Raw genomic sequence first — 144,179 nt, forward strand, 5'->3', positions numbered from 1 at the left:
TCAAAATGCTCCCGGCACGCACACGTACGCATGTGCGCATTCACGGGCATCGGCAGAATTCCTTGCGCACCAATGCGCATGCGCGCGAGCGTCACACTGCGTGCACGCGCAGGAGCACACCTCTGGCCACAAGTGGTGCCAGACAGCCTATTTAAGGGTTGCTCTGACTTCTGACAAGTGCTGCTTGATCTTCAGCTGTGTCCTGAGATTCTAAAACCCTGTTTGTTTGACTTGACTTCCTGTTGCTGAACCCTGGCCTTCCTGACCCTGTTTCTGGACTCTGATTACTCTGATTACCGGTTCCTGATCCTGGCTTCCTGTGTGACCTTGCTCCTGTTTATGCCTTGGTACCTCGCTGCCCACCCGTTGCTGAACCCAGCTTACCTGATGACCTCGCTCCTGTCTCCTGTTTGGCTCCACACTGTTTCTGAGTACCTGTGCTGGCCGTCCATCCTCTCAGCTGTGCTGGTTCCAGTTCTTCACCAGAAACCCTGCCTGCACTTCCCAGTCTGCAACACTTCCTGCAAGTTCTGCACGCAGCATTCACAGGCACTCGTGTTCCTCCTGATCCTTGCCACCATCTGTTCCATCTCCAGTGGGGCTTGGATTGGAGATACAAGAGAGGCTGACCTCGTCATTTCAGACTCCTACCAGGTACGTGACAGGCTGCGACTGGTGCGATAGGTGCAGCCGCTGATTGTACTTGAGGTTTCTGGTTCGGGGTTCCCAAGGAGGCCTGAAGCTGCTCGAAGCGGGAAGCCAGATCCTGAAGGAATCACATCACCTGAGTCTGATTAGATTCCTGGGTCTCAAGTCTGCGGACTATGCCCTGCAACAGATCAGCTGCAGAAAGCGGCACGTCAGCTGGGTCCATGGCTGATCAAACTGTCAGGTCACCTGAGGCCAGGTGACAGATGCACACCGTTGGGATCAGGAGTGCACCGCAAAGGTAGTGGGCCCTACGGCTGACTGCTGCAGATGGGAGTCTGGGTGGTAAAGGAAGGTTGGCCTGTTGGAACACCAAGACGGATCCCACAGGGGCTAGAGCATAAGATTCCCTAGGGCATAGAGTCTAAGAGCCAGCAGGTGTTCACCAGAGCTTCTAGCGGTGAGGATGGACTGGGCTGCAACTGGCTCCAGGTCGCGATCCCCAGGGTCTCCCAACCCACGCCCATAGTAGGCTACAGGAGGATAGAGATAGTAAGGGGAAGCCAAAGGTCGGGGCGACTAGCAGACAAGGATAAACATAGAACACGCCAAAGGTCAATGGTCACAAGCAGACAGGGATATTCGAGAACAAGCCAAGATCGGTAACTGGAATCAGAGGTAGAAGACACAGTAAGATGCACACGGAAGCTAACACACAAAGTTGATCAGCAGGGTTGGCTTGCAGTGCACAGGTTAATATAGAGTTCTCTGATAGGGGCTGGGGTGGAGCCATGCTAGAGGAGAGATTATAAAAGCAGTCAGGTGAGAGTGGCTGGTCTCTAGAGGTGAACACATGGAGGAAGGTAAGCTGACAGACAAACACTACTGCATAACCATGACATTCTGTTAAGCACCCATTTCCTGAAACTATGGGCTGTCCAGAAGGGCGGTCCATATTTATATGTATTTTGGGTAAAGCATATAGTGTTGGTGTTTTGGGATTTTTAACAGTTAAGAACTCATAAGTTTTTTTGGTCTATTACACCCTCAATGAATATTTAAGTACTAACCGATCCAAATAGCCATCTTTGCAGTGTTTACATATGCAGCATCCATAATTATCTCCTGAAGAAGCTAATTCATAGCGAAACAGGTAGAGTGAATTGGAAAAACTGCACAATATATGTAAAACAATGTTTTCTTTATTCAATATTTTTTATTGTTGACTATTTTAACTTGGTGGTGAGTTATTCACGTTTACGTCTGAAGGAAGAGAGAGTTAATCAAATACGGAAAGGGTTCTTTACAGTAAGAGCTGTGAAAATGTGGAATAGACTTCCTTAAGAGCTGGTTCCGGTCAGCTCAGTAGATTGTTTTAAGAAAAGCCTGGATTCTTTCCTAGATACACATAATATAACTGGATTCTAACATATATAGGTAAAATTGATCAAGGGAATATCCGATTACCTCTTGGAGAATCAAGAAGGATCTATTTCCCCTGCTGGAGCAAATTGGATCATGCTTTATTGAGTTTTTTTTTGTCTTCCTCTGGATCGGATCAACTGTGGGTATAGGATTGTATATATTTGTGTGTGTGTGTGTGTGTGTGTGTGTGTGTATATATATATATATATATATATATATATATACACACACACACATTTTTTTCCTTCTATTGGTTGACCTAGATGGACATGTGTCTTTTTTCAGCCAGACTAACTATGTAACAGAGGTTTTAAGTCTTCAGCTTGCCCTCTGAGGCCTTCAGTGAATAGTTGCTCCAATGAAGCCGGACCTCCGGCCGGAGGGTCAAACTATCCGACCTTCAGCGGTCCACACCTTGGATGTTATTAACATGTAATATCAGGGAGGACTCAGAAGTCTTGTCTCAGTGTGCTCAGTTGCTAGTCCAGTTTTAGCTGGAAATTTTGTACCAGCTTTCTAATCCTTGGAAGTTCAAGTGGTTGTCTATGGTAGGCAGTCTTCACCTGCCATATGTGCCTGGTTTCAGTTATGGAGCTTTTTCTACAGGGATCCCAGGACCTGGGCCACAGACGAGGGATGGGTTTTTTTGGGTTGCCCTTGTGGTGCTTCCTGCTGGACCTCTGGTGTCTCGTGGAATGTATGTGTGGTTTCTAGACCGTTTCCTATTTCCACTTTTACTTCTGGGTGCTTTTCCTTGTTGCCATCTCTCGTGTGGCTTATTGAGCTGGTGTTTTTTTATCTAGTAGGGATTCCTATCTGGTCCTTCACAGGGATGCTGTGGTGCTGAGGCCAGGGCCCTCTTCCTACCTGATCTGGGGTTCTACCTTGACTGGGTCATGATTTACTCTTCTCTCTGTCTAAGTTCTCTGGGCTCTTGAGACCATTTTCTGGAGGATTCTGGTTAATGTTTGTTTCTCTGTCAGGGGACCTCTCATGTGTCTAATTCAATGTTTCATGCTTGCTTCTTGTACACCTTACTGTCAGGCTGGTACGACTCCCACCTTAGGGGGAGTGTTTTTTTCCCCCACCCCTCTGCAGGCATTGCTTTGGGACAACCCAATGGTCAGAGATTTCAATCTCCTCTGTGCCCTTCAATGAACGAAGGAGAAAATGGGATTTTTGCACTCACAATAAAAAAATGTCTCTAATTTCATAGAAGGACAAAGAACCAGTACCTCTGGTTGTGCTGTCTGTGACCAGTTGTCATTTCTACTACTTTGTATCTAACTATGCTGCCTCTAGCAGGTTGGGGGTTTGATCACCATTAGGGGCCACCCCTGGGCCGTGCTTTGCTTTTTGTGTCTAGTGTCCTTCTGTAGGTGGCTCTATAATCCAGTGGTCAGAGATCTCTGCTGTGTCCTTCAATGAACTCAGAGAAAATGATTTTGGAGTTAGTACAAAAATGTCATTATTCCTCATTCAAGGATATTGAACAATGCCATTCAAATCATTCTTTATTCCCCTGGGCAAACTGTGCATGCAAAACTGCTGGTTTATACCAAAGGTGGTATATTTAGCCTTGATTTGTGTAATGTATTTAAAGGATGTGGCCTTAAGTATAAACAAGTAGTTTTGCCACCTTAGTCTTTCAGTTAAGTGACGCAAGACACAGTAGTTGGTCATGTGTAGAATAGTTTGTATTTTAGTGCATTCCTCCTGATGAACGCTCTTTTCCTCATTCAAAGCTTTCAGTACTCCTCTAGAGCTTAGTCATTTCCCCTCGAGAGAGAGTGGTCAAATGTTACTTGTACTCATGTACTCCTCCTTTGTCCTTCTTCATCCTCCTCACTCCTGAGTTTAATTTTGTATTTGCTCTACTAGGGCTGGTCATTTCTCTTATGTGGAGTGGTTAGCTCTTCTTCTAAGCTAGTCTTCCCTGTCTTGCATGTCCTTCCTGTGTCCCAGACATCTATCTCTGTTCTCACTGTTAGCAATCCGTCTCCCTAAGCTGCCTTTTTTTCCTTCTGCTTTCTTTTTCCTCCCTCAACTTCAGCCATCCTTTTCCCTCAGTTTCAGCTGTCCTTTTCTTTCCTCTTGGTCAGTGGTCATTTTCCTCAATTAGTAATAGCTGCCCTTCTTCTCCCTCATCACCAGCTGTCCTCCTCTTCCCACCCTGTCAACTGTCTTCTTCCTCTCTCAATGTCAGCACAGTGGCTAAGTGGTTAGCACTTCTCTCTGGCAGCACTGGGGCCCATTTGAATCCCAACCATGGCACTACATGCCTGGAGTTTGCATGCTCTCCCTGTGCTTTCGTGGGCTTCCTCCCACACTCCAAAGACATGCTGGTAGGTTAATTGGCTCTTGACTAAATTGGCCCTAGTATGTGTATTTATAAATTAGAGTTAGGGACCATAGATTGCAAGCTCCTTAAGGGCAGGGACTGATGTGAGTGTACAATATATATGTAAAGCTCTGCGTAAATTGATGGTGCTATATAAGTACCTGTAATAATGAAATAAAAAAATCATGTACTTCCCTCAGTGTTAGCTGTTTTTCTTCTTTGTCGGCTACCCTTATCCACTTATCCATCAGTGCCAAGACTCAAACTGAAACACATACATTACCTACAGCCTTCTAAATTTCTGAAAGGAGCAAAAAAAAAAAAAAAAGAATACCTAGGGCTAACACACACTATATAAACATGTAATATGCATTTGAAGGCACTACCTGTACTTTGGTTGGCCTTGGTGGTAACAGGGACAAGAAATGCAAGTGTAGCTGACACTGAGGGAAGTGGGTATCTATCTCAGAGAGAAGAGAATAAACAACTGTCACTGAGGGAGTAAATAAATGTCTGGCACTGAAGAATGAAAAGAAAGTCTGAGATGCAGGGAGGACAAGCATAGAGGACAGTTTAGACAAATGTATTGAAATATGACAACTGTTAGTGAATGCCTTCAATTATTAACATTTTAGTTCCATGGAACTACGGTGCTATTAAACAGAATGTTTAATGAATCAAAGAGATGATACTTGTGCTGCCAGGCAGATGCGTTGAGGTGCTAATCAGAATTCCCAGAATCACCAAGGTACATAATGTGTGTTGCCACTGGTACAGTACAGCACAGTAATAAGAATCCAGCCTAAGGGTTGCCCATAAAGAGATGATACTTGTGCTGCCACGCAGATGCGTTGAGCTGCTATTCAGAATTCCCAGAATCACCAAGGTACATAATGTGTGTTGCCACTGGTACAGTACAGCACAATAATAAGAATCCAGCCTAAGGGTTACACATAAATAGTGAAATGCCTTTAGGCCTTTGCATATTAGCACTATACTATCACTATAACAACCCAAACTCCTTAGTGTAAATCCTCCATACTCAGTTACATAGCACAAATATGTCAACCATACAGAATTCTGTATTGGATAAAAAGGAAGTTGGATGGTTTACAGAAGTCGCCATTAGCAACCAGCAACATATGTGTTCTTATATTTCAGAAACATGACACTTCCTTAGGGTACAACAATTGTTGGGTGCTTGTGTTGTTCAGGCCAGCTATGAAGAGGGAGTCTTTCAGACCAGAAACAACACTGAATTAATATTGCACTTCAAAACGTGTAGCCTTTTTCAGTAGGTACCCCACATAGACGCAGTAGATGGCATCATGCGCCTTGTTATGTTTCAGCACTCCACAGCACAGTATAAATATACTCAGTAAACCACAGCATGCATGCCAATACATTAAGCACACTGCACCAAGCACTTCACTAATTCAGCTGGCAGATACATACATTTCAAAGCAATTAATATTTTGCAGCAATCACTCCCTTTCATTTGCACCCCATCAAAATAAATGTAAGAAACTTAATTTACTAAAACCTGAAAAATCTGTAATTGTTGGACTGACACTTTAATAGCTTCTTAACACTTTCTTTCAGCACTCACATTTTTCCTTGTTTTTGTTCATATTTAGGGCTCAGTTACATGTGAGCTTTATGATTCCTGAGTAATGTGATGCTGGGCTCCTGACATTTGCTTCTTGTGCAAAAAACTGAAATCAGTGCATGGAAATTATATGGTGTATTTATCAGAGATTCATGAGAAATATGCCCAACATTCGTCCATATTAAAAATACTGTATTATACACTGTTTCAGCACCATGGATAGCAATTGTCAGTAAGTGGATGAATTAATGAATGAATAAACTGTTAGTATTCGCCCAAAATATTGCCTCAAAGGTGAAAAATAAATGTTACTGACCAAGATTTGCTCTAGTGAGATTCAAACTAATACAAATCTCCCAGTGAATGTCATATAATAAATATTATGAGTCCTGCCAGAAAATGCTGGGTGAATTCCTTCAAATCTTTATTTACCTATATTTTTACTGAAACAAGCATATTTCATTTGGTTTAGTCTTGTTTTTAAGTGAGAAATATCGACAGTGGCCAAACAAATGTATTAAAATGAAATCACATTACTGAGTGTATAATAAGCAGCATACTGTACAACAATAGCTCTAATTTTTGAAGAGAGTATGTACATGAAAGACGATTGTAACATACATGGAAGGGTAATTTTAGCAAATATTTTAAATAGCATTTCCCACATCTTCACTATTATAATGGTTGACATCTGAAAGCCCCATATCTGGGAATAGGGGCAACTCTCAAAGAATCTTTCTGCTTGAACTCGCATGAACAGATAAACTTTCCCCTATGCTGTATTATGAGTGCTACTGATTTTGAATAAATACTGGTTAAAGAGGAACTATTGTGCACGTTTAGGTATTCATTTTATACTGCATAACATCACATGAAAACAATTTTTCCATTACTTGTCAAATTTGACCCGCTAGCGTTCTAGCGTCACATTTCATAATAATTATGCGCATATTTATGAAATCTATGTGTATGTCAAACCATGTTGTTTGCAGTTAGTTATAGCCATAACCAGTTTTGTCAAAATTCCCTTCACAAGGTCAGGTGTTTGCAGATCCATTAGCTAATTTTATTCAATTATCCCTTTTGAAAGCTCATTGCCACATTAAAGAGAATCTCTATTAAAATGATTGACAGATGTGCATGACATTGTAGGGAAATTATATGTAAATTACCCAGTAGGGAAGTAGTACACTTCCCTATTGGGTAAATAACATAACACCACAAACAAATTCCTAGCATTGTATGGAAAAAAAACAAACATAAAATTTACAGTTCAATAACTACTGTGTACAACTTGTACTCGAAATGACAACTTAACACCAGCAATATATATCAGCAAGATCATTTAGATGTGTTTAATCAGGTGCTCCCTTTTTATTATAAGTATCACTAACTTTATTTGAAATTTGTGTTGGCATTTTCTTTTGTCCCATGCATTCTGACATTGAGGCACAGTTTTATGCTTAGATCAGCTGGTCTATCTGGGTTGAGGCTGGTATGCAGCATACTTCCTACACCAATAAACTCCTTGTGTTCAGTCATTCTTTTTGTACCAGCATACTCACTATCATTTAATTTTACTTGTACCCATAATCTCCCTGGCACTTAGTGTTTTTGGCCCAAACCTTTATTTATGCAAATATGTTCCCTCTTATGTAGTGGCCTACACATCTTTGCTCCCTGTTTTTATTTTTGTGCCCATGGATATACTGTTTGTAGGTCACCATGTTTAAAAAGCCATCCAGTAAATTTCCGACCCTGAACACGAATCCTAGTGTAGCGATCTTTCTAAAACAAACCTTAAGAGATATTTGTAAACTACCATGTACAAAAAGTAATCCCCAGAATCTAACAATGGAAGAGAATGAAGCTTTAGAATCATTATGCAACAATGCAACAATAATAATTCCTTCCAATAAGGGTGGCAATGTTGTCCTTATGGACAACCAGGACTATATATTAATGTGCCAAAAAATCCTAGACAACAAAGACTGGTACAGAAGTATTCCAGTCAAATTTATAGATTTGTATTATATGCATTTTTACACCATGATTGATCGAGCATATGAAGATGGCACAATTACAAAGGACCTATATGAATTTATCAGAACAAAACACCCCAGGGTGGCTACTTTTTATAGCCTATCAAAAATTCATAAAGATCACAACAAACCCCCGGGCGACCTATTTCCTATAGTTTCCAGTAATCTCCGAAAATCTCAGTAGAGTGATTGATTCTTTTTTGCAACCATTTGTCCTGGCTATGCCATCCTTTTTGAAAGATACAATTCATTTTCTGTAGTCCATTGAGGAATTAACTCTTTCGGAGGAATCTATTTTGGTTGTCATCGACATCAAGGCCCTGTATAGTTCGATTCCCCATAACAAGGGAATCACTACTATACAGAAGATTCTCCAACAGGGCTCTCGATACGATCGAGCCCTCAATGAGTTCTCAATAAATGGACTCAAGTATATCCTCAACCACAACTTCTTTACCTTCAATGACTCCCACTACCTCCAGATGCAGGGTGTGGCAATGGGGACTTGCTGTGCCCCATCATACGCCAACCTGTACCTGGGGGAGTAGGAGCAGTCCCTCCTAGATGGCGAGGACCTTGTCGAGAACATGAGCCACATATCCACGTGGCTCGGGTACATCGATGACGTCGCTATTTGGCAGGGACCGGAGGAGACTCTGGTGAAGTTCTTTGATATTATCAACTAAAATGATTATAACTTGAAATTCACTATGAGATATGATCTCAACACTATTACTTTCTTAGATGTTCAGGTTAAACGTAATTCTGAGGGTAAACTATGTAGCACATTGTTCCGTAAGAGCACTGCCGGGAACACCGTGCTGCATGCAGATAGCTTCCATCCTGTGCCACTTAAAAATTCTATTCTAACCAGGCAGTACCTGCGCCTTAGTAGGAACTGCTCGAATGACACCCTTTTCAATGAGGAAGCCGGAAATCTCCAAAGTAGATTACTTGCACGCGGTTACAGCCGATCATGCCTAAGCAAAGCATATAACAAAACTGATACTCAATCGAGATTCGAGTTATTGTTCAAACATAAAATGAGGAATGACTCCAATCTCGATCCAACTAGGTAATCTTGCATTTCTCAAGACAACACAATATAATTAAGGAGATAGTCCGAAAACATTGGACCATACTCACGGATGACCCTAGAGCAGTGGTTCTCAACCTCTCTAGTGCCGTGACCCCTTGATAAAATTTCCCAAGTTGTGGAGACCCCTAATCGTAAAATTATTTTCATAGCGTGGGTTATCAGCACCCAAGGCAAGACAAGTAATTTGCGCCCCTAACCCATGGACATTTAGCGCTCCCTGAGTCCCTTCCACTTGTACAGTATTAAAACCCCTTATGGTACATTTTAGGATGCAAAAATAGAAATCTCTCCTGCGCTCAGGTGTCTAGTTCCTCAGTGTGTGGTATGACCGAATACGTTCAGTGGTATCTTCCGTCTTGCAGCCCTCCTCAGAATAATGGGTATTCACAGACTAAAGAAAAAAGAAAAAGAGGGAGGGCGCACCGACCTAGTGCATTACTAATGTAATGGCCATTACCCGATTAGGCTCTGAGGAAGGGGGTTCTCCCCCGAAACGCGTTAGCCATCGCTATATCCACTTGATGTCCGGTCCGGGTTTGTCGATGTTCAAAACTGCGTACCTGTTTGCATTGTCAATGCCTGTCATTCATGCTCGTTTGTGAGTATATATTTTGCTGTTTTACACTTTAATAAAATGTTACCATTGGTAAAGCACTAGGTCGGTGCGCCCTCCCTCTTTTTCTTTTTACATTTTAGGATGCACCACTCTTTCTCTTTGTTCTCCTTTCTTTCCCTTTTAACTCTCTCTATCCTAATTGCTTGTTTTTTTCCCCCCATCCCACTCTCCAGCCGTCTTTCTTGTTCTTTCTCTTATTCTTTCTTTCCCTTTTTCTTTGTTCCTCTCCCTCTTTTCCTCTCCCTTCCATGTATTCTCTATTTTTATTCCTTCTCTTACTCCTTGGTGGGGGGTGGGGGGAATGGGATGAGTGGTAGTGCTGGGGGAAGTTCTGATCAGCCAACTTAAGTGCTCTTGATCAAGGTCATCTGCTGATCTGAGAACTGTAGTGGGGACTTTTAATGGCAACTATAATCACAGGTAGTGTTGCTCACTGTGTCTCCAGCTTCACTGTGTCTCCGACTTTGTGGTGTCTCGTAGCAGTGACACCTATGCCGAAATCAGGAAATAGGGTCTCTTTCAGCCCCTCCCACTTCACATTCCTCACCAGTCAGCTGACCTCTAGTCTCTGCCCCCAGCCATGCCGTGAACTGAATGGACGGCTGCGAAGAGGGTGAGTGGGCGGCCGCAGGCTCCAGAGACAGCCCTGCTGGGTGGCCGCAAAAGGGCTAGGAGAGCGGTGCAGGCCTCAGGAACAGCCAAGGCTTTGGTGACCCCTGGCAAATCATCATTTGACCCCCAAGTTGAGAACCACTGCCCTAGAGTAAACACCTTTGTGTAAACTAATCCCTCAATAACTTACAAACAAGTTACCTCAATTAAAGACAAACTTGTTCAGAGTGAGTTCAGAAACGAGAAAAAAAGGAAAAAACACTGTCTAGCTTTTGGTTCATTCCCATGTGGACATTGTTCGCACTGTCTCCTCATAAGAAGAGAAAACGTTTTTCGTCTTCCCAGTGGGGAAAGCTTTAAGCCCTCACACTTTGTCAACTGTCAAACCCACGGTGTGGTGTATCTCATGGTTTGTGAGTGTGGTGCCTATTACATAGGCAAGACCAAACAGGAGTTCTGGCGCCGTATGTCTCAGCATGTGTACAGTATGCAGATTGGGAATCGTCATCTCCCGATCGGTAGACATGCCGTGCTTGAACATAATTACAAAGTACCCAAAGTCTCCTTTACTGCACTCGATCAAGTCCATAGTCCCGATCGAGGAGGATATTGGCATAAAATCTTGCTCCAACATGAGCAAAGATGGATTTTCGGACTACAAGCCACCTCCTTCCCAGGCCTAAACGAGTCCATTTCTTTTGCCCCTTTTCTAAGGGCCTTCTCCTCAGGGAAGACCCATTAAATGGATTATACCTTAACCACCTCAATACAGGGCATTTAAACCCCCTTCCTGCCCAGACCAATTTTCAGCTTTCGGCATTCTCACACTTTGAATGACAATTACTCAGTCATGCAACACTGTACCCAAATAAAATTTGTATCCTTTTTTCACACAAATAGAGCTTTCTTTTGGTGGTATTTAATCACTAATGGGTTTTTTATTTTTTGCGCTATAAATAAAAAAAGACCGTAATTGAAAAATTGCCTTTTTCTTTGTTTTTGTCATAAAATTTAGCAAATTAGTAATTTTTCTTCATAAATTTTGGCCAAAATTTATACTGCTATATATCTTTGGTAAAAATCACTCAAATTAGTGTATATTATTTGGTCTTTGTGAAAGTTGTAGAGTCTACAAACTATGGTGCCAATCAATGAAAATTGAAAACATCTGATCAGGCATTCAGTACATCAGGTGAATCTAATTTCTTGAGGTACTAAGTCAGAAAAATACAAATACCCCCCAAATGACCCCTTTTTAGGAGGTAGACATTCCAAGGTATTAAGTAAGTAGCATTGTGAGTTTTTTTAAGTTGTAATTTTTTCCCAAAATTCTTTGCAAAATGAAGATTTTTTTTTTTACAAAATTGTCATATTAACTGGTTGTTTCTCTCACAGACCATATGCATACAACAAATTACAGCCCAAAATACATTCTGCTACTCCTCCTGAGTATGGGGATACCACATGTGTGGGACTTTTACACAGTCTGGCCACATACAAAGGCCCAACATTGAAGTAGCACCATCAGGCGATCTACGAGCATAAATTGCACATCTCATTTCTCAACCACCTATTACACTTTTGAAGGCCCTGGAGCACCAGGACAATGGAATTGCCCACAAAATGACCCCATTTTGGAAAGCAATCACCCCAATGTATAATCTATGAGGCATAATGAGTCTTTAGAACGGTTATTTTTTTTCCAGAAGTTTTTGGAAAATGTGAGAAAAAAATGAAAACACATTTTTTTTACACAAAGTTGTCCATTTATAAGATATTTCCAACACATAGCAAATACATAGCAAAAATGACACCCCAAAATACATTCTGCGACTCCTGAGTATGGCGATACCACATGTGTGGGACTTTTACACAGCCTGGCCACATACAAAGGCCCAACATTGAAGTAGCACCATTAGGCGATCTACAAGCATAAATTGCACATCTCATTTCTCAACCACCTATTATACTTTTGAAGGCCCTGGAGCACCAGAACAATGGAATCACTCACAAAATGAACCCATTTTGGAAAGCAAACACCCCAACGTATAATCTATGAGGCATAATGAGTCTTTTGAATGGTTATTTTTTTCCAGAAGTTTTTTGAAAATGTGGAAAAAAATGAAAACGCTTTTTTTTTTACACAAAGTTGTCCATTTATAAGATATTTCCAACACATAGCAAATACATAGAAAAAATGACACCCAAAAATACATTCTGCTACTCCTTCTGAGTATGGCAATACCACATGTGTGGGACTTTTACACAGCCTGGCCACATACAAAGGCCCAACATTGAAGTAGCACCATTAGCCGATCTACGTGCATAAAATGCACATCTCATTTCTCAACCACATATTACACTTTTGAAGGCCCTGGAGCACCAGGACAATGGAATTGCCCACAAAATGACCCCATTTTGGAAAGCAAACACCCCAAAGTATAATCTATGAGGTATAATGAGTATTTTGAATGGTTATTTTTTTTCCAGAAGTTTTTGGAAAATGTGGAAAAAAAATGAAAACGCATTTTTTTTACACAAAGTTGTCCATTTATAAGATATTTCCAACACATAGCAAATACATAGCAAAAATGACACCCCAAAATACATTCTGCTACTCCTCCTGAGTATGGCGATACCACATGTGTGGGACTTTTACACAGCCTGGCCACATACAAAGGCCCAACATTGAAGTAGCACCATTAGGCGATCTACAAGCATAAATTGCACATCTCATTTCTCAACCACCTATTACAATTTTGAAGGCCCTGGAGCACCAGGACAATGGATTTGCCCACAAAATGACCCCATTTTGGAAAGCAAACACCCCAACATATAATCTATGAGGCATAATGAGTCTTTTGAATGGTTATTTTTTTCCAGAAGTTTTTGGAAAATGTGGAAAAAAAATGAAAACGCTTTTTTTTTTTACACAAAGTTGTCCATTTATAAGATATTTCCAACACATAGCAAATACATAGCAAAAATGACACCCCGAAATATATTCTGCTACTCCTCCTGAGTATGGCAATACCACATGTGTGGGACTTTTACACAGCCTGGCCACATACAAAGGCCCAACATTGAAGTAGCACCATCAGGTGATCTACGAGCATAAATTGCACATCTCATTTCTCAACCACCTATTACAATTTTGAAGGCCCTGGAGCACCAGGACAATGGATTTGCCCACAAAATGACCCCATTTTGGAAAGCAAACACCCCAACGTATAATCTATAAGGCATAATGAGTCTTTTGAACGGTTATTTTTTTTCCAGAAGTTTTTGGAAAATGTGGAAAAAAAATAAAAAACACATTTTTTTTACACAAAGTTGTCCATTTATAAGATATTTCCAACACATAGCAAAAATGACACCACAAAATACATTCTGCTACTCCCCCTGAGTATGGGGATACCACATGTGTGAGACTTTTACACAGCTTGGCCACATAGAGAGGCCCAACATCCAAGTAGCACCATCAGGCGTTCTAGGAGCATACATTACATAATAATTTCCTGGCAACCTATCATTTTTGAAAGCCCTTCATATTTCTAACACATAGCATGTACATACCAAGAATTGCAATCCAAAAAAAATTCTATTGCGGAATGGGTAAAAAAAAAAGTATTACCTATGCTTTTAGTAGTGTCCACAGAAGAGAGCACTGGTCCAGGCAGCAGTCAGGGTTGTGCTTAGCGACAGCAATAGTAATTATCCAGGCAGCAGGCAGGAATATTGTCTATAGTCAGCACAAGGATTTTGTCAGCACAGCCAAAGCATTTGTCCATAGAAATTGTCCAGGCAGAGACAGCCAGCACAGCCACATATTGGTCCTGGTACACTGTTACCTGCAGACACTCATTATTGTACCGCTCTCCAGCCCTTCATAAACATACTGCCTCTTGCTACAGCTAATTATTTGCATAGTCCAGGTAGCAGGCAGAGGTGGCAGGGGTAGAAGCTTCAAGCCACCCAAATCTCTATGAAGCCTCCGGACTCCAGACCCTAGTCCGGAAATTACAAAACCCGGAGAAAACACAAAAAATTGTTTTCTCCATCCGGAAAAACTATTCTGGAGCCCCTCACATATGTGAGACCCCTGTGTACTACAGTAGCAGGGCAACAGATCAGTCCAAGCGGTAGGCAAAAGCATAGTCCATACAACAGGCCAGGGTCAGTTCACATGCAAGCAGTCCAAGCGGTAGGCAGAAGTGTAGTCACAAAACAGGCCAGGGTCAGTTCACGTGGAAGCAGTCCAAACGGTAGGCAGGGGCATAGTCACAAAACAGGCCAGGGTCAGTTCACATGGAAGCAGTCCAAATGGTAGGCAGAGGCATAGTCAAAAAGCAGGCCAGGGTCAGTTCACGTGGAAGGCAGTGGCATGGTTATTTGGGGAAACATGGAAAATGGACAGCACAGATGATGAAAATGGGGAAAATATGGGCTAATATTTTAGGGATGTATGATAAAGTTTGAAGCATTCACCAATGCAAAGGCCAGGTTGGGAGGGACACTGGGGACAATGGAAGCTGGTATCTTTTCAAAATCCTCTTCTGCTGCACACGCGACATCTTTTTTGCTCTCTTCGGCCTGCTTCAGATGGTGGAATGTTGTACGGGAAGTGGCGTTCATGAAGTCGGCTAACAGCATCAGAGCGAAGGACTTCTGGGGGGGTCTTTGTTGATAGATAAGGGATGTGACTACTTCTTCTGTGAATTTTAGGAAGAGGGCGGGGCTTTCTGTGGATTTGGTGTAGACTATGTAGGAATTATAAACGGCCAAATGGATGAGATAAATTGCTACCTTCTTGTACCAGAATCAGGACCTCCTTATTGACAAATAGGGCTGAATCATTGAAATCCACCCCCCCATGTAGAGATTATAATCTTGGACACATGTCGGTTTTTCAATGGGACCTAGTCTTTGCTGAACTACAACTGTAGTGTCATCGTGAATGGTGGACATCATGTGCACGTTCCTGTTATCCTACCACCTCAAGGCCAGCACTACATTGCATCTCAGTGTTGCTCTTCCCCCCCTTTGCAGCTTTTTGTTTACTATGGATTGTGGGAAGCCCTTCCTATTTTTCTTGAGGTTCCGCAGGCCAGGGTTTTTTCGATGTATAGGTGTCTGAAAAGGGGCAGGCTGGTATAAAATTTGTCAATGTATATATGATATCCTTTTTTCAGAAGTGGGTAAGCCAGGTCCCATACGATTTTTCCAGTTGTGCCCATGTAGGCCGGGCACTCAGGGGGCTGGAGCTGGGAATCTCTTCCTTCATATATGCGGAATGCATAAAGATATCCCGTGGCTCTCTCACAGAGCTTGTAAAATTTTACTCCGTATTTGGCCTTTTTGCTAGGAATATATTGTTTTATTCCTAGCCGGCCTGAAAATGGTACCAGGGACTCATCCACACATATACGCTTCTCGGGGACATAGAGCTCTGCAAATCATTGGGAAAATAAATTTATCAGTGGGCGAATTTTATATAGCTTATCCGAATTTGGATGATTGCGGGGAGGGCACTGGGTGTTGTCGTTAAAATGAAAGAATCTCATAATCATCTCATATCGGGACCTGGGCATTGCGGCAGAATACATGGGCGTATGGTGGATGGGGTTGGTGGACCAATAGGCATGTCCTTCTTTTTTTTTGTAAGCCCCATGTTTAGGGTGAGGCCCAAAAACAATTTGAACTCCTCCAAATTCAGATCTCTCCACTCAAACGGACGGGCATAAGATGATTGGGGGTTGTTGGCAATATACTGCTGGGCATACAAATTTGTCTGGTCTACAATGAATTGCAGCAAAGTGTCAGGCAAAAACAGATGAAAGCAATCGATCTCTGTGAAATTTTGGGTGTTGGCCTGCACACCTGGCTGTACTGTGAAAGGGGGAATAATTGGTGATCCCGAGTTGGAAGGCAGCCATGTTGGTTTGGCAAGACCATCTTGCATGTATGTAGCGGCCCTGGTTCTTGGGGGACGTGACACTCCAGTAGTTGTGGGAGTTGAATTTCCTATGCTGGTACTCAGGCGTGATGTGGCAGCACTGGTACTGGGCCTGGGCACTTGTTCGCGGGGCCTATCGCTGGTGGTAGCACTGGTACTGGGCCTTTGTTCCTGGGGCCTATTGCTGGCGGCAGCGCTGGTACTGGGCCTGGTAATATAATCCTGGTTGCTGGCAGCTGCCTGGTTTCCAGAGTGTCGTCCCCTTTTAGGAGGGACCCATTCTTCATCCGAATCATTACTACTCTCGATCGGTTCAAATGCCGAATTTGATTCGGAATCAGAATTGGAATCTGATAAGAACTCCCCGATGCTCTCATCAGTCATGGAGAGGATCTGGAATGCCTCCTCACTGTTATATACTCTTTTGGACATGGCTGTGTGGCGTGTAGCTGTGCGACGGGTGACAGATGGGTGGCAGGTGACGGTCACTGATGGGCTGTGCGATGGGTGGCAGGTGACGTTCACTGATAGGTGATGATGGTGTGATGGGCAATGGTCACTGATGGGTGACAGGCGATGGTCACTGATGGGTGACAGGCGATAGTCACTGATGGGTGACAGGCCACGGACAGTGACGGGTGATGGTCACAGATGGGTGACGGGCGACAGTCACTGATGGGTGATGGGTGACAGGCCACAGTCACTGATGGGTGAAGGGTGCACCACTGATGGTCACTGATGGGTGATGGGTGACAGGGCACGGTCACTGATGGGTGACGGGTGCACCGCTGATGGTCACTGATGGGTGACAGGGCACGGTCACTGATGGGTGACGGGTGACAGGGCATGGTCACTGATGGGTGACAGGGCAGGTCACTGATGGGTGACGGTTGCACTGCTGATGGTCACTGATGGCAGCTTCTTATGTGACAGGTGCACTTTTATGGAGTGACTGCTGGGTGACAGATGACAATTGGGGGGGCGATGGGACAGGTGTGGTGTTGGTGCAGACACTACTAAACATAGATCTGTAACTCACTGCTCCTGGCTCTTCTCTCCTCACACTGGAGACGGTGTGTGAGGAGAGAAGAGCTGGTAACAGCTAGTGACAGCTCTATGTTTACATTTAGAGATCATGTGGTACACAGCCCTGGCCAATGGCTGTTTACTATCGTCGGTGACGAGCAGTGTTCTCGGGAACACGCCGCCACCGACGTGCACGCGCAGCACGCTCACGATCGCTCGCATGCATCGTGTATTGGGGGGAGTTACCATTCGTGATTGGCCGTGACTTCATCATTGTCTCGATGACACGCCGCCATCAACAGTACAGGGCTGCGCGCACACGATCGCACGCATACCCTGTTTAAACGGGCTCACGTCATATGACGTCCACCCAGAACTAGAGCCTTACCGTCCCGCTGTCATATGACAGTGGGTGGTAGGCTAGTGGTTAATATAGAATAAACACAATGATTTCTTGTTTTATCGTGACTTTTTTACCAAAAATGATAGTATTAGATAAACAGCACACAATCTCTGAGATCTTTTTTCGACATATCTATAAGAAATAATTATGTAACAATAAAAATTTAAAACACCATTTACGATATTGTTATATTACCTATATAATTGCATGTGCATTTAAGTTCAATATTATGCTTGTTATGGATTATTTCTCTATTTGTCTTTCAGAGTCCTGCGATGCTCCGTTGGTCATGCATGTTCCCTGTGTGAGGACGTTTTCCCTGTGTGTCTTCCTGGCAGGGAAGGGAGCATAGGTACTTGTGCTCCCACTTTGCCCCACTAGGTGGTCGAGGTTCTCCTCAGCCGTCTGTGGGAGCAATCTCCCACTTCGTCACTTCCGGACGTCTTATGCCGTGCGCACACGCGTGGTAATCCGTGAGTGCGCGTGACGTCATGATGTCGCGTGGTTACAGTTGAAGTGACAACAGCGATCGGGGATTTCCACCTTCTGGGATGCCGAGGGAGCCACACGAGGCACTCAAAAAAACAAAAATAGTGTAGCGCTAATATAAAAAACATAGAAGAACAACCATGTATTGTATAACATGAACAATGGATTCCTCCCATACATCCTTCACAAAGGAGGACATAAAGGGTGCATAAAAAGCAGAAAAGTCCTAATAGTCCTCAGAAAATATGTCTGGCAAAAAGGTCCAAAGGTGATATATGGAACCCCACTGCCGCCATTTTTTATCTATACAGCGCTGGTTTTATATATTTACATGTGAGTGTAATTCTTTTATAATAAATTTGTCGCATTTTTTATACGGGGTTACACTATGTGGCCTCTCTTTGTTTTTCCCCTTTCAATATGACCATTTTTACTGAGGATATCACCCGGGAGGCTCATACAGTTCCATATATTACCTTTGGACCTTTTTCCATTTTCCATCGAAGTTCAGCAGCCGTTGATGACCATAACTTGTTTGACCCAATCAAACGTAGGTTTCATTGGGTCCAAAGGTTCCAGTAAGCCTTCTTATTGTTGGTGGTGGTGTACCTTTGAATCATCCTTGTCTTTGCCTATGGATGTGTGCAATATGAAGTCACATATATATTGAAGACTAACCTCATTTTGCCAGACATATTTCCTGAGGACTATTAGGACTTTTCTGCTTTTTTATGCACCCTTTATGTTCTCCTTTGTGAAGGGTGTATGGGAGGAATCCATTTTTCATGTTATACAATACATGGTTGTTCTTTTATGTTTTTTATATTAGCGCTACACTATTTTTGTATTTTTGAGTTCTGCTTATATCCTGTTGGCTGTGTTAGCTGCTTGCTGTTTGGGTAGCGCAGAATTATTTGTTGTATATAGCCACACGAGGCACGCCAGCATGGCGGTCACACCCCCCATCAGTTGTCCAGGTTAGAGGGAGGGGTAACGGCACCTGCGGCTCATTTCAGGATAATTACCTAATTAAGTACATTATAAAAGCACTGGGATGAGGATTGATCTTCATATGATCCCTTACATCCCACTAGGACGGTCAGATTTTCTCCAACATCCCAGAAGTAAGTCATTTGTGTTGGTTTACCTGCCATTGCAAGTTTCCAGCCATATTCTGCCAGGATTTGTGCAAACAACCTATTTTAATTAAGTAACTTTCTATAATAGATTTGCTGGTTCCTTCTCTGTCCATATACAGAGTCATAGATCTTCTATGTGAACCGTTTCTGGCTAATTACTACGTCCTGGATAGTGTCTCTATCATCTCACTAGTAAGGTAAAATTAAGTTCCTAATATGTAACTGGCATACTGACAGAACTGGCACAATTTTTCATACTCACCTTTTTCATTTTCTACACATTCCTAGTCACCTACACTTCCTTGCACTTTTCCTTTTTTCCTCACTCATATTTCTTTTTTGTCCTCACTCATCACTCATCCACATCTACCCTTCACACCACACTACTCACACACATCACTATACACTTTATTTTTCCTCACTTCCCCTTTGGACCACTCTGTCCGCTTTTACTATTCATGTAGCATTTTCTCACTTAGATAGTTCCGGTTTGGATTCGTTTTTGTTTTTTGCCCAGGTGTGTTCCACTTTTTTCTTTGCCAGCTGACATTTTCTTTCACATCACATCCCCTTTGTTTCACACATCTGCACCATTCTCTTTTACCTTCCAGGTAAAAGAGAATGATCACATCCACAGGCCATTAGGCATCACTTACCTTTTGTCCTCTTTTCACAATTTCTTTATCCCTCTTCCTTTTTTTCAGATTTTTTTTTGTCATTTCTCTTCACTCTTTTTCTTCATCTTTATGGTTTCACATTTCTGGCCAGTGGGAACTGGCAGGTTGCATTTTTGGGCATGGATAAAGTTGTTGTTAATATTTATGTTTATAACTTAAAACATTTAAGTGTCATTTCATGAGATAATTTATGAGGGCGTGTTTAGGGGTGGAATTAGGGGCAGGACAGGGTAGGGTTTGGGCGGGGCAACTGGTGGCGAGTAACCCTTGAAGCCTGGCTAGTAGCTCAGGACTTGAAATTTTGAGCCCTGCACTATATAATAACATCCTGGGAATTTGCTGCAGGTGCTGACCCACCCGGCTTGGCACGCCTTTAGGGGGTGCTTGAACGTGTGATTTCTTGTAAGCCATACATAGTGGAGTGACATCTTCCCTTAGGGTGCTGTTCATCGGAAGAGCACGCAGGATTATCTGACAGCTTTTAACCAGTTGCCGACTGGCGCACGACGATGTACGTCGGCACAATGGCACGGGCAGGCATAAGGACTTAACTGTATGTCCCTGCCTGCCCGCGGGCGGGGGGTCCAATCGGACCCCCCCCAATGGCGTCTGCGGCGGTTGGATTCAGGTCAGGGGCGATCAGGGGTGAGAGGGAGGCCACTCATTCGTGACAAACCCCCTCGTGATCGCTCCTGGCGAATGACAAGCTTCCTCGGCTTCTGTAATGTAAACAGAAGCGGAGGAAGTGATGTCATCTCTCCTCGAGCCGGTCTTTTCGTTCCGGCGCCGAGGAGAGAAGACATCAATGTGAGTTTGCACAACACTACACTTACAGTAGAACACGCAGGCACACTTTTCACCCCCCAGTCCCCCCCCCCCGATCACCCCCCTGTACCCCCTGTCACAGTGACACCAATAGCAGTTTTTTTTTGCATTGGTGTCAGTTTGTGACAGTTATAAGTGTTAGGGCAGTTAGGGTTAGCCCCCTTTAGGTCTAGGGTACCCGCCTTTAGGTCTAGGGTACCCCCCTAACCCCCCCAATAAAGGTTAACCCCTTGATCACCCCCCGTCGCCAGTGTCACTAAGCGATCGTTTTTCTGATCGCTGTATTAGTGACACAGGTGACGCTAGTTAGGGAGGTAAGTATATAGGTTCGCCGTCAGTGTTTTATAGCGACAGGGACTCCCATATACTACCTAATAAAGGTTTTAACCCCCTGATTGCCCCCTACTTAACCCTTTCACCAGTGATCACCGTGTAAGTGTTACGGGTGATGCTGGCTAGTTTAGTTTGTTTATTATAGTTTTAGGGCACCCGCCGTTTATTACCTAATAAAGGTTTAACCCCCTAATTGCCCAGCGGTGATATAAGTTAAGTTTTTAGGGTCAGATAAGGTCTGCGTCGCCCCAGGCAGCGTCAGGTTAGTGCCAGTACAGCTAACACCCACGCACGCAGCATACACCTCCCTTAGTGGTATAGTATCTGAACGGATCAATATCTGATCCGATCAGATCTATACTAGCGTCCCTAGCAGTTTAGGGTTCCCAAAAACGCAGTGTTAGTGGGATCAGCCCAGATACCTGCTAGCACCCAGCCCTGCCCAACCCACCCAAGTGCAGTATCAGTTGATCACTGTCACTTACAAAACACTAAACACATAACTGCAGCATTCGCAGAGTCAAGCCTGATCCCTGCGATCGCTAACAGTTTTTTGGTAGCGTTTTGAATCAGTCGCTAACAGTCAGGAGCTTTTTTGCCTGTGAGTCTCACTAGTGTACCACTAAATTTAGAGCCCAAAATGGCAAATCGAAGGTACGTTAGTGAAGAGGCCTACACATTTCTGAGCATGACAGATAGTGAAGAGGAAGTCACTCATCTGTCAGATTCAAGCTCAGAATATGAACCTGTAGACAGCAGCAGCTCCATGACAAATAGCTCTGACGACAGAGTTGTGGTCCCTGCCAAGGTCAGGCGTACCAGACCCCAAACTTCTTCTTCTGTCCTTAATGTGCAAGAACTGCAGGTCCCTCGTATGGAGCAGAGAAGTACTAGCGCCGCTATTCCTTCTGGTGAACTGGCAAGCACCAGCGGCCTAGTACACCCTGGTCATACATCCAGCACTGCAGTAACACTTGGTGACGTGGCAAGTCCCATAAGTGCAGTTCAAGCTGGTGAGGTCCCGCTGCCACCAAGAAGACGAACACAGGCCCGTTGTGCCCATAGTGTCCTTCCTTCTGCATTCGCCAATCTGAATTGGGAACCCACCACTTCTGCAGCACCCGTACTTCTCCCATTCACTGGCCAACCCGGCATTCATGTGGAAACAGTTGATTTTACGCCACTTGATTTTTATTAGTTGTTTTTCCCCGAAGATCTCTACAGATCTATTGTGGACCAAAGCAATTTGTACGCTGGTCAACACATCGCCACTATTCCCCAGTCCTCCCTTGCCAGAGATTGGAAACCAATTACGGTTTCCGAATTTAAGATCTTTCTGGGCCTTTCCCTCAACATGGGCATAACTAAAAAGAGTGAGTTACGGTCATATTGGTCCACTGACCCAATTCACCATATGCCCTTGATCTCTGCCTCCATGACCAGGGCACGATATGAGCAGATTTTGCGGTTCATGTACCCCTACCCAACGAGCCCCCCAAAGAAAATGTTGTGTCTGCAGAAAGCGCGGATATAGGCGTGACACCCGGTATTATTGTCCCTCCTGTCCTGACAATCCTGGTCTTTGCATTGGTGAATGTTTTGAACACTACCATACACTAGTTGAGTTTTAGCGTAGGGTACAGCACTGCACAGACTAGGACACACTTTCACAGGGTCTCCCAAGATGCCATTGCATTTTGAGAGACCCGAACCTGGAAATGGTTACAGTTATAAAAGTTACAAAAAAAAGTGTAAAAAAACAAAACAAAAAAAAGTAAAAAAAAAAAAAACACAAAAAAATATAAAATAAAAAAAAACAAAAATAGTTGTCGTTTTATTGTTCTCTCTCTATTGTTCTGCTCTTTTTTACTGTATTCTATTCTGCAATGCGTTATTGTTATTATGTTTTTATCATGTTTGCTTTATAGGTATGCAATTTTTTTATACTTTACCATTTACTGTGTTTTATTGTTAACCATTTTTTTGTTTTCGGGTACGCAATTCAGCTGCAGAGCAGATTTATATATCTTGACAGCAACAGCGTTTTCTCCCACGATACATAAAGCCGTGACTCCAGCGCTGTCGGAGGTGATTTCACCACCACAGTTACATACTTCAGCATATATGCCGATGTGTGGGGGCAGCAGTGGGCGGAGGAGCGATTTGCTCCTACCTTTTGCGGGAGGATGCCCCCATGCTTCGGCATATATATATTTTAGGCACAGGTTGCGTTAAATGTTTTATTTTTTACTATGTTTTTTTTGTATTTGCTTTGCAGGCATGGTAAGTCTTACTGTTATACTGTAATGTTACTTTATTTTATTGTTAACCATCATTTGCTTAGCAGGTACGCCATTCAGTTGCAGCGCAGATTTATTTATCTTGACAGCAACAGCGTTTGCTCCCACGATACATAAAGCCGTGACTCCAGCGCTGTCGGAGGTGATTTCGCCACCACAGTTACATACTTCAGCATATATGTCGAAGCGTGGGGGCAGCAGTGGGCGGAGGAGTGATTTGCTCCCACCTTTGGGTGGATGAAGGGAGGTATTCTAATGGAGGGCATACCCACCGATCAATCTCTTTTTTTCGTTCAGCCCACAGGCTGCATGAAAAAAAAGTTTACAATATATGCCCAACAAGACCAGCAACATACTGGTATGTTGCTGGACTTTGAGTGGTTATACCAGAATGATGCCTGCAGGTTTAGGTATCATCTTGGTATCATTCTTTTCAGCCAGTGGTCAGTCTTCCATGTTTTTCTCTCGCTCTCCTGTCCCAACAGGGAACCTGAGAATGCAGCCGGTGATTCAGCCAGCTGACCATAGAGCTGATTAGAGACCAGAATGGCTCCAAACATCTCTATGGACTAAGAAACCAGAATCTACGAGCATTTAATTTTGCAAAGGCAAACGCAAGCGTCGGTCTGGCGTCAAATGTAAACAGCAATTGCACCATGCATGTGAGGTATCACCGTGAAGGTCAGATCGAGGGCAGTAATTTTAGCAGTAGATCTCCTCTGTAAATCTAAAGTGGTAACCTGTACAGGCTTTTAAAGGCTTTTAAAAATGTATTTAGTTTGTCGCCACTGCACATTTGTGCGCAATTTTAAAGCATGTCATGTTTGGTATCCATGTACTCGGCCTAAGATCATCTTTTTTATTTCATCAAACATTTGGGCAATATAGTGTTTTTTAGTGCATCAAAATTTTAAAAAGTGTGTTTTTTCCCCAAAAAAATGCAATTGAAAAACCGCTGCACAAATACTGTGTGAAAAAAAATGAAGCACCCACCATTTTAATCTGTAGGGCATTTGCTTTAAAAAATATATAATGTTTGGGGGTTCAAAGTAATTTTCTTGCAAAAAAAAATAATTTTTTCATGTAAACGAAAAGTGTCAGAAAGGGCTTTGTCTTCAAGTGGTTAGAGAGTGGGTGATGTGTGACATAAGCTTCTAAATGTTGTGCATAAAATGCCAGGACAGTTCAAACCCCCCCCCCAAATGACCCCATTTTGGAAAGTAGACACCCCATGCTATTTGCTGAGAGGCATGTCGAGTCCATGGAATATTTTATATTGTGACACAAGTTGCGGGAAAGAGACAAATTTTTTTGTTTTTTTTGCACAAAGTTGTCACTAAATGATATATTGCTCAAACATGCCATGGGAATATGTGAAATTACACCCCAAAATACATTCTGTTGCTTCTCCTGAGTACGGGGGTACCACAGGTGTGAGACTTTTTGGGAGCCTAGCCGCGTATGGGACCCCGAAAACCAAGCACCGCCTTCAGGCTTTCTAAGGGCGTAAATTTATGATTTCACTCCTCACTGCCTATCACAGTTTCGGAGGCCATGGAATGCCCAGGTGGCACAACCCCCCCCCCCCTCCCCAAATGACCCTATTTTGGAAAGTAGACACCCCAAGCTATTTGCTGAGAGGTATAGTGAGTATTTTGCAGACCTCACTTTTTGTCACAAAGTTTTAAAAATTGAAAAAAGAAAAAAAAATGTTTTCTTGTCTTTCTTCATTTTCAAAAACAAATGAGAGCTGCAAAATACTCACCATGCCTCTCAGCAAATAGCTTGGGGTGTCTACTTTCCAAAATGGGGTCATTTGGGGGGGGGTGCTATCTTGGCATTTTATGGCCTTCTAAACTGTGATAGGTAGTGAGGAGTGAATCAAAAATTTACGCCCTTAGAAATCCTGAAGGTGGTGATTGGTTTTCGGGGCCCCGTATGCAGCTAGGCTCCCAAAAAGTCCCACACATGTGGTATCCCCGTACTCAGGAGAATCAGCAGAATGTATTTTGGGGTGCAATTCCACATATGCCCATGGCCTGTGTGAGCAATATAACATTTAGTGACAAATTTGTGCAAAAAAAAAAAAGTTTGTCATTTTCCTGCAACTTGTGGCAAAATATAAAATATTCCATGGACTCAACATGCCTCTCAGCAAATAGCTTGGGGCGTCTACTTTCCAAAATGGGGTCATTTGGGGGGATTTGTGCCATCTTGGCATTTTATGGCCTTCAAAACTGTGATAGGTAGTGAGGAGTGAAATCAAAAATTTACGCCCTTAGAAATCCCGAAGGCAGTGCTTGGTTTCAGGGCCCCGTACACAGCTAGGCTCACAAAAAGTCCCACACATGTGGTATCCTCATACTCAGGAGAAGCAGCAGAATGTATTTTGGGGTGTAATTCCATATGTGCCGCCCATGGCATGTTTGAGCAATATATCATTTAGTGACAACTTTGTGCATAAAAAAAAAAGTTTGTAATTTTCCCGCAACTTGTGTCAAAATATAAAATATTCCATGGACTCAACATGCCTCTCAACAAATAGCTTGGGGTGTCTACTTTCAAAAATGGGGTCATTTGGGGGGGTTTGTGCCATCTTGACATTTTATGGCCTTCAAAACTGTGATAGGTAGTGAGGAGTAAAATCAAAAATTTACGCCTTTAGGAATCCTGAAGGCGGTGCTTGGTTTTCGGGGCCCCGTACGTGGCTAGGCTCCCAAAAAGTCCCACACATGTGGTATCCCCATACTCAGGAGAAGCAGCTAAATGTATTTTGGGGTGCAATTCCACATATGCCCATGGTCTGTGTGAGCAATATATCATTTAGTGACAACTTTTTGTACATTTTTTTTTTTTGTCATTATTCAATCACTTGGGACAAAAAAAAAGTAATATTCAATGGGCTCAACATGCCTCTCAGCAATTTCCTTGGGGTGTCTACTTTCCAAAATGGGGTCATTTGTGGGGGTTTTGTACTGCCCTGCCATTTTAGCACCTCAAGAAATTAGATAGGCAGTCATAAACTAAAAGCTGTGTAAATTCCAGAAAATGTACCCTAGTTTGTAGACGCTATAACTTTTGCGCAAACCAATAAATATACGCTTATTGACATTTTTTTTTACCAAAGACATGTGGCCGAATACATTTTGGCCTAAATGTATGACTAAAATTGAGTTTATTGGACAAAAAGTATAAAATATAATTTTTTTTTCAAAATTTTCGGTCTTTTTCTGTTTATAGCGCAAAAAATAACAACCGCAGAGGTGATCAAATACCATCAAAAGAAAGCTCTATTTGTGTGAAGAAAAGGACGCAAATTTCATTTGGGTACAGCATTGCATGACCGCGCAATTAGCAGTTAAAGCGTCGCAGTGCCAAACTGTAAAAAGTGCTCTGGTCAGGAGGGGCTGAAGTGGTTAAAGGAATCTTGGTTAGGAGGTCTTCCCCAAATACATCTCCTATTTGGTAATTATGTGATATATCCATACTTCTTATACAATGATTTATGTACTATTTCTTTAAAACTTGATATGCTAAATGCAATTTCTTTGCAACAAACCAATCCTCTGAAGAAGACCCCAACTGCATGGGTTGAAACGCGTCAGTTTTTTACAACAGACATTCTGTCATGTAAAGTTGTGCATAAATCTGTGTTTGCATTATTTGTATTTGGAATGGTTTTATTCCCCTACCAGAGCTCATACTTTAACTGCCATGAGAATTTGGTATGCTAATTTTTCAAGAAAGAATTTATTTTTCTAAAACCATTCACTATTTATAACTACTTACCTCACTGCTAAAAAAAAAAAACCCTCTGGGGGAACTTTCCCACATTGTACTATTCGGGGTGTGCAGCACCACTACCTCTCGCAATATGTGTCTTTCCCATGCTATACTGTACGTAGGTTTTCACTTCTGGGCTTCAGTATAGCTGTGGGAAGGGATACAGGTTACTATGTAAATGTAATAACTTAGAGCCTTTGGAGGCTCTGAAATTACCCCCACAAGAAAGCGATTTTGTGCGTCTGTCAGGCACATCGTGCCAACCATCAGATTTATACGCATAAACAAGGACGTGTCTCTGTGCATAGAAACCTAGCCAAAAGAGCAACTGTGCATATGCATATGTGCATTAGTGTCTACATTAGTGCATGGGCACATCCACCATGAACATTGGTGCCATGCGGGCTATTCAAACCTGAGTACTGTATAGGTTCATTGATGAATGGATATTCAATTAATTTTCCTGTAATCTGTTATCTCTGATTATGAAACTTGTATGTGGTAGTCCACTAAGAGAACTCAGACCAACAGGCTTTGTGACCTAGTTGATAATGAATTAAAGTGATTTTCAGCTACCAATGAAGCTTTAGAAGGGAAATTGCATGATAAAATACCCAAGTGGGTGTAAGAAAGCTTTTCTTTAGTAGCTGAATTGTCTGTAGGTCTGGTAGTCTGAGTGTTCTATCCTTTCAGACATAACATTTCCATAAAGCAGTAATGTTACCAGACTAAACACCCATTAAGATAATAAGTTTACAGTCTATTCTGTCACCACCTTCCTACAAATTTGTTTATCTTGCCTAGATCCTTGAACTGGAAAAAGTGGGAGCCAATTAAATTATTAGGTTGGTTACTATAGTCTTTAGTGTACTGCTATAGTCAAAATCAGGTTTAAAGTGGATGTAAACCTGAGTCATGAAATTTGAGCTGGGCACATATACTGTATCTGCAGTGTTTTGTTATCTCTCTTCAAACTACCTCTGTAGCTGTCTCCTGCTCAGTTCTTCTGTTATCAGCCTGATAACGCCTCACAAGTTCTCCATTACATATGATAAAAGCAGCCTGAATTTTATGTTGGGGCGGTTGCTATAAATAGATTAGCAGAGCCCTGAACTGTTCAATGATCAGCTGTAAGAGGCTCTACCTATGAGGAGAGGGGGGTGTGTGTCTTTCCTCCATTCATCTGTCTTGGCTGTATGCCCAGACTTCACTGCTGTGCTAACCAGAAAGAGAAAATCTCCTAAGATGATCTGAACTTTCTAAACAGTATATAAAGCTGAAGACAGCAGATATACATTTAAAACCTATATAGGGAGATTTGTTTCATACCTGTGTATCATCTGAGGCTGTTCACTTCACTGGGTATATGTGAGTGTTTACATCCACTATAATAAAGGATACTATGTCAATTATTTTTCATACCATGGTTCCTCTTGATCCCTTACTATGTATGTTAGGGGTGCTGGATGAACAACAATATTCACCTGACATAGTGGTTACATTGACTTTACAGTGGAACCTCGGATTACGAGCATAATCCATTCCAAGAGTATGCTCGTAATCCAAAGTACTCGCATATCAAAGCGAGTTTTCCCATTGAAGTCAATGGAAATGAAAATAATTAGTTCCGCTTTGACTTCAATGGGATGCAATACCACATGCGGCCAGAGGCGGGGGGCACCGGAGAGCCTCGGAAACGGCCGAAAAGGCCCGAGCACACTTCGGCTGACCTCTGCAAACCTCAGAAAGACTTCCTTCACGAGCCTTTCTGAGGTTTGCCAAGGTCAGCCGAACTGTCCTCGGGCCTTTCCGCTCATTTCCGAATGCTGACGATCGGCGCTGTTTGGCTCCGGCGCCCCCCACCTCAGGCCAAAAGCGGTACTGCACACCGCTTTTGGCCTAAATCCTGCTCCTTTGCGAGACAACACTCGCAACCCGAGTTAGGATTTTTAGAAATACAGTGCTCGTTTTGCGAAATGCGCGTTAACCACGTTACTCGCAACCCGAGGCTCCACTGTACTAATATTTTTTAACACGCCAACTGATAGTGTATTACTGGTGATTCCAACATACGTCAACCAGATCTCATGCATGCAAAGAGCAAGCTATGATGCTGGAACATGTAATTTACAGTATATGTTGTTATGGTGTTGGATCAAGATCTTGCAAAATTTATCTTGCTGAACGAAACTGATGCTTCTTGGCATATGTGATGTAGGTACCCCAGGAGGCTGCCGAAGTAAGCTGGAACGTTACACTCACCTAGGCAAGAATTTAGGATTGGGGAGGGTGCAAGCAAAGAAAGACTAAAAAAAAAGGGGGGAAAAAAGCCCTGAAATTATAAAAAAGGTTAGATTTTTAATTATTTCAAGAGCAATGGAAATAAATAAGGCATTACGCAATTTTAGCTGGAAGGACCACTTTAAAGAACACCAAAATACTTGTCTTAGAGAACCCACTGTATTTAGACCCCACAAAGAACAGTCATGTGACAAATAGCCTCTGCTAAATTGAAAGAACAGCCAAACTGAGTTTTAAGGCCTCATTTACATTGGTGTTTAGGTCCGGCCAGTGAATTTGTGTATTTTTGTTATTAGAATCACCTGTGTTTTACATTTAGCTATGGTTGCTCTGCTCATGTGAATGAATGGGAAGCTGACAGTGGCTTTGGCTGTCAGTTTCTTTATTTTTCTATAAGCTTTTGTCCTTTTTCCACAGCCATTACTCATAGATGTGTAATACACTGAATGATTGACAGCTGCATAGAAGGAAAAGATGGAGTAGTGGAACTGAACATTTAGGATATGATGTGAGAGCGGTATTTGGATTGGTTTACACAGCTTGACAGGCCAAGCCTTAAACCTGCTTAGGAACAAGAAATATTGACAGGTAAAGCAGGTTTGCCTTGTACAGGCATTTCCCGGGTTACAAACAAGATAGGTTCTGTAAGTTTGTTCTTAAAGTGGAGTTCCACCCAAAAATGGAACTTCTGCTTTAAGTGATGGTGACCCCCTGACATGCCACATTTGGCATGTCATTTTTTGGGGGGGAAGCGGATACCCAGTTTTTATGGGCACCCAGTTCCCACTTCCTCCCCAGGCTCTGCCTCACCGGAAGGAAGTTCACCTCTCACTCACTACAATCTTCTGGGACACGTCACAGATCCCAGAAGATTGCCCAACCATTCCCAGCATTCAGCGCGGCTCGCACATGCGCAGTGTGTGCCTGGCTGTGAAGCCACAGCCGGGCGCCCACAGTTAGAATGTCGGCACCTCGGAGAGGAGGGGGAGAGGAGTGGGGCTTCGTGAGCCTGCATCAGTGGACAGTGGAACAGGTGAGTGTCTGATTATTAAAAGTCAGCAGCTACACTTTTTGTAGCTGCTGACTTTTAAATGGGTGGAACGCCGCTTTAAGTTGAATTTGTATGCAAGTTGGAACAGGTACATTTTTATATGTGGATAGCATAGGGAAGGGTTAACGCCCCTGTAACCTTTGTTTTGCTATCTGTGCCGCTGTTCAGAAGATTTTATCACACTTTCTGTCCCTGTGACAATTGGGTTTTTAAAATTTTGGGTTGTTGTGGAAACAAGGATTGGTGATAAAGCTTCAGTGGGGACACCTTTTACCCATGATAACTCTAATACCCCATACACATGGATGGATTTTCCGACGGAAAATGTTCGATGGGAGCTTGTTGTCGGGAATTCCAACCGTGTGTAGGCTCCATCGGACATTTTCCATCGGAATTTCCGTCACACAAAATTTGAGATCTGGATCTCAAATTTTCTGACAACAAAATCCGTTCTCGTAAATTTCGATTGTGTGTACCCAATTCCGATGCACAAAGTTCCACGCATGCTCTCAATCAAGAACGAGAAGGAAGCGCTTGTTCTGGTAAAACTAGCATTTATAATGGAGATAGCACATTCGTCACGCTGCAAATTTTAAAATCTTTTAATGCAGTGCATTCTCTTCTTTCTAATGCTAGAATAATGAAGTTGTTTTGCTGCTGATATTCACACAGAGTTCTGACAAACTGATTTCTTTATTATTTTTCGTGATCTCTTGAATAAATTTTTTTTTTTGACAGATCTCCTATTTTTATTTTTATTTTTATAGTGATCTACATAATCTTTTCTTTCGTTTTGTGTCAAGTTACCACAACACCATTATTACCTTGTATTTTTTAACCTCAAGGAGGTTAGTGTTGGTTTCCCTTTGACATTGTATTTTTTAAATGTACCTGCCTACTCACAAACTGTCCTTTTTGAAGCAAAACACATAGTCAAGTATTTGTGAAAAATAAATAGCCATTTATTATGGGTCATAACAAAATAAAGAGGAAGGCAACGCTGGGGCAACTGGTGAAATTTGCGAAGCCTTTGTACCCCAGGACAGACATCAATTATTTTACAGTCAAAATTGGTGGCCTGAGGAGTCCTTATAATAGTGAGCACAATCCGATCCAGTACTGCAAGAGATCAGGAACAGCAGATGACATATCTGTCCCCAGGCTGTGGCTCTGGTGTTGTAGTTGTGGCAGGAGGTGGAGGAGGAGGAGGAGGACCATGGTTGAACTCACAAACGTGGCTTTGGCTTGTGAGATCGCCCCTCAACCCCTTATTTAGGGCTTGTAAGATAACTTCCTCACATAAGAGGCGTTGGCCCTCCTCCAGAGGCCTGGCCACCTCCTGGCTGCCACTTACCCCCGCCACCTCCTGGCTGCCACTTTCCACAACCTCCTCCTGGCTGAGACTTTCCTGTGTATGAAAAGGGACATAGTTTTAGCTTTTGGTTCATCAATCACGCACAATTTTCAGCTCATGACTGTTGCGAATTGAATGGTAAGAAATAGAAAAGACTATCATTCTGACCCCAGCATTTTTCATTCTTGTCCCAATCATTTGTGCCCACTACTGTCTATTGATATGTAAAACACTTTGTAAAATCAGAAATTACTGATCAATAATAACATCTAGTTAATATCATTAATTATTTGACTAGAAATATGTTGAACAATGCTATACCTGGCTCAAGCTGGGCTCCTCCACTTATTCCTGGCTGGAAGGCCAAGGTTGGACGTCGGAAGCCTCAGCTGAGGTGGAAGGAAGCCTTGAAGGAAGACTGGAGAGTGCTGGCCTGGGTTCAGTCTGACCTGCCAGAAAATGCAGTCTGTCATAATACCACAGCCTGGGTACATAAAAATCATCTGCGGTAGCTCCTGATCTCTGGGAATCCTGGACCTTCTTGCACTCCCCTATTATAAGTGCTCCTCATGCCACCAATTAGGGCCTTCAAATAGGGGATGTTTGCCATGGGGATCACCGGCTTCACAAATTCCAGCAATTGATCCAGCACTGCCTTCCTCTTTGTTTGATTGTTATAAAAGGGGTGGTTTACCTGCCACAGACGGGGCAGCTCCCTGTACATATCAATGAATATGGGGATAAAGTCCTGATCATTCAATAGATCCATTTTCTCTGCAAGACACAACACAAGACAAACCCTAATGTCAGGCTAAACTCTTCTAATCTTGTCCCAATATAGGCCTCAATCTATAAGCAGTATAGGCCACTGATGCACCAAGTTAAAATTGTACCTCTGTTCAAATGATCAGCATTTCCGATACTCCTTCCTCCTCTCACAGATTGTACAGACGACGCACACTTGTTATGCTTTATATACACTTAGCATGCGTGAAACTCCGCCCGCCCCTGACATTCTTTCTAGTCTATTCCCCGCCCCTTGTCTTCCGGCGCAGTGGGAGAGCACATGGCGGAGAAAGAGCAAGTGCATGTAGAGGAGAGCAGCAACGATGAAAGCCCGGAGCCACAAACGTCCTGATCCCAGAGGAGATTTAAGGCCTCAAATATGTCCTTTATAGAGATGGTGGAGATGGTGGACATCTTGAAGAGGGCTGACTATGATGGGAAGCATGTTCCTTACCCAAACCCAAATGTGAGAAAGGCCAAGATCATGACTAAAGTTATGAAAAGTCTGCACAGGAATTTTGGGGTACGACGATCCAAGGATCAATTGAGGAAACACTGGTCAGACCTGAAATTGAGGGAGCAGGATCAGTACAGAAAGATCAAGAGAGTTCTTCAAAAAATTAAGTAGTTGTCGTGTGTTCCTATTAGTATTATTACTATCGTGCTGCTCCATGTGCTTTTCTTTACTGTTGTACAGTTTCAAATGGCAACTTTCAGGTTCGTGGGCACAGTAATTGTTCGTAGTAAACATTGTTAGTTCGACCACTAATACGATGTTTTTGGCAGATATAGGTTAACTACATTTGTTCAGGCCTATTTTGTATTAAAAGAAGTTTATGACATTGTTGTCTAGATGGGTTTGTACTAGAATGAAATGCAAACTTGATTCAGTGTAAGGAGAGGACACTCAGCAGCTGTTTACACATCTGGACGCAGGAGCACTAGTGTGGAACACCAGAACAAACTTTTTAGGGTGTCCCATGCAGGTGCTCCAGTGGATACTACGGGTGTCTCCATGTGTGAAAATTGTACAAAAAAGGTAAGTATTCCAGCTTTAGAAAGGGAAAAAAATCATGTCTTCAGCTTGGAACTTTGCCAAAAAAGACATTTGTACTACACTTCCAAGCAATGTTTCATATTACTATTTCTGGCCTCAAATATCTGTGTGCTAAGTATACCTTTTTTTTTATTCAGATAGGGGAGAAAAGACTCGAGACATCTGAGGACACCAGGGACCCCCCACCTCCGAAAGAAAAGCAAATCCCCACACCACAACCAGAAGATGTGGAGGAAGGAGAGGTTTATGAAGTAGGCAAAATGGTGACCACAACAGGTGAGTGTCTGAGACCACAGCTTCAGGTAATAGACGGATGCCTGCATATTTATAAGACGTAGTGTGTTTTTTAATTTTAGGTGATGTGAATGTTGTGGAAGAAGATTTGCATTGCACAAGTGCAAGTGCACACGTCGTCATCAGGGAGATCATGGTGTGCAATCGTGATTTACAAGGGATCAAGGAAGACATCAATGATATTGAAAGAAGACTCAAAAACATCATTGATGTTTTAGGCCGAATCTAAAAAACACCTAAAGTTTTCATTTTTTTGATATTTTTCACCAATTTTTTAAGTATCTTGAAAGCCAAATTTTAAAGATGCACACAATATATCAACATGTGCTATCTGCCATTACGGGATATCAATGTATGCATTTGGTGGGTGCAACCCCTTCCTCGCAACTAAAGTAGCTGAGGGGAAGGGGTTGCACCCCTGAAACATGTTCATTGATCCCCCATGATGGCAGCTAGCATATGTTGACATTAGGCATTGGATCAGGAGGGAAATCCCCATTTTGACTCTCAATTTGTGTGCATCTTCAAAATTTGGCTTTCACATGGGTGACATCACCCCATCTGATGAAGGCAATATCAACACAGTTTGAACATACTAATATGTCTGATATAGTCTGATATTGCCTTCACTTTGTCAAAGTTGAACTTTGTAAGTTCCTGAGTTGTGTATTGTTTTATGGTTTTAAACATGCCTGTTTTAACACAAAAAAGGCTATTTGTACTGTCAAAAACAAAAATGTTATTACTAAAATATGTTGGTTCTGGCCCTGGTTCTGGAAAGTGCTGTGTCCTTCAAACACAGCTGATTAAAGATCATGGTAGAAGGCCAATTACAGCGGTCCTTTACCACCAAAAGATAACTCTGTCTAAAAAAAATGATAAAAATTTCATATGGGGACAGTGTTGCATGACACAATTGTCATTTAAAGTGCAATAGCACTGAAAGCTGAAAATTGGCCTAGTCAAGAAGGATGTAAGGGCATATAAGTGTCCAGTAAACAAGTGGGTAAACTCAAATTTGGTATTAAAATTCCATCATTTAGAGCTTAGTCTCAGGTGAATGAATAAGGTGTTGCATCAAATCACAGGTCGCATTATTACCACCACTTTCACCTAGAGTACTTATAACATACTCAAGCTTTTCCTACCGACCCTTTGTCATGAGGACTTCAGTACAGAATGGTCTATACCCAGGTTACTGTGTATGCCTTCACGGATGCGATTACTCCCTTTCTGCACCCTGCTCCTACACTGATGGAAACCAGACACAAGGGAACCACAGCAAAAGTTCAGGTGAATCATCACTCTGCTGAAGACCTGCAAATCGCTCAAAATGTGAGTGATGATGCTTTCCTTTAAACAGACCAAGACCCTATTTTAACACCAGTCTCTACATCCAATTCTATATTAGGCAACAATCTGCCTACCTGACCAAGGTAGATTTTCCTGCAACCATGCTAGACTCTCAGGCAATAAGCAGTTTAAATATGGCCATCACTGTGTAGAGTACAAACAGCCAACTCCTTCATCCACACCACCTCTGCTGGAGTAAAAAAGAGCATGCAGATATTGAGGGGAATGAAGAGGACCCAAAGGCAGTGTTAGAGGAGGCCATGAACATTTCTTAACCCCAGCCTCTCACACAAGTGATGTAATGACTTCAAACAACGTTTGCCAATGTAGATAGGCTCAAAAATAGTGCACAAAAGCCTCCACATTGTTGCATTTGACTCTCCTTCGACTCAAGAGACCTGCTAAATCTAAGCTCCCATTCACACTGCTGCAGCTTTGAAATCACACTACTTCATCTTCCCCTTTTGTCTACTTCCCCGTGATAAAGTCATGTGTCAGTGACGCAACACGTTGGGAAGAGCCGGGTCACGTCACTTCCGGTCACGACCGAGATCGGAAGTTTGGATTGCTTCAGCGTTCTGTTTGTCTTTGACCCCTGGGTCTTTGCTTTATGCTGGATGTCTGAAATTTTAACTGTAAGTTGCTACATTGTCTTACAATAAATGTATCTTTGGTACTTCACCATGAGGAGTTTTATTGCCTTTTATATGTGTGGGCGGATCGGTCACCTGATGAATTAATGGAGATCGTATGTTGATCGGTGGGTGATCCATTGCCTGCTGTTCTCCTTATTAAGGTGAGCGGCCATTGCATTCATTGGTGGATTTTACTCACTTCTTCGGATTTACACTGGATTGCATTAATAATACAGCATCACCGGATTTGGATTTTTCAACACTGTCACTTTCTATTGTGTTTTTCTGACACTATTTTTGCACTGAACTTTTATCACCACCATCCAATGGGGTTGATTTACTAAAGGCAAATCCACTTTGCACTACAAGTGCACTGCAAGAGCACTTGGAAGTGCAGTCGCTTTAGATCTGAGGGGAAGATCTGAAATGAGGTGAAGCTCTGCTGATTTTATCATCCAATCATGTGCAAGCAAAAATGCTGTTTTTTATTTTCCTTGCGTGTCCCCCTCAGATCTACAGCGACTGTACTTCCAAGTGCACTTGCAGTGCAAAGTGGATTTGCCTTCAGTAAATGAACCCCAATATTTTGCACTTGAATAGACATTTTTCACTGGATTGTTTTTATTACATTTTTTTTTGGATGCTATATGGTAATAACCCGTTATGTGATTTTTTTACACGTGAGATATCTGTTTTCCATTTATTGATCTGTCTGTTTATATTTATATTATATTTTATTATTATGTGAGCACTTTTTATTATGGGTTTAGCACCTTTCCACTCATTGTGAGTCGCAATGATATGAACGGTTCCATTGCCAGCAATGTGGTGCACCAGTGTGAACAGCGGATAAAAAGACATTCTTCATGAATAAAACATAATTATCAATCAACACAGCCACTACATGATTACCCCTTACACCACAAAAATCATCAAACATATAAACATAAGTATGAAATTGCATATAAATCAATAATGAAACATGAAGTTGCTGTGTGCACCAAAAAGTGGTTTCATTCCACCGCTCAGTAAATAATGCAGCAAAAGATGCCGTGAAACCTACAAAACTTCACTATAAAAAAAATAATAAAGTCCAAAATATTTAGAGCTTCCATCAAATTATCCAAGTGTACCACCAAATTATCCACGTGTGCTAATGTCTCCATGCACCAGTATCTTCTATAACTGATCACCAGTGCTACTTATGCATACACCTCCCGTGAACAATATATGCTCACCTTCAGAGTAGACCCTGATGGCTAGTCAAGGGTCACATGCGCGTTTGCCCCCTTTACAGGCTGTAAGCAGAATGGCTCCAAATTCACTCCACCACAGATGGCTTCCACTGCTCCACAGATCCTCCACTCACATAAGAAGCATATTTAATTCATGAAAGAAGAATAGGGACTGATAGTGCTCTCTGTACAGTAAAAACATTTATTCAATATTTAAAATGACACAAATCAGTGTGCACATAGTGCTATGAATAGCACATATCAAACACAGGCAGCTCTCTGTCACATCATCTCTACTGCTGACATCAAGATGCCCGCCGACTGACCCCACTCCACGCCTATATGCATTAAACCCAATCAACAGGCTTCCTCACTAGGACCGCTACATGTTTGCCTATGACCATGTTGTATTTTGTTGAATAATATTTGTTGTTAATATATTTCTCTTTAGTTAGGTCACTCTTCCTTCTAAAGCATATGAATGTACTTGATGAAGCAAATCTGTGAAACACGTTGATACATCTACTGTATATGCTTATTTTTTGAAGATATGTATTATATTATTTCTTTGAAATATGGAAGCTGTAACCATGTTTATGGGGTAATGTAATTTCCCCATTTTTTTAAGGATTGTCTTATAATCTTTTGTAAATAAAGTTGTAAATTTTTATATACATTGTCTTCTCTCAGTACCAGTAACCTCTTATTTTTTCCCCTCTGGGGATCTATTTGGTGCATATATAGTATCTCACAAAAGTCACATTTTTGTAAATATTTTATTATATTATATTTATTATATCTTTTCATGTGACAACACTGAAGAAATTACACTTTGCTACAATGTAAAGTAGTGAGTATACAGCTTGTATAACAGTGTAAATTTGCTGTCCCCTCAAAATAATTTAACACACAGCCATTAATGTCTAAATCGCTGTCAACAAAAGTGAGTACACCCCTAAGTGAAAATGTCCAAATTTGGCCCAATTAGCCATTTTCTCTCCCTGGTGTCATGTTAACTCGCTAGTGTTACAAGATCTCATGTGTGAATGGGGAGCAGCTGTGTTAAATTTGCCTCTCATTAGTGTCCACCTGTGTCATAGGTGGAGTCCTTCAGTTCTCCCATATAGAGGAGTGTATGTCTCCTATGGTTCAGAGAAGCAGGATCTCCCATTCTATGGATAGCGTAGAACCCACTAACTATGGGGTACTTTGTCGCAGTAAGAGGGCTTAAGCATCGTTTAGCAATATGGTGTGACCAAATCCCCATATTTTTTTTAAAGGTTTAGGTGTTTTAAATAGCCTTGCAGGAGGTAAATGTCTTTTTTGCATGTGTACACTGTAATATTTTGTTCTGTTTTGTGGTCTTATGGCTGCACCATCTTTAATGCATCTTTTAGGGTGTGCCCCCCAAATATCTTGTTTGTCTATTGTATGGATTCTGACCAAATCCTTTTGGGCAGGAGCACCCCCCTCCCTCATCATTGCCTCTCATTAGTGTCCACCTGTGTCATAGGTGAAGTCCTTTAGTTCTCCCATATAGAGGAGTGTATGTCTCCCATGGTTCAGAGAAGCAGGATTTTCCATTCTATGGATAGCGTAAGACGCACTAACTATGGGGTACTTTGTCGCAGTAAGTGGGCTTAAGCATCGTATAGCAATATGGTGTGACCAAATCCCCATATTTTTAAAAAATGTTTAGGTGTTTTAAATAGCCTTGCAGGAGGTAAATGCATATATGCACTGTAATATTTTGTTAAATTTGGTGTTATTGCTCTTGCTCTCTCATACTGGTCACTGGAAGTTCAACATGGCACCTCATGGCAAAGAACTCTCTGAGGATCTGAAAAAAAGAATTGTTGCTCTACATAAAGATGGCCTAGGCTATAAGAAGATTGCCAAGACCCTGAAACTGAGCTTCAGCGCAGTGGCCAAGACCATACTGTGGTTTAACAGAATAGGTTTCACTCAGAACAGGCCTCGTCATGGTCGACCAAAGAAGTTGAGTGCACATGCTCAGCATCATATCCAGAGGTTGTCTTTGGGAAATAGACAATTGAGTGCTGCCAGCATTGCTGCAGAGGTTGAAAAGGTGGGGGGTCAGCCTGTCAGTGCTGAGACCATACGCCGCACACTGCATCAAATTGGTCTGCATGGCTGTCGTCCCAGAAGGAAGCCTCTTCTAAAGATGATGAACAAGAAAGCTCGCAAACAGTTTGCTGAAGACAAGCAGACTAAGGATATGGATTATTGGAACCATGTCCTGTGGTCTGATGAGTCCAAGATAAACTTATTTGGTTTAGATGGTGTCAAGCCTGTGTGACGGCAACCAGGTGAGGAGTATAAAGACAAGTGTGTCTTGCCTACAGTCAAGCATGGTGGTGGGAGTGTCATGGTCTGGGGCTGCATGAGTGCTGTCGGCACTGTGGAGCTACAGTTCATCAAGATAACCATGAATGCCATAATGTACTGTGACATACTGAAGCAGAACATGATCCCCTCCCTTCGGAGACTGGGCCGCAGGGCAGTATTCCAGCATGATAACGACCCCAAACACACCTCCAAGACGACCACTACTTTGCTAAAGAAGCTGAGGGTAAAGGTGATGGACTGTCCAAGCATGTCTCCAGACCTAAACCCTATTCAGCATCTGTGGGGCACCTTCAAACAGAAGGTGGAGGAGCGCAAGGTCTCTAACATCCACCAGCTCCGTGATATCGTCATGGAGGAATGGAAAAGGACTCCAGTGGCAACCTGTGAAGCTCTGGTGGACTCCATACCCAAGAGGGTTAAGGCAGTGCTGGAAAATAATGGTGGCCACACAAAATATTGACACTTTGGGCCCAATTCGGACAATTTCACTTAGGGGTGTACTCACTTTTGTTGCTAGCGGTTTAGACATTAATGACTGTGGGACAGCAAATTTATACTGTTATACAAGCTGTACACTCACTACTTTACATTGTAGCAAAGTGTCATTTCTTCAGTGTTGTCAGGACATGGAACTTAATTTTTTCAAATTTTTTATAACACTTGGGTCCTGACAAATTTTTAACCCCCAGAGAATCAATGCCGAAAAAAGTTCACTAAAAAAGTGGCCTATTCCGGTACTAGACTCTGCCATCTCAGTCTTAAACAAACATCTTACTCTGCCTATATAAGGTGTTACTTCCATTGAAGATTCTGCTGACACTAAAGATATTCTGCCATAGTCATCTCAAACCTGTTTGGTTTCACAAAATAGGGCCTCCACCCTATGGCAAGGTGCTTTAGAGGTTGTGGTAATGTTTCTGACTTTATGCATTGGTTCTGGTCCTGCCCTATGGTCCAAGTGTTTCGGTTGGACCTTGGTTCCTTCATATCCACAGTATTAGGCCTCCTACTGTACACTGCACCATAAAAATTGTCCGCTAGGTATGTTTGGCAATGTTACTATATCTAAATATATGACACATTTGCAAACCCTATATTTCTTTGCTAAAAAACTATTTTGTTGTCCTGGAAAGGGTTATCTCTCCCTACACTAACCACCTGGCTTAAGCTGATTAATGATGATGTGGGCTCAGAGGGAGCAGGAGATGATAGGTGCAGTAATATTGAGAGGGCAGAAGTGAGGGTGATATGTATAAGCTGTGGGGTTGAGAGGATTAGTAAAGAAGTCAGAGTTTGAGGACAGAGGGCTTTATTGTAAAAAAGAAGGCTAGTGAGAGCATGTATGAGGGTGAAGACAGGGGAGAAGCAGGTTGAGGAAGAGAGATGAGAGATGAAAGTGCGCTTGCAGACCTTTTAGTCTTATGCCACGTACACACGATCGCACATTCTAACAACAAAATCCATGTTTTTTTTCTGACGGATGTTGGCTCAAATTTGTCTTGCATACACGCGGTCACACAAATCTTGTCCGAAATTCCGAACATCAAGAATGGGGTGAAGTACAACGCGTACGACGAGCCGAGAAAAATTAAGTTCAATAGTCAGAGCGGCTCTTCTGCTTGATTCCGAGCATGTGTGGAATTTTGTGACTCTAAATTGTGTACACACGATCGGAATTTCCGACAACGGATTTTGTTGTCGGAAAATTTGAGATCCAGATCTCAAATTTTGTTTGTCGGAAATTCCGACGAAAATGTCCGATGGAGCCTACACACGGTCAGAATTTGCGACAACAAGCTCCCATCGAACATTTACCGTTGGAAAATCCGACCGTGTGTATGCGGCATTATAAGAAAAACCTTTATCCGAAAAGGTAAAAAAAGCTGTTGCTGTAACTGCTTCAAGTTAAAAAGTGTTAGCTGGAGTTCAGCTTAAATTTCCTAGTCAAGTCAATCTAAATTTACTGGTGCATCTAATACTAACCCTCTCCCTCCACAGGTTTACAATCCTGCTGTCCAAGGTTGGCTGAGTTGCTCCTCCATAGAGTGGAGCCACCTTCAGATAGGAAGTGTGTTACTGGCCAGGTGAAAATAAGAAAAAAAAGCCTAAAGTGATATTAAAAGGAGATTAAAAAAAAAACATGTCATACTTACCTGCACTGTGCAGTGGTTTTGCATAGAGCAGCCCTGATCCTCTTCTTCCCCAGTTCCCCGCCTGCACTCCTGCCAAATGCCCTCATAGCAAGCAGCTTACTATGGGGTCACTTGAGCAGGCTTGCTTCCGAGACGCTGCTATGTGTGTCCATTCACACATGGAGTGTGGCTTAACCCTGCCCCACCCCTGCTCTCTTCTCATTGACTCACTGGCTGTAATTGACAATAGCGGGAGCCAACTGTCTCAGCCAATGAAAAGGAAGAGACCTGGGAGAGCTGCTGTTCTTGTGCACATCACTGGATCGAGATGGAGCTCAGATAAGTATTTGGGGGGCTGCTGCACACAGAAGGTTTTTTACCTTCATGCATAGAATGCATGAGGGTAAAAAAATCTTGAGGCTTTACAACCACTTTAAATAGAAAACAAATGCAGCTACTACATTTACAGATTGGTAAGCTGCAAAATATAACATTTTTGGTTTGGATACTCTTTAACTTATATCTCAAATCTCCCACCTTTCTCAAGAAACAGTTACTTATGAGCAGGTGCCTTTGTTTAAAAACAGTGCCAGTTGCTGACCACCTTTATTAGTTATACCAAGAAAGAGTAAAGCTACTTTACACGTTAGACAGTGTTATTAAGCTGTTTCCCCTTGCACCCGCACGTTTGTTTAACAGGAAACCACAATCTACCTTAAGAGATTTAACTTTTTATTATTCTAAAGGTAACGTGGAGTAATTATGATGTGACATTACACATGCTTACTGCTCTAGTAAGTTTTAGTGATTATGTTTCAGACCTTTTGAGCTTCCCTGTGTCAAGGAGCTTCAGTAGCACCCCTGCTGAACCTCTGCTAAAATAAATTTAATTACCATATACAGTATCTGTTCTCATACCAATAGGTCTGCAGTGAGAAAAAATGGAGCTGTAAAGTTCAATCTCTGTGTAGCATTCCTAAACAAGAAACACAGCCATATAGGCAGCAAGCAACTATGAATGCAGAGTTCAGTCTTTTGTTACGTAGTTAGCTGATATTTAAGGATGAGGAAATGCTGGTTGCAACGCCATAACATGAAGTCAGCTGTGTTTAAAAAAATATATTTTTTCTGGGCATTTGAACCTTATCCAAAATACAGATGACAACAATGGTTATATTATTGCAGAATGTGTGTATATATTTTACAATCTGTGAAGGTTTTCACATATCTGGTCATGGTATAGTTAAAAGTAGTTAGACACATTCACAGACTATTTGTGGTTTATACCCTGTGACTGGTGGTAGAATATGACAAAACAACAAGAAAACGTGTGGATTACAGGGTCCACATACACTTTATCTTTAAATGACAACATTATGATTTCACCTCTAACAGCTTAGAAACATAGAAAAGTGACAGCAGAAAAAAAAACAGGTGGTCCATCGAGTCCGCTCATTTTTTTTATACATGTTTTTGTTTTTGAACTTTTATGTCTTAGTATAGATCTATCTATGTCTGGCCCAAGCATGTTTGGAGTCATTACTGTTGACCAACTCACAACCTCTGCTGGAAGTCTGTTCCAAGGATCTACACTTTCAGTAAAATGATACTTTCTAAGATTCGTTTTGAACTTTCCTCCTGTTTGAGGTCATATCTTTGTGTTCTTGATTTTGGTTTCATATTGAAAAATCCTACCCTCTTGAACCTTATTCACACCCTTGATGTATTTAAAGGTTTCAGTCATGCCTCCCCTTTCCTTCTTTCTTCCAGTGAGGTCTCCAGAACTGGACACAGTATTCTAAATGAGGTCTAACTAAATATCTAAATTGGGGAATCAGGACCTCCTTTCTCCTGCTGATGATCCCTCTAGCAAGGCATGTTAGAATTCTATTAATTTTTCCCACTGCCTGGTCACACTGTTTGCTCATTTTACAATCATCTGAAGTACCAAATTGACACAAACTTGACTAGCTTATTAAACATTTTTTTAAATCAAAGTGTAATCTGTGGATATCTTTTAACTTCTGACTCTTTTTTTTAAAGAATTATTTAATAACTGGTTAGTTTCATTTAGAGGGATTCATTACAAATATAATTCTATCCCTGATGAAGAGCCTGTGCAGCACAAAACTGATTAAAATAGTGTTTCTTCTAAATTCTGAAAGTTATAAAAGAAGAATAAATGTTAACTATTAGTTACAGTCCTGAAGGTGTTCATCATATGTACTGTATGCTGTATGCTATACAGTGGGGATGGAAAGAATTCAGACCCGCTTACATTTTTTACTCTGTTATATTGCAGCCATTTACTAAAATCATTTTTTCCTCATTAATGTACACACAGAACCCCATATTGACAGTAAAACACACAATTGTTGACATTTTTGCAGATTTATTAAAAAAGGAAAACTGAAATATCACATGGTCCTAAGTATTCAGACCCTTTGCTGTGACACATATTTTTATCTCAGGTGCTGTCCATTTCTTCTGATCATCCTTGAGGTGGTTCTACACCTTCATTTGAGTCCAGCTGTGTTTGATTATACTGATTGGACTTGATTAGGAAAGCCACACACCTGTCTATATAAGACCTTACAGCTCACAGTGCATGTCAGAGCAAATGAGAATCATGAGGTCAAAGGAACTGCCTGAAGAGCTGAGAGACAGAATTGTGGCAAGGCACACATCTGGCCAAGGTTACAAAAACATTTCTGCTGCACTTAAGGTTCCTAAGAGCACAGTGGCCTCCATAATCCTTAAATGGAAAACATTTGGGATGACCAAAACCCTTCCTAGAGCTGGCTCTCCGGCCAAACTGAGCTATAGGGGGAGAAGAGCCTTGGTGAGAGAGGTAAAGAAGAACCCAAAGATCACTGTGGCTGAGCTCCAGAGATGAAGTCGGGAGATGAGAGAAAGTCGTAGAAAGTCAACCATCACTGCAGCCCTCCACCAGTCGGGGCTTTATGGCAGAGTGGCCCGACGGAAGCCTCTCCTCATTGCAAGACACATGAAAGCCCGCATGAAGTTTGCTAAAAAACACCTGAAGGACTCCAAGATGGTGAGAAATAAGATTCTTTGGTCTAATGAGACCAAGATAGAACTTTTTGGCCCTAATTCTAAGCGGTATGTGTGGAGAAAACCAGGCACTACTCATCACCTGTCCAATACAGTCCCAACAGTGAAGCATGGTGGTGGCAGCATCATGCTGTGGGGGTGTTTTTCAGCTGCAGGGACAGGACGACTGGTTGCAATCGAGGGAAAGATGAATGCGGCCAAGTACAGGGATATCCTGGATGAAAACCTTCTCCAGAGTGCTCAGGACCTCAGACTGGGCCGAAGGCTTACCTTCCAACAAGACAATGACCCTAAGCACACAGCTAAAATAACGAAAGAGTGGCTTCACAACAACTCCTTGACTGTTCTTGAATGGCCCAGCCAAAGCCCTGACTTAAACCCAATTGAGCATTTCTGGAGAGACCTAAAAATGGCTGTCCACCAACGTTTACCAACCAACCTGACAGAACTGGAGAGGATCTGCAAGGAGGAATGGCAGAGGATCCACAAATCCAGGTGTGAAAAACTTGTTGCATCTTTCCTAAAAAGACACATGGCTATATTAGATCAAAAGGGTGCTTCTACTAAATACTGAGCAAAGGGTCTGAATACTTAGGACCATATGATATTTCAGTTTTTTTTTTTTTTTTAATAAATCTGCAAAAATGTCAACTATTCTGTGTTTTTCTGTCAATATGAGGTGCTGTGTGTACATTAATGAGGAAAAAAATGAACTTAAATGATTTTAGAAAATGGCTGCAATATAACAAAGAGTGAAAAATGTATGGGGGTCTGAATACTTTCCGTCCTCACTGTATGTCCTTCAATCTCCACTTTGATATGCTGATATCCAAATTAAGTATGTTCTACAAGTTTAAAGGTGCAGTAGATCATTCTACATGGTGCTTGTAGCAGGAGTGCTGGCAATGTAAGCATATGTTACTGTTGGTTACTTTAAAACCAAATGTGGCATCTGTAAGGATGGTACAATTACATATCTGGGAACTATATTTTTTTATCTAGCAGCTGTCCTTTGATATAAGTCTCTCTAACACAATAGAATCACTCACTAATACAGACATACTAATGTATAGCTGATGTGTGAGAAATAATATTATGATCAGGGTGGCTCTTTACTTTATAATAGTAGCCCAACAATACATGTAGGGTGCTGCTTTGCTTGGGCTGCCTACTCACCCATCACTAGGGGATTCCGGTGCAATATAGTATGGAAAGCTGCATTCTACAATATAAGGAAATATTTTTGAGGTTCTCCTCCTTAGCTTTTCTTAGTGGTGTGATAGTGTGAAAAGAGTTTTGTGTTACCCAAGGTTCTCATCCAGACAGGTTGAGGGGCTCCAGGGAGCTTGTCTCATGCAGAGGAAACTGGATGTTCAGTTTCCTTAGAAGTTGGTAAAATCCAATTTGGGACCTGGAGTTTGGAGAATTCATAGAGACTTGAGAGAGATGAAGTCTCCAATCCTGGGTTCAGGTTTTGTGAGCAACTAGCACACTGATTGTGCAGGTGTGTGCAGGGCTTTCATTAGAGAGGTGACTAGTGTTCATGGCTCCATCCCAGCAGACTCAGCCCAGGAGTCAAGAGGGCTCCACAAAGGAGACATTTTGAAGCCAGTGCAGCAAGGAGCTGCTGGATGCACTTATAGCGTTTGTAGCAAAAGACTGTCTGGAGGAGGCAGACCAGGTCCTGAGGCTTGAGGCCACTGCAGCAGTGTAGGCCAGGAGGCTGATGAACAGTTGTTTTGTTAAGAGAAATGCTGATTTGATGTTTTGAACTTTCTTTTAATAAAGGTTGGCAAGAAAGGGCCTTAAAAAGAAGATTTAAGTGAGTGGCTGTATCCTTAATGCTCTACACTGAAGCTTGTTCTCGCAGTGGTTAGAGGCATCACCTATTTTCTTTACCTGAATGCAGCCTGCACCAAATCCTGTTTTATTTTGTGCAATGATGGTATTTTCTTTTGTCTTGATTTTTGAATTGTGGCATCTATTGTTGCGCCTATTCATCTTAAGGCCCTGTATGTTTGAATAGTCATGAATATGGATGTATCCAACAAACATGTTAATATTCAAAAAGTTTTTTTTCTTCCTGTAGTTTCTAAAGGGCCGTACACACGATTGGACTTTTTGACAACAAACATGCAATTTAGCTGTTTTGGAGCAACATCTGACCATGTGTACGCTCCATCGGACAAACTTTTTCAGTTTCCATCGGACCTTTGTTGGCTGTGCGAACGGACAAACTTTCCGGCAACAAAAGTCCGATGGAGCAAAGTCCGATCGTGTGTACACAAAGCCATCGGACTTTTGTACAAACTACAGTACGCAGCCGCGAGAATGTATCCAGTGCGATCGGATTGCGCTGGTTCTCGGCGGCAGGGTACTGTACATCTCGCGCTAGCTGCAATAGGAAAAACACATTTTCCTACTGCGGCGGGCGCGAGAGGGAATTCCCCTCTGGGGGAATACCAAGCCCTTCGGTCTGGTATGGATTTTAAGGGGAACCCCCTACGCCGAAAAAACGGCATGGGGGTCCCCCCAAAGTCCATACCAGACCCTTATCCGAGCACGCAGCCTGGCCGGTCAGGAAAAGGGGTGGGGACGAGCGCCCCCCTCCTCCTGAGCCATACCAGGCTGCATGACCTCAACATGGGGGGTGGGTGCTTTGGGGGAGGGGGGCGCCCTGCGGGCCCCCCCTCCCCCAAAGCACCTTGTCCCCATGTTGATGAGGACAAGGGCCTCTTCCCGACAACCCTGGCCGTTGGTTGTCGAGGTCTGCGGGCGGGGCGCTTATCGGGAATCCGGGAGCCCCCTTTAATAAGGGGGCCCCCAGATCCCGGCCCCCCACCCTATGTGAATGAGTATGGGGTACATCGTACCCCTACCCATTCACCTAGGGGAAAAAGTGTCAATAAAAAACACAGTACACAGGTTTTTAAAGTAATTCATTAGGCAGCTCCGGGGTCTTCTTCCGACTTCGGGGGTCCTCTTCCGACTTCGGGGGTCCTCTTCCGACTTCAGGGGTCTTCTTTCGACTTCGGGGGTCCTCTTTCGATTTCGGGGGTCTCTCCGGCGTCTTCTCCCGGTGTCCGCATCTTCTGCCGGCTCCACGCTATCTTCTGCTACTCTTTTGCCAGCGGTGGCCCGGACTTCTGGATCGTCTTCTTCCCTCTTCTCTTCCAGAGATGTTGACACAACGCTCTCTCCAGCCGGAATGCTCTCTGTGTGCTCCGCAACGGACTTATATAGGCGGTGACCCTGCCCCCCATGCTGGGACTGTGAGGTCATAAGGGGGCGTGGTCATAGGATGGGGGCTCGCTCGTCCCCACCCCCTTTCCTGACCGGCCGGGCTGCGTGCTCGGATAAGGGTCTGGTATGGATTTGGGGAGGACCTCCATGCCGTTTTTTCGGCGTAGGGGGTTCCCCTTGATATCCATACCAGACCTAAGGGCCTGGTATGACCCTGGAGGGGAACCCATGCCGTTTTTTTATTTAAAATTTGGCGTGGTGTTCCCCCTCAAGATTCATACCAAACACAGTGCCTGGCATTGGCAGGGATCCAAGTCGGATCCCCGCACCAGTGTCAACCCGGCTCGCAAGGTGTCAATCTCGCCAATAAAAGTGGTGAGATTGACACAATATCAGACAACAATACAGAAGTTGACCAAAGGGTGGTGGTAAAGAGCTGAAAAACCACGTGATATGGTGAAAGTTGGCTGGAAAAGTCCTGTCGTCTGTATGCAAGACAAACTTTTGGGCAACGCCCTTTGTACAAAAATCCAAGGGAAAGTTTGTACAAAGTCCTATCGTGTGTATGGGGCTTAAGTTGCCAAGTGTTCCAGATCGTACAACACATTCCCAAGATTAAAGACACTGTCCCCATATTATCTGAATCACACAGGCGATGCAGGATCCAGGACAACAAACACCCCAGAAAAGCTCATATTGATCAAAAGTGTTCTGCTCCCTGTGGCTATCAGCGACCATAGTATACAAAAGTGACTGAGGTAGCTTCTCCACCCATGCAGGACTGGGTAAAGTGATCTCCTACCCAATAGTAAAAGTAAAGTTCCAGCTACAGAAAAAAGGCAAAATGGCAGTGCGGAAGCGAGCCCTAGGTAAAAAACCACTGCTTATTTTTGCTCACGCTGATACCAGTGATGGGACTTATTTTCCCTTCTCCCACTGACAATGCTTTGGGTCTATTTTATCTCCATTGACTCTAGCAATGGGACTTAACCTACGGACATCAACAATAGAGATTATTTTAATCCCACTGTCACTAATAATGAGATGATCATAAACCCCATCATTTCTGTCGGTACAAGAAAAAAAAGCCCCATCATGTTATCAATGGGATAAAATAAGCTCCATAGTTGCGGTTAATTTTTTTTCTCCACTGACACCAATAATAGGACATAATGTCTCCCGCTGACACAGATTATAGGGCTTATTTTATCCCGCTGACGCCAAAGATGTGGCTTATTTTCCTTTCACTTTCTCTTTAGCGTACTCTAAGCCCTATTTTGCCTATAACATAACAAAGCAGAGTAGGAAAGGTTTGACACTACAAGCTATATGCCATGAAACCACAGCCACGTCATTGGCCACTCTTACATTTGTCCACAACTTTATCTGCATGACCATTTTTATTCTCAGATCCTTCAAGGTGTTCATTCTAATTATTTAAAAATGTTGGCAACTATATAGTTATCATGCAGCTTCTGAGTTTGCAGAAATCCTCATATTCTAAACTGTAAAACATAGATCCATGCTGTAAAAGCCTAGAGAGTGGAATGTATTCTTGGCACAAATGCACTTTCTTCCGAATAGCTACGTGAGCTGACTCAGACATGTCCCAGACGTTTATCTAGATCTGCGTAGTAGAAGCTCTGACTTGTGTCAGTGTTCTTCCAGACACTGGGAAAGACACCACTCCTTTCTACGTTTCCTTTATCCTTACTTTAAATTAGGGTCAACGTGTGTTAACTCAAAAAAAAAAAAGAAAAAACAACACACTCTGAAAGGGAAATTGTGAAATGATCTGTCTGGCCCAATTGTATCTACTTGCACGCATACAACTTCTTATGTTGTTATTGTGATGCTCTACTTAAGTACTTCCCCGGCTGTCCCTCTAGGACCACAAACAGGTCACATTTTCTAGATCTCTTAACAAAATCAAATCAGAAAATAAAACAGCTCTGTTAAAAAATAATTATTTAATAAACTTGAATTTCTGATAAAGAGTGGAAAACATGCTTTTTTAATGTGGGAAACACTGACCATCCCAAAGTAAGCCAGTCATGACAAACATATAAGTGCTGCAATTGCAAACCTAGTCATCTGCTTGTGGTGCCCATCCTCTGGCTTCTCTATTTTATGAAGCTTTGACCAGGATTAGGTATGCAGATCAGAATCTCACTGGCAGCATAATGTTCCAGGTTAGTGACTTAAGTATTGAAGCCAGTGCATTTACAGTTTGTATATTACTCTGAGCCATCCATCCCATTAAACAGTAATCAATATTATTTATATAAAATTATGTTGATGCATACAGTGTGTATACAATTCTTTGGATCTAAAAAGCAAAGGTGACCACAATATAAAGTCAGAGGAAAGATTGGTTATAAAAGCACATGGAAGAGGGGAAGGAGAAAGGGAGATGGGGGTGGGGAAGGGATGGGGAGAAGCCCAAAAAATAGAAAGGGGAAAGAAAGAATGGGGCGTGAGGGGAAAAAAAGGTGGGGGAAAGAATGAAGGGGAAGGCAAGGGAGGGGATATGACAGGCAGCTTTGGTCATAGGAAGCCTTTCTAGCAATCTCTGGGCTCCACACAAGCGTCGGTAAGTGGGTACATTTGTATCACCTTTAATCAATATGTTTCCCTTGGAAAAATTCTCCTTCACTTCCAGTCTGGGTGACAGACTTAATGAGGTTCACATTTAAAACCTGACATTGGGCTAACTTTTTCCCCTCTATTCAAAAGTTAAAGAAAATATTTTGTTTAAACTTGGGCTTCAAAGGCAGTAACAAAATGGCGGCGTTTAAAGAAGAAACATTATAGTACTCAGCTTGATCTGGGAGGGGGGCAGTATGACAGTCCCTAAAATGACATTTTGATTATTGTAATAAGACCAAAAAACTAGAGTCACTGGCACTGCTAGAATCCCCATCACCTGACACTTCCAGACATGCTGCATGCCTGTGTTTCCCTGCTACTTGCTGTGGCTTGACCCCTTCCTTGCCACTGTGTCACTAGTGTTGGCTGTGAGGGTTCAGGCTCTGAAAGAGATCAAGGACTGGAGTCAATAGAAAATAGAAAGTATTATAACTGTTATTTGTTATGCTGTGTTTTCTTAGACCTTGCTATACCATAACAATGCCTCTTTAGGTTTGGAAATTCAAAGTAAGGTCTGACTGACACTAGCAGGTATTGAGGATCAAATGGACATTGAAACTGTTGCTGGAAAAAAATGAGGGTATGCATACTTACAGAGCCTTAGGGAAATAAAAATGTCCTTTTTTCCAAATTAGTAGTTTAAATACATCTAAGCAAGGGGAGAAAATAAATACAGTGTATTGCATTTTAAGCTCACTGAAATGGGGGGCCTAAGTTTTTTTATTGCAATGCTAGCCCATTTGAAGACAAAGGTAGCCCTTAATTTCTGCATTACAACCTCTGCAAGTGAGTGACTTCTCTGATTTTTCAAGGTTTGATAGAACAACCTTACATTTCTGCATCAGGCTATTTAGAGGGATGTCTGAATTTGTACAAGAAAAAAAAAATTCTTGTAAATATCCATATCAATGGCGAAAAAATTTGTGATACCAAAAGAAAGAAAAAAAGAAAAAGAAGAATGTTCTGTCCACCTTTACTAAGAACAAAGGGCAGACAAAGATACTTTGTTAGGTGATGGGAGATCAAGGTATTTCACAGCCACACATGCTAATTAAACACTGGGTTCTTGACTGTGCCAACATTCAGTGCCCTTAAGTTATTATATTAAGCCTCTCCGGACAATATGAACCCTGTCTGATTAAAATGTATAATATTACCAATGAAGAAAGCTAGTCTAGCAGCTACAATTTTTGTAACAACTTTTATGTCAGCATGGTGTCAGCGTCATGGTGTTGATATTAAACAAGTCTGGGGGTATGGCATGGTTTTATGCTAGGGAATACAATGCTTCCAGAAATAGTTTAGAAATTTCCTCTTGGAAGATTTTATAGTATGTGGGCACGAGCCAGTTAGGACCTAGGGCATTTCCATACTTGGTGGTTGCAGTTGTAATTTACTCTGTGGTCCTCTTTACTGCCTTTAACACTTGATTTCTGCCCCAGTGTTTCCTGTCCTCCACAATAGTCTTTATTGTTTGCATTTAGAATGAATCAGTTCCTTCATTTGTCTTTCATTTTCTTTTCCTAATTTCTACATCGCTAGTTTCCTCTGGGTTTCCCAGCTGCATTTGAAACACTGTGGTTTTTATATAGTATCTGTGCAATGTGGGTTTGTTTTACATATTTATCACCCTTACTGATTTCACATATAAGTAAAATATTACTTTAGGGTGCTAAACTTGAGTTTTTGGATCTGCAAGATTCCCATTCAGCCTACCCAGATATTCAATTTAGCTTATATTTTGGGGAAAGCAATAGAAAAGTTGGGTGAGAACACCCAAAATGTAAATATACAAAATAGGGTCTCAGCTCACTTGGCTTCACATATAACTAACATATTACTTTTGGGTTCCCAACCCTTTAAAGTATAACTAAAGGCAACACTTTTTTTTTCTTGGTTTTGGACAGAATGGAGAGGGATTATACAACCTGCCAAGTTTTTATTGCTGCCTGTGTCCCTGTTATTGAGATCCTCCCTCTCTATTTGTCATGTTTACTATTTTTCACCTAGAGTGAAATTGAAAGAAAGTCCCCAAATTTGGGTTGTCACATGAAAAGGGATAAGGAGGATGTTTTCCAATGGGGACACTAATTCTGGTGACACCCCATGATTCCCCCACTTTAGAGGGATTTCCTCTCCCTTCTTGCTTTGGCTATGGTACGGAAAGTGGAGGGAAATCTCCCCAATTTGACACTTAGGTATAAAAAACAGACAGAGGCTATAACCCTCCCTTACGCTAAAATAAAAAAAACCCCTTGCCTTTAGTTCTACTTCAAACACAAACCAAATCCTAATGATAGAAACAGTGTAGTATAAGCGTTCTCAGACACCATGCACATGGATTCACGCTAAAGCATAAGTAAGCAATTTTTGCCAAATATGCATGATAAGAACTGTGATCCTTAGGGTATGTGACATTAACAAACACTCTGCATGACATTCAAGCCACTTAAAGGTAAATGCTTTTTGTTTTGCTTTTTGGAAGACAATCCTTAGATTCCAATCGGGTCTGATTTTTTATTTTATTTTACTACATTTATAGTAATATATATATAAAAAACAATAAAACAAACCAAAAAATGCCTATTATGTGCTTCCTAAATCTAAAGTATCTCACAAAAGTGAGTACAACCCTCACATTTTTTGTAAATATTTTATTATATGTTTTCATGTGACAACACTGAAGAAATTACACTTTGCTGCAATGTAAAGTAGTGAGTGTACAGTTTGTATAACAGTGTAAATTTGCTGCCCCTCAAAATAACTCAACACACAGCCATTATTGTCTAAACCGCTGGCAACAAAAGTGAGTACACCCCCCAAGTGAAAATGTCCAAACTGTGCCGAATTAGCCTCTCACTCTCTTCTACTGGTCACTTCAAGTTCAACATGGCACCTCTACATAAAGATGGCCTAGGCTATAAGAAGATTGCCAGGACCCTGAAACTGGGCTGCAGCACAGTGGCCAAGACCATACAGCGGTTTAATAGGACAGGTTCCACTCAGAACATTCCTTGCCACGGTCGACCAAAGAAGTTGAGTGCACGTGCTTAGCGTCATATTCAGAGGTTTTCTTTGGGAAAAAGATGTATGAGTACTGCCGGCATTGCTGCAGAAGTTGAAGGGGTGGGGGGTCAGCCTGTCAGTGCTCAGACCTTACGCCGCACACTGCATCAAATTAGTCTGCATGGCTGTCGTCCCAGAAGGAAGCCTCTTCTAAAGATGATGCACAAAAAGCCTGCAAACAGTTTGCTGAAGACAAGCAGACAAAGCACATGGGTTACTGGAACTAGGTCCTGTGGTCTGATGAGACCAAGATAAACTTATTTAATTCAGATGGTGTCAAGCATGTGTGCCGGCAACCAGGTAAGGAGTACAAAGACAAGCGCGTCTTGCCTTCAGTAAAGCATGGTGGTGGGAGTGTCATGGTCTGGAGCTGCATGAGTGCTTCCGGAACTGTGGAGCTACAGTTCATTGAGGGAACCATGAATGCCAACATGTACTGTGACATACTGAAGTAGAGCATGATTCCCTCCCTTCAGAGATTGGGCCGCAGGGCAGTATTCCAACATGATAACGGCCCCAAACACACCTCCAAGACAACCACTGCCTTGCTTAAGAAGCTGAGGGTAAAGGTGATGGACTGGCCAAGCATGTCTCCAGACCCAAACCCTATTGAGCATCTGTGAGGCACCCTCAAACGGAAGGTGGAGGAGCGCAAGGTCTCTAGTTCCGTGATGTTGTCATGGAGGAATGAAAGAGGACTCCAATAGCAACCTGTGAAGCTCTGATGAACTCCATGCCCAAGACGGTTAAGGCAGTGCTGGAAAATAATGGTGGCCACACAAAATATTGACACTTTGGTGTTGTCACATGAAAAGATATAATAAAATATTTTCAAAAATGTGAGGGGTGTACTCACTTTTGTGAGATACTATGTATAAGAGACAAGCTTGTAGGTGGGGCGGAGCAGCAATAATTCAGCCAGTCAGGCACGGTGTAAAACTTGTATTAAAGTAATGCAGCAACAGTTCAAAACAAGCCCGGTGGATAGACTGTCCAGCCGGGGGCACTCACAGTTTCCAGCAACCTGAACAGAACGGGTTCCTGCCCAGCTGGATGCACTTACAGTTTCCAGCAACGTGAACAGAGGGGGTTCCAGCGGGGCTGACAGTGTCTGTAGAGATGGGTAGAATGTGGCCTGGCCATCTCATGCCCAACCACGAAGGTGTCCAGAAGTGCAGTGACCCTATGCTTTCCCTCCTCATAAGGAACCTTTCTCTGCGACTAGAACTGTTCCTAACAGATGGAATACCTGTCCCTACTCTGCCGACTAGCAAAATGCGTGCCAATCCTGGGAACCAGGGCCTTAAATAGGCTCTGCCTGACCTAGATGGCTGCTTGAGTCACATGGGGCGGTAGCATCCAATAGGATAGTTTCCCCAGTGACTCAGGAAACTATAGAGGTACCATATTCCTCTTGACTTCCTCTCCAACATCAGTGCCGCTGCGGAAGAGCTCCACCCGCAGTGGAGAAAAAACATACAAAGCCTCAATGCTTATATTAAACATATATAGTTTCTTAAAAACAACCATATGAGAAAATACTGAACACCTCAACCCCTACAAACAATAAATTCCCATCATTTTTTTAATTGTTTTTAGTAATTAGGGTATTATATGTTTTCTTATATTGTTGTATTTAATACTGATATAATATGCAGAGTGAAAAAATATAACTAATAACTGTGCAAAGTTTAAAGCTGCAGTCCATGCTTCCTTTCATTTTAAATGGTTTGTTTTGGGCCTAGCTGAACTATTTCCTTAATTATGTTACTCTACTGCTGTTACCTTTGTATTATACTGGTGTATTATATATTATACTGTAGTAGCATTAGCTACAGTACATACAGTATGCAGCATTGTGTTCAGGCAGCATCACAGGCAACTTACTGTCTGCTGCTAGAAGAAAATGGAGTTATACCGCGTACACACGGGCGGACTTTGACGGACTAGGTCTGGCGGACTTTGACGGACTTTCCGATTGAACGGACTTGCCTACACACGATCAACCAAAGTCCGACGGATTCGTACGTGATGACGTACGACCAGACTAAAACAAGGAAGTTCATAGCCAGTGGCCAATAGCTGCCCTAGTGTCGGTTTTTGTCCGTTGGACTAGCATACAGATGAGCGGACTTTTTGACCGGACTCGAGTCCATCGGAAAGATTTGAAACATGTTTCATTTCTAGGTCCGTCGAACTTTAGGAAAAAAAAGTCCGCTGGAGCCCACACACGATCGAATTATCCGCCGGACTCCGGTCCGCCGGGCCAAGTCTGCCATAAAGTCCGCTCGTGTGTACGCGGCATTAGACTGAGTGCTTCTCAGCCAATCAGAGGAAGCTTTCAACTTTTATCAATGCATATTTGGCTTCCTCTGACTGTCCAAGGGTGAAATCTCAAACTTATCCTCTTGCCTCTCTATCTAAGCCAATCTGAGGAAGCCTTGTATTTATTGATAAAAATACAAGGCTTCCTCTGAATAGCTGAGAAGCACTTAGCCTGGCTTGATTTTGTTCCAGCAGCAGATGGGAAGTCACCCACGATGCTGCCAGAACACAGCACTTCAATAGTTTATGTAGCTAATGCTACCACAATATGATACAGCACTGACAGTGGAAGAATAAATTATGGATCTACCGTATTTAAAGTAGCCAAAATGAACAATGTAAAGTTAACAGAAGCATGGGCTTTTGCTTTATTAATAAGGAAATTAATAAATACCCGCAATTATTAAAGGTATGTGAATAAAACTATATTTAAATAAAACATGTGCAGGTTATCTCCTCCACTCACTCAGTGTTACATCTCCTGTACTAATAGTGTTAATACTAAATAAATAATGAATAAACAAGTAAATCCACTCATACTGTCTCAATGATGTAAATATATGACCATCGAGATGAAACTTCCCCACTGTAAAATGCATATGAAATAAATTCCAAAAGAATCCAAATAAAAGTCATTTTCTATATTGCATTAAATGGTTTTCACGATTTTAAAGATGTAGAACAGTGCAGCAGTGACCACTTAAACGAATAGGTAGCTCATAAGAGCGTTGTAAATCATTGCTCAATCCCAACATCACCCCCCTCCCAGGGTTAACATGATAGGCTCCAACAATACATTAAATAACTTAAAAGAAGGAAACCATCAAATGCAAAAAAGTTTGATCAAAGGTTTTAAAATCCGGCTATAAAACTTACAAGTATTCATTAATTTCCTTATAAGTGAAGCTTTGCATAGTTAATTGTTGAAAGTTTGAACATGTTTATGAAAGTTTTTTTTTAATTTATTGATAGATTTAGATAACTTATTCTGTGTTTTTCTTTTTTTTTTATGAATTTATCATCAACACAGGGACGTGGAAATGATTTATGGACTACAATTAGTTGAATTTGGATATCATTTTGGGCTTCTTCTGCAGCAATACTGTGAATTATTAAAAACTGAATTGTATTGCACACAAACGTCCAAAAGAAACTGACCACACACAGCATATTCAAGCTCAGAGTTACTTTAACATATCATAAATACTGCTATAACAAGAAGCAACTTGGCGTGTTTTACCTTGTGGCAGCAGATTTGTTTGTATCTGTTTTGCATGTGAAAGTGTTGCAGTTTTTTCCTATTACTTTTCATTGCAACAGAATTCTGGCAATCTGGTAGCCTTCAAAGTAATAAATGGAAAAAAACGTCCCAAAGGCTAACGCTGCGCTAGAAAAAAAATCAAGGTATAAACACAGCTGCTAGCACCCCAAAGTCTAATACAAACTCAAATAGATATACATACAAAATAGATGCAGCGCTAGTGATATTGAAAATTTACAAGTGAAAAAAGACTTAGAATAAAAGACTAAAGCAGAGTCCCAAAATTTCAGTCCATAGATGAAAGTGAAACAAACATCTGTGCTTTGTATAGATGATAAGCTGTAGGTGAGGAAAATGTGACACTCCTTCACATTATATGCATCCAGCTTCACACCCAAGTGAGAGTAAGTAGCCTGCTTACCAGCTCTCAGTGACCATTAGAATAATGGTTTCACCAAGCACAGGGAAATAGGTCTCCTCAGGAAACTTATTAATGTCTGGAAACTCCACTTTGCTACTAAAACTCGTATATATAAAAAAGAAATGCTCCCATAGTGCAGTACTTTAAATTATCCAAATTTAATAAAATGAGTAGATTGCACTTACAAGATAAAAGCAGAATATAGGCATCAAAGGCAGCATGTCATGTTTGTAAGAACCGCAGCATCTCCACAGGCTTCACTTCTTGGTTCACTTGTCTGTCAACCTCCTGGGAGGAAAAAGCCTGATGACATCACCGTCGTAGGCCCCACCCTAAGCGTTTCGTCATTAACCTCCCTGACGGTTTTCCCGAGTGTGGCTCGGGGTTAAATTTCAGTCCCATTAGCGGTAACCGCGAGCTACACTTGGGATTACATTGCAGGATCCTGGTACGGCGTTACTTACCTTGTCCCCAGGATCCTGCGATGTCCCCCGCTGTGTCTGCGGGCTCTGTCTCCTCCGAAGCCGCTCTGTGCCAGGCTTCGTTCCCTGCGAGCGTCGCGACGCACGGGGGCAGAGCCTGGTGGCAAATTAAAAAAAAATGTAAAAACCATAATACATACAGTACTGTAATCTTACAGATTACAGTACTGTATGAAATTATTTCACATCCTTTTGTCCCCAGTGCTTTGGCCCATGCCCTGCATGCAGGTTTATGTTATATATACTGTTCTTTCTGCCTGGAAACTGGAGATTGTCCATAGCAACCAAAAAGTGTCCCTTTACGTCAAAAGTGGCTTTAGACCAGCTAGAAAACAGCGATAGTAAATTAGAATACTTGCAGAATTGAGCGATAGTGAATCGCAGGGAAATTTATTTTATTATTATATTATTATTTTTTTTAATTATTTATATTTATTATATATTTATTATATAATTTATGTTTTTGTGTTTCAAACTTCAGCATACCCGGGATATTTACTAGACTCTTGTTTGGACAGATTTAAGTGTGTTATTGTTAAGAATTACAGGCCTACAATATAAAACACCAAATTTCCATGCAAAATAATTGTACAGCTTTCAGCACCTAAAATCCGAAATAATCATACCGCCAGGGAGGTTAAAGGATGTCGTCTGGGGATTGGCTAGGTGATTATGTCAACATGCATATCGTTTATATAATCCCGCAGCACCATCTTAACTACTGGCCACTGGATATAATGCTATACAAATCCGGCAGCCAGTAGTTAAGATGGCGCCGCAGGGTTATATAAACGATATGCATGTTCACATGGTCACGGAGAGCTGGTAAGCAGGTTCCTTTCTCTCATTTGGGTGTGAAGCTGAATGCATATAATGTGAAGAAGTGTCACGTTTTCCTCAACTACAGCTTATCATCTATACAAAGCACGGATGTTTGTTTCACTTTCATCTATGAACTGAAATTTTGGGACTCAGAACGATTGGATTTTCCGACAACTTTGTGTGACTGTGTGTATGCAAGACAAGTTTGAGCCAACATCGTCTGAAAAAATCCATGGATTTTGTTGTCGGAATGTCCGATCAATGTCCAATCGTGTGTACAGGGCATAAGTCTTTTCTCACCTGTAAATTTTCAATATCACTAGTGCTGCATCTTTTTTGTATGTAAATCCGTTAGCCTTGTAATGTAATTAAAGCAGAACTCCAGGCTAAATACATATTGTCTAAATCAAGTTCAGGTTTTTGCTGAACAATTAGTGCCGCAGGCTATAAGCCGGCAGCACTAATCATTGTGTTCTGCTGGCAGGGAAGGCTCTCCACACTTCCTGACAGCAGAAGACAATAACTCTGTGGGAGGGATTCCCCTATCAACACTGAATGTGTTGATGGGGGAATCAAGCAATTGCATAATGTATAGCCTGCTTTACAGGAATCTTGTTGTTCTTTGTGTATTCCTTCCCAATTTTTGCAGCAATCAATCATTTAACTACTCCTGCAAATGTGTGCAGGAGTTTCCTGTAATAAAGATCGGTAATTGCTGTACTTGTTCCTTGTGCAGGGTGACTGGTCTTGTATCTGCACCCCTGTTATCCTTCTATGCATTAAGATAAAAAGCATTCTGTGTGTAGCAGTCCCCCTTGCCCACCCTAATACTTACCCAAGCCCCATCTCTGTCCATAGATGTCCATGAGTGGTTTGGCTGTCCGGGACTCTCTCTCCTGATTGGCTGAGAAACACCAGCGGCGCCATTGGCTCCCGCTACTGTCAGTGAAAGTCAGTTAGCCAATCGGGAGAGAGGGGATGGGGGCCAAACCGACACGGCTTGGGTGCCCCCATAGCAAGCTGCTTGCTGTGGGGGCACTCAACAGGAGGGAAGGGCCAGGAGCACAGAAGAGGCACCCCAGAAGGGGAGGATCTGGGCTGCTCTGTGCAAATCCACTGAAACAGAGCAGGTAAGTATGACATGTTTGTTATTTTTATAGAAAAAAAACGAGACTTTACAATTACTGTAAGGATCTTTAAGATTAAATTACTTCACTTTACAATCACTTTCCAAACAACTAGAGAAGTATAAACAATTTAATATCCATGGCATAGGGACTTATGCACTAACTACTTCCGGACCGGCCAACGCACATATACTGCGGCAGGTTGGCCCGGCTGTGCGAAACAACGTACCTGTACGATGTTCGCTTCTTCCAGGTCTGGGACGCGGGTCTGTCCGATCACAGCGGGAGCCAATCAGCGGGTCCGGCGGCCGTGACCGTTCGCTGGAGGGTAAACAAGGCAGACCTCCGTTCTGTCAGAGAGGAAGAGAGAGATCTTGTGTTCTGGCTAATCAGAAACACAGATCTCTCTCTTCCTCTGGTGTCAACATTCTCCCCACAGTTAGAAAGACAAAAACAGAACACTCCATAGCTCAACTTAACGCTACTCAACACTACTGAATTTATAAGCGTCTCCACAATGGAAGCACATGCATTAAATGGATAGATGAGGGGCAGGTGGGCCTGGAGGCAGCCCAATCCCCCTTAAAGGAACAGGAGCACACTGGACACCCAGCAAGAGCACAATGGCAGCAAAGGTGTACAGTGTGTCCCCGGACCAAATATACATCAGTATCTCACGCCATGGCCACAGAATCCCCTGGGTTGGTGGCCTCCCTAGATGCCGAGAAGGCTTTCTACTCGGTCGAATGGGAATTCCTTTGGCAGGTATTGGAAAGGTTTAATTTTGGACCCAAATTCATCTCATGGGTCAAACTAATGTATGCCAATCCCACGGCTAGAGTCAGAACTAATAATACACTCTCACCCCCCTTTAATCTCCACAGGGGAACTAGGCAAGGCTGCCCATTGTCTCCGGGACTGTTTGCCCTGGCAATCGAGCCCCTGGCCATTCTCATTAGGTCATCTACAGCCACAAAGGGAATAGAGGTGGGCCCACTGAGCAAGCAGATATCCCTTTACGCAGATGACGCCCTCCTCTATCTCCCTGATGCTTCGAATTCCCTGGAGGAGGCCCTGCGGGTTATTGACCGGTTCGGATCCTTCTCCGGGATACGTATTAATTGGACCAAATCTATACTCTTCCCACTGACCTCGCCACCCCTTCTCCCTCCTTCCCATATACCATTACAACCAGTCACTAAATTCAGATATTTGGGTATTGAAATACAGAAGGAACCTTCCTGCTACTTAACGGATAATGTATACCCTATTCTACAAGAACTCACGCGGTGGTGCTTGACTTGGAAGTCTCTTCCTTTGACTCCGGTAGGGAGGATTAACCTTCTCAAAATGACGTTCCTCCCCAAATTTCTATATGTCTTCAGGAACACCCCAGTCCCCATCCCCAACTCCTTTTTCCAAAAGCTAAACCAGGTGATTCATTTCATTTGGGCTGGACTGACCCCTAGGGTGGCTAAAACTGCTTTACAGCTTCCCCTCTCTGCAGGTGGATTGGCACTGCCATGCTTTAAGCAGTATTATTGGGCAGCGGTGCTGGTAACAGTGCTCTGGTGGTTCACCCAATCACGGAATAACACATCAGTTAACCTAGAAGCAGCCATCCTGGGGTCATATTCGGCACTGAGTAATCTGGTGTTCAGGGGCCAGAGGGCACAGGCTGGGATGACTGTCCCTATGCGCACCACAACTAAGGTTTGGGAACAGCTGACAGCTAAACTTAATCCACCTAATGTCATCTCCCCTTATACACCACTGTGGGGCAACCCTAAGCTAATGCATCTCTTATCTATCCCTGACCCGGCTATTTGGGCAAGATACGAAAAAAAAATTATACAGCATATTATGCCAGCAGGCAAACTTCTATCATACGATGAGCTAAAACACACCTTCCAACTTCCAGCGAAGATGCTTTTTCGCTAACTACAATTGCGACATGCCATACAAGCACAATTTCCCACTGATGTTCACTTGAAATCACATGTGGTGGAGAGCTTTCTTATCTCAGCCAGCGCGGACCGTATCCTCTCCTCCCTATACCTTTGGATATCCTGTGGGACAGACGGTCAGGGAACTAAGCTTTTTAATAAATGGAAGGTGGATGTGCCCTCCCTGATGGATGATGATTGGGAAGAAGGAATTCAACAATATATACCTTTAATGATATCCACCAGGGATAGGTACATTCAGCTGAAATTCCTCCACAGGGCCTACTATACCCCCCAGAGGCTTGCCAGAATATACCCCACTCATTCTGACAAATGCCCAAAATGTAACAATGCAGTAGGAACGTTCTTTCATGTAGTGTGGTCTTGTCCCCTTATTCAACAATTTTGGAGGGAGGTGGTGCAGTATATCAACTTGATTGGGAATCTAACCATAGGACTTGACCCTCATGTCCTCTTACTGGGCATTTTTGTGACACTATTACCGCAAGTACTCACAAAAGATTGCTAATTTTCTATGCCTCATTCTATGCCAGAAAGGCCATCCTAATTCGATGGAAACAGCCGGAGCCCCCCGACGGTTGGACAGTGGAGAAAACTTATTGATAATACCCTTCCACTCTATAAACTTACATATATGAGTCGTAAATGCCCCCAAAAATTTGAAAAGATCTGGGGTGCTTGGGCTGACAGTTAAAGCCCTATTAAGGATGTGAGAGACCCCCCCTTTAGTGTCTTCCTCCACTCCTCTCACCCCCCCCCCTTAGGGAACCCCCTTAGAAATACCATGATTGTTACTATGGTTGATATAGGATAGGAGTGTCTGTACCTATGATATTCTATCCTTCGGGGAAAAACAGACAAAATAGACAACTATGACACCTCTTGTATTAAGAATGTATAAATGATACTATGCATTAAGAAGTATGGTTAAAAAAGTGGTGGTTAATATGTCTTACACAATACTGTAATACCTGTTGATATATCATTTGTTCGATTTTATTATTTTTATGCTCATTAATTGTATTGTATAATGTAAATCATCTCTACTGGAGATCAATAAAAACCTTTCTGTTAAAATATACATCAGTAACAAACAAATGGCCCCTGCCCCCACCTATAACTGGCCTTCACATCAAGGAGCACATGGAAGGGCTATCACATGAAAGACAAAAACAGAACATTCCATAGCTCAACTTACCAACCAGTCTGCCAACTGACCAAATTAACCTGTCCAATAGTCTGCGTTAAAAACAGGGGTTTAGTTTGCACGCATTTGCAAATGCATGCATAAGCTGTAAGGCCTCTTCATGGCACCCTGTGTATGCTTGCAGTCCTAACACTACTGAATTTATAAGCGTTTCCACAATGGAAGCACATGCATTAAATGGATAGATGAGGGCAGGTGGGCCTGGAGGCAGCCCAATCCCCCTTAAAGGAACAGGAGCACACTGGACACCCAGCAAGAGCACATTGGCAGCAAAGGTGTACAGTGTGTCCCCGGACTAATATACACCAATAACAAACAAATGGCCCCTGCCCCTACCTATAACTGGCCTTCACAGCAAGGAGCACATGGAAGAGCTATCACATGAAAGACAAAAACAGAACATTCCATAGCTCAACTTACCAACCAGTCTGCCAACTGACCAAATTAACCTGTCCAACAGTCTGCGTTTAAAACAGGGGTTTAGTTAGTACGCATTTGCAAACGCATGCATAAGCTGCAAGGCCTCTTCACGGCACCCTGTATATGCTTGTAGTCCTAACACTACTGAATTTGGTTAGAAAGCACTTCCTAGGAGTAGGGATGAGCTTTCTGTTCGGGTCAAACATGAGTTTGACTCGAACATTAGCTGTTCGCCTGTTCGCCGTAAACCGAACATTATGGACCATTCGTGCCAAATTCGAGCGGCGCGTAACGGCCCATAATGCACTGCGGGAGCGCAGTGCAGTGCTGTATGCTGATTGTCCAAAGCATGCACCATGACCTGCATGCTTTAGCCAATCCCAGCGCCCTCATCAAAGAGAGCCATAATTCGCCAAAGGCAGGGTGCCTTTGGCGAATTATGGCTCAGGGGGACTAAGTCCATGAACCACACTATATAAGGCTGCCTGCATGTTGGCCCCGTGTAGTGTGTTGTTGGTGTGAACGGAGAGAGAGTGTCATTTAGATTGAGCAGGCAGGTTATTCAGTTAGCTGCAGTGTATTTAATATATATATATATATATATATATACAGACAGTCTTGTATATATATATAGATATATATATATATATCTATATATATATATATATATGTATCCACTGCATACAGTTTAGCTATATCTGACTGCAAGCCATTCCTGGTGTACTTTTTCTAATATACTTCTGGCAGGCAGGTTATTCAGTTAGCAGCAGTGTATTTAATATATATATATATACAGACAGTCTCATATATATATATAGATATAGATATATCTATATATAGATATATCTACTGTATCCAGTTTAGCTATATCTGACTATTCAGTTAGCTGCAGTGTATTTAATATATATATATATATGTACAGACAGTCTCGTATATGTGTATATATATATAGTATATATATATATATATCTCCACTGTATCCAGTTTAGCTATATCTGACTGCAGGCCGTTCCTGGTGTACTTTTTCTAATATACTTCAGGCGGTGTACACAGTACTGTGCACCCATAGTGCAGTTGCTACTACTTTTCTGGTGGTGTACACAGTACACCCATAGGTGTTATTACACTTCTGTTGGTGTACACAGTACCGTGTACACATTACACAATACAGTGTAGTGTGGTTTTGCTAAACAAAATTTACAGCATGTCCGGAAGGCCACCAAGGAGAGGCAGATGCTCACAGGCCACTAAAAGAGGGCAAGCAGGCTCTGTGTCTACAGTCAACAGTGCTGGTCGTGGACACGGTGCATCCTCAGCACATGGCCGTGAGGCACGCTTGTCCTTTTTTTCTGCATCTGGCTGTGTTACAACATGCAGAAGAGTTAATACAGTACACCCATAGTTGTTATTGCACTTCTGTTGGTGTACACAGTACCGTGCACCCCTAGTGCAGTTGCTACCACTTTTCTGGTGGTGTACACAATACAGTACACCCATAATTGTTATTACACTTCTGTTGGTGTACACAGTACCGTGCACCCCTAGTGTACTTGCTACTACTTTTCTGGTGGTGTACACAGTACACAATACATACAGTGCACCCATAGTTGTTATTAAACTTCTGCTGGTGTGCACAGTACCGTGCACCCCTAGTGCACTTGCTACTAATTTTCTAGTGGTGTACACAGTACACAATACATACAGTGCACCCATAGTTGTTATTAAACTTCTGTTGGTGTACACAGTACCGTGCACCCCTAGTGTAGTTGCTACTACTTTCCTGGTGGTGTACACAATACATACAGTGCACCCATAGTTGTTATTACACTTCTGTTGGTGTACACAGTACGGTGCACCCCTAGTGCACTTTCTACTACTTTTCTGGTGGTGTACACAATACACAATGCATACAGCGCACCCATAGTTGTTATTACACTTCTGTTGGTGTACACAGTATCGTGCACCCCTAGTGCAGTTGCTACTACTTTTCTGGTGGTGTACACAATACAGTACACCCATAGTTGTTATTACACTTCTGTTGGTGTACACAGTACCCCTAATGAATTTCTACTTCTTTTCTGGTGGTGTACACAGTACACAATACAGTGTAGTGTGGTTTTGCTAAACAAAATTTACAGCATGTCCGGGAGGCCACCAAGGAGAGGCAGATGCTCACAGGCCACTAAAAGAGGGCAAGCGGGCTCTGTGTCTACATTCAACAGTGCTGGCCGTGTTATTGAGTCACAACATGCAGAAGAGTTGGTGGAATGGATAACAAAGCCCTCCTCATCCTCCTCATCCTCTGTCACCCAGGCTCAGAGTAGTTTGCCTGCCAATGCAGCTACCAAAGCGGCCTATTCCATCGGCTCCATGTCAACAGTCGCTCCTTCCCTAGCCTCAGCATCATGCATGGAGGAGTCCCCCAAACTATTCGACCACAGTTTCGGATATAGGGTGCAGGAGGATGCGCAGCGATTTGAAAGGCTCCGATGATGGTACCCAGGTTAAGGAAGGGATTAATGTGAGCCTAGAGAGAGGGGGTGCCCAAGAAGGTCAAGAAACTGCCAGTCATGTTTCCCGAGCTGCAGCATACTGCCAAGTTTGCTCCAGTGATGAGGAGGGAGGGGATGATGAGGTCACTGACTCTACTTGGGTGTCTGATAGAAGAGAGGAGGAGGTACATCTCCAACGAGGCAGGATGCCCTCCAGGGGGCAGCTTAAGGGCAGCCACCCTATTGCATCACACCGCAGAGCTAAGCAGGTGCAGGGCGCTGCTGACTCCCCACATATTTTGAAAAGTTCTATGGTATGGGCCTATTTTGAAATGTGTGCAGCAGATCACACCATTGCAACATATGCCTGAAGCGTATAAAGCACGGCCAAAACAGCAGTCGCTTGGGCACCACATGCTTGACCAGAGATATGACAAACTCCCATGCAGTTTATTGGCAACAGCACTTAAAAGACCCACATCAAAGAACAAGGCGGACCTCTCCTTGCTCCTCATCAGCTGGGATCTCCAACCCCACTATACCTCCAGTCCTCTCAGAAACTTGCACTGAGAGGAATGAAGGTATAGAAATAGGTGTCCCAAGTACTTGCGGCCAATCTACTAGCGGTACACCAACATTGGATTTTAGCAGGCAAATTTCCCTACCCCGGTTGCTAAACCGTCAAAAGAAATTCGGTCCCAGCCATCCACATGCTCAGCGTCTGAATGCTAGCTTGGCCAAATTGCTATCACTGCAACTGCTGCCTTTTCAGCTGGTAGACTCTGCCCCCTTTCGTGAATTTGTGGAATGTGCGGTACCTCAGTGGCAGGTTCTCTACCAGCATGTGGAAGGCAATGTCTTGGCCTTGTTGGACAGGGCGGTCAGCAGTAAGATGTATATTACTGCTGACTCATGGTCCAGCAGGCATGGACAGGGACATTACCTTTCTTTCACGGCACACTGGGTAATTCTGCTGCCAGCTGGGAAGGATGCAGGACAGGGTTCAGTATTGTTGGAGGTTGTTCCGCCACCACGCCTCCAAAATGCTAGCGGTGATTCTGCCACAGCTCTCTCCTCCACTCCCTCCTCTTCTTTTTCCTCTATGGCCTCTTCTTCTGCAGATTTGTCCTCTGAACCAGCGGTGCTCCATAGGAGTTCAAAGGGCTACGCAAGCAAAAAGATGCCATGCGGTGCTTGAGTTGGTCTGCTTAGGGGACAGGAGCCACACTGGGTCAGAGATTCTGTCAACTCTGCAGGTGCAGGCTCAGAGGTGGTTGACGCCACACCAGCTTCAGCCAGGAATGGTTGTATGCGACAATGGCACCAACCTCCTCTCCGTCCTCCGACAGGGACACTTGTCCCATGTTCCCTGTTTGGCTCACGTCCTGAATTTGGTGGTGCATCGGTTCTTGAGCAGGTACCCTGGCTTACAGGATCTTCTGAGGCAGGCCAGGAAAGTCTGTGGTCATTTCCACCGGTCATATAATGCCAGTGCTCGGCTGGCTGACATTCAAAGAGAATGCAACCTGCCCAAGAACCACCTCATTTGTGACATGCCCACCAGGTGGAACTCAACGTTGGCAATGCTGCAGCAGCTGCACATGCAGCAGAGGGCCATCAATGAGTACCTGTGTGAGTATGGCACCAGGACAGGGTCAGGGGAGCTTGGCTTTTTTTGGCCACGCTAGTGGCTATCGATCAAGGATGCATGCACTGTCCTGTCACCATTTGAGGAGGCCACGAAAATGGTGAGCAGTGACAGTGCATGCATCAGTAATACTGTCCCTCTTGTCTTCCTGTTGGAGCACACGCTTCGTGGAATAATGCACAGGGCACTTGAGACAGAACAGCGGGAGGAAGAGGAGGACTTCCTTACCTCTCAAGGCCCCCTTTATCCAGATACTAGTATTCCTGCAGGCCCGCCGATCAGACAGGAAGAAGGAGAGGAGGAGGAGGAGGATTGTGTCAGCATGGAGGTGGAGGATAACATTCAGCATTAGCTGCAGTCTTCAAAGGATCTTTTGCAGGCCCCAGAAACCCATGGAGTTGTACACGGCTGGGAGGAGGTGGTTGAGGATCATGTGATCCTTAGTGACCCAGAGGACTCAGGATCGAATGCCTCTGCAAACTTATGCTGCATGGCCTCCCTGATCCTGCAAAGCCTGCGAAAAGACCCTAGGATTCATGGTATCAAGAAGAGGGATCATTACTGGCTGGCAACCCTTCTTGATCCACGTTACAAGGGTAAGGTTGCAGAACTTATCCAGCCTTCGCAGAGGGAGCAGAGGATGAAACATCTTCGGGAGGCCTTGCAGAAAGGTTTGCATTTCCAGAGCCTGGGAGTATACAATTTCCTGGTGCTGGACAACGTGTTGCTGAGGCTACGTTCAGTCACAGAAAGAGCGGTAGAGAGGGTGGCCGGCTGACCGATGCCTTCAGACAATTCTTCAGTCCTCAGTGCCCAGGTCTGATCGGTTCCAGCAACCATCGCCAGCGTCTGAATTACATGGTGCAGGAATATCTAGGGGCAAGATCAGACTTGGAGACCTTTCCACCAGAACATCCACTGGGTTACTGGGTCTTGAGGATGGATCACTGGCCAGAGCTTGCAATTGAGCTACTGGCCTGTCCTGCATCCAGTGTTCTTTCAGAACGCACATTCAGTGCTGCTGGAGGCTTTGTAACCGATCACAGAGTGCGCCTGTCCACAGACTGTTGATCGGCTCACATTTATAAAAATGAATCAGTCTTGGATCACCAGCTACCAAGCACCTGATGCTGATGTAACCAATTGATTTTTCTATGGATGTGGGATCCCTTGAAGACTGCATATGCGGAGTGACTATCCTTTTATGCTGAGTGACTATCCTATTCCTCCTCAATCTTCATGATGATAGCTTCTAGAAATATTTTCGGTTCAGGGCACCACCACCACTGCCTTAGGCCCAATTTTTCTGCCCCTGCTTAACAGGGGCGTGTAATTACAATTTTTGATCTAATATTTCACAGCAGGGCCTGTTCCTGCGCCCTACAACAAAAGTATCTGTGAAGCTTTACAGTGTTGTGCCACCACCACCGCCTAAGGCCCAATTTTTATGCCCCTGTTTAACAGGGGTGCGTAATTACAATTTTTGATCTAATATTTCACAGCAGGGCCCGTTCCAGTGCCCACCAAGAGTAACTGTGAGGGCTTGGGTACCACCAACACCTAAGGCCCAATTTTCCACAGAGTGTATAGGGCAGGCCGTATACTATATACAGGCAGTCCCCTATTTTCAAACATCCGACTTACAAACGACTCCAACTTAGAAACGGAGGGAGACAACAGGAAGTGAGAGAAAATCTACCCATAGGAAGGGAAATTCTCTCCTGTAATGCCCCATACACATGGTCGGATTTTCCGATGGAAAATGTCCGTTCGGAGCATGTTGTCGGACATTTCGACCATGTGTGGGCTCCATCGGACATTTTCCATCGGATTTTCCGACACACAAAGTTTGAGAGCAGGCTATAAAATTAGATCGCGTCAATTCCGACTGTTAGTGGCCAATTCCGACGCACAAATTGCCACGCATGCCCAGAAGAAATTCCGAGACGGAACAGCTCGGTCTGGTAAAATTAGCGTTCGCAATGGTTACAGCACTTTCGTCACGCTGCAATGTAAAAAATGGTTTAATACAGCGCACTCATCAGCGCACTCATCTTCATCTTTATAATGTGAGAAGAATGAAGTAGTTTTGCTGCTCATATTCACACAGACTTCTCACAAACTTATTTCTTTATTATTTATCGTGATTCCCTCAATATATTTTGATTTGTCACATCTGACAAAATTTCTTTTTTGCTGTTTTATTTTTTTTTTTTTTAAAGGATGTTTTTTTTTTTTTTTTTGGGGTTTGTATTTTTTCAAGGTTGTTCTTTGTTTTACTTTATTTTTAGTTTTACTCCATAATATTTTTGTGTGTGTTTTGTGTGTCAAGTTACCACAACACCATTGATATCTTATATTATTTAATCTCAAGAAGGTTGCTTGGTGTTGGTTTCCCTTGTTAATTTCACATTGTATTTTTGAAATGTACCTGAATCCTCCTGTCCTTTTTTAAGGAAAACACACATAGGCGAGTATAATTGAGACAAAAAATCCTTTATTAAGGGCTCAGAACCAAACAAAGAGGGAGGCAACGTTGGAGAAACATCAGAAATTGGCGAAGCCTTGGACCCCCAGGGCACACATCAATTATTTAACATCAAAATTGGTGGCCTGAGGAGTCCATATCTAAGGGAGTGCAGTCTGGTCCAGAAGTCCCAGAGATTATGAAAGCAGCAGATGACATCTGTGTCCCCAGGCTGTGGTACTACAAGAGGCTGCGTCTTTTGCCAGACCAGACTGGACCCAGGGTCATCACTCTCTGGTCTTCTTTCCACGCTTCCTTCCACTCTGTGGCTTTAGTGTTGGAGATGTGGCAGGAGGAGGAGTAGGACCTGGAGGAGGAGGAGGAGGAGTAGTAGGACCTGGAGGAGGAGGAGGACTATGTATGAGGTCACAAATGTGGGTAGCAGATGTTATTTGGCCCCTCAACCCCTTATTGAGAGCTTCCAAAATTAAGGACTCACACAGGAGTCGTTGGCCCTCTTCCATCTGCAGCATTTTGCAGGCAGTTATGCAAGCAAAGTCCTCCTCCACACTGTGGGGGGTTCTCAGGGCCTCTGTAGCCTTCCAAAAGAGGCCTATGGCAGCCTCCTCCAGGTTACTCCTCTTCCTGCCACTTTGTCTTTGAAGGTGTAGGGGAAGGACCTGGGTATCGGGCAGCCTGCTTGACCCGGCCACCTCCTGGCTGAGACTTTCCTGTGTATGAAAAAGTGACATGGGTTTAGTTTTTGCATCATCAATCACAATCATAAATTAGTACTCCAAACTAACATCTAGTTAACATCATTGATTGGACAACCATGAAGATTTAGAGGAATGCTATACCTGGCTCAAGCTGGGCTCCTCCACATGTTGCTGCCTGGAAGGCCCAGGTTGGGCGTCAGAAGCCTCAGCTGGGGGGGAAGGAAGCATGGAAGGAAGAGTGGAGAGTGCTGGCCTGGGTTCAGTCTGGCCTGCCAGAAAATGCAGCCTGTCATAGTACCACAGCCTGGGGACATAAATGTCATCTGCAGCTCCTGATCTCTGGGAATCCTAGACCTTCTTGTGCTCCCTTAGATAAGGGCTCCTCAGGCCACCAATTAGGATCTTCAAATAGGTGATGTCTGCCATGGGGATCACCTCATCTTCACAAATTCCAGCAATTGATCCAGCACTGCCTTCCTCTTTGTTTGGTTCTTATACTCAGGGTGGTTTATCTCCCACAGACAGGGCAGCTCCTTGAACATATTAATGAAGATTGGCATAAAGTCCTTATCTTTCAAGATATCCATTTTCACTGCAAGACACAACACAAGACAAACCCTAATGTCAGCCTAAAGTCTTCTAAACTTGTGCAAATACAGGCCTCAATCTAGAAGCAGTATAGGCCCAATGTTAAATCTTACCTTCGTTATCACGATCGGCGCCTCCGTTACTTCTTCCTCCGCTCACAGATCGTAGGTACTATGCAAGCGTGTTACGCTTTATAGACACTGCACATGCGTGAAACTCCGCCCGCCCCTGACATTCTTTCTAGTCTATTCCCCGTCCCTTCTCATTCGGCACAGTGGGGAAGAGCACATGGCGGAGTCAGAGCAGGTGTCTGATATTTACACCAAGGAGGAGGAGGAAAGCCTGGAGCCTGAAACGTCCCGTTCCAGAAGGAGACGATATAAGGCATCAAATATGTCCTTTGGGGAGATGTTGGAGATGGTCGACATAATGAAGAGGGCCGACTATGATGGAAAGTATGGACCTTAACCCAACCCCAATGTCCGTAAGGCCAAGATCATGGCGAAAGTGGTCAAAAGTCTGCACCGGAATTTCGGGGTACGTCGATCGAAAGATCAGCTCAGGAAGCGGTGGTCAGACCTCAAATTAAGAGAACACGAGCAGTACAGAAAGATCCGGAGAGTGCTGCAAAAAAGTAAGTAGTTGTGCTGTGTTCCTATTCTTTTTGTCTTTATTACGTTCGTGCTGCTCCATGTGCTTTTCTGAACTGTTAATCCAGTTTAAAATGTCAACTTTCATGTTCATGGGCACATTATTCGTTCGTATCAAACATTTTTCTTTCGGCCATTAAAACACCATTGTTTAGGCCATATGCATTTGCCCACATTTTTTAGGGCCTACTTGTCTGAAAATAATTTGGTTGTGTAGATGTGTTTGTTAATAGAATGAAATGCAAACTAGATTCTGTGTAAGGAGAGGACACTCAGCAGCTGTTTAGACATCTGGACGCTGGATCATTAGTGTGGGACACAAGAACACCCTTTTTATTAGGGGTCCCACACAGGTGCTCCAGTGTATACTATAGGGGTGTCTCCATCTGTGAAGCTTGTACAAAACAGGTGAAGTATTGAAGCTTGACAAAGGACACTAAAAATTCTACATCTTGGAACTCAGCCAAAATAGACAATTGTACCCCACTTCAAAGCAATGTTTCATATTTATAGCTCTTCCCTCAAATATCTGTGTGCTAAGTATACGATTTTTTTTTTACATAGGGGAGAAAAGACTCGGAGGACACCCCTCATCTGAGGAGACCAGAGACCCCCCACCTCTGAAAGAAGGGGAAATCCAACCAAGACAAGAAGAGCCGGAGGAGGAAGCGGTGGTGGAAATTGGCACCACAACAGGTGAGTGTCTGCGACCACAGGCTCAGGTAAGAGATGGATGCCGGAATATTTATAATACATGGGTTTTTTTTGGTTTCTATCTTTTTAGGTGATCGTGATGTTGTGGATCCAGATCCTTTCACCTCGGAAAGTGCACAGATCCTTATTGGGGAGATCATGGGTTGTAATAGGGACTTGGAAAACATCAAGAAAAACATCAATGATGTTCTTCAAAAAAATAAGAACATCATTGATGTTTTGGGGAGAGTTTAAAACCCCTCCAAATCCCTTTGTTTTATGGTGTACTACAATTTTTACATTTTTTGTCAAATAGTAGAAAAGCCAAATTTTGAAGATGCACACAGCGTGTCATCATGTGCTATTTGCCATCACGGGAGATCAATGGATGCGTTTTGGGGCTGCAACCCCTTTCTCAATAATAAAGTAGCTGAGAGGAAGGGGTTGCTTCCCCAAAACACGTCCCTTGATCCCCCATGATGGCAGGTCGCACATGTTGACATTCGGCTATTTGTGTGCATCTTCAAAATTTGGCTTTTCCTGGGGTGACTTCACCCCATCTGAACGCAATATCAAACACAGTTTCTAAATACTCATGTCTGATATTGCCTTCAAGTTCTACCAAATGTGAACTTTGTAAGTTCAAAATTTGTGTCTTTCTTGTTGGTTTTAAACATGCCTGTTTTATCTTGAATGGACATTTCTACTTTTTCTAATGTGACCCCAAAAATTGTTATACAACAAACATGTTGGTTTGTTTTAAAAATCTTTTCTATGGAGCAAAATAATTCAAAATGCATCTAAATCGATTATTAATACCTCCTTGATAGAGGCGAACTATAAAGTATTGATGCGATGGTACATGGTCCCGGAAAGGATAGCGACCTTCGTCCCAGGGGCGTCCCCCCGGTGATTTAGGGGATGCAATACAGACGGCACCATGTTCCACACCTGGTGGACATGCCCTAAAGTGAGGAGATTCTGGATACGAACATATAACCTTATATATTCCCTCACGCAAGTGAATCTACTTAAATCGCCTCTCTGCACGCACTGTTGGGATGCCCAGTGGAGGGGGCATCAAAATCAATGCGCAGACTTATAGCATTTATATTTGTGGCAGCCAGGATTTCGATAGCGAAGTCTTGGAAGTCCTGCTCGGTTCCCTTCTACTTATTAAAAGCAAAACTCTCGTGGATAATGGTAAATGAACGCCTTTCGGCAATTTTGAAAGATAAGATGGCTGGGTTCAATAAAATATGGGAACCCTGGATTAGATATCTTACAACCTCATAAGACACCTGGTAGGTGAAACATTATACACCTAGTAGGAGTGCATCCACCCCATACCCCACTATCTACCTCCCCTCTTTACTCAAATCTCCCTCCCCCCCTCTTTTTTTTTTTTTCCTTTTCTCTCGCTTTTATTAGCAGCTCTTGGACTACTACATTTTCTTCCCTATTCTCTTACCTCTCTTTCATCTTACTCAATTAGAAAAATGGGCATCGCGGGCCCCTGACGCCTCGATGAGGTGGGGGGCATGCGCGAGGGCCTAATTACAGGATTAAAGAGCTGGTCTGGGTATTGACCTGACTAGATGAAAATTATAACAAGCAAGCTAGACAGTACATGGGAACTAACCGCTCTGCGGTTGACCTATGGAACATTAACCATATATCAATATTCTTCTTACTCGTACAGCCAAAAGCACTTCCTTCCTCTCCTAAGTTATGTTTGGAGGTTTGATGGACAATATGCAAAGATAGAATAGGGGGAGGGGAGGCGAAAATAAAAACAAAACGGAAATGTGCGAGGATTTATGAGGATGACTCTACCACCAAGTCACAGTGAGTTCCCAAGGGGGTGTGAGGTACCTGGTAGTGAGCCTGACTGGTAGAAGGAGACCTCTCTTAAGCGCTGGTTCAGGAGCCGCTGGAAGTGGGAACAGTGGTCTCCTGAGCACAGTGGGTAGGAGGGCCTGATGCAGGTTCCAGCAGAAGCAGACACCGGAATTGGGAGGATGTTCCGCAGGGATGGCTGAGCTGTGGATGCAGGTAACTGGTGCAGGCTGGTAGGTTGGCTGGCAGCCGGATATGAAGACAGTAGCTGGAAGCAAACAGGCAGGCTGGAAGCAGCGTTAAAGGCACAGGCAAGCAAGGTCAGACAGTCCGTATTTGGCAGGAGATCAGGCAGGGTATAAACAGGAGGGATGATCCAAGAATGGTCAGACAGGCAGGAGTTCGGCAACAGGTGGCAGAGTAAACAAGGTCAGACAAGCCGGGTCGGATGGGAGACAGGAGAGTAGTCAAACGTAGCCGGGTCAAAGGTAGTAACAAGCAGGCAGATACTGGAACTTTCAGGTGCAGAGCTGCAGACGAACAGCAGCTAACATGAGCACCTGTCACCTTCTTAAAGGCCCCTTGGCGCCAAACGGCGCTAGCGCGAACGGGCGTGCGCACGGGCGCGCGCGCGCACCCGCGAACGCGCGAACGCGCGTACAGGCACCCGCGGGAGCGCACCGGCGCCCCCTGGTGGGGATTTTGGCTGAATTCGCTGGAAAACACTCCTTGTGGACCTACGTGCACGCAGGTTCACCCGACGACTGCTGACATGCCCCTGACATTGCCCCCCCCCAACGGGCAGCCTCCGGATGCCCAGATACACCTTTTTTTCAGGATGGGTAGAAAAGTATGCATGAATTAAACGTTTGGCATGAATATTACAGTCAGGTTCCCACGAGTTATTTTCCGGACCATACCCTTTCCACTTAATTAAAAACTGTACCTGCCCAGACCTCTTTCTGCAGTCGAGGATGGATTCCACTTCATACTCTTCATTGCCGTCCACCAGAACTGGTTCGGGGACCCTGGTACCCCTATCAGGAAAGGGATCATCTACAGCCGGCTTTAAGAGTGAAACGTGAAATACAGGGTGTATCTTAAGTGAATCAGGTAAGCATAATTCATACGATACTTCATTAATTTTCCTTTTCACAGGGAAAGGTCCAATAAATTTTGGAGCAAGCTTCTTGGAAGGACATGACAATCTGATATTATTAGTAGACAGCCATACCTTGTCGCCAAGCTGAAGGTTTAAATCTCCCCTTCTTTTCTCATCAAAGAACCGCTTATTATCCGCCTGCGCTTTGGATATCGCTTCCTGCAAGATCCGGTTATTATGACTGAAGAACTGTACAGTGTCCTGGACTGCTGGAACCGAAGATTCTGAAAGAAAATCTGGTAAAAAAGATGCATGAAACCCATAATTAGCAAAGAAAGGGGATTGACCTGTGGCAGAATGACTGGCATTATTGTACGCAAACTCTGCAAGTGGCAGCAAGGATACCCAATCATCTTGTACAAAAGATGTAAAACATCTAATGTACTGCTCCAAGGTTTGATTTGTCCGTTCAGTTTGCCCATTAGTTTGGGGATGGTATGCTGAGGACAGAGCTAGTTCAATCTTCAAATTTTCACAAAGGGCTCTCCAGAAGCGTGAGGTAAACTGCACCCCCCTATCAGACACTATATTTGCGGGAATCCCATGTAACCTAACAATTTCCTTAATAAACACACGGGCCGTCTCAACAGCAGAGGGTGTTCCTTTTAGGGGCACAAAGTGGGCCATTTTGGATAGCCGGTCGACGACCACAAAGATCGCCGAACACCCCTCAGAATATGGCAGTTCGACTATAAAGTCCATAGCTATCATCCTCCAGGGCCTATCTGGTATGGGCAATGGTCTTAGTAGTCCCCACGCTCTGTTCCTGGGGGTTTTGTTCTGGATGCAGACAGAGCAGGAGTTGACATATTTCTTGCAAAATTCCTTTAAGTTAGGCCACCAAAACGTGCGCTGCACCAGCTCAAGGGTCTTACGGACCCCGAAATGTCCTGCAAGTGGATGGTCATGCAAAAGTGTCAGCACCTTGACTCTGACGTTTTCTGGTACGAAGATTTGACTTCCCCTCCATAATAGTCCATCTCGAGATGTTAAGGAAGACTCCTGGAGACTTGAAGGTTCTGGGGATGCTTCTCTAATCATGGATAGCAAATCTGTCTGAAGGAGAAGAAAACTGTTTGCCGGCAAAATAGTATCAGGGACAGAAGAGTCCTTGGGATTATCAAACATGCGTGACAGTGCGTCTGGTTTTATATTCTTGGAACCCGGCCGGTAGGTGATGTGGAAGCAAAACCGTGTAAAGAATAGAGCCCAACGGGCTTGTCTGGGTCTCAGTCTTTTAGCAGATCTTAGATACTCCAGATTTTTGTGGTCTGTATAAATCAGTACTGGGTGGACTGCACCTTCAAGCAAGTATCTCCATTCTTCCAAGGCCGTCTTGATGGCAAGTAACTCCCGATCCCCCACATCGTAGTTCCGCTCAGCCGGCGAAAGTTTCCTAGAGAAGAACCCAACAGGATGCATCAGGTCTTTGTTGCCCTGACGTTGGGAAATGATAGCACCCACAGCTACTTCGGAGGCATCAACCTCTAGAATAAATGGCAAAGATGGGTCTGGATGGCTGAGAATCGGAGCTGACGTGAAACGCCTCTTTAATTCTTCAAAGGCCTCCTGGGCTTCCTGGTTCCAGTGGAAACGGATATTCTGCTTGGTTAGCTGTGTAATGGGGGAGATGATGGCAGAGAACCCCCTGATAAACTTTCTGTAAAAGTTCGCAAATCCAACGAAGCGTTGAATGCCTTTCTTGTCCATGGGTGCTGGCCATTCCAACACAGCAGACACTTTCCGAGGATCCATTTTAATACCGGTCGGGGAGATGACTAGCCCCAGAAACTGAATCTCTTCTTGTTCAAATTCGCACTTTTCTGCTTTGGCGTACAATCTGTGCAAGCGGAGTCGGGCTAAAACTTTACGGACATGTTCCCTGTGTTGTTCAAGGGAACTGGAGAAGATAAGGATATCGTCCAAGTAGACAATTAAAAAGATGTCCAGGAAATCTTTAAACACATCGTTGACCAGATGTTGAAATGTGGCAGGAGCATTGCAAAGGCCAAAGGGCATGACCAAATATTCGTAGTGCCCGAAACGGGTCCGGAAAGCCGTCTTCCATTCATCCCCGGCCCGAATGCGGACCAGATTGTAGGCCCCTCTCAGATCCAATTTGGTAAAGATAATGGCGGTCCGTAATTTTTGAAACAGTTCTGGTATTAGGGGCAACGGATAGCGGTTCTTGACCGTAATCTTGTTCAATTCCCGATAGTCTACACAAGGGCGGAGCGTAAGATCTTTCTTAGAGACAAAAAATATTCCCGCCCCAGCTGGTGAAGTGGACTGTCGAATGAAGCCTTTTTCTAGATTTTCGTTGATGTAAACCTTAAGCGCCTCTTGTTCCTTCTCGGATAGTGGAAAGATGCGCCCAAAAGGGATCTCAGCTCCAGGAAGCAATTCAATTGGACAGTCATAGGGGCGATGGGGTGGCAGAGAATCTGCTCCCTTCTTGCTGAATACATCTGCAAAGTCTTGGTAGACCTCTGGTACGTTTTGAAGCAGATCTGGGTCAGAGTCCATACATAGTAGGGTGGTAGCAGGATTAACAGGTTCAGGTAGGCAATGTCTTTGACAATAGGGTGACTGGAACTTGATCTCGCCCGTGGTCCAATTGACAAGAGGATTGTGGGCTTGAAGCCAGGGCATACCCAAAATGATTGGGAAAAGAGGTGATGAGATAACGTCCAGGATTAAGATCTCTCGATGCTGGGATGAACAGATAGCAGACAGAGGAAGGGTCTCTTGAGAAACTTGCCCGGATTTTATATGGGACCCATCGGCCAGAAAGATTGAAAGTCTATGTGTTTTATCTTTTAAAGGAAGATCTTGCTGGGTAGCAAAAGTGGAGTCAACGAAACAGCTACATGCCCCGGAATCAACAATGGCGTTGACTTGAATTGTTCTTCCCTGAAGCTGTAATGAGAGAGGGAGAACAAGTTGAGTGGCATTGGCTGTTAAAGCAGACAAACTGGTTGGAGCTGAAGAAAAACACTTACGGATCTTCACTGGGCAGTTGTTCACGTAGTGGCCCGTTCCGCCACAATAGAGGCAAAGGTTCAGTTGGCGCCTGCGTGCCCGTTCTTCAGGGGTCAGAGTAGTACGCATAAGTCCAAGTTGCATGGGTTCAGAGGCGTCAGTTGCTTGATTGGCTGGGTTTGGCCCGGCAGAAGGTGGATACCGGGAGGCAGGCAGCGGGGCTCTGGCAGTCATCCACATAGGCCGATTTTGTTGGGCAGATCGTTCAGACCGGCGCTCACGAAGGCGTCGGTCAATTTGGATAGTGATGGCAATGAGCTCTTCTAAGGTGTCAGGCATTCCTACTCGGGCAAGCTCGTCCTTAAGACCCTCCGATAACCCCATGCGGAACTGGTGGCGTAGGGCTGCGTTATTCCACTGAGTATCCGCGCTCCAGCGTCGAAAGTCCATGACATAGTCCTCGGCCGGTCTACGGCCTTGCTGGAGCGCGATCAAGGCTGCCTCAGCGGTGGCAGCCCGCTGAGGGTCCTCATAGAGCTGGGCCATGGCTTCAAAAAAGGCAGGTAGGGTCTGGACCTGTATGGCGTTGGATTCAAGTAAGCGATGGGCCCAGGTCTGGGGTTCCCCCTGTAGAAGGGATACCACAAACCCCACTTTGGTGGCTTCCAAAGAAAAAGTCCGTGGCTGTAATCCAAAGTAAAGTTGACAAGCGCTGCGGAAGGCCACAAACTTAGTTCGGTCACCGGAAAACTTGTCAGGAACAGGTACTCTTGGTTCTGGTGGAAGCATGACCACTGAGGGTGGTGCTGCGGCCTGTACTGGAACAGCTGCGGGTGCAGAGGCCACACCACCGGAACCACTGAGGTTTAACACTTGCCCTTCCAGTCTGTTATAACTGTCTTGTAGAGTCTTTACTGCTTGGGTGAGGGCCGCCAAGTGTGTACAGATCTCCTGAATAGGAGAGGTCTCTCCTGCAGGCTCAGTCATGGCTGTTCGTACTGTGAGGTACCTGGTAGTGAGCCTGACTGGTAGAAGGAGACCTCTCTTAAGCGCTGGTTCAGGAGCCGCTGGAAGTGGGAACAGTGGTCTCCTGAGCACAGTGGGTAGGAGGGCCTGATGCAGGTTCCAGCAGAAGCAGACACCGGAATTGGGAGGATGTTCCGCAGGGATGGCTGAGCTGTGGATGCAGGTAACTGGTGCAGGCTGGTAGGTTGGCTGGCAGCCGGATATGAAGACAGTAGCTGGAAGCAAACAGGCAGGCTGGAAGCAGCGTTAAAGGCACAGGCAAGCAAGGTCAGACAGTCCGTATTTGGCAGGAGATCAGGCAGGGTATAAACAGGAGGGATGATCCAAGAATGGTCAGACAGGCAGGAGTTCGGCAACAGGTGGCAGAGTAAACAAGGTCAGACAAGCCGGGTCGGATGGGAGACAGGAGAGTAGTCAAACGTAGCCGGGTCAAAGGTAGTAACAAGCAGGCAGATACTGGAACTTTCAGGTGCAGAGCTGCAGACGAACAGCAGCTAACATGAGCACCTGTCACCTTCTTAAAGGCCCCTTGGCGCCAAACGGCGCTAGCGCGAACGGGCGCGCGCACGGGCGCGCGCGCGCACCCGCGAACGCGCGTACAGGCACCCGCGGGAGCGCACCGGCGCCCCCTGGTGGGGATTTTGGCTGAATTCGCTGGAAAACACTCCTTGTGGACCTACGTGCACGCAGGTTCACCCGACGACTGCTGACATGCCCCTGACAGGGGGTGACTGGTGATAGGAGACAATATTTTTCATCCCACATGATAGCCCTAATGGGCCATGCATGGGTGTTACAACTGTAGGGTTAATGCATGATTTTCCTGGCTGTAATTATCTTTAACACAGTCTATGTTGCCTGTCGATGTATGATATACGATGTTCACCCCCATTTTTTTTCCCTTTTGTATCCAGAAAAACTAAATAAAAATTATTGTTTAAAAAAAAAAAACCTTTTCTAAATGCGCATGTGATTGTGCAGGTAATAAAAAGATTGTTAATCAAGAATGTGTGGATTATTGTCTCAACGCTCCAACACTTTTGTGGTGCTCTAATTGCTGCTTTCTGTGACAATGGGGGTTATTTCCTAAGGGCAAATCCACTTTGCACTACAAGTGCAGTTTCAACTGCACTTGTAGTGCAAAGTGTCTTGTAGTGCAAAGTGTCTTGTAAGTGTCTATGTAAGGTTACACAATCATGCCATTTTCAGGACTCAACACATTTCTATCAGGGTCAGCTAAAACAAACACAAGCAGTAAATGTCACCAAAGATTTGCTTAATTTTTTTTTTTGATAGCCCCCCTACCCGCAAAGAATTCAAGGTATCTTAGCCGGACATCACGGGCACTCAGGGAGGGCAAGCCAGGACAGCCACTTTCAAGCGCCGTCAGGGTTGGTTCATTTTGAATTCCAGCCTCAGGCCCAACTGAGCCAGCATAGTTGGCAGAATGTTGCCGTAAAAAGTTGTGTAGAACACAGCACACCAGGATAATGCGATTCAGTTTGTACTCCGCCATATGTATGGGTGTAATGAATAGGCGGAACCGGCTGGCTATGATTCCAAATGTGTTCTCCACCACTCTTCTAGCTCTGGCCAGCCGGTAATTAAAAACCCTCTGGTCCGGGGTGAGGGTCCTCATCGGGAATGGCCGCATAAGATGGTCCCCCAGCGCAAAAGCTTCATCCGCAACGAAGACGAATGGGAGTCCTTCCACATTGTTTTCTGGAGGTGGCAAGTCCAAGCTGCCATTCTGGAGACGCCTGTAGAACTCTGTCTAGGCGATGACTCCACCATCGGACATCCGGCCATTCTTCCCCACGTCAACATACAGAAATTCATAATTAGCCAAAACCACCGCCAACATCACAATACTATTGAACCCCTTATAATTATAATAGTACAACCCCGAGTTGGGTGGTGGGATGATGTGGACGTGTTTCCCATCAATTGCCCCTCCGCAGTTAGGAAAGTCCCACCACTGGGCAAAGTGGGAGGCCACAGTCTGCCATTCCTGTGGCATGGAAGGAAACTGTGGAGGAAAACAAAAAAAAATTAGTCTTTTTGCACATAAACAGGGAAAGCAGATTAGACACAAACATTCTTGGCCAACATCAAGATAACATTTATTTATGGGAATTTTTAAAGACCAAAGTATAAGGTACACCTATCATATTCCCCCCCCCCCCTCTCATGGGCCATTTCTAACATTATAGGGGGGGAGCTGTTGGACAGGTAACCCTCTCCACTTCATTGAGAGATGAATGCCTAAATAATGTGTATTACTTGGAACAGCCCCTCCTTAGTTACACTATTGGCAGCCCACTGGACAGGTAAGAAGTGTCATAATAAAAAGATATAAATACACATTGTACACATTTGAGCAAATTTGGACATTCTGCTATTACCTATCAAGATAATAATAGGATACCCAAACTTGAAACAGTACCATTTGAAAGTATACAGGCAAGCCCTTGCACTACATGCTTTGGGGAAGTCATCCCTAAATCTGAGCACAAAAGAGATGGGTATAGTGTGTATGGGTTTGGCAAAGTCAGCAGATAGATGATTGAGGATAGATAGAGAATTGGTATCAGCTGGCTTAGCAGTTGGGGGGAGGGAGGGTTCCAAATGATTTGGGGACCCCCCAAAAAAAGCCTCTGGCACTCTGCCTGAATTTAAAGCACAAATCACATTTCAATACATTTTAGGGGTGTTTAGGGTAAAGCACTACTATGGAGCTGATAAAATACATTGTTAAGTGACTACATGAGGTGAATATAGGGCTAGGAGACCATGCTGGGGAGGTAAGTGAAGGTAAATATGTATGAAGGACAACAAAAATAATTACATAAAAATCCAGCATGCATGAGGACTAAGGGGACATTCACAGCATATTACAATCATGGTAATTAGGGAATGAGGAAATAAATACAATATATTATCAAACATTAAATACAATAAAATGTGATATTAAAGGATAAAAATCTTACCTTAATATACTCCGTCTGCAGGACCTGGATGATGGCAGAACAGGTCTCTGGGATAATGATCCCCAGAGCCTGGGGGTAGATGCCTGTCGATAACTTCAAGTCCTGCAGGCTTCTCCCCGTCGCCAAGTACCGCAGGGTGGCGACGAGCCTCTGCTCCAGAGTGATGGCTTGCCTCATGCAGGTATCCTGCCTGCTGATATAGGGGGTCAGCAAAGCCAACAAACGGTGAAATACGGGGTCCGTCATCCGGAGAAAGTTCCTATAATCATCAGGATTATTCTCACGGATCTCACGGAGCAAAGGCATATGACAGAACTGGTCACGCTGAAGAAACCAATTCTTGGTCCATGAACTCCTCCCCACCCTGTTCATGGACTGGACTTGTGTCAAGGTCAGGACCCCAATACCAAGCCCCCGCACAGCACGAACTCTACGAGGAGTACGTATACGCAACATGGCTAGAAAACGGTCGGCTGCTCAGAACGAAGTAACAGAATGCACTGAAGAACAGCAAGGCCTGTGAAGAGTGACCTGAAAAACAGTAACGAACGAACAAGAACACAATGACAAGTCAATGGTACTCGCTGCACGCACTGAAGAGCAGATACAAACCCACAAGCACAAACTGAACAGCAGAACACGATCTGAAAACCACGAGTCTGAAAAAGCGCGAATCATCTCTCACCAAACTTTTACTAACACGAGATTAGCAAAAGGAGCCCAAAGGGTGCCGCGCTTGGTTCTGAACTGGCCTTTTCTAGTCTCGTCGTACGTGGTGTATGTCACCGCGTTCTTGGCGATCGGAAATTCCGACAACTTTGTGTGACCCTGTGTACGCAAAACAGGTTTGAGCCAACATCCGTCGGAAAAAATCCTAGGATTTTGTTGTCGGAATGTCCGATCAATGTCCGACCGTGTGTACGGGGCATAAGAGTTAATATGGGAAAAGGGTGTCTCCACTGAAGCTTTATCACCAATCCTTGGTTCCCTAATAACACAAATTTTTCTAACTTCAATTGTCATTGGGACAGAAAGTGAGGTGAAATCTTCTGAACAGGGGCACAGACAGAAAAACAAATGTTACAGGGGTGATGATAACCCTTCCTTATGTTATCCAAAAAGCTTAAAAATCGATTTTTTGGCTGGAGTTACACTTACAAAATGTACCTGTTCAAAATTACAAACAGATTCAACTTAAGAAAAAACCTACAGTCCCTATCTTGTTTGTAACCCGGGGACCGCTTGTATACTGCTGCTGTTCAGAGTATATAGGGCCTGGGGGGGGGGGGGGGGGCAACATTACATTACAAAATTACATTAATTCCTTTAGAAATGTCATTTTGTTCAGGGACTGTTCTAAACACGGGAAAAATGCGCCACTATAGTCACCCCCCAGGCACGATATTTAAAGGAATATTTTACTTTTATTGTTTCACTTTAAGCATTATTAAAATCACTGCTCCCGAAAAAAACGGCCGTTTTTAAAACTTTTTTATGCATTGATACATGTCCCCTGGGACAGGACCAAGGTCCCCAAACACTTTTTATGACAATAACTTGCATATTAGCCTTTAAAATTAGCACTTTAGATTTTTCACGGTCGAGTCCCATAGACTTTGACGGTGTTCGTGTGTTCGCACAAATTTTTTGCCTGTTCGCATGTTCTGCCACAAACCAAACCGGGGGGGTGTTCGGCTCATCCCTACCTAGGAGTACACTTAACCCTTTGATCGCCCCTGATGTTAACCCCTTCCCTGCCAGTGTCATTTAAACAGTGACAGTGCATTTATTTTTTAGCACTGATCACTGTATTGGTGTTACTGGTCCCAAAAAGTGTGACATAGTGTCAAATTTGTCTGCCGCAATGTCAAAGTCCCACTAAAAATCACTGACCGCTGCCATTACTAGTAAAAATAAAAATGCCATAAAAAATGTCCCATAGATTATCCCGTAGACGCGATAACTTTTGTGCAAACCAATCAATATACACTTATTTTGATTTTTTTTTTCACCAAAAAACGTAGCAGATTTTTCACATTTTTTTTATTGGATATGTTTTATAGCAAATGTAAAAAATATTGTTTTTTTTTTCAAAATTGTCTGTCTTTTTTATGCTGAGATATTTTGCTTGGTTTTTAAAGTGATTGTAAAGGCAGACGATTTTTTATCTTAGTGCATTCTATGCATGAAGATAAAAAGCCTTCTGTGTGTAGCAGCCACCCTCAGTCTACCTAATACTTACCTGAGCCCCATCTCTATCCAGTGATGTCCATGAGTGTCTCGGCTGTCCAGGACTCTCCCTCCTGATTGGCTGAGACACAGCAGTGGTGGCATTGGCTACACGGAGCTGCAACTCGGCTTGGGTGCCCCCATAGCAAGTTGCTTGCTGTGTGGGCACTCAACAGGGTCCAGGAGCTCCAGCTGGGGACCCAAGAATAGGAGGATCTGGGCTGCCCTATGCAAAACCACTCCACAGAGCAGGCAAGTATAACATGTTTGTTATTTTAATAGAAAAAAAGAGATTTTACAATCACTTTAATGCTGTCCATGTCCCTGTCAGTTTTACCTTCCTAGGGGAAGCCAGGGCAATTGCAGACCATTAGCATCATGCAGATTTACACTTACACCATGTCAATGCCACTCTGTGCACGCAGGCTATTGGGTTGATTTACTATAGTGCAAATATGCAATTGCGCAAATAAATACTCTCAAAATAGCAAAATCGCGCTAATTAGCATGAAAATAGAATTCACTCTAGCACTCGGGAAAAAATACTCCCAAAATCAAATTCACTATAGCTCCCAGACAACAGAAACCGTCCAAATCATTACTCTTGCTAGAAACATGGGAATTGCACATGGAAATAATTTTTAGAGCATGATATGATAGCCTAAATGGTTCTTAAATAAGTGGTATATTGTTTAAAGATAATCTGCATATAAACAGCTGAAAAAAGTAGGAATGCACCAAAATTTCGGCCGCCGAAACGTGTCTGCCGAAAATGGCCTTTTCGACAAAATGCCCAAAGAGAATTCTTGCCAATAATGGCGCCGAAAATCGCGCATGCGCAGTAGCGGTGGGCGGCGTGCACGTTCCTTGCGGTTAAGACACCGCACTCGTAAGCACGTTCCCTGCATGTTCCCTGCTGAGATGCTGGCACCTTCCCCGCAGACGCTCCTCATGCTTGAGAGACGCTGCTGGGACCCAAGAGACGCTGCTGGGACCCGAGAGACACTGCTGGGACCCGAGAGACACTGCTGGGACCCGAGAGACACTGCTGGGACCCAAGAGACACTGCTGGGACCCAAGAGACGGCTTCATAGAGGGCTGCACATAGCATACTCAAGTACAAGAGTGGGCACTGTCCCTCCTGCATGGCTACCATTACTACTATTCGCCGGTGAGCATTTTGCCTTATTTAAACTGACAGAAACAATCCAACTAGTAGTATTATTTTATTATATTATAGTACTGAAACTGAAATGATGATCATTCTGTCTATAGCAGTCAAACAACATGTATTACTTACTACTTGGCCTTTGTTAAACAACAAGCCGGCACTCTTGCGTGCAATACTAGTATTTAAAATTTCTTTCTGTCTGCACTGCAGTAGATCTGACTTGTAGCAAAAAGATTTTATATAATTGAACTGATTAAATATGATTTGAAATGGATTGGAATGGATTGCAATTGCATGCTATTTATTTTTTTAGCTATTCTGTAGCTATAAATAGTATGCACTTGTGGTTGTCATTGAGTATAGTTATACTACACATGACAGCAAGCGCATTAGTTTTTTAAACATGACATGACAGTATGCAATAAATATAATATAGTTATTAAGTATAACTATAATACTAGTATACTACGCTGACAAAGTGTCAAATTCAATGACAACAAGCACAAGTTTATAGTATACTACAGAATAGCTCAAAAAAATAAAATAACATGCAATTGCAAACTGCAAGCAATCCATTCCATTTCAAATCAAATTTAATCAGTTCAATTATCTTTTTGGTATAAGTCAGATGTACTGCAGTGCAAACATAACTACCTTGCATGGCAAGAGCTGCACCGTAAAAAAAAAAAAAAAAAAGATTGGTTATTTATTTTTTAAAGCTGCCTTCTGGGGTTTAGCTTTTAAATTGATTTCGTCCTTTTTTCCCCCCTCAGATTTCACTCCCACTATAAAAAATCATTCTATGCTATTATTCTGCGCTACCAGCAAAGGTGGACCATGTCTGCAGTGTGGAAATATTTTAAAGTTTCTGATAAAGACCCTAAATTTACAATCTGTAGTCTTTGCTCAGCAGAATATTTAAGAGGGGGTACAGTGCCAAGGCATTTTTCAACAACAGGTTTGTTACACCGCCTGAAAACACGTCATCCAGTTCAGCATGCAGATTATAAGAAAACAGCGCCATTTTCAAAAAGTGCCTCAGGCTTAACACCATCTGTGGCCACAGTCTTTGAAAAGGTTAAAAAATTTACAAGTGACAGTCCCAAAGCTCGTGCCATTACAGATAAAATGATGGAATTTATTGCATTAGATGACCAGCCATTCTCTGTTGTGGAGGACGTTGGATTCCGTAGGCTCATGCAATATATTGAGCCGCGTTACTCACTACCAAGCAGACGCTACTTTGCAGATACCTGTCTACCTGAATTGTTTTGTAGTGTTATGCCGCGTACACACGGTCGGACTTTTCGTCTACAAAAGTCCAACGGACTAAAGCTGGCTGGTAATCCGATCGTGTGTGGGCTTCTCCGGACTTTCAGCAGACTTTTTCAGCCTCAAATCCGACGGACTTTAGATTTGAAACATGCTTCAAATCTTTACGTCGTAACTACAACGGACCCCGAAATCCGCTCGTCTGTGTGCTAGTCCGACGGACAAAAACCCATGCTAGGGCAGCTATTGGCTACTGGCTATGAACTTCCTTATTTTAGTCCGGTGTACGTCATCACGTACGAATCCGTCGGACTTTTGTGTGGTCGTGTGTAGGCAAGTCCGTTCGTTAGAAAGTCTGCTGCAAGTCTGCCGAAAGTCCGCTGGAAGTCTGTCGGACAGGCTGTCGGACTTTTGTAGACGAAAAGTCCGACCGTGTGTACGCGGCATTAGAAAACACGTTCATGAGCTCATGACTACCGACATCGTAGCAATCAGTTTTACTACCGACATTTGGAGTTCAGACGTCAGCCCAACGAGCATGCTTAGCCTGACAGCACAGTGGATAGATGACAAAGTTCAATTGCAAAACATCCTACTTAACGCACTTGAGTTTGTTGGATCACATACAAGTGAAGAGGAACAAACTCCCTCCATATCTGATATGTTTGAAGAAATTTTACACGAATGCACCCCAATCCATAGCGGTGCCACAACAAGTAACAGCTGGACATTTAATTAGCTGAACAGCCTATTGCCAGAAGCGACAATCCCCTTGAGTACTGGCGCATCAACAAAGAACGTTTTCCCTTGCTTGCACAGATTGCACGCAGATATTTATCTGCCCCAAGCACCAGTACAGAGAGTGAGAGACTATTCAGTCTAGCGTCTCATATTCTTGATGAGAAGAGAAACCGTCTCTCCTGTGAGAAAGCTGAACAGCTTTTGTTCTTTAAGCAAAATCTGCCACTTTTACTGAAATACATTTAAAAATCCGTAGCATAGACCAATTCATTTACCATGTTGAACATAGTAAATGAATTGGTATTGGACTGTGCTATTGGACAATTGGAACATTCAACATAATATGACTGACTACCTAGTATGTTCCAATTGTCTAGTTGTGCCATTTGTTGGTTGTTCATTGTAGTTCTTCTACAATTTTTTGCACTTCAATTTAAGAGAGAACTCCAGCTTTTGAACTACTGTACCATAGTTTGTTGCTGTTGGGCTAAACTATGTCTCACACTGTGTTCCAGGTATGGGCAGTGACATCCATAAAGACAGACTAGACTAGTCTACATTGCTTGCTGTGATTGGTTGAGCACCGCTGCTGTAGACTAGTCTGTGTTCCACTTCCAGGATGTCTCCGCCCATACCTGGGGTGCGGTCTACTGTATGACTAGTATGTATCTAACCCACAGCTACATACATGCACTTTTATATGGCACATCCAGCCGCTGACACTTTAGGGAGAGAACTTGGGGGAAAAAAACTACTAGTTCTCATTTAAGTTGAAAGAAAATAATATAATAAAAATGTTATTATAGCATAGCAGATAGCACTGTACTATGTTATATTTACAGAAACTGTGAAACAGAATAACGGCCTTCTGCCATATTTCTGTTATGGTTGAGAGAGTTGTTCTTTAAAGTACTACTTACTTATACATAGTTTGTTCTGTTGTTGGGCCAAACTATGTCATTGTCTCTCCCTAAGCTGTCAGCCCACTGCATGTGCAAAACTATGTTCTGTATCTGTGGCTGTCTACATACTACAGTACCGCACTGTGTTCCGGGTATGGGCGGTGACTTCCATAAACACAGACTAGTCTACATTGCTTGCTGTGATTGGCTGAGCACCACTGCTGTAGACTAGTCTGTGTTCCAGGATGTCTCCGCCCATACCCGGGGCCGGAACCCAGTGCGGTCTACTGTATGACTATGTATGTAACACGCAGCTACATACATATTTATCGCATATCCAGCCACTGACACCTTAGGGAGAGAGAACTGAATTACTAGTTCTAATGTAAGTTGGAAATTAATAAAATATAAAAAAGTCAGTCTTTGGCATTTTTATATTATTATTATATTAATATTAATTATTATTATTAATATTATTATTTATTTTATTTTTTGAATGCCTGTTTTATTTGGTATGGTGGTGCAATGTGCACTGACTGCAGTCTTATTTTATTTTATTTTTATCTTCTGTGTCCACTGTCCAATTTTATGTGGGTTACTTTTTATTAAAGTACTTTTTGACATTACTGGATTGTAGTATACGTTTCTTCATAAAATTAATGATTAAGTTGAATATAAATAATATAACGAATACGAATGTAACACAATTTTGTATATCCAATAATTTTTTTGTGTAATATATAAAAAAAAAAGCCTATTTCGGTTTCGGTGCTGTTTTGGTATCGTATCGGTTTTCAGGATCAAGGAAGATTTATTTTCGGTATCCGTTTCCGCACCAAAAAACCCATTCGGTGCATCCCTAGAAAAAAGTGATGTACAAACTATAATATCATTGAAAGTCTGAGAAAAGATAAATTCCCCTTCTTTCTACAACTATGTACCAGCACAAGTGCGCATGCACAGACATGCAAAATACTCTCATTTTAACTCCCATTAATTTTTTACCAAGTGCTATAGTAAATTTGCAAATTAGTGTTTGGCTAAAAAGCGTTTGCGACTGGGAAAGATGCGCTATATAGCCAAATGCAAGTTTCAACCATTTATTTTAATGGTACAATTGTTACTTCCCCCAAAACATACATTTTAATTTTGAGATGAACTGTTTATTTCTCTAAAATAAATTGTCCTTGCAACAATGTTGCTTCTTCTTCATATTTTGTGTTTTTAAGAATGCTAGTAATGTGTAATGTTTTCATGTTTTGGTAAAATATATTTTTCTCTGTCTCTCTCACTTGTTGCTGTCCATCTCACAAAAGTTTACCGAAACTCCCACAGGTGTGTTCACAAACCACAAACAATACCAATTGCTGATGCAAATTTTAAATGAGTCACACTATTGTGTGTGTTTAGTATTTCCAAATGATCATAATTTTCCCCACAAAAAATGTGATATGTGTAACAACATCAGAAATAAAACTGTAATTCCCAAAATTTAGAGGGTAACATTACTATTCTACACTCACACACCAAGAAATATCACAGAACAAATCAAGAAACATAACTCCTGACTGATGTCATTCTACCACCTATAGGTATATGTCCAAAGAAATACAATATTTATGTGTAGGGAGGTTCCACCACCATTGCAAATCATGCCATATGTTTACCATAGACAAGGACAATAATCAGCCTTAACGTTTCCCCATCAGCACTAATTGCAGCCTCTTACCAAGCAAAAAGCAACACAATTTCGAGATGGTTCAGCATGCTGACAGTAATCAGTCATAACCAACCTTCAAAACAGATGGCATATGCCAGAAACAGGTTGTTCAATGGCTCTCCAGCCTTCCACAGTACATCTTTATTGATTAACTTATTGCACCCCTGGGACATAAGACTGATTGACACCACAGAGATGCAGCCTACATCCATGTTGCAGCACAGTGGCTAATGGGTTAGCACTTCTGCCTAGCAGCACTGAGGTCAATGGTTCAAATCCCAAACCTGCCACTTCATATTGAGAATTTGTCTGTTCTTCCTATGTTGTTTAACATAACTCCAGACACATGTCCTTGCATAAATGTAGTATTTATGTGGAGGAGGTTTCCACCACCATTGCAAATCATGCCATATGTTTTCCATGGGCAAGGACAATAATCAGCCTTAAGATTTCCCCACCAGCACTAATTGCAGCCTCTTACCAAGCAAAAAGCAACATTTGAGATGGTTCAGTATGCAGACAGTAATCAGCCATACCCAGCCTTCAAAACAGATGGTATATGCCAGAAACAGATTTTTCAACGGCTCTCTGGCCTTCCACAGTACATCTGCATTGATTAACTTATTGCATCCCTGGGACTTAGGACTGTTTGACAGTACAGATATGCAGCCTCTATCCATGTGGCAGCACAGTGGCTAACTGGTTAGCACTTTTGCTTAGCAGCACTGGGGTCAATGAGTCGAATCTCAAATATACTACTACCAGGCTAGAGGTTTGTATGTTCTTCCTCTGTTGTGGTTTTAAAGATTGTTTTTCACCAGTGATTACATCTTTGATGGGTTTCACATAATTGATGTATAAGTCTGGTGTGATCCTGCACACATATTTTAATTTTGTATGCTGATGATGAATGATGAACGTGCTTTGTCAACAATTTGTGTGAAGCAGCCCTCACAAAGTTGTCATTTCCTGTTTTGTACACTCCACATGCCCAACAACGTACAAGTTTAATTTGTAGATGTTTGGTATCACTGATCATGGCCAGAGCCTTGGACATTTGTTATTTTTATGTTCATTCCTTCATTTGTAAAAGAGTGTGTGTTCCCAATGAACAGGTATGAGCACTTGAGGCATATGAAGAGACAGAATTAATTACACTGGTGGGTGTGTCCTTTACTGGGTGGGTCTAAATGTGCTAGCAATCCTAGCTAGGTTATATAAAGGCCTGCAGTTGTGGTGGGTGTTTGGCCTGAGAAGAGGCAAGAATCTTTGTTTGCAGTGCTTATATTGGTTTACAAATAGATATACAAATAGATATGTTTTATTTTTTATTTTTTTGGGGGGAGAGTGTGCATAATGCCCGACCCACTAAGGCTGTGGTTTGCTGATTGCTTTATGTGTTTGCTGGTATAGTTTTGCCTGCTTTTCTACCTTGTAGATTGTAAGCTCTACAAAAGTTGATTATTTTTTGCTTCATGTTTGATTTTTACAGATTATAAATGCATATTTTATAAGTGCAAACTATTCATACCCCTTCAAATCTGTATTAAATCTAAAGAAAAATATATATAGTTGCACTACTAAAAACAGAAAATATAAAAGTGATAGCAGCCAGAACCAACAGTCTAGTAAACCGTGCAATGAAATGGAAATAAATAAAAATGCAGCGTTAAGTGTTATAAAGAACAGGGTGGTAAACTATCACCCTGTATATAGTAAAAAATTACTCGTGACAGTGATTATAAACCAAAACATATACAGTGAAGGAACAGTCCCCAATAACTGGAGGAGGTATCCATAGTGTAATAAAAGTTCATTGACAAATGAAGCGTGGTATTTCTTGTGAAGAAAAAGGGAAACATATGTGGGTGATACTCTAAGATCAATGAATGGTCTTCATATATTCAAGCTCCACACGTGAGTAGAAGGAGTGGATACGCTTACCAGAGGGGATGGACACACTCACCATACGGCGGAGTGTCATTCAGGCTTGTGGATCAATCGATCCTGGGGGTGCTTGCTAGGAGGCACTAGTAGTAGGTTCCAATGGTCCCATCTGGAGCAACCGTGGATGGATGATGGTGCTCAGATCCACAGCGGATAGATGAATTCACCTTTGCAGAGACAACTGAAAAGCTGGTAAGTCCCCCCCCCCCCCCCCAGGCAGGCACACTAACCTTTCAAGTGCTGACAGCTTTCCCCTGACAAGAAGAAGGATTCCCTTTTTTTTTCACAAGAAATACCACTCTTCATTTGTCGATGAACTTTTATTACACTATGGATACCTCCTCCAGTTATTGGGGACTGTTCCTTCACTGTATTAAATCTAGTTGCATACAAAAGTATTTGGCTGTTCACACATGCAAGTCCTTGAGTAGAAAGTGTAATGGAAAGAGGGGAAAAAAACAACAAAAAAATCCCTGCTCCAATGCTGAATTTCAGGGCTCTATTAATTCTTTTGTTTACTAGGTAAACCATGAAATATGTCAACAAAATGTGAATTCTCTCTAAACACCATATTAGACCCCCCCCCCCCAAAAAAAAGCATGTGCCCCCCAAAATCCATACCACACATTTTGGTCTGACAGATTTTAAGGGGAACTCCACACCAAAATTTTAAAAAAATGGCATTGGATCCCCCCAAGATCCAGACCCTTTGGGTCTGGCATAAATTTTAATAGGAATGGGTCGAACACCTCCTGGTTTGGTTCGCAACAGAACACCTCGAAACAGGCAAAAAGTTCTAGCGAACATGCGAGACCTATTAAAAGTCTATGGGACACGAACATGAAAAATCAAAAGTCCTCATTTGAAAGGCTTATATGCAAGTTATTGCCATAAAAAGTGTATGGGGACACAGGTACTGCCCTAGAGGACATGTATCAATGCAAAAAAAATTTTTTTTAAACATTAGTTTTTAAAGGAGCAGTGATTTTAATGATGCTTAAAGTGAAACAATAAAAATGAAATATTCCTTTAAATATCGTGTCCGGGGGTCCCCTTAGTCTGCCTGTAAAGTGGCGCATCTTTACAATGTATAGAACATGCCGCAGCTGTAATGTATTGCCGGCTCCTGGCAATATAAATGAAAAAAACCTGAAAAAATGGTGTGGGGTCCCCCTCCCCAGTCTATACCTGGCCCTTCAGGAAAGTGGGGGGACAAGCGAGCACCCCCCCTCCTGAATCTTACCAGGCCGCTTGCCCTCAACATGGGGAGGATGCTTTGGGGTGCAGAAGGATGTCAGAAGGGGGTGGGGTTATCCGGGTTACATCACCCAGTGGCCCCGCCCTTGCCTATTTAAGAGCTGTCAAAGCGAAGAGAGAACAGTTGGCAAGAGGCCTCCCATTAAGGCAGAGCGTTTTCATTTTTGCTATTTTTCGGGTCCGTTGGGGCGGCATGATTGACGGTAGATTTACATCGCGGGACACTATTTTTTTTTAAATAAAGGATTTGTCAAAAACTGTCTCTTGTGTTTTTTTACTTTTTTGACACTTTTTGGTGAATCAATGTACCGATACCCATTCACATCTGATGATATTGTCAGGATCCACCCGGCTTGCAGATACTCTGCCTTTCAGAATGCAACCAATGACAACCATACCTGCCTCCTCACCATTATACTGCTGCAGTTAGCACTGGAGAAGCAGAGCAGAGAACGATGATTGAACAGTGATTGACAGTCAATGCTTTCCACTGCAAGCAGACTGAGAGTGAACTGATCAGTGGTCATGTGATTGCTCAGTTCTCGGGCTTGTTGCTGGTGTGAGACAGCTGCAATGCCACAGCGATGCTGCAGCATGGAGGTGAGTATGTATTTTTTCTGTATACCCCATCATTTTCATAAGTCGTGTCTCTTGCATTAATGATATTTGCAGCCTTGATGTAAAGTTTGTAGCTTTGAATGAATCCTTCAGTTCTGTTCATTCTGGGTATTGTGACTGGGTTGGAATGTGAAATTAATTGATTTTAAGCTATTTTCCACAAACAAGATTGAAGGTAATATACATAACATCCATCATAAATAAAGTATAGTTCATAAAACATCTATAAATCCATTATTAAACACCCAATGCAAATGAAAATCTTCCTGCCACCATTGTGCTGATAAAGTGGAACTCTAAAACAGACAGTGATTTATTCCATAGGAGAAGCACAACGGTGACAGGTATTTAATCATGGACTTATAGATGTTTTATTGACTATACTTTATATAGTCATAATATATTTCATGGTATGATATTCACATTATTCACATATTGCATGTATATTATTTATGAAGTAGATGCCAATTTATCTTTAAAGTGGAAGTAAAGTCAAACCTAACTAACTGTGAGGCTGGGTTCACACTTGAGATCGCAGAGGCTCACAGCAGGAGTTCAGTGCATCTCCATTCACCGTTTCAGGTCCGATTTCAGCCCAAATTTTGGCCTGAATTCAGACCTGAAATCTTCCAAAAGACGCACAGGGCTCCTGTGCAATTTGCACCGGAGCAGCTGCGGAGATGTGTGAACGGGCTCCAAAACAAAAATCGCTATAATTACCTATTCTGTGACTGGTCTGGTCCCAGCATCGGCTGTCGGCGAGTGTGCAGGAGAGGCAGCTGACAACGAAAGCCCCATAGTAGCTCTATGGGTGATGTCATTTCCCAGCCGTTGTCGGTTTTCTCCTGCACATAGCAGCTGCTGCTGAAGACTGGACTGGAGTGGCTGTAGAACAGGTAAGTATAGTGATTTTTGCTTTACAGGGCAAGATAGATTAGGTTAAGAATGTGGCTAAGAGTAGGTTTAGAGTAAGTTAAGTTTTAACTCAACTTCCACTTTAATTATTATTTTTTTTCTTATTATATGTTTATTATTTGGACACAGCACATTATATTACAATTTTGTATTTATTTGGGTAAAGGTGATTGAAGGTATTATATTTAATCACGCGTTTAAGGTTCCCTTCGAGAATGTTATGCAGATCTGAACAACTAATAGATTAGTTGCATGGTTCTGTACATTTGCACACATAAGCAGAGCCATCAATAAATCCAGCATGGATGCAAGGACCAGTGTCAACTAGCCTCTGTTTGCATCTGAACTGCTTCTCTCCATGTACAAGTCTACAGGAATAGCAAAGCAGTTTATAGCAGGTCAAATGCAGGACAGAATAAAGTAAACTGCAGTTCAGATGCAGCTGAATGACCACAGATGTTTCTCACACTGATTTCAAAACGGTACTACATTTGCAACCCAAAGTTCATTGACATAGCCCCTAATAGTTCTTTGTCATTGTAACCGTGTATTCTACTAACTACCTAGCCATCTATAAAGAACTTATTTGGTGTCTTAAGGTGGTTGTACACTCTTTACAACCACTTTTCACAACAGGTAAGCCTATAATAAGGCTTACCTGTAGCTACCATGGATATCTCCTAAACCTGCATGGTTTAGGAGATATCCCCTGTATCAGCATGTGCCGACGTCATCCTTCACATGCATACTGAAGCAACGGCTTGTTTGTGCCGTTGTTTCAGCTAAGACGCCGTTACTGGCGGCTCCCGTGCGCATGCGCGGGAGTGACGTCATCGTAGCTCCGGCCAGTCACAGCGCCGGAGCCCACGATACCCAGAAATAACTTCAGGAGACATGTCACTGGGCAGAGCAGTGTGCCAGGACCGATGCGGTGGCTTCGATCTAAGGTGAGTATTTCATAATGAGCTACTATGCATACTAGCTCATTTTGCTTTTGTCTTGCGGGTTTTTTTTTTTTTTTTTTGGGGTTTACAATCACTTTAATGCTTTTATTATGTTTACTCATTTATATTAAGACATGACGTGCAATACAGTAAATAAATCCACACTTTGAAATTTACTGATATCCCGACATTTGATTCTGTTCAATAACTTTTTAGATAATTTTTGGTTGGGCATATTTAAAGAGCTTGTAAACCTCAGAAAAAACAAAAAACAAAACAAAAAAAAAACCCCTGCAAGACAAAGGCATAATGATCTAATATGCATCGCAAACTAGCTCATTATGAAATACTTCCCTTAGAATGATGACCTGCAGTGCCGCCCACACTCCGCTCCCAAGGCCGACATCTTTCACCTGAGTTACATCCAGGTTCGCGGGCTCCGGCGCTGTGATTGGCCGTAGCCGCGGTGAAGTCACTCCCACGCATGCGTGCGGGTGCGGCCAGTCACGGCATGGGTACTGAAGAAACGGCACGAGCGGGCCGTTTCTTCAGTGCGCATGCACCGATGACAACGTCAGCAGCAAAAATATAGTGAATATCTCCTAAACTGTGCAAGTTTAGGAGATATTTACAGTACCTACAGGTAAGCCTTAATATAGGCTTACCTGTAGGTACAAGTGGTGTAACAGAGTTTACAACCACTTTAAGAAACACTTATTTATATATTACTTAGTGTACTGAATTAATTATATTACTATTATATTACTAAGTCTGTGGCCCTGAATGAGTTTTGTTATTTACAAAAACATGGTTTTTAAATCATTTTCATATATCTGTATTTTTAGCTTATTTATGTGGACTGTTTGGTGAGAACAGTTGAGCTAAATTGAATTTACTGATTTGTTGACATCATCAAGTATACAGGCAAGACATCTTTTTCTCATCTTTCATGGTTTATGGGTGGATTTTGCCTAACTCTGCTGAGGGAATAAATTCAGAGTGCGAGCGAGCAAAGAATTTTGAAGAGGAAGAAAAGCCTAACGCTAAGTATTCTTTAAAACATTCACTCCCCCTTGCTCTTACTTATATTGCATACCCTTATGCAAAAAACATCTGCTTACGTACCTATTTTTAATCTGCTCCAGTCTGGTCACATGATCTTGCAGCTCCAGCTACCCTGTGGCAGTAAATGGCTGTTGCAGGGGAGAGGAAGAAGCACCAGCAATGACTAGGCCATGGGAACCTATGGGCGATGTCACAGCTCCCGGAATTTGCAGCTGCTCCCTTTAAACAAGGGAGCTGGAGCTGCAGGACCACATGACCAGACCGCATTAAAAAAAGGCAAGTATGCAGATGTTTTTTACACAAGGTATGCAGGATGGGTAGAAGGAAGGGGGAGGGAATGTTTTTAAGAATCGTTAGTGTTAGGTTTTTCTTTCACTTTAAAGTAGAACTCCAGCTCAACTTTACTTTTGTATTAGTAGAATATGGAAGAGATAGATCCTGTTTTATTTTTTAAATTGCTGTCTTTGTCTATTTTACCCATGGAGAGATTCACCTATACTTATTTTGCCATGGACAAAACAGGTGGCTACAAAAATGTGTTTTTAATTGAAGAATTCTCACCCCACCTTCCTCTTTACGGTTTTCACTAAAGTAGGTGTGCTGCAGGTGTCACTTTCTGTTTAAGGGAGAACTGTTACCTTTTTTTCAAACTTTTCCCTATTGAAGATTTAACTATGTTTACAAGGGAAAACAATAATACATTTTGGTTCCCATACTCTTAGGCCTCATTTACACAGGCGTACCTATGCGTACACCTGTGCAAAGGGGCTTTTTTGCCCGCACAGGATGCACAAGTGTTCAGTGCATCCACATGCATATTGGGATGCGGCAGCTGCGTGGACACAGCCACTAGTCTCAATTTGACAGCCATGTGGGTGTGTGTCCCTGAACACACACTGTGGTGGCTGTCAAATTGGGACCAGTGGATGTGTTCCAATAGACCAGGGTTTCTCAACTCCAGTCCTCAAGGCGCCCCAACAGGTCATGTTTTCAGGATTTCCATTATTTTGCACAGGTGATTTGATCAGTTTCACTGCCTTAGTAATTACCACAGCCGTTTCATGAGGGAAATCCTGAAAACATGACCTGTTGGGGCACCTTGAGGGCTGGAGTTGAGAAACACTGCAATAGACAGTGCCATCTTTATTGCAGGGCAAAAGGGGTAGCTGTCCTGAGCCCAGTCATTGTTGGGGGGCCCAAAGCAGTTGCCCCTTAAGTCAGCGCTGCTTGCAAATTGTTTTCCCGGTGTAGGCGATTCCAGGGGCGGACTGACCATTCGGGCACTCAGACAGTGCCAGAGGGTCTGCTGCCAGTCCCCATGCTCCTGGTTCCATTATTGATTTGCCAGTGGCTGTGTGCCCTCCAGTGGATCAATAAAGAGCCAGCCGTGGGCCCTGCGTACCGAATCCATCTCCCTTCCCTCACCACCATTACCAGCCCAGACTTGCTCCCACATACACCACCTGAGCACATTAAAGCTCACATGACCATCACAAGTCCATACAGTGACATGTCCAGCTCCTGTCCATAAGGATTGGCAGTCATATGTCCAGCAGTGAGTGGGACTTTTTGGATGGTGCACAAGGATGGGGCTCGCGGGGAGATAGCTGATTGGCTCCCGTGAAGGCGGCTGTCTGAGGGGTGCAGGAAGATGGCGGCCTGTGGGGGAGATGTGTGTTGTTGCTGTGGGGAGAGAGAGAGCTGCACCCCGGAGGAGCTGGTGGGAGGGTGTCACCCAACCTCCTTCACACTGCTCTATAGTGTTCAGTCATACCTGATACTCTGCAGACCAATGTACACTCCTTTATATTCCACCATACCCTGTATACATTCATGATACCCGGCACACACCCATTACACCTGATACCCTACAGACCAATGTACAGCCGTCCACTCCCTGCAGAGATCTGATACCACCCAACACTCCCCATTACACCCTATTATATCCTGCATACACCCATTACACCCCAATATACCCTGCCAGCAAGTCTCACCACAAATTTCCCTCACTGCCAGGAGGGTGATTCTGTTCTCCTAACCACCACTGCTCCTGAGCCGACCAGGTTTGCACAGCTACTTAACAGTTTAACTCTTCCTTACACCATAGATTAATTGTATCCCTGTTATTCAATTAACTCACTTCTTCCCCTTACTGAAACAATGATGAGGCAAGGATTTCCTTTGCCTAGAACTTTCCTGATCTGTTGAAGAATTACCAAATACATCAGTTGACATGCTAGCATTCCTTCATAAAATCACACAAACCCAACAAATCTAAACCTTGGTAATATGTGCAAAAATGATTGCTTTCCACAACTAGGTTTTTTGAAGAATTGTTCCACATTTGACAGGAGGGGTGTTGTGGTGCTACTTACAGTTCAGACACTCTGCTCATTTCCTAGTAGGCCATAAGCCTCCGCTGATCCACATAGCTTTCCCCAGGTGCAGAGCATGCCATCGTGCTCAGAGGATCAACCACCTCTTACTCTGCTGATATCCCAAGAAGAACTTGCGGTGGCTTCTCACATCCCTAAAATAGGAAGAGGGAGAGGCCTGTCCAAAGAAAATTACCTATTAGGGAAGTGGCAAATAATTAAAGAGAAATACCAGATTTAACTACTGGGTAAAACCCTAATAAGAAGCCCTGTCTGTAGGGCAGACCTGTACCTGTAAAAAGCCATGGCAAACTGACTGCAACTATTTACCACTACTACAATTATGTTCAGTCATTGTCCACTGATTATGATTCCCTGCTAAACCTAAGAAGATATAAAAAAATAATTCTAATCATCAGCGCAACAAAGCGGTCCACCAATTAACTTGATACCAAAATGCTGCTTTGGATCTGGTTTTTATATGTGTGTGCGAGTGAGAAATGTGTTCTCATGACACTGCATGAGTTCATAGATAAAATCAAAAACTCATTTGTTCTGAGTTTATTCCTCACACTTCAAGTTGAACATTTGGCATAGGTAAGAGGTAAGAGCTCATTGCAACATATCGTGCCTTTCCCTCAAAGTGGTGTAACCGGCTAATCTCCTTTCTGTCTGGCAGCCTGCTATCGTGTTTTTGCCAAAAAACAGAGATATATTTATTCCTAATAAACTATTTATTCACATCATTCTGAAAAATCTAAAATGTACTGTTTTCTTGTTGGAAAGAGTTGGAAAATGGCACTATAGACAAACACTTTTAAGTGAAATTAAACTCTGTACCTTTTATTGCTTTCAGACTGCTGAGGTCTAAGGACACATCATATTCCAAAGGGCTGCATGTGGCCTTTGGGCCACAGGTTGGGCACCAGGGGCATAGAGCATGAACATAACTCTAACTAACGTGCACTGCTCATTCCGTATGGTTGAAAGAAAGGGGAAAATAGAGAGGTTTGGAATTTCACAGAGGACATTGAGAGGTCATCTTGGGATATTGGCAGCATAGGGGAAGGTTGTTTCCTCCTATTAGGAAATCATTCCCTGTGCCTGGGGAAGCTTTGGGGACCAGTGGAGGCCTATGGCATGTATAGCAATAAACAGTATACCTGAACTGTAAGAAGCACCATAAGACCCCTCCGGTAAATTGTGGGACGGATCTAAAGTAACTCAAGATATGGAAAGGTTGCACTTTTCTGCCAAGTTGTGGACTTCTGTGTGCTATAGGCTGAAGAAGTACCATTGTATGGATTTATGTAACTTGTTAATCCTTCAAGGGTTCTAGTAAAGTTCTGAGCAAATCAAATCCTTCCTTCATTATTGCCTCAGATAGGGAGGAATTGTGTTTAATGAATGCCGTTGGCACAGTAATTATTTGGTGTGAAGAAGAGTTAAATTGTATGTGATTGTGCAAACCTGGTTGGCTCTGAAGCGAGTGGTGGTTAGGGGACAGGAATCACCCTCCTGGCGATGAGGAAAGTCTCCCTTGTGTATCATGCGCCAGGTGACCTTGTCTCTCGTGCAGCATGGGCCCTGGGTGAGCAGATGGATTCCCCAAGCCCTAACCATGGAACACACAGACGTGTGTAAAGGTGCTCTGGGCATAAGGGATTAACAGAATTTAGGACCAGGAGATGAGTCAGAAAGGCCTATGGTTTCCATCCATGCACAAGGTGTGAGCTTGGCGCAGGAACCAATCATTGGCCGGAAGCTCTTTCTATAGGAGACTCAGCTGTATATGCTGGATGCATGCATGGAGAATGGGCAGCCTGCCTATAACTTTACTTATGAGCTTGAAGGCACTTTTCCAATCAGTTTTCAGTTTTCCTGTTGTTGAACCTGATGACAGATTAAGGGGTACTGTAATTTTTAGATGTGGCTCCACTCTTTTAGGCCTGGTTCACACTTATGCAGTTTGCTTTTAATCCATTTCTGCAATTATTTTTGCAGTGTGTTTTGCATTTTTGCACACGCCTTTTTTTGATACATTTCGTGTTCTTTATGCTTCCAATTTGTTGTTAAAAATGTGCCAAAAAACATGTCAAAAATGCACTACTCATGTTATGGAGATATTTGGGTATTCTTTTAAATTTAAGAATTGCTAATGAATTTTTTGGATGTTTTTAATTGGTTTTATTCTTGGAGATTATTAAATGGGTACTTTGATAGATTGCAACAGATACAGTATCATACTTGTATTAAAGAATCTAGTATTTATCATTTACCTTTTTGATATGTTTGATTAATTATTGGTAGTAGCAGCAGCGGCAGCAATAAAGTGGTTTCCTAATGTACAAGTAAATTGCACAGTCCTGGACAGCACACTATTTAATGAACACTAGATGAATGGCACGTATTCCCACAGAATTACCTGATAACCCTGGTAACTGACCCAGCAGAAATCCTACACTTGATGCAGGTCCCTGGATAATGATGTTCCATATGAGGGTGAAGACTAGCAGCCCTCATTGCTACACCACAGATGTGAGCCATTATTTTAACATGATAATTTCTGTGCTGTGTTTATGAGTGAAGTTTGTCTATTTGCACCCCAGGGGCATTTCTTTCCATGGACAATTTCCTGTCTGGTATGACTGTTTGTCTACTTGATCATTTAGTACTCTGTAGAATGTTCAGTTTATCCATATGATACATGTACAGCATATCAGTTATATATAGTATGCTCACTGGTTTGAGTTACTTATGAATTTCACCAGGACATGATCTGTCCCAGAACCTTAAGTAATAATTAGAGCAGCCAAAAAAAAAATGTTTTGAAGCTGAGTTGCACAGGAATCTAAGAACACAGGGAAAAGAATAAAAGTTTGGCTTTGCAATGCTTTCTCAGCAACAGTTTCTCAATCAGAGCTATTGTTATGCAAAACAATGTCCATGGTTTCAAAAGCAGTTTCTTTCATAATGAGAGCTGAAAATGATTTGTGCTGGTTACTTTGTCTGCTACGCTAGCCAGTTAGCATCTACAACTGTGTGAGCAGACTGTGGGCCTCTCTCAGCAGCTATCAACCAACTTTTCTTTTAGCTATCAACTCTCTCTCTGCTTTTTTTTCTAGGCATATACAACGTACACACAACTTTTTCTTTGTCATTTTTTTAGTCTTCAGTTAATTGTTTAAACCAGTGGTTCTCAACCTCAGTCCTCAGGTTCCCCATGTTTTTAGGTTTTCCTTTAATTTGCACAGCTGCTTTAAATCAATATCAATGACATGGTATTGATAAGAGCTATTTTATCTAAGGGAAGTTCCCAAAACATGGCCTGTTGGGGGTACTTGAGGACTGAGGTTGAGAACAACTGGTTTAAACAGTCAAGGTAATTTATGGGAAAAAAATTGTGAATTCTTATATTTATTAACCAGCAGTCACCCCAAAAATACACTATAATTGCTGAACACACCTATACAGCGATACAGGTCGGTCTGGATTTAGACCTTGAGGGGTTTTATCAATTAGCAACATCTCACTACAATATTTTCAAAAATCTTTCTCTCTAGAATTGACATCTGAAAAATCTTTATTGAGCTCCTCAAACCATATCATCTTTAGAACACCAGCAGGCACAGAGCACTAAAGCCAGCCATAGACGGATCAAAATTCAAGTTCAGCAGGAATCAGACAAATTTTGATCCATCTACGGTTGTAGACTGCAGACTGGTTGTACTGAAGTCAATCCATCAGTACAACCAGCCTGTCTCTTTTTTCACCTGATCATGCTGGCGGCTATAGCTGCCAGCAGTGATCATTGTATTCTGCTGGGGAAGGCCCTGAACAGTTCGCCTGTGTGAAAGAGGCCTTACACTTGGAAAAGTATCAGCTAGTCCATCATCATGGAGTAACAGCACCTGTTGAGATAGAGACAGACATGGCATAGCAAATGCAAAAGCTGCAAATTGGACAATTTCATCTGTGCAAATCTTACTGAAATCAGAGGGAAAAGTAGTGATATGTTTCTCAGTCTTAGCTCTTAATTCGGCATCAGGTAAACAGTATAAGTTGACTATAACTTTGAACCAGTGGTACACTGATTGGTACTCTACCCTGCATAATTTATTTATTTTTTAATAAAAAAGAGTTACCTGCTCTGGGCAACGTTATTGCACAGAAACATTGCTTTCCACTATTTCTTCTCCCAGTCCCTGCTGGTGCTGTAGGTTTCTCCCCTCCCGTGCATGCATGCCCTGTGCCAAACTTTGTGCATCCATAGACACACACAGCACTAGTAAGCCACGCTCCCGATCCCACCTCTCAGGATCTTGACTGATGGCAATAAGAGCCTATGACTCTGCTGCACTTAACTTCTAATGTGAAATCAAGAAGTAAGGGGAGCAACACTGGAGGTAGACAGTGCTGGAAGAGTGACATGTAACCAGGTAAGTGTTTAGGGATTGGGCTATTATGACAGTTGTGGGGTGTTTTTTACCTTAATGCAGAGAATGCACTACTGCATACTACTTTAGCACTACTTTAAAGCGGGGGTCCACCTATCTATCGTTTTTTTTTTTTTTGGAGTTCATTCACAAACTTTTCTTCTCATGATTATCTACTCACATGTTCTGTGTAATAAGTCCGCCTGTGTCCGATTTCGTTGTAAAGAATAACTTATAAAATTCACTGAAGGCAGTTTCCATCTTCATTGTGGGCATTTGAAGCCCACAAGCATGTATTTCCTGGATGCGGTGAATGCTGTGCTCCCAGCATTCACTGAGATGTTGTGTTGCGCTGTTGCACAATGCATGCTGGGAAGCCTGAGCCTAGCTCCCAGGGGACTGTGGGAGCTAGAAACACGCCTACTCCCATGGGAGGAAAACCAGGAAGTGCTAAGAAGATTAGAAAAAAAAAGGTAATTACAGCGATTTAAATTTTTTTACGCAGCATGTCAGCATCTAGGCAAGGAAGGGAATGCATAGAGATAATGTTCAAAATTTGGGTGGAACCCCGCTTTAAAAGAATATAATTGTTTAAATTGTATTTTTGTGTGGCTGAGGCCTGGGGCAATTTCCCCTTATAAATCCAGGACTGAACACAGGCCCAAAAGTAGTAAAGCTACCCCACATCATAATATTCCCTCCACTATACTCCATAGGGAGAGCAAGATTGTAGTGTTGGTATGCATATACTGTATATATATATCTCCGATATGCAGGAATTTTACTGTATGGTTAAACAGACCTGACTGGAAATGGGGGAGTTCTGACGTTGCCACTGCATGGTGAAACCTGTAGTTACACAATATTTGAATTATTAGTCTATGCAGTCATATTTCAATAGTGTCTATATATACTACACCAAGAAGCATTTCCTTGCATGTAAATTCAACTGTGCCTCCTACTTCTCAATGCTAAATATATGCAGCTATGCCTGGAAGTGTTATGTTGCCCTATTTATTTCAGGGTTATTACCTAATTTAGGATGTAATTAGGAAAGTAAAACGAAACTTTCTGAGATTACAAATCATTGAAGGACACAATATTTTCACGAGAACTGTGAATGCAAAAATGTAAAGCTAAACATAGATGGACCAATTATCCACATAATGAATCCACTTGTTTAAAGTCATGTAACATTTCTTTTCCTCCACTGACCAGTATGCAAATTCTGCACTAATGCCAAATGAATGGACCGGGAAAAACTGAGCTTAAATTGGCTGAGTATTCTAAGGTCTGTCACGGGCACAAGTTTGGTCAAGCAATCCAGTCTCAATGTGAACTGAAAGCATTGATATTTTCCCTTAAAGGTGGGAGTTTATCAAACCCCAAACTGTGTATCCTGCCTGTACCCAGATACTAGTTGAACAGGTGACTTTTACTAACTGGGTTTTTCCTTCTGTTTAATTTGTGGGTGTAGTATTTGGTTATTGCACATAATTGTATGAGACCAAAAGCCTTTTCATCTGTACTTGTAGTTGCTATAGATGATGACACAATCATCACAGCAGCTTGTGAACATCTGTAAAACTAACAATCTGTTCAAATGTGCAGATAGTAACTGGGCTTCTTATTTTGTTTTCTGTGTTGCCACAGTTTATCAAACTGACATATTTGGACAGGAGCCTTGGAGTTCTAGAATGTATTATCATAGCATTACTTCTGCTAAATACACACTCAAAAGCAAGGACTAAACAGAACTCTATTCAAACAAGTAAATACATAATCAATACATAATTAAAATATAGTATGTGCACTATTTTACCTCCCTGTCTTCTGTTCAGCCTTTCTTGTGATTCACATATCTCAGCCAGATTACACAGTCGGGCATATACTTTTTCCTTTTTCAGCTTTGCATTCCATTGTCACCTCTTCATTTCCAGCAAGCTTGCTGGACAAATTTTCAGTATCATAATCTCTGGCCAGTGTGCAAGCAGTTGATCTAGGAAATTGTAAAGCTGAATCATGAAATAGTGGAACTCTCCCATTGACTATAAAGTGTGACAATAGAATGTGAGTTACTAAATTGGCTGAACAGAATTATAAATCAATTGAAAGGTAAATAGCTAACAAATATTATTTTCTTTGTTTAATTAACGTTTATTCAAAGATTTTTTAAAAAGAGTAGAAAACAATTGTGGTTTATTGAAAGTGAAATAGGTACTACTAATGAGAATACGTACACATTAATGACAATTCAGTCATCATTTAAATATTATTAGTGAAGACACCTGGGTGTACATTTTAAGAAGAAATTGAGAATAGAGAGGTAGAGATAGAAGGGAATACAAAGAGGAAGGGGAGTGGTATGTGCATCAAATAATCACTATATACATCATACAATTCCAGGCTAGAAGAGGTGAAGATCCAGCAGTCCCATGCCCTAAAAAAGTGCTCATAATGTCGTGGACACACGACCAGACTTTTTGACAACAAAGGTCCGACGGAACGAATCCGATCGTGTGTGGGCTTCATCGGACCTTTGCTGTAGAAAAATCAGACGGACTTTAGATTTGGAACATGTTTCAAATCTTTCCGACAGACTCAAGTCCAGTCGAAAAATCAGTTCGTCTGTATGCTAGTCCGACGGACTAAAACCAACGCTAGGGCAGCTATTGGCTACTGGCTATGAATTTCCTTATTTTAGTCCGGTCGTACGTCATCACGTTCAAAACGATCCCATAGGGAACCACTGATTTTGAATAGAGACAGAGAAACGCGGCTGAAAGCCAATGTGGAGTAACATGCATTGAATTCATTGCAAAACGCGGATAAAATCGCGTTTTTAACGCTGCTTTTTTCCTGGCATCTGTACTGGCTTTACAGCCCGTTTTTTTAAAACATCCGTGGGCATGTAGCCGAAAAAGAAAAAAAAAAATCATGTTATACTTACACAGTAGGTGAGGTTGAAAAAAGACACAAGTCCATCAAGTCCAATCTATGACCTTACCTGCTCTGTTGTAGTGGATATGCACACAGAGCAGCCGCGATCCTCCTCTTCTCGGGTCCCTCTTCGCTGCTCCTGGCCCCTTCCTCCTGATGAGCGCCCCCATAGACCAGCAGCTTGCAATGGGGGGGAACCGGAGCTAAGTCAGAGCTCCGTGTATCCATTCAGACATGGAGCCCCGACCCAACCCTGCCCCCTCTATCCCCTGATTGGCTAACTGACTGCCCCAGCCAACCAGGAGGAGAGATTAATTCTTTAGTGAATTTGGGAAGAACCAAGCACCCATCTTTGCGTGTGATCAAACAGGCCAGAAAACCCCAGCAGCATGCAGTGTTCACTGCATGTACCTTTCAAGCAGGGGTCGCAGAACTTTTCCGCATTTCATGGTATAGATTGTGAGGTCACAGGGCTCAATGTAGTTAATGTGATGGAGATGTAACTGGTTTACTTAGTAGGGTGTTAAATATGCCCACACTGTGTCGAGGAGATTCTTATTCCTTGTAATCTCAGGATAAAAATGCTTGTGATAGCTGCAGGGGGATAGAGGTTTATCATGTTTGAGCTCATTTAAACACGTCCATTCAGTGCCATGCAGTAGCCATGCTCAAAACAAATATTATTTTAATATGTTTAGATGTTTGTCTATTTTAATTTTACCATATTAGTGAGTTTTATTCAATGAGGTGCAGTATATATTTATGTGATGTAGTCAGGTCACACCTCTACCGTTCAGGTAAGTTTAAAGGGATGTAAAGTAGTTGAAAGCAAAACCCTCAAAACAGACTTTTTTTTTAACTGAATTGGGTAACAGACTTATGTATGTGGGCACAATCACAGTCTATGGTTTATTGAAAAGTCAACTTTTAGAAAGCTTGTACATATTTCCTTATAGGGCTTTGGTCATATTTAGTAATATTTCAAAATAAAATCTGACATTTGGACACACTTGTGTATATTATGAAAAAGCCACAGTTGTGAATTGTCTTAGCTGAACTAAATCTTTCTTTTTTTGACAGTAAGTCTCGTGCAAGTAGTGAAATATAGGAATAGTCTTAAAGCAGTATTAAACCCAAAAGGAAACATTTGTTATATTGCAGCTTTCCAATTCTTAGATTAGATGGCTGTATTAGTTTCCTTTTGTAGGCTTTTTGTTTTCTATTCTCATCTGGTAATCCAGCCAGTGGGTCTGACCAGCCAGGGAGCCCCGATTCACACTGGTGCGACATGCACTCCGACTTTCAGAGCACGTTGCATGACAAGCTGCGCCCCATTAAGTACAATGGAACCGTTCTAGTAGGAGCGACTGGAGTGGCTCTGACTTAGAAAAAGTTTCCTGCACTATTTTTGGTATGACTTTGGCATGACTTGCATTTACTTCTGTTAGGGATGTCGACTTCAAAGACTCGGCAGTGTGAATCGGGCCTTATGCCGTGTACACGGACTTTTCGACCAGACTGGTCAGACGGGACGAATCCGTCGGACAATCCGACCGTGTGTGGGCTTCATTGGACCTGCAGCAGACTTTTTTGGTCGAAAATCAGATGGACTTTAGATTTGGAACATGTTTCAGATCTTTCTGACGGACTTGAGTCCAGTCGAAAAATCCGCTCGTCTGTATGCTAGTCCGACGGACAAAAACCGACGCTAGGGCAGCTATTGGCTACTGGCTGTGAACCTACTTATTTTAGTACGTCATCACGTACGAATCCGTCGGACTTCGGTGTGATCGTGTGTAGGCAAGTCCGTTCGTTAGAAAGTCCGTCGGAAGTCCGTCAAAAGTCCATCGGAAAGACCATCGGACCTTTGATGCCAAAAAGTCCGTCCGTGTGTACACGGCATTAGTTTGTTTTTCACAGCATAAGCTCTTACTCAGAATTTATCCATTTACATGGATGAGACAAACCACTTAACACTGGCAGCAGTGATTAAAATTATCATGATTTATTTAAAACCTTTATCCCAAAAGGAAAAAAAACTGTTTGCTGTAACTGTTTATAAAGTGTGAGCTGGAGTTTGTCTTCAATTTGTTAGTGGTTCTAAATCTGCTAACACTACTCCCCACCCCCCAGACTGAGAATGCTGCTGTCTGCTGTGCCTCCTATTCTCATTCCTCACTAATACAGGAGGTGAGTTATTAGCCGGATCACCAGGTCAAAACAGGGAGAAAAAGAAAAGAAAACTGATAACCGATGCAGCTACCACATCTAATGATCTGAGCTGCAATATATTATATTTTTGGTTTTGAGTTTAATAAACCCAATCAGTAAAATGTCATATATGCTTTATTTGTCACTGTGGCCTTAAAAATGACTTTCAATCCTTCACATTTTCAATTTGAATGAAAATAATAACCAATGATCATGCCATGAAGGTTATAACAGCTATCTCCTATTTGCGCTTCTGCCATGTTGCCATGTCATGTGCATTTTTGACTTAAAAGCGGAGCTCCATCCAAAAGGAGAAACTTCACTTGTTTGCACACTCCCCCCCCCCCTACACTGCCACATTTGGCACTTTTTGGGGGCTACCCACTCCCACTTCTGGATAAGATCGCCGATATATGATATTTCCAGCACCTCTATCTTCCCTCCCCCCGCTGCCTTCTGGGACACATCCCATTCAGAAAGCACAGCGTGACTTGTGCATTCACAGTAGCAAACCGGCTGTGAAGCCTGAAGGCTTCACTGCCAGTTTTAAGGAAAATAAAAACAACCCAGCGCATAATATTATAATAGTTATAATAGTCTTTTAGTGTAGGTATATGTTGTCCATAACAATTAAAATTGATGCAGATAGAAGTTAGTGAGAATATAGAGGAAGGAGGGAAAAAGGGAGGTGCACCTATGTCTAGTATTAAAACATAGTTTATTGCACAAAGGTAATTGCCTTTACAAGATAGAAGATATAATGAGCATATCTGTGGTGAAAACGTCATCCTTGAGGGGTGCCTGCTATGCGGTATTTTCTCTGGCATTCAGATTGTGTGAGGAGACTGAGCTGGAATGCTGTAAACAAAAAGGAAATGCAGGGAATCCAAGCTGCCTGGCATGGATCACATGGAGGGAAACGACGTCACACGGTGGGCAGGCCTCGATGGATGGGAAGACTGAATCTAGGCTACGCTCTCAGAGCACACAGCTCCTTCTACAGGCCAGTAGGGCCTGTATAAGGCTGCTTTCACACTGAGTCGCTTTACAGGTGCTATAGCGCTAAAAAATAGCGGCTGCATAGCACCTGTTAAGAACCTCTCCTCTCACTCTAGTGTGAAAGCCCGAGTGCTTTCACACTGGATCGGTGCGCTTGCAGGACGGTAAAAAAAAGTCCTGCAAGCAGCATCTTTGCATCGCTGTAAGATCGGTGTACACACCGATCCTAAAGCGCCCCTGCCCATTGAAATCAATGGGCAACGCCGCTGAACCTTGAACCCTTTTTCGGCCGCTAGCGGGGCACCCCGCTATCGGCCTAATAGCGCAGCTAAAACGACGGCGCTTTACCACCGACAACCCCACCATTGGAATCCATAGTCCGGCGCCCTGATATGCAGATCAGGGGGCCGGACTCACTGTGGAACTTAAGGGGTTAATCCTCTGTATTGTGTAAAAAGGCTCTTTGATCCTGTATGGACAGATCCTCCCCCTCCTTCAGGGTCTGTTTTGGCAAGTCCAGATAAGACACAGTGAGGGTTGTACTACTGCACATGCTGGAGAAAACATTTCCTTGTTGAGCTGAGATTTTCAGGTCACATGGTATTGACATCACACGTGTGGGTGTGTGTACAGATCCTAAATGACAGCCCAGTTCCTCCCTCCTCCTCCATGCCCAGTAACTAAAAAAAAAAAACAGTGGGTGGGACGTCACATGTTGATTGATAGATGATCCACCTCCCATAACAGCATGAGGACACAGGCTGTAGTAGAAATCTCCTCCTACCTGAACACTCAGCACTCAGGCAAACCCTGCAGTTTGTCACATGACTGTGGTGTACAGATTGGCCAAAAAGGTTTATAGTGGCAGTATTTTAATTTAAAAAGAAGATTTATAAAGGGGGGGGGGGCAGATTAACTATTTTCATATTACTGGGTTTAGTAACACTTTAAAGCGGGGGTTCACCCACACCGCCAAAAAAAAAAATTAAAAGCCAGCAGCTACAAATACTGCAGCTGCTGACTTTTAATACATTGCCACTTACCTGTCCCGGGGTCCAGCGATGTCGGCAGCTGCCGCCGCCATCCTAGGTGAGGGAATCAGGAAGTGAAGCGTTGCGGCTTCACTTCCCGGTTCCCTACTGCGCATGCGCGAGTCGCGCTGAGCGTCCCTAGTGGTCCCCGCTCTCTCCTGGGAGCTGTGTGTTCCCAGCAGACAGCGCGGTCGGGACGGGAAGAGGCATAGACTCCCATGGGAGTTTATGCCGGAAGTGGGTGCAAATACCTGTCTTTGACAGGTATCTGCACCCCCCTCCCCCCTGAAAGGTGCCAAATGTGACACCGGAGGGGGGGAGGGTTCCGAAAAGCGGAAGTTCCATTTTTGTGTGGAACTCCGCTTTAAGCTAGGTACACACGGGAAGTTTTTATTCGTTCAACCTAGCTATACTATGCAATATTAGTGTGGCAATCTCCCCTGCTGAGCTATTGTGTTCTGACAGGGGGACTGCCCCCCACCAGAACACACTGATCAGCGCTTGCAGCCATCCATTAGATTTTGACTGAACTTCTACTTTAAAGCCAGCAGGATTCAATAGTATGTATGTGATTAAGAGATTAAAAGTCAAGCGATCTTTCTTCAGGTGGCATTTTGTACAGGCATGATCCAACCACTGTAGAGTGCAGAAATAATAAATAAATGTTCCAGTGTGTTTAAAGAGGAACTGCAGTCTGCTCACATAATTTGTAATAGAAACATCTTTGCCATTCTGAAGCTTCCCTCCAATCACTTTGCATATTATTTTATATATACTGTGATTCTGTACTTGCTAAATATGCTGCAGAAATCTCCCTACACTGAGTTTGGCTGCATCCATTTTAACTGTGGGCAGCTGAAGCTGCTACCTGTTCACTTCCTAGATTTACACAGACACACAGAGGCACATCTTCAGCTCTGCAGCCCTGCAGCTCTCATTGGCCCTCTTATGATTCATCCCTCCTCCCTTCCTGGCAAACTCTCACGAGAGTGAGAGAGAGAGAGAGAGAGAGAGCTGTGCATGATGAAGCCTATGCTTTTTACCAGACAAGAAACGAGAAGTGGGCTGTATCAGGTATTTACATGCAGAAAAAAATGTTGTTGTTTTTTTTTTTATCCACAGTTAAAACAACAAGGGCAGAAGATTTAATAGATGGAAAGTTGAAAAAATGATTTAAGGTCCACTTTAAATTCATATTCACACAATAATTACCAGGCTTTAATGTATGGCCTGAAAGCTGATAGCTCAAAAATGGATATCCCCGACCCCACTCACATGTGATCATTGGAAACAATCAATAATACATTTTTAGAAGCACTGAGATATCTGACTGGAGACCCCTCATTTGATATTACATAAGCTATTACACAAGTTGAGCATTGAACCCTTTGCATGATCATAAACAGGGAATCTATAGTTAAGATTATTGTGTACCTAAATTTCTGTGGGTTAGACATGAGTTGGCAATCATTGCACCCTTAATGACTCTATCCTTTTTTAACTGTTGCCAGCTGTTGTTGAATAACTGTTGATTTGGTACTCCTGTTTTTAATTTACAAAGTGTTATCATGATAGTCTGAATGCACTTATCCGTAGTTGAAATTATGAGCACATGTAGAACCTTGTAAACTATTTTTTTTCTTCTTTGAAAGGTTTTTGTTTTTGGACGTTATGGCATGTATATAGGGGAGGGAGGGGTGGGTAAGTGTTGTACCTACATGTTTTAAAACCTATAAAAACATAGCTGATTTAAATAGGTATCTTATCTTAAATATCTCAAAGTGCTTACTGAAACATATGCATTCTCACATTTAATAACAGTATCCAAAAATCCGCATTCTGGTCACCAGCTGTGCCACTTTACCTAAACAACTGCACAATCACTTATCTACGCATAGATCTATATATTACTAATAAAGTTGGTCAAATGCACTCAAAGAGATAGTCAACACTTTTCATCTCTTCTAGTGACTGTCCCGAAAATGTAAAACACAGAACAGGCCTACATAGTGTGATTTCTTTATAATTAAAGCACATTAGAATTAGAACAGAACATAAACTCACATGGACTTGTGCTCAAATACGCACAAGTGAGGAATGCTTAAAATGGAACTAAGACCACTGATTTAACTGTTTCTCAAAGCAGGCATTCTGTGAATGATACCTGTCACAGTTGCTTGTGTTCTCAACTGAACTGTCAAACCATCAAATTACTGGAGTCATAATTGATCACATGTGCAACTTGATAACAACTGCAGATCAAACACAAGCTAAAGCCTAGTACACATGGGCCAAATGTCGGGCAGCATCGGCCGGTTCAATAGAAACCGGCTGACATTCAACCCATGTGTACTGGAGTTCGGCAAGCTTCTGTAAAAGGGTCATGACCAAAAAAGGTCTGCCAATCGGCTCCCGATCAGTGCTCTCAGCCAATGGCAGGTTGCAGTTGGGTATTTCCATCAAGAAGCTGCTTCCCAAGACTTGGAACACGAGACCAATGGATCTGGCTATAGTAACCCCCAAGAACCAGACAACACCATTCTTGGAGTACACCAGAAATAGCCTGGTTTATTTGAGATCTCACACAAATATATACACAAGGATGACAATACAAACTGTAACCAGAAACCTAATTAACATGAGCTAATTAACTAATCATTTAACCAGACTAGGTGACTTAAAGATATGACCTTTCAGGTCCTAGGCTTGTCGTCTCCTAGCTCACTACAATACATATTATCATTAATATCAACACAGAACTCCTTGACACAATAGCAGAGTTAATTAGCACAAACAATGGGTGAAAGACTCTTATAAGCCACACTAGACTTATTTACAATAAGCACATTATAGCAGACAACAGACAGACAGGTGGCTGGAGTTGATGACATCAGCATCTGCTAGGAGTCCCAACAGTCAGTCATGAAGCAGTCAGTATTTCTAATATGGCATATAGGCCCTATACAGGGTTCCCAGAGTCTGTGTGTCTTGGGGGGACATGGACTTGAATCCAAAGTAACATTACTTCAAGGGTCCCCAGGCATACACCTTACAAAGAGTAGCGTTACCTTAAAATCCAAAGCCCATAATCAGTAGGCAAGTGGCTAGCATTCAATCCCCTCCAAAAGCCTCTATCCCGGGTGAGTCTATCACACCATCTATTAGGGGGACAGGGGCGCCGCCCTCCCAATCCATGCACCCAGCTCATACCGCGGGAGTGCAAGTGAGGGTGCCAGGTCTGTTTGACGACCCCCCCCCCAAATATTGACCACCAGTAGGAATGGATGGGGAGGAGATCGACTTCGCACACAGACCACGGAAATGAGCAGGAGAAAAGGAGGCGGAATAGGGGGAGATACACAGATGCTGAGGAGAGAGCCAGATGACGGAGGCACATAATCTGACCATGCTGTCATGGATTAGCAGTCATGATTAGTGTGGACAGTTTAAACAGGGGAACACAGCAACAGGCAGGATTAGCCAAGTATTGTACACATACAAAGGGACAATTAACATGGCATAAGCACTGTGCTATATCTCGTGCCCTAATGGGACAACCCTGTCTTTTTTTGTTTTTTTTTTAGGGTTACAACCACTTTAAGTTTGCAGAGCCTGTTCCTGCCTGGGATTCAGTGAGATGATATGGTGGACAGTCTTACGGAGCCTGTTTTGCCTTTCTTTTACAAAGTTAGGCAAATAAGTCACATGTGTGTTTTATTCTTTTGGGTGGAGTGACAGCACTTTGTGGAAGTCTTGTACTTGGATTGAATACTGAGTGTGTTTCTGCATGGACTTTTAATCACTCATTAATCACATATTATAAAGGACATTCTTTGTGTGTGTTACATGGATAATTAGTTATATTTGTTATCTTTACCTTTGAGATAGTTTGATTAATGTTTTCCATTGTAACAGTCAGGGCTTTTTTTCAGCGGGAACGCGGGGGAACACAGTTCCGGCCCCTCCAGCACTAAATGTATGTAATAGTTTGGGGTGTGGGATGTGCTGGAGGGTCTATTGATATTGGCTGCTTTGGGATCTATTGTCACTGGTGGGGATCTGATTTTGTGTGAGGGTCTATTGTTGCTGATGGGGAATCTATTGTTGCTGGGGGGTCTTAAGTTGCTGGAAGGGATCTACTGTTGAGGGAGAGGTCTATTTTTACTGGCTGCTGGAGGATCCATTGATGCTGGCTGCTGGGAGATCTGTTGTTGCTGCTGGGGGGGGGGGCATTTAATGTTGCTTGGGTGGATATTTTTTTACTGGGTGTTATATTTTGTTGTGGGTGGTTCACTGTTGCTGCAGGGAATCTATTGTTGTTGGGGTGGAGTCCATTGTTGCTGGGGGAGTCTATTGTTGTGTGGTTATCTATTGCTGGGATTTTATTGTTGCTGGCTGTAGGGGATCTATTTTACTGCTTTTCTTTTTATCATTAACATGTTCCATACAAATGATTTAGCGCCACAAAATGATACTTGGTTCTGTACTCTCTAAAAGGGGCAGCACTGGTAGGTGGGTAGGGGGTGGAATCAAGGGACGGTGGTCAGAGGTGGGTAGGGGGCAGAGACAAGGGGTAACTCAGACGGGGGGAGTTCCTGCACCTATTCTCAGAGAAAAAAAGCCCTGGTAACAGTTATTTTGTTTCCTCAACACATGAGGATAGCTTGGTGCAGGGCTGTGAGAGGTGTTAGCTACCTTTATATATACAGTACCTCCTATACAGTGACGGCCCGTAATGCAGGGCACAGGGGTGCCACCCTGTTGTAGAAAATTTTACATTAATGTATTGTCATACGTCTCCCAGTGTGTGTTCAATCGTAGCCCGCTCTAAAGAGCTGACTGGGGCAGACCAACGCTGGTTGAGATCCATTTGGTAGTGAAAAGCTCTTTGGGGATGTAGAGAAATGTTTGTGGAGTGGGGACATGTCCGCCAGCTAAGGGCCCCGATGCACAGAACGATCGTCTGGTGGGGGTGTGTTCGCTCTTCAAAGACATTATCGGTTTAACGAGTGTGCTCTCATGTTGCCCCTGTGTGCCTGATCAACACATTTGTGGCCCAATGAGTGTACGCCTGCCGATAATCTCTCGTCCACACAGACAGTAGAATAATCCAGGTATACATTGTTCTCTGGAACAATGTATAATAGGGATTTCTATCAACGGAAATACGGGAGTCTTTTGGGTTGTTCTGGTTGGAGACAGGGTTAATGTTTGAAAGCCATGTGGCTTCTAAAAACATACATGCACCCTGTCTCTGCTCAGACACACCCATAAGACTCCTATAGTCATTGTTCATTGGTTGTTGCATTTTCCTGTGTTGTTAAATCCTTATATGGTCATTGATATCCTGTGAGGTCATATCCTGTGAGGTCACAAGCATTGTAAGAGGTGTTATTGGCTGTTGGAGGCCGAACCCTCAAGCTTTGGGACTTGCTATTGATATGCTAATAAAGTGGCTCACTCAGACAGCTGAGCGAGGCTGGCTGCAGTGTGTTTTTTGGAACTGGAAGCATGAGGATGAGATTATTTGTGAGCATGAGGCACACACCAGAGGATGAGCTACACCAGGGGAAAGACATATAATCAAAAGGTGAGATGCATTTATATCATTAGATGAAATTGTTATTATGATTAGAAACAGGAGATTTGGCTGTGTGCTTTGCGTACAACCAAAATTTCGCTGACAAAATGGCGAGCCAGGTAGGAGTGAACAGAACCTCCTTCAGAATCGGATCATTAAGATGTACTGGGGAGGGTCTGCTTCACAAAAAGAACATCGTATGTCTGGTGTGTGCATGTGTGAGTGTGTGTGTGTGTGTGTGTGTGACTGATGCTGTGTAACAAGTTTGTAATGCATATGAGAAATAGAAATGTATGAATTGATATTATTTGCAGCCTGCAATGTGTGTGTGGCTGAGTAGTTTTGTAAGTAGCTGAATCTGTTTGTAAAGATGCCATGAGTTTAGTGAAGGGGCAGGCATTGTTGTTTTTGTATTGAAAGGGGCTACGCCCTGGGGGAAGGGAACTATAATGTTCTGAACAGACTTACAAGCATACACTGTCTGTATCTCTGTGTCTTGTTCCTGTGAAAACTGATGTGAACTGAGTTTGAGTGTATGTTACAGCCGTGTAATTGTGGGTTATGTGGCTTGGTTGTTTCATTGGATAGCATGTGTTCCTAAGTTGTGTTTTTTTTGTAACTTTAACACTTTTAAATGTTTGTCTAAGCGTTTATTTAGTATCTCAAATGTGTAATTTTGTGGGGAGAAATTTTTGGTTTTGGCAGGAAAATGGTTTTTGTCTGCTACTTCCTTTTGTTGTCTACCATGTGACTACGGTCAGCCATTTTCTTTTCCTTTGTTTGTGAACTTTGAAATGTTTATCCATCTTGGTCAGTTTTGGCGTGAAAATGCGCCATTTTGTTGGGGTCTGGCCTTTGTTGTGGTCACCATGTGCATTGGCGGCCATTTTGAAGACCTCTGGGCCCTCCTATAGGGGAAGCTGCTCCATTGTGTATTCCTTTGTGTGTGCAAAGCCATGTGCTTTAAGCTACAATCTGGCTTCTAGGCACCATTTTGTGAATTCTATTTTTGTACTGTTTACATACTTTTCAAGGAAACTATTGCATTTTCTGTATTGAATATTGGTTTTAAGTTGAAATGCCTGTCGCATATCCAAGTGCCCATGCATTGTTGGGACATCACAATAGGAGCTGTTTACACCCTGTGGGGGTCTCAGGTTTCTAGGTAATAGCATGGGGGGAGTTCTAACTCTCAGAGTCAAATAGAGTGTATTGTTTAAGAAATCCTGGTTTGTCTTGTTATTTGTTAATGTCGGCCATTTTTCTGTAGTCCTGGTTTCATTCACCATTTTGCCGTGGACCGATTTTCGATTGCTGCAACTGCCTTTTTGTCTATGCTGATTTTAGTCTCCAGCGAAATATTTCTGGTTTTGTACTGAATTCCATTTCCAGTAGAATCATTTAGGTTTTTATTAAGAAATCTCGATTTTGGCAGGATCAACAACTAAATTTCATATGTTAATGGCACCATTTTGTTTGTGGCTTGCAGTGGAAGGGAAAGATTTTGGTTGAACTCCTTCAGCCGTCTTTTTGCAGGAGTTTCAGTTTTTGGCTTTTGTTACACTGTTGTGTGGTATTTCGGTCTCAAAACTTGTGGTTTGACTTCCCAGGGGATATATGAATCAAGGGGGATTCCCTCCTATTTGCAATATGAGGGCTTATTCCACCCACTCCTGGAAAAAAAAAAGTTTTTATTTGTTGATGTTTAGCCACAGATTTTTCTAATGTTTTGATAGACAAAATATGAAGCTATTTGAGGCTTCCCCTCCCCCTCCCTCTTCCTTCTCAGGTGTGCAACAGGAAGTTGGTGGGAGGGGCTTGGGGTCTTTTGACTTGTGTTTAGAAGGACTAAATCATTTTTATTTTTAAATTAAATTAAGGTTTATACTGTAATACAGTTTTGGGTAGAGCGCAAACAGGAGGCATCCAAGTTATTGTTGTAATATCTAGGTACAGAGAGAAGCCATAAGATTGTTTTGAATAGTGGAGGATTTCATGGTGCTTTGTAGTTTGTCTGACAACACATTTATAGGACTGCCGATAACCGGTTGTAGAGCATGTAAATGTGAGGATTAGTAGGCTAGCTCACCGGGAGGCCGTGTAAAATAATCGGAGAACGCCGGGTGCCAGTACTGTAAAAATAGTCACTAAGCAGTACTGATCCGAAAACTAGTGCAAGGGTGCCCTGGACGCAGGGGCCGTCATAAGCGATTTGAGTCGTCATGGGTAATGTTGGTCCATGCGTTGGAGGAAAAAAATGAGGCTCCACACCAGTCAGACAGCTGCACCTCACATGAGATCTGGGTTTGGGGCTCCGGACATGAGACCCCTTAAAGATTGGCAGATATGGTCGGAGGTTACAGTAAGGTGTATTCCTTTGGAAGGTACTTTTGACGTCTGGAGGTACGAGACCCCAGAATAAAAATACCTTGGAAGTAGTTCAGCTGCGGCTTCAGAAATCTGTAATGTTGAGTGAGTTGATGGATGCGTAGTACACGTTTGTGTGATTAAAAATACACAGGCCTGTTTTTGAACTTTGTGTGGCTGGTCCATGCAAAGATTTCGAAATGCTCTCGTGCTTTTCAAATTGTTTTCTTTTTCTATCGCTAAAAGAGTGAAGGCAGTATTCCATCTGGTCGTTTTTATTTTTTTCATTTTCGCTTTTGGGAACTATGAAATATCTCCCCCACATTTGTATTTAAATGTTTGTCTTTGTCTCATTGTTTGTATGTGGTAACAAGATGTTTGAACCTACCGTGACAGCCCTCTTGCGTGTCGCGGCTGTTGTATTTTAGTAAGATTTACAGAGGGTTTAGTTATTTTCGGTTTTGTGGAATGTCAGTGACAATTTACCAATGTACATGAATATTGTATTGTTTACCATTCTTTGAAGGATAGAGTAATAACCTTTGTTTATAAGTATCTTTTCCGTTCCAAAGAGTTTCTGGAAGTGTGTTTACAGGTGTATAAGAAGGTAAAAGTATCATAGGCTATTTCACTGTTTCATTCTGGACCATTCTAAACCCTGCATGTCTTCCTCCAGTTTGTAATGAGGAGGGAAGAAAAGGGGGGATGAGAGTGGTGAGAATGACAATTTTTTCAAACCAATAATACTAACCTTTGTAATTCTAACCAAGTTTGTGCCAAGACTGTCTTTCTTTGATGGAATTTGAATCAGCAAGCAGCAGTCTGGTGAAAGAGGCTCCCATCCCAGATGCTAAAAACCTTTTTGTCACTGGTTCCAGGTATTACACCCCAGATGGTAAGCCACGCACAGGTTATGCAGTGTCCACAGTCCCGATGTCTGGGTTATTGTCATACGAGGTTTGTTTGGAGGTCAACCAAAACCAGAGTTGTACTTTCCTCATTAGCTGTCACCTACATTCTCAGCTGATGGGGTGGGTGCAATCACTGTAACATGAACTTCAAAAGGTCCACCACAGGGTTCACGAGTCCATCCTGGACCCTGACACAATAACCAGTTTCCATTCTTTCCAACCAGATGACTGGGTCATTGTAAAGAAGCTTGAGGGATGAGACCACGCCAGCCACTGCAAGAAGCGGATCAATCACAAAAGAGTAGAGGAGTATCTTTGTTAATTTATATTTTTTGCTTAATAAATTTTGGCAAGGGTAACAATGAAAAGCATCCCAACTAGCTAAGAAAGAGAAAAGGACACATGGTCGGGTATTAGTGCCCCAGCGATGACGGCGGTACATGCTATATGTGACGTTCATATTGGTGTGAGGAGTTTTGACAGACTAGTAAAATCCAGACACCTTTCAATAGAACTTAACAGAACATTTCTAGAGGGTAAAATTAATTATAATTTTAACAATAGCTCTGGTTCTTGCCAGCTTTGGTATCGGGATAACGAGGTAGCCCACAAGTGTGCTACAACTGTAGTTTGGTATTAATGCGGATCTACAGCTTATAAGGTAATTTCCAGTAAGGCAAGAGGTTCATGTGTGCTGGTGAAACTCGTCCCAGCATCTTATGTCGCGGCCGATCGCGAGGATCTGATGGCGCGAGAGAAGGTAAGAATGGCAGGGACAGCAGGAAGGGAATTGCTTGTACACAGTGGGGGCTTGAGCTTATGAAACGCTTGAACAATTTCTCATCCATTGAGGATGGGATGTTTCATGTAACTGTTGAAGCTACAAGGAAGTTCCCACAGTCCAAGGGGGGTTTCTGGGAATTCACAAAGTTCAGGCCCATATGGATAAGGTTTAGATCCCTGCAAGGCAAAGCCAGAGCTATAGATAGTGAAGGTTGGAATCCTTTTTAAGGGTTTGGGAATCGTTGGAGATTTAATTTTTATCTTGCAGCGGATCATAGTGAAGGAAGTAGGGGTATATATACTCATGTTGTTTTTGTTTCTATTCCTTCTATATGCCATGATGAGGTGCCCCTGTTGCATGATTGGATGCGTGACCAGAGCCTGAGCAGATGACCACATCTTCCCTGATGAGATGCCCGAAGCCCGACCCACGTACAAGACACAGAGGATCCCAGACCGACCGGCGACTACTACAGCTCACCACGTCATCTCCAACAGAGTCTACATGTCAAGCCGTGTTTTACTTTTTATGGACTAAGAAGATCAGGATTCATCGAGGGACACATGGGATCATATGACAAGAGGAGGGAACTGTTGTGGAAAATTTTATATTAATGTATTGTCATAAGTCTCCCAGTGTGTGTTCAATCGTAGCCCGCTCTAAAGAGCTGACTGGGGCAGACCAACGCTGGTTGAGATCCGTTTGGTAGTGAAAAGCTCTTTGGGGATGTAGAGAAATGTTTGTGGAGTGGGGACATGTCCGCCAGCTAAGGGCCCCTGTGCGATGCACAGAACGATCGTCTGGTGGGGGTGTGTTCGCTCTGCAAAGACATTATCGGTTTAACGAGTGTGCTCCCATGTTGCCCCTGTGTGCCTGATCAACACATTTGTGGCCCAATGAGTGTACGCCTGCCGATAATCTCTTGTCCACAAAGACAGTAGAATAATCCAGGTATACATTGTTCTCTGGAACAATGTATAATAGGGATTTCTATCAACGGAAATACGGGAGTCTTTTGGGTTGTTCTGGATGGAGACAGGGTTAATGTTTGAAAGCCATGTGGCTTCTAAAAACATACATGCACCCTGTCTCTGCTCAGACACACCCATAAGACTCCTATAGTCATTGTTCATTGGTTGTTGCATTTTCCTGTGTTGGTAAATCCTTATATGGTCATTGATATCCTGTGAGGTCATATCCTGTGAGGTCACAAGCTTTGTAAGAGGTTATTGGCTGTTGGAGGCCGAACCCTCAAGCTTTGGGACTTGCTATTGATATGCTAATAAAGTGGCTCACTCAGACAGCTGAGGGAGGCTGGCTGCAGTGTGTTTTTTGGAACTGGAAGCATGAGGATGTGATTATTTGTGAGCATGAGGCACATACCAGAGGATGAGCTACACCAGAGGAAAGACATATGATCAAAAGGTGACATGCATTTATATCATTAGACGAAATTGTTATTATGATTAGAAACAGGAGATTTGGCTGTGTGCTTTGCGTAAAACCAAAATTTCGCTGACAAACCCCCCTATCCATGTATCCAGCCCCCAATCTGCATGTGGGGCACCAGACGCATGGATTCTAAAGTTTTTTTAAGCACGTGATAAGAGCCAGAGGCTCTAATTGGTGACCGACCGACCCAGGGGGAAGGGGGGGGGATGGGGTGCGGTTGACTCAACCTACCAGGGGGAGTGGCTGTGGGTGCATTGTTATACCAACAGCCGCCACTGCTCCTATATTACCTCCCGATGAACAAATATCCCTCATTTGAAAGAATATACATATCTTTATCTATCTTTTTAGTAAATAAGTTTTCTCAATAATTTCTGCATCAAACCCTCTTCATCTTAATCTCTACAGCTCTTCTGACTAAATTTCAACAACTAAAATTTTGTTTTGCAAATGATATCAACATAAAATTTATACCTTCCAACTTTTAAACTTCCAAATGAGGGACACTTGAGGTAAGGGATAACCTGTGGCACACGTAGTGGGTGTGGCCAAACTCGTATCAATGGGAGGGGCTTAAGGGGCGTGGTTAAACGAAACCCAGGCTTCTTTGTATAAAATATGCTTTCATTGCTTTGTGTGAGCCTACCTTAAAGAAGAACTTCATTAAAATATTAATGGACTGGGGGGGGGCTTCCTGGGACGAGCACCGAGGAGGACGCAGGGTGACTGGGCTCCTCAAGGGCAGTTGTAATCTGCTGCCATCCGGACACTAAATCACCTTTTGGGGCTCCATCACCCCTACACAGCCTTCTGGACCCCCCCGCTGTGCTCCGGGAGGGGTCTTTCCTAGCTCCAGCCGCGCATCTTGGTCCGGGCTTGCGGATCGCGCTGCGCCGGGGTCCCGGTCACCATCTTGGGGCCTACTGCCTGCACGGGGCCTCCGGCCTGGCGTCCCTGTGGCCCGAGTGCTGTGCGGACATTCACCTCGGATCGGTGGCCTCCCGTCCCTCCGGAGATTGCCAGGGACCAACGGAGGTGATTTTCCAGAGAATTCACAGCTTCTCTTCCCTGGGGCCGGTCGTCATCTTGCGGCCTGCGACCCGACCGGAGCCTCCGGCCTGGGATACTCAGGCTCTGGACACCAATCAGAAGCTGGGACACAGTGAGTAACAACACCCATCCCTTACCCACGCACCGAGCGGACACTAGACTATTCTTTTAGAAGCGGCGCCCACCCGTCCGGGCGAAGCCGCTAGGAAAGTCCGCGGCTCCGGCCTACCTCTGGAAGCCGGCGGCCATCTTGGTGCTCCATATACACCCTTTCAGACCTTTTTGCCTCACCGAACCTCACTGATTCCCCTTATTGTTCCCCGCAGCAGAGTCCCCCACCTCAAAGAGTGGTGCTACACATCATATGCTGGGACTTTGAATACAGATTTCAGCTGTCTTTTTTGAGCCCCAAATAACATTGCAGCTCCTGACTGACCGCTGCCGCTGTGAAGATCTGTGGCTCTGGCCTGCATCTGGAGACCAGCAGCCACTTTTCCGCCCCTAATGAGAATCCCTCGGTATGCTGCTAGTGCCTTGATGTAACTTTGTTCAGATGTGAGGGGGGTGCTCTTTACAGCTTCTGGCCATATAGTTCCAATTATGCCCGCAAAACCATCTAAACGCCGGTCTGCCCCAGTTAAACGTCCAAATAAGAGATCATTACTCAATCCAGCCACTACTGGCTCTATTCAGCAATATTTAGCCAACGCACGTGGTAACCAAGCCAGAGCCTCGAGAACAAGTGCTTCTCCATCATCCCGTGCCGCATCGGTGAGAGAGAGCTCTCCGTCATCCTCTTACTGCTCGGATCTCATGGATGATCCCGGATCCTCCGCGGGTTCTGAAATGTCTGTACTTATGAGCGGACTCAAAAAAGAACTTGCAGGCATGTTTCATGGTTTGGAGAAATCCATTAAAAAAGAAATAACTGCAGTTAGATCTGACATGTCACATATCTTGGTCAGAGTGGAAGAAACAGAGCAGCGGCAAGACACGCAAGCAGTAGCTATTAAAGAACTGCAAGACACTGTTACTCAGTTGGCGTTCGCCCACCGTGCATCTTTATACAAGCTTGAAGACCTCGAGAACCGTAACCGTAGAAATAATATACGTGTTAGAGGTTTGCCGGAAGCCACTGGAGACTCTGAACTTGAACCTTCTATAAGGGGCATTTTCAATACTATTCTGGGTAACCCTGCCACTGCACCGTTACGCTTTGACCGTGTGCATCGTGCGCTACGACCCCGCAATGCCAACTCAGATCTACCCAGGGATGTTATATGTCGCCTGCATTACTTTGAAGATAAAAATGCCATCATGATGAAGATGCGGGGACTCCCTAGCATTGACTTTGACGGTGCAACTATTACCATCTATCCAGATCTTTCCAAGGACACTCTAGATCGTCGTAGAGCCTTAAAACCACTCCTTGACCGACTACGCTCTGATGGGATCACATACAGATGGGGCTTTCCTGCCTGCCTGATTGCCACAAAAGATGGCCGCTCTCATACGCTGAGATTTCCTGAGGAACTTTCATCTTTTCTGCAAGAGTTACATCTCTCGCCCATGGAACTCCCAGGCTGGCAGGATCCAATCCCTAAATACTCTTGCCCTATTGACGCTCCTTGGAAAAAACCCCCTCAAAGAAGAAGAGCACTTCTCTCCCGGGTTCTGCACAAAAACACGGCTGAACCACTTACTTTTTCACTCATACTTTTGTCATTAGTGTGGGCGGTGTCTCTCCTACAGGGTCTCCCCTTTTTTCCCCTTTTTTTTTTTTTTTTTTTATATAGAGCCCGACTTTGGCCGCCATGTTCTTCCTACTCCTACCTGCCCACTTTTGACTAAAGCGGACTCGACACTATTCCGACCAGTGTCTGATCTTCCTTTTTTTCTTTTTGTTTGGATTGTATGGCTTAGACCCTAAACTGGTTTACATTTTTGACACCCTGTAGGATGTACACTGTTTATACTGATTTTGGTTTTATTTGCACTATTTGTACGGTTTTTCATATCTCTAACTGGAACTTATTGTTTTCTTGCTAGCTGCAAGTTACCTGTTAATTTGTCTTTTTATATAGGCCGTGCGCTGTCGGAGCGCACACCCCTTACTACCTCCTTCCTATAGCATAACCTCGCCCCCATCTCCTTCTGGGGTGGGAGAGTGCGAGCGGCCCTGAAGTTGCCCCATTCCACCCTTGCTCAGGGATCGGGATGGCCTTTCGCTCTCTCTTTCCCCAACGGGACCACTGCAGATTTCTGCGTGACATTCATTCATCTCCCACAGGTTTTCTCATTTGCATGTATATCTTCTATATATGTTTATCCTTTTCCTTCTCTCCTCATCTTTCTCTTTACTTGCTCTTTCTTCCCTTTTTTCCTTCACTTCCCTCTCCCGGCTGGCATGCCTGGCGAACTTGTTTGAAGGCTTACATCTTATTTCTGAATGGCTAAGGTAAAGCTAATATCCTATAACGTTAGGGGTCCTAATGTTGCTGCTAAACGACACCAAATATACCGGGAACTGAAACAAGCTACATGCTCCATTGCCTTTCTGCAGGAAACTCACTTAACTCACACGACACCCGTTAAACTGACATCGCCCAACTTTCCACAGTGGTATTATAGCTTATCGGACACTAATAAAGCTAAGGGGGTAGCTATTGGTTTTTGCAGAAACATGCCCTTTAGGCTATCTGAAATGCTTGCAGATGATCACGGTCGCTTTCTTTTTCTTAGGGGTTTTATTGGAAATACTCAATGCACTCTTGCGAACATATATTGCCCGAATCATAATCAACCAACCTTTTTCTCCCAAATACTGACTAAATTGTCACATTTTGCTAAAGGACTTACTATCCTAGCAGGGGACATAAACATGCCATTAGACCCCTCTATTGACACGTCACAATCTCGCTCTAATATTTCTTTCAAACGCCTGAAATTTGTGAAAAAACGTCTCCTTGATCTTCAATTAATGGACGCATGGCGCCTTCTTCACCCCAAGGAGAAAGATTTCTCACACTACTCCTCAACGCATCAATCATACTCTAGAATTGACAATATTTTCTTAGATCACTTTCACCTTCCTCTCTTGCACTCTACTCATATAGGCACTGCGTCTATCTCAGACCATGCACCTGTGTCGATGACATTGACCATGCCTTCCCTTCCCCGACGCACCACCAATTGGAAGCTGAATGACTCCCTTCTCTCTGATGAAGTGGAGGTTTCCATGTTAGCCTCTTACCTATTGCAGTATTTCAAAGAAAACAAACCTTCTGATACCTCCCCCTCTATTGTGTGGGAGGCTCACAAGGCTACTATTAGAGGCCGACTCATTGAGCTTGGTGCTCGGAAGAAAAGGGAGCATGGTCGACAAATTGACCAGGTTTTACAACAGATAGCGGCTCTTGACAAACAACATAAACTATCTTTACATACCGCACATCTCCAATCCCTCACACTTAAACGGGAGGAATTGAAAACCCTCCTTAATTTAGACACTAAGCGAAAGTTCCAACGCCTGTCACAGAAAGTTTACAAATGGGGGAATAAACCTAGCAGATTGTTAGCTAGATCATTAAAGACTAAGCAATCGCAATCATTTATTCTCAAAATCAAACTCCCGTCTGGTTCACTGGCTTATGCAACTCCAGATATCGCTAAAGCCTTCAGAGATTACTACTCGGACCTGTATAACGTCAAAAATGACTTGTCCTCTCTTCCTCATAAGGAAAGACGGAATCGTATGGTTTCCTATTTGACAGAGGCTAATCTTCCTAAATTGCCCGTATCCGTCCTTAAAGAATTAGAAGCAGACTTTTCGGTAGAGGAGTTTCAAGCTGCCTTAAAGTCTTCCCCCTCCGGTAAAGCCCCTGGACCGGACGGGTTCACTATTCTTTATTATAAAACATTTAGTGACATTTTACTTCCTCGCCTCTCTGCATATGCCAACTCTATTTCTCACTCTTCAGGTCTACGCCCGGAATCACTTTCATCCCACATTACTGTTATTCCCAAATCAGATAAGGACCCTACCCTTTGTAACAGCTATAGGCCAATATCATTAATTAACGTTGACACTAAATTATTCGCCAAAGTCATGGCAAACCGTTTACTTCCCCTTATACCCAAATGGATCTCGGCCGACCAATCAGGTTTCATACCATCTAGAGAAGCAAAAGATAATTCCCTTCGGGCAGTCTCCTTGATTCAATATGTTCAGCGCTACACCCAGCCCACCCTACTCCTCTCTACAGATGCGGAGAAGGCTTTTGATAGGGTGGACTGGGAGTACCTTAAAATGACCCTACGCCACTTTGGTCTGGGACCTAAAATGTTCCACCGTATCTCATCCCTATACTCTGATCCCTCAGCTCAAATTAGAATCAATGGGACGCTAAGTGACCCCTTTGCTCTACACAACGGAACCAGGCAAGGGTGTCCCCTCTCCCCTCTCCTGTTTGCTATTTCCCTAGAACCCTTCTTAGCTACTATTAGAAACAATGCTAATATCAAAGGCATACGAATAGACAACAAATCCCACAAATATGCAGCATATGCAGATGATGTTCTATTTTTCATTCAACAACCACGTACCTCGATCCCCAACTTGATGTCTGAATTTTCCTTGTTTCATTCAATTTCCAACTTCAAAATAAACCTATCTAAATCGGAGATTTTAAACATTAACATCCCTAAGTCTGAGGCTCTCTCGCTTAAACCCCTCTTTCCATTTAAATGGGAACAAAAATGTATAAAATACTTGGGCATTTATCTTACTCCCAATCTCCACTCTCTTTTTCGTTATAATTATATTCCAATGCTAAACAGGATCAGAAATGACTTACGAACCTGGTTCAACATGTCTCACACCTGGCTAGGGAAAGTAAATATAATTAAAATGAATATTTTACCTCGCATTCTCTTCCTTTTTCAAATGCTGCCATTGAATGTTCCAATGGGGTTTTTTACTATCTTGCAGTCCATGGTTTCCCGCTTTGTCTGGAAGGACAGACATCCTAGAATATCCAGGGAGTCATTGTTTCGTTCAAAATGTTCAGGTGGCCTGGCACTTCCCAATTTCAAAGCATATTATCAAGCGACTGTACTGGCCAGGCTCGCTGAGTGGAAATATGCTCGTAACTCGAAGCTATGGGTACAAATTGAGTATTTCTTGAGTGGCATGGATCTTTCAATGGCTCCCTGGATACCCAAATCTCACAGAAACCTTGCTCATAATACCTCGACTCTCACCATATCCTCTTTAGATGTTTGGGACGCTTTACATAAAAAATTCTCTTGGACATATAACTCCCCCCTATTACCTCTCCTCAATCATACATACTTTTTGCCGGGTCTTCTAGATTCAGGTTTTAAGACATGGAGACCCAAACAACCTCTTTTACTCCATCATATTCTTAATGGCAAAGTACTAAAACCACTATCTGCGATCCTCGCCCCTAAACCTGTCACGTACCTAGATAAATGGAGATACCACCAGATACAACACTTTCTAACCTCTCTCGCTACTCCACTTCGGGGCGTCAATGATTTAAATGCTATAGAAGCTATATTCTATCCTAAAGACCCCCCCCTACATAGTATTTCGTTATTCTACAAAGCCCTTATCGCTCTCCAAAATCCCGGATTCCCACATTACTTGTCTAAATGGGAAGCTGAATTTGACATTTCCCTAACTGATACTCAAAAGGATAGGATCCTACAACTAGCCCACACCTCGTCCCTAGCCTCAAAGATGTCGGAGGTCAACTATAAATTGCTTACTAGATGGCATTACACCCCAGTTAGAATGCACCAAATGTTCCCCACCAGCTCCCCTCTGTGTTGGAGGAACTGTGGGAACAAAGCTACCCATGCACACATATGGTGGTTTTGTCCACTTATCCGTCCATACTGGGATGTCATTCGTGATCTGATTTTTCAGATTGCCGATGTTCACATACCAAACGACCCGTGGGCTGTCCTCTTTCATGTTACAAAAACTCCCATAAGGTCGTACAAACGCTCAATCGTTCCTCATCTATTGAACACTGCCAAGGCTTTGATTCCCACCCTATGGGGTCAACCAGTAATTCCTTCTATTAAAAGCTGGCTACAAATGATTGACAACGTACACCTCATGGAGAGTATCACCCACGATCTCAGAGGGACCTCTCAAAAACATTCTCTCATATGGGACTCTTGGAAAAAATTTCAGACCACTTCCTCTTATATAAATCTCATTACCGAAACCCCTTAAACTAATCAATCAGACTTAGCCACTTAGCATTGTTTCTCACCTCGCAAACGCAACCCTCTTTTCAATACATGGCCCTGCATGCCGGCAACCTTTAACCTCCCTTCTCTTCTCTTCACACCCTTCTTCCCTCATTTCTTCCTCTTATATTCCATCTCTATTTTTTTTTTCTTTCTCTCTCTTTCTTCTTCTACTCTCTCTTTCTCCACACTCTTTCTCCAATATTACCTCTTAAGTGTTTACTTTCAATAAACCAATGTATTATGTTCTTACTCAATTACGTTCAATATATAGTACTCACATAGTATATATTTTTGCCTAGTTGGTTAATATGCTGACTCTATGTATCTACCTAGAGGCTTCTACGGAATTTTCCTAACTGATACGATATGTGTGTACTGTCTTTTCTTTACTGTTAAAATGGAAATGTTTTCTATTTTGAGTTATAATTGTATCTCTGTTATATTTTTCTTCAATAAAAATTTATTAAACAAAAAAAAAATATTAATGGACTGCATAGCAACCAGCAACTGTTGAGACAATGAATACTTTGGTGAGAAGTATATAATGTACTGCACTGCATCCCGATCCCACCCAGTTGTGTGATAATAGCGAATGAGCATTCACTATTTTCACACCAATTCTCTGATGTTCTTATCTAAGGAGGAGGAGGAGGGAGGACTCCCGCGGCCAGAGAGAAGCAGGAGAAGACCGATGGACCCACCAGCCACCATGCCAGGAATGGCTCACCATCTGGCTCAGCCATCCAGCACTACCTGGCTCGAGGAGGGGATGGGCAGGACAGAGGTAAGGAGGCCATCCATCTCCCGTGGCGGTGGCGGCGGAGGGGTGGGGGTTTGTATATGGTGTTCCCGGTATTCGTCTCCCGCAGGGGGGTGTTTGGATGGTGCTCCCAGTGTTTGTTTTCTGCCAGGGGGGAGGGGTGATGTTGGTTTGTTGCGCCCCTGAATTATTGAGCCCAAGCCACCACTTGCGTATATAGTACAGGAGTGTGTAAGGCAGAGCACAGGGTCGGGATGTACAATGCACAGAGTGCTGCAGTCAGTGTTGGGTTTAGGATACATAACGCAGGCTGCAGGGGTCCAGGGTGTGTAATGGAACGTGTTCAAGGATCAGGAGTATGTAACATACAAAGTGCTGTAATCAGTGCTGGGTTTAGGAGCACATGACACACATAGAGCAGGGTCCAGGAGTACATAATGCACAGAATGCAGGGGACAGGAGTGTGTAATACACAGAATGCAGGGGACAGGAGTGTGTAATACACATAATGCAGGGGTCAGGAGTATGTAATGCACATAATGCAGGGGTCAGGAGAATGTAATGCATAGAATGCAGGGGTCAAGAGTGTGTAATGCACAGAACGCAGGGGTCAGAAGTGTGTAATGCACAGAATGCAGTGGTCAGGAGTATGTAATGCACAGAATGCAGGGGTCAGGAGTGTGTAATACACAGAGTGCAGGGATCAGGAGTGTGTAATGCACAGAATGCAGGGGTCAATAGTATGTAATGCACAGAATGCAGGGGTCAGGAGTATGTAATGCACAGAATGCAGGGTCAGGAGTGTGTAATGCTCAGAATGCAGGGGTCTGCATTTTTTTTGCCACATTCTTTTACCACATAAAGAGTACAGGGTTGAGGGGTGCTCTACAAAAAGAGTGCAAGGTTGCGGGGTGCATTACATAAAGAGCGCAGGGTTGCGGGGTGCGCTATGTGCAGAGTGCAGGGTTGCGGGGTGCGCTATGTGCAGAGTGCACGGTTGCGGGGTGCCTTATGTACTGAGTGCAGGGTTGAGGGATGCTGTATATATTGAGTGCAGGGTTGAGGGGTGCGCTATGTATTGAGTGCAGGGTTGAGAGGTGCACTGTTTACTGAGTGTAGGGTTGTGGGGTGTGCTGTGTCCAGTGTGTAGGGTTGCAGGGTGTGTTATGTACTGAGTGCAGGGTTGAGGGGTGCGCTATGCACTGAGTGCAGGGTTGAGGAGTGCACTATGTACTGAGTGCAGGGTTGAGAGGTGCACTGTTTACTGAATACAGGGTTGTGAGGTGTGCTGTGTACAGAGTGCAGGGTTGAGAGGTGTGTTATGAACTGCGTGCAGGGTTGAGGGCTGCGCTATGTACTGCGTGCAGGGTTGAGGGGTGCGCTACGTGCTGCATGTAGGGTTGAGGGGTGCGCTACATACTGCATGCAAGGTTGACGGGTGCGCTACGTACAGGGTTGAGGGGTGCACTACGTGCTGCATGCAGGGTTGAGGAATGCGCTACGTACTGCATGCAGGGTTGAGGGGTGTGCTACGTACTGTTTGCAGGGTTAAGGGGTGCGCTATGTACTGCGTACATAGCTGAGGGGTGCCCTACATACTGCGTGAAGGGTTGAGGCGTGCGCTATGTACTGCGAGCTGGGTTGAGGGGTGCACTATGTACTGAGAGGAGGAGGGGAAGATAGGGTAGAGAGAGGGGGAGGAGGGAGAGAGGGGGAAAGAGGGGTAAGAGAGGGGAAGAGGGAGAGTGGGAGAGAGGGAGGGGGGAGAGGGGGAGGGAGGGGAGAGAGGGGGAGGGAGAAGAGAATGGGGGAGGGGAGAGAAAGGGGTGAGAGTAGCCCTGTCTGCAGTCTCTCCTGTGCCCCCATTGTCCCAGTCTGCAGTTCCTGTCTGTGGGAAGGTGTGTGTGATAGTACCTTCCCTGCCAGCAGGATATTCATGACAGCCAGCAGTGGGCAGGTCCCGTTCTCATAGCTGGGTGAGGACAGGAGGTCTTGGAGGTGCTTTGCTGCTTCCAGAGGATCTGTTTGCTGTGAGATGCAGCTGTGCCTGGCTGCCTGCACCTCCTACCTCTCCTTGTTCTCTGGCCCCGGTTAGCCTGTTCTCTGGTCCTGGGAGGTCTTTGGAGCTCTTCTCCCTCCAGGGTAATTGGTCCTGGTTGCCCTCGCTGCTCTTCTTTTCCGTGGCCTCCTGGAGCCAGGTGCTGTCATCGTGCCCGCATCTGGAGGCCTCCACTGTCCCACTCCCCGCACCTGTTGCCACCTGACTCTCCATGAGGAGGCCCCTATTGGCCCAAGGCAGCACCCGATTGGTTAGTCTGCCCCTGGGCCGCAGAGTTTTGGTGGGGGGAGGCGGAGTCGCCGGCACCAGCATTAGTGCTTGATCACAGGCAAATTAGGCAGCTGCGAGGCAACTGTCTAATTTGCCTAATTTAGGCAGAGAGAAGTGAGCAGAGCCGGCTGAAAAAAAAGCCCCGCTGGTGCCTGCGCCAGCACGCCCCTACCAAGAAAGTCAATGGAGCTATGTGCTGGAACTTATTCCGTAACTTGGCTCTGCTCTGGGACATTGTTTTGATTCCCCGGGACCTAGATCAAATCCCGGGACGGTCTTGGCGAATCCAGGACAGTTGGGAGGTATGTAGGATTTGATGCTTCTTTTTTAAGATTCACCACTTCCTTCATGTTAAAAAGTAATTTTCACGTGGACAATATCTATCTTTAAAAAATGTAAAATTTGAGGGAAAGGGATATTTAAAATTAAATTAAAGGAACTGAAGAGAAAATTGAGATGTAGATGGTATGATACAGAAAGAATCTAATTCAAAAGAATAGGGGGAAATGATAAAGAACGGAACAGATTTATTTTTACTATGTTTATTCACTAATAGTGGATAGAACAATTAATTTGTAACTGCTGGCACATTTTATAGAAGGATCCTAATATTGGCAATGTGCCAGCAAACTCTTTATGGAAATTTTTTTTATTTGAGGCAGAATCTGGAAAAAGTGAACAAAATTAATTTAAATGATTAGCAGTCTGAGATGCTAAATAGGCAGTAAGAGAGAAGAGAATGTTAAATTTCATCACCGGTAGAACATGGTTTTGGGGTATTGCATTACCTTTACATGTAAACCATTTTAGATTGGGAAGAGGGGGAATTTATTCTCTAAAGGACAGAGTTCAGCAGTATTGTGTGGGACATGTTTTCTAACTTGCTCTATTGAGTCCACCTAGAGAAGCACTCCAAGTCTCCAGGGGTCAGGAACCATCCATGGAATAATGATCAATTGAGCAATTGTCATCTCATATTTGTGAGTCCCCTCATCAGAAAATTAAGTGTAAAACTACTTTAATAGATGGATCTAGGCTTTAATAGATAGATTGGAAACATTGAGAATTGTTGTGTATTGAGGTTAGTTTTTTATAGCCTTTTTTTTGTCCAGATCCAAAAGGTTTAGAAATATAATTCTGGTATGAAGTGTCCTTTTTCTTTATGCCAATTTTATTATATTTTCAATATTTAGGCTGGGATCACATGTATCCAACTGCATTTTATCTGTCTAAGGCCAAAAGTTCATTCTTGAATGAGTCATTAGTTTGGCTCCCAGAAGTTCGAACAAAATAATTTTTTTTTTTTTTTTAGTGTTCATCAAATAATTTATTTGTGTGATTCTGCCATCTGTTGATCGAATATATTTCTTACAATCAAATCAGATAGGCAATGTGGGCTCATGCCTACAGATGTTTTGTTCTTTTTCCTTTTACAGCTGGCCTATGCTTTTGCATCCCATGAATAAACATTTCCTGGGCAAGAATGACCATCAGTATAAACAGAGTACTAATATACCAAATAATTCTGCATTGCCCTGGGGAAGGAAAATAAGCAGCTAACACGACCAGTAGGATATGTGCAAATAGAAAGGAAACAAAAATAAGTGTAGCGCTAACATAAACAACCATAAATGTCTAACATGAAGGTATAGTCCAAGGGCTGGTAGACCTCTAGGCACAAATTAGACAGAAGTCCAAAGGCTACTAAACCTCTAGGCACAAATTAGACAAAAGTCCTCCATATTTGAGAGGTTCCTAATAAATGATAGTCCATAGAAATTCGTGACTTCTTATATGGAACATATCAATGGGTGCATAACATCTGAAGTGAAGAAAACACCACCACCGACAATAAGGAGGCTTACCGGATCAATTGGACCCAAAGAGACATACGCCTAGTTGGGTCAAAACAAGCTTAGGTGGTAGGCAGCTGTAGGAGATCCGGAAAAGTTGGAAAGATGGAGGTCCTAAGATGAGCTGTGGGCCGGTGTGTCTCTCAAGATGATGTATTGAAGTAAGCTTGCAGCAGATATGCACCCAGATGCTTCAGTTCTCTTCATGAACAGCCTTAAAATCCAGGGCCCTGTCTGCTGTCCCTTCCTGTCTTGGCTCCATGGTAACGTTAGTACCCCGGGTCATTCCGCTGCCCCCCGGGTTCCAAGCTGATAGTTGAAAGCTGCGCAGGCGCACGGTCGGGTGGGCAACCTATGTTATTTAAAATCCAGTAAGCCACTGTCTCACCCTGCTCTGCACAGCCTCAGTTGTGCTCTATTCTCAACACTGTGCCTAAAATCAGTGGGTCACTCGAGGCCGATCTGCTCACACCCTAAAGATTTATTGCTGCTGAGGGGGACGAAGCGACAGGAATAACACAGACTGTGCAATTGGCATCAGCATCACCAGCTGTGAACCTGAGCATTGTCAGCTACTGCAGCCTTCCCCTCTCGTGGAACGACCTGGGGGAACCCTTTTTCCTATCCAACCTTCCTGCTCTGCACCTCTTTTCCTTCTCCGTCTTTCCTTAAAAGACCCTGATTTTAGTCATATTTTTTCAAATTTTTTTTTGTGGACTATCTCACGCCTCAACGCCTGAGCACCTAAGCTCATTTACCCTATGTTGACCCCCGGCCTTCGCTGGAGGGCTGTTAATGTTTGATAATTTCTACGATCAAATGCTTTTAATGTGCATTATTAAGCTGTGCCATAATATACTTTATGTTTATATCCCCTGCATGGGATCGTTACAGTTGTTCTTATTTCTTAAAAATTTCAATAAAAAAAATTGTAAAGAAAATACACACAATTTAATTACAGAAAGGGACATATACTGTAGTTTTTTAAACTAAGGAGAGGGGGAGAGTTCTCAATGAGGAAGTGACTGTTCTGGGCTTCAACAAAATGGCAGCCTCCAGCAAGAAGAAGCAGGAACAATGCTGGAGGCAATTTACAGCACACAAATTTTGGTGGCCTAATTATTAATGTTGGCTGTACGTTCCTTGCTAACGAACATTATTTTTTATCAAGTTGTTAGGGGTAAAGTTCCCCTTTAACATGTTGAAATTTATATAAGATTTTAGTGAGTGAGTTTATAAATTGTATCTAACTGGTGCCGACATGGTGATTTAAAAATTTGGCCAAGATTAGAGCAAGCACAGTGTAGGGAGTTATTACACAGAGCCCCCTGGTGCTATAGGGACATCGCACCCAATACTAAGTCACACCCAACAATAGGACCTAGGCTACATGTGTGCTATAATCTTTTATCAAAGGACAAGATATCTACACAGGACTCACCTTTGGTACCCATACTGGGAAACCCACAATTTATACCAGGTACACAGAGGGGACCCTTTGAGGTACTGATTAAACGAGGATTGTATCAGGCCTCGCATTTTATGAGATCAGGTAGTTGGCCAACATTGCAGGAATTTCCAATTAGATTTTTGGCAAGCGGCACAATTAAGACATTTTTTTAAGTACTGAGGTACCACCAGGTTCCCTGGACCGTAGTTTGCTGCTATTTGAGAAATGTTGTATGGAAATTAAACCAATTACGCATGCAGTTTCTAAAATGTTAATGCGTTATTGATTAAACCACCAGAGAATTTCCAGCTGCTTTTCCTCCGAAAATGGGAAATAGATCTGGGGAGGACCTTTTCGGAGGACCAAAAAACTTATATGATACAATCTATATTTAAGACAGCGACATGTACAAAAATACAGCAAACAAACTACAAAATTATTTCACAATGGTACAAAACCCAAGAAATACTTCAAAAATGTTTTCCGAACATATCAGATGACTGCTGGCGATGTCAGATGGAACATGGAACCTTGCTACATATTTTTTGGACCTAAAAAAATTAAGTTAAAAAAAAAGTTAAGAGATCTTGGAAAGAGGTCCGGGAGAGGGAGATCATTAAAAATTTAGTGAGGTTGAAATACGGGAAGATCCGGCTTTATTTCTCTTACACTTGTCAGAGATTCTGAGGAAAGCATATAGGAATTCTATCTTGTGTCATTTAGTGAATGCAGCCAAAGCATGCATACCACTTAAGTGGAAACAGACACAACCCCCTACTGTGAGTATGTGGCTCAAGAAAGTAGAGGAAGTGAACAGGATGGAAGATCTAGTATGGACAACCAGGAGAAAAAGAGAAACTTATTTAAAAATTTGGTCACCACAGAACCGTTTTGTTTCTTCAGAGGAAGGAAAAAAGCGAATTGATACAACCTAGATGGGAAGAGGGGAGGGGTGAGGAGAGGGAGAGGAAACTATTTTGATTTAATAAGGGTGGGGGGGGGGTTTCTCCCCTCTACGCTGGGGGTACCTTTTTTTTGGGGGGGGGGGGGGGAGGGTAAGGAAAGGAAGGAAAATGGACTATAAATAGTGGCCGTAGTTGGAATATTGGGAGGTAGTAGTTACACCCCGGCCAGATCTGGGGATAGCGTCGTCCCACAATCAGGCACAGAGTAATAATACTGGAAATGGAATTTAAAGGGGAAGATTTCCCTTCTTTTTATTTTGTTCTTTCTATCTCCACTTGATATCACTCCAGAAATAAGCAGGATTAGATGGAATTGAATGTAACAATTTATCTTTTGCTGTATATACATAGAAATGAAATGTTAACTACGGAAAGATTTTTCATTTTCTTATCCTTGTCTAAAAAAAGAGACAGATAGGAAATTATAAATTGTATCTAAATCCAAGAACAAAATTGTAATTTATTGTGCTTACCAGTGCTTACTCTAGATGTAGTGGCTGCATTCATTTTTTCAGGTTTTTTTACTTTTGTTTCTCCTGGTGATCCTTTTTAGTAACACACTCCCTGTCCTAGTGTGACAAAGCTCACTTACTGTTCTGTATCCGTAGGAGCAGTATTGTCACCCTAGAACAGTAATGCCCCGTACACACGGTCGGATTTTCAGAAGGAAAATGTGCGATCGGAGCGCGTTGTCGGACATTCCGACCGTGTGTGGGCTCCATCGGACATTTTCCATCAGATTTTCCGACACACAAAGTTTGAGAGCAGGCTATAAAATTTTCCGACAACAAAATCCGATCGCGTCAATTCCGACCGTGTGTGGCCAGTTCCGACGCACAAAGTGCCACGCATGCTCAGAAGAAATTCCGAGACGGAACAGCTCGGTCTGGTAAAATGAGTGTTCGGAATGGATACAGCACTTTCGTCACGCTGCAATGTTTTAAATAGTTTAATACAGCGCACTCTGTTCATCTTTATAATGTGAGAAGAACGAAGTAGTTTTGATGCTCATATTCACACAGACTTCTCACAAACTTCTTTCTTTATTCTTTATCGGGATTCCCTCAATATATTTTGATTTGTCACATCTGACCAATTTTTTGTTTGGTTGTTTTTAATTTTTTTCAATTTTTTTTCAAGGCTGTTTAATTTTTTGGGGGGGTTTGTATTTTTTTAAAGGCTGTTTTTTTTTTTTTTTTTGGTTTTTACTCCAGAATATTTTTGTGTGTGTTTTGTGTGTCAGGTTACCACAACACCATTGATATCTTGTATTATTTAATCTCAATGAGATTGTTTGGTGTTGGTGTCTCTTGTTAATTTCACATTGTATTTTTGAAATGTACCTGCTTCCTCACCGACAAACTGTTTTTTTTTTTAAGGAAAACACACATAGGCGAGTATAATTGAAACAAAAATTCCTTTATTAAGGGCTCACAACCAAACGAAGAGGGAGGCAATGCTGGAGAAACAGCAGAAATTGGCGAAGCCTTTGGCCCACATCAATTATTTCACAGGAAAATTGGTGGCCTGAGGAGTCCATATGTAAATAAGTGCAGTCTGGTCCAGAAGTCCCAGAGATCCGGAAAGCAGCAGATGACATCTGTGTGCCCCAGGCTGTGGTCATACAAGAGACTGCATCTTTTAAATCTTTAAATAGGGGATGGTTGCCGTGGGGACCACCTCCTTCACCAACTCCAGCAGTTTCTCCAGCGCTGCCTGCCTCTTTTGTTTATTATTGTAATGTGGATGTTTCACCTGTCACAGACAGGGCAGCTCCCTGTACTTGTCTATGAACAGGGGGAGGAAGTTGTGGTCAATGAAGCCATCCATTTTATCTGCAAGACACAACATGAGACAAACCCTAATGTCAGGCAAAACTCTCCTAATCTTGTTACAATATAGGCCTCAATCTAGAAGCAATATAGGCCCAAGTTTAGATCTTACCTTCGTTCTCACGATCGGCGCCTCCGATACTCCTTCCTCCGCTTACAGATCGTACGTACTACGCACGCATGTTACGCTTTATACACACTGCGCATGCGTGTAACTCCGCCCGCCCCTGACTTTCTTTCTAGTCTATTCCCCGCCCCTTTTCGTTCGGCGCAGTGGGGGAAGAGCACATGGCGGAGACACAGCAGGTGCGTGCTAATTATAGCAACGAGGAGGAGGAGGAAAGCCCGGAGCCTGAAACGTCTGGATCCAGAAGGAGACAATTTAAGGCATCAAATATGTCCTTTGGGGAGATGTTGGAGATAGTCGACATCCTGAAGAAGGCCGACTATGACGGGAAGTATGGACCTTACCCCAACCCCAATGTCAGAAAGGCCAAGATCATGGCGAAAGTGGTCAAGAGTCTGCACTGGAATTTCGGGGTACGAAAGATCAGCTCAGGAAGCGGTGGTCGGACCTCAAATTAAGAGAGCATGAGCAGTACAGAAAGATCTGGAGAGTGCTGCAAAAAAGTAAGTAGTTGTGCTGTGTTCTGATTCTTTTTATGTTTATTACGTTCGTGCTGCTCCTTGTGCTTTTCTTAACTGTTATCCATTTCTAAATGTGAACTTTCATGTTCATGGGCACATTATTCGTTTGTATCAAACATTTTTCGTGCGGCCTAGAAAACACCATTGTTTTGGCCATATGCATTTGCCCACATTTTTTAGGGCCTACTTGTCTGAAACGAATTTGGTTGTGTAGATGTGTTTGTTACTAGAATGAAATGCAAACTAGATTCTGTGTAAGGAGAGGACACTCAGCAGCTGTTTACACATCTGGACGCTGGAGCACTAGTGTGGGACAAAAGAACACCCTTTTTATTAGGGGGCCCACACAGGTGCTCCAGTGTATACTATAGGGGTGTCTCCATCTGTGAAGCTTGTACAAAACAGGTAAAGTATTGAAGCTTGACAAAGGACACAAAAAATTCTACATCTTGGAACTCTGCCAAAACAGACAATTGTACCCCACTTCCAAGCAATGTTTCATATTTATAGTTCTGCCATCAAATATCTGTGTGCTAAGTATACCTTTTTTTTTTGACATAGGGGAGAAAAGACTTGGAGGACACCCCCTCATCCGAGGAGACCAGAGACCCCCCACCTCTGGAAGAAGGGGAATTCCACCCAAGACAAATAGAGCAGGAGGAGGAAGACGTGGTGGAAATTGACACCACAACAGGTGAGTGTCTGCGACCACAGGCTCAGGTAAGAGATGGATGCCGGCATATTTATAATACATGTTTTTTTTTTGTTTCTATCTTTTTAGGTGATCGTGATGTTGTGGATCCAGATCCTTTCACCTCGGAAAGTGCACAGATCCTGATTGGGGAGATCATGGGGTGTAATAGGGACTTAGAAAACATCAAGAAAAACATTAATGATGTTCTTCAAAAAAATAAAAACATCATTGATGTTTTGGGGAGAGTTTAAAACCCCTCCAAATCCCTTTGTTTTATGGTGTGCTACAATTTAACATTTTTTGTCAAATTGGAGAAAAGCCAAATTTTGAAGATGCATACAGTGTGTCAACATGTGCTATCTGCCATCACGGGAGATCAATGGACGCGTTTTGGGGGTGCAACACCTGCCTCAATAATAAAGTAGCTGAGAGGAAGGGTTTGCACCCCAAAACACGTCCCTTGATCCCCCATGATGGCAGCTAGCACATGTTGACATTCGGCTATTTGTGTGCATCTTCAAAATTTGGCTTTTCCGGGGGTGACTTCACCCCATCTGAACGCAATATCAAACACAGTTTGTAAATACTCATGTCTGATATTGCCTTCAAGTTCTACCAAATGTGAACTTTGTAAGTTCAAGATTTGTGTCTTTCTTGTTGGTTTTAAACATGCCTGTTTTATCTTAAATGGACATTTCTACTTTTTCTAATGTGACCCCAAAAATTGTTATACAACAAACATGTTGGTTTGTTTTAAAAACCTTTTCTAAATGCACATGTGATTGTGCAGGTATTAAAAAGATTGTTAATCAAGAATGTGTGGATTATTGTCTCAACGCTACAACACTTTTGTGGTGCTCTAATTGCTGCTTTCTGTGACAATGGGTGTTATTTCCTAAGGGCAAATCCACTTTGCACTACAAGTGCAGTTTCAACTGCACTTGTAGTGCAAAGTGTCTTTGCCTTTAGTAAATAACACCCAACAGTGCTTTGTAAGGTTACACAATCACGCCATTTTCAGGACTCACCACATTTCTGTCAGGGTCAGCTAAAACAAACACAAGCAGTAAATGTCACCAAAGATTTGCTTTTTTTTTTTTATTTGAAAACGTTTTTACACACTGTCTGGCATATTGATAGCCCCCCTACCCACAAAGAATTCAAGGTATCTTAGCCGGACATCACGGGCACTCAGGGGGGGCAAGCCAGGACGGCCACTTTCAAGCGCCGTCAGGGTTGGTTCATTTAGAATTCCAGCCTCAGGCCCAACTGAGCCAGCATAGTTGGCAGAATGTTGCCGTAAAAAGTTGTGTAGAACATAGCACGCCAGGATAATGTGATTCAGTTTGTACTCTGCCATATGTATGGGTGTAAGAAATAGGCGGAACCGGCTGGCCATGATTCCAAACGTGTTCTCCACCACTCTTCTGGCTCTGGCCAGCCGGTAATTAAAAACCCTCTGGTCCGGGGTGAGGGTCCTCATCGGGAATGGCCGCATAAGATGGTCCCCCAGTGCAAATGCTTCATCCGCTACGAAGACGAATGGGAGTCCTATCACATTGTCTTCTGGAGGTGGCAAGTCCAAGCTGCCATTCTGGAGACGCCTGTAGAACTCCATCTGGGCGATGACTCCACCATTGGACATCCGGCCATTCTTCCCCACGTCCACATACAGAAATTCATAAGTAGCCGACACCACCGCCAACATCACAATACTATTGAACCCTTATAATTATAATAGTATGACCCCGAGTTGGGTGGTGGGATGATGTGGACATGTTTCCCATCAATTGCCCCTCCGCAGTTAGGAAAGTCCCACCGCTGGGCAAAGTGGGAGGCCACAGTCTGCCATTCCTGTGGCGTGAAAGGAAACTGTGGAGTAAAACAAAACAAAAAATTAGCGTTTTTGCACATAAACATGGAAAGCAGATTAGACACAAACATTCTTGGCCAACATCAAGATAACAATAATGGGAATTTTTAAAGACCAAAGTATAAGGTACACCTATCATATCCCCCCCCCCCCCCATGGGCCATTTCTAATATTATAGAGGGGGGAGCTCTTGGACAGGTAACCCTCTCCACTTCATTGAGAGATGAATGCCTAAATAATGTGTATTACTTTGAACAGCCCCTCCTTAGTTACACTATTGGCAGCCCACTAGACAGGTAAGAAGTGTCATAATACAGAGATATAAATACACACTGTACACATTTGAGCACATTTGGACATTCTGCTATTACCTATCAAGATAATAATAGGATACAAAAACTTTAAACATTACCATTTGAAAGTATACAGGCAGGCCCTTGCACTACATGCTTTGGGGAATTCATCCATACATCTGACCACAAAAGAGATGGGTATAGTGTGTATGGGTTTGGCAAAGTCAGCAGATAGATGATTGAGGATAGAGAATTGGTATCAGCTGACTTAGCAGTTGGGGGGAGGGTTAAAAATGATTTGGGGACCCCAAAAAAAAGCCTCTGGCACTCTGCCTGAATTTGAAGCACCAATCACATTTCAAAACATTTTAGGGGTGTTTGGGGTAAAGCACTACTATGGAGCTGACAAAATACATTGTTATGTGACTACATGAGGTGAATATAGGCCCAGGAGACCATGCTGGGGAGGTAAGTGAAGGCAAATATGTATGAAGGACAACAAAAATAAGTACATAAAAATCCAGCATGCATGAGGACAAAGGGGACACAGCATATTACAATCATGGTAATTAGGGAATGAGGAAAAGAAATACAATATATTAGCAAACATTATATACAATAAAATGTGATATTAAAGGACACAAATCTTACCTTAATATACTCCTTCTGCAGGACCTGGATGATGGCAGAACAGGTCTCCGGGATAATGATCCCCAGAGCCTGGGGGAGATGCCTGTTGAGAACTTCAAGTTCTGCAGGCTTCTCCCCATCGCCAAGTACTGCAGGGTGGTAACGAGCCTCTGCTCCGGAGTTATGGCTTGCCTCATGCAGGTATCCTGCCTGCTAATATAGGGGGTCAGCAAAGCCAACAAACAGTGAAATACGGGGTCCGTCATCCAGAGAAAGTTCCTGAAATCATCAGGATTATTCTCACAGATCTCACGGAGCAAAGGCATGTGACAGAACTGGTCACGCTGAAGCAACCAATTCTTGGTCCATGAACTCCTCCCCACCCTGTTCATGGACTGGACTTGTGTCAAGGTCAGGACCCCAACACCAAGCCC

This window comes from Aquarana catesbeiana, linkage group LG01 (assembly GCF_042186555.1).
Source record: "Aquarana catesbeiana isolate 2022-GZ linkage group LG01, ASM4218655v1, whole genome shotgun sequence".
Classification (NCBI taxonomy): domain Eukaryota; kingdom Metazoa; phylum Chordata; class Amphibia; order Anura; family Ranidae; genus Aquarana; species Aquarana catesbeiana.